Below are 144,179 nucleotides of genomic sequence, written 5' to 3' on the forward strand. Positions count from 1 at the left end.
CTGCTAGTTTTCTGCCGGAGGTGCAGTTTGTCACATTGTAGTTTTGATGCGGTTCTTAGAGTATGTTCACACGCAAACTTAAAAACGTCTGGAAATACGGAGCTGTTTTCAAGCGAAAGCAGCTCCTGATTTTCAGACGTTTTTGTAGCAACCAGCGTTTTTCACGGCGTATTTGACGGCCGTTTTTGGAGCTGTTTTTCAATGGAATCAATGAAAAACGGCTCCAAAAACCTCCCAAGAAATTATCTGCACTTCTTTTGACGCGGCGTCTTTTTACGCGTCGTATTTTGAAAACGATGCATAAAATTACGCCTCGTGGGAACAGAACATCGTAAACCCCATTGCAAGCAATGGGCAGATTGGAGGCGTAATGGTGCAGTTTTTTCAGGCATAAGTCGAGGCGTAAACGGCTCGAATTACGTCTGAAACCACTGCGTGTGAACATCCCCTTACTGTAACACAAAGCAAAGCGTGAACATGGCCCCATAGTCACTAGATTTCTCTGAAGATCTTGCCAATTTCAAAGCAATTTGCCAAAAATGTAATGTCTATGTCAGGGGAGAGAAGCATCTGACAAGTTGTAACGTCTATAATCCTGTTTTCCTGAGATAAGCAGCGCCAGATCTATCTAGTAGCCACTTATCTATCCCATTTATTTAAAAAAACGCATGCCTGGCTAAAGGCCCATTTAGACGAGCGTGTGCGTTTTGCGCACGCAAAAAAAGCGGCGTTTTGCGTGCGCAAAAGGCACTTAACAGCTCCGTGTTTCATCAGTGGATGATGCGCGGCTGCGAGATTTTCTCGCAGCCGCCATTATTATGACACTCCGTTTGGATGTTTGTAAACAGAAAAGCACGTGCTTCCATGCGGCATGCGTGACTTCAATGGGTGCGTGATGCGCGAACAGCGCACAAAAATAGGACATGTCGTGAGTTTTACGCAACACACTCGCGCTGTGCAAAATTTACGCACTGTCTGCACTGCCCCATAGACTAATATAGGTCCGTGCGACACGCGTGAAAAGCACGCGCGTATATTACGCTCGTGTAAATGATGCCTTATGCTTCAGATTTGCCACAGGAAAATCTTCATATAATAAGCATCGTGTGCATGCGGCCTTAGGGTCAGTTCACACAGAGTTATTTGGTGTTGATTATGAGGTGGAAACCCCATCGGAATCAGCCAATAAACGGCTGAAGTCGTCCCTCATTGATTTCAATGGGAGGCAGAGGCGTTTTTCTTCACTGGCGGTCCCTGGCTGCTCGCGGGAAAAGAAAGTGGCATGTCCTTTCTTACCGTGGTTTCCGCCTCTGACCTATCATTGAATCAATGGGAGGCAGAAAAAAACCTGGGGCGCTCGTTGTTTCTGAGTGTTTTTTCACGGCGTTTTTTGCCCACAGTCCTTGCATTACCTTCAATGGCTGCGGGCGAAGAACGCCATGAAGAAACACGAAAAAATATGAGCAGGCAGTTCAGAATCTGCCCCACAATTCCTGAAGGAATTCTGAGGCAGATTTTTTTCTGCCTGCAAAAAACTCTTGTGTGGGAAGGGAAGGTGTCATGAATATTTTTTTTCCATCATATTGCTTTTAATATGATATTATCATAAATTTTATTTATTTGTGTTCTCATGTTCTACTTTTTTCTTCTCTATGGGAGCTGCCATTTTTTTTCATCTCTGTATGTGTCGATTAACGACACATACAGAGATGGAATACGGCACATACAGCCCCACAGAGAATGCGAACGGGAGCTGTTCCATTCTCTGAAGCGTACGCCGTCTCTGTGGGAACGGCGCTCCCACACAGACCAAAACGAAGCTCGTTCGCACAGCGACATCCGGCGCATTTTCATGTGGACCGGAAGCCGCTGCCGGACAGTAAGATGACGACTTCCGGCCGCGGCTTCTGGCCATAGGTGAACGCGCAAGTAATAGGAGTGGAGGCGGCAGAAGGTAATTTATGTTTGTGTATGTGATGTGTGTATTATGTTCGTGTGATACTGTCTGCTGAGCACTGTATCTAATCCTCCTACACTCTGCATTCGCTCAGAAAATGGCGGCACACAGTGTAGGAGGTTTGAAGATGCAAACCCATCCTTCTCCTAACACTAGCCAGAATAAGGAAGGGGTGATTGTGTGAGGACACTAGAGCGTGTGTGTCTACCCCAAATTTGCAGCATAAAGCAATGAGGTTGCTTTACAACATTGACCATGCTGCAATTTTGGGAACTGCTCCATCTAGTGGCCAGCACGTGGAAATGTTATAAATTAGAATCTAATTTATATTTCCTGACTTGTGAAAAAATTAAAACAATGTGTAATCACTCCAATAATAATTGTTTAACTGAAAAAAAATAAATAATTTCTAGCAACACATTCCCTTTAAGGGCTTGTTAATGAACTCAGTCTGGTATTGCAGCTCAGCTCTATTCACTTGAAAGGGGATGAGCTGCACTACCAGACACCGCCCATGGACAGACATTTCTAGGGGAAAATAAGCAGATCAAATCCTGTACAACCCTTTTAACACACTTAGGGCTTATTCAGACGAACGTGATATTCCACCGGGGCTTTGAAGCTGGGGTCAGGGTAATGAGGGGTCTGATCGCCTCAGAAAAAAAGGATTTGAAACAAAATAAACAAGTCAAGGAATTGGAAAAAATATGGCGCTGTCGGGAGGAAAAATTATAAGTTATGAAGGAGATTACCTGATTTGTTCATCCAACTGTCAATATAAAGGGAAGGAGAGAAGGAAGGAGTTTAATTTCATTAAAAGGAAAGAGGGTGAGGGGGGGAAAGAAAAAAAAATATTATTAATATTTTTATTTATTTTTTGTTCTTCATCCTCCAGGGGGGTGGGGAGATGTGTTGTTCTCTCCTTGGATTTTAATTCCTATAGAAAAAAGTTTATTTTATTTTTTTGTTTCTTAGGCCCCATGCACACGACCGTAGATTTCGTCCGTAATTGTGGCCCGTAATTACAGTCCGCAATTACGGACCCATTAATTTCTATTGACCACGGACACCTTCTCGTATATTTGCGGAAAGGTGTCCGGGCTGTAGAAAACCTCCACAAAACATGGGACATGTCCTATCTTTTGCTTTTTACGGACCGTGTTCCCATACTTTATATGGGAGCACGGGCTGAAAATGCAGGTGGCTGTCCGCGGCCGCTTGTGCCTGTAATCACGGAGCGTGATTACGGGGACGGCCGTGCGCATGAGGCCTAAGGGATAAAGTACTCTGGAGGGTAAACTGCAGGATATACACCGCGTTCCAAATTATTATGCAAATGTTATTTTTCGCTGATTTTCCTAAATAGTCGATGCAAATGACAGTCAGTATAATCTTCAAGCATCAACCGTTGGAGTATAATGCAAATTTTATTGAACAAATCTCCTAATGATAACAGATTTTTTTTTAGAAGTAAAAAACTCAAAATGCTTCACATTATTATGCACAACAGAGATCAAAACATTTTAAAGGTTGTAAAGAGACTAAAATGGTAATTTGTTGAATTTGCAGCATCAGGAGGTCATATTTACAGAAATCAAAAGCTCTTTCAATCCCAAAAAACTTAGCAGGCCAAGTTACATGTTAACATAGGACCTCTTCTTTGATATCATCTTCACAATTCTTGCATCCATTGAATTTGTGAGTATTTGGACAGTTTCTGCTTGAATATCTTTGCAGGATGTCAGAATAGCCTCCCAGAGCTTTTGTTTTGATGTGAACTGCCTCCCACCCTCATAGATATTTTGCTTGAGGATGCCCCAAAGGTTCTCAATAGGGTTTAGGTCAGGGGAACATGGGGTGACACCATGAGTTTCTCTCCTTTTATGCCCATAGCAGCCAATGACACAGAGGTATTCTTTGCAGCATGAGATGGTGCATTGTCATGCATGAAGATAATTTTGCTACGGAAGGCACGGTTCTTCTTTTTGTACCACGGAAGAAAGTGGTCAGTCATAAACTATACGTACTTTGCAGAGGTCATTTTCACACCGTCAGAGACCCTAAAGGGGCCTACCAGCTCTCTCCCCATGATTCCAGCCCAAAACTTGACTCCGCCACCTCCTTGCTGACGTCGCAGCCTTGTTGGGACATGATGGCCATTCACCAACCATCCACTACTCCATCCATCTGGACCATCCAGGGTTGCATGGCACTCATCAGTAAACAACACGGTTTGAAAATTAGTCCATGTATTTCTGAGCCCACTGCAACCGTTTCTGTTTGTGAGCATTGTTTAGAGGTGGCCGAATAATAGCTTTATGCACACCTGCAAACCTCTGGAGGATCCTACACCTTGAGGTTCGCGGGACTCCAGAGGCACCAGCGGCTTCAAATACCGGTTTGCTGCTTTGCAATGGCATTTTAGCAGCTACTCTCCTAATCCTATTAATTTGTCTGGCAGAAACCTTCCTCATTATGCCTTTATCTGAACGAACCCGTCTGTGCTCTGAATCAGCCACAAACCTTTTCACAGTACGATGATCAGGCTTACGTTTTCTTGAAATATCCAATGTTTTCATACCTTGTCCAAGGTAGTGCACTATTTCACGCTTTTCGGCAGCAGAGAGATCCTTTTTCTTTCCCATATTGCTTGAAACCTGTGGCCTGCTTAATAATGTGGAACGTCTTTCTTAGGCCGAATTCACACGAGCATGTGCATTTTGCGCGCGCCAAAAACGTGGCATTTTGCGCGCGCAAAAGATACTTAACAGCTCCGTGTGTCAGCCCCGTATGATGCGCGGCTGCGTGATTTTCACGCAGCCGCCATCATTATGACACTCTGTTTGGATGTTTGTAAACAGAAAAGCACCATCCATAGTTTGACAGCTGTTGCGCGAATCACGCGCGTCCTACGGAACTGCTTCCGTGTGGCATGCGTGATTTTCACGCACCCATTGACTTCAATGGGTGCGTGATGCGCGAAATACGCACAAAGAACGAACATGTCGTGAGTTTTTCGCAGCGGACTCACGCGGAGTAAAAAATCACGCACATGTCTGCACGACCCCATAGACTAATATAGGTCCTTGCGACACGCGTGAAAATCACGCGCGTAGCACGGACATATATCCCGTTCGTCTGAATAAGCCCTTAAGTAGTTTTCCTTTGATTGGGCACACCTGGCAAACTAATTATTACAGGTGTCTGAGATTGATTACAATGATCCAAAGAGCCCTAAGACACAATACCATCCATGAGTTTAATTGAAAAACTAATAATGAAATGTTTATGACACTTAAATCCAATGTGCATAATAATTTGGAACACGGTGTAGAGCTTGTGTTCTTGTTCTGGGGGATTCCTCTAAGGCCTTAGTCACACGAACGTGTATTACGTCCGTGATACGCGCGTGAAAATCACGTGCCTCGCACGGACCTATGTTAGTCTATGGGGCCGTTCAGACAGTCAGTGACTTTCACGCAGCGTGTGTCCGCTGCGTAAAACTCACGACATGTCCTATACTTGCCCGTTTTTCGCGCATCACGCACCCACTGAAGTCAATGGTGCGTGAAAATCGCCCACGGAAGCACTTCCGTGTGACACGCGTGATTCGCGCAACAGTAGATAAAGAAATGAAGGAAAAAATAAAAGCACTTCCTTCATTTCTTTTTCTAAACCGCGTGTCATAAGGATGGCATATGTGTGAAAGCCACGCACCATTCACTGATGACACACGGAACTGCAACACGCAAAACCCACACGTTCGTGTGAATAAGGCCTAAGGGTAACATTGTTAGATTCACAGAGAATGGTTTTTAAATAAATATGAATAAGGCCTCATGCACATGACCGTCCCGTAATCACGGGCCGCGATTGCGGGAACGGCCACGGACAGCCACCCGCATACTCGGCCCATACAAAAGGACATGTCCAATCTTTTGTAGTACACTTCTATGGCCTGGACACCTTCCCGTAAATAAACGGGAAGGGGGTCTGTGGAAATGAATGGGTCTGTAATTGTAGACCGTAATTGCGGTCCGCAATTACGGTCATGTGCATGGGGCCCAAGATTCGCTACTTTGCCTCTTTGCTGTTGTTCAATTGAACAAAACCAAAGAATACGTCTAGTTGCAGTGTCTTTGATTTAAAGCGTCTCTGTCACCACATTATAAGTGCCTGATCTCCTACATAATGTGATCGGCGCTGTAATGTAGGTGACAGCAGTGGTTTTTATTTCGAAAAACGATCATTTTTCACCATGTTATGAGCTAGTTTAGATTTATGCGAATGACTTTTTTAATAGAAGTGTCTTGACATGAATGGAGAGACGTGTATGACGCTGATTGGACACTGATTGGTCACTGATTGGTCACTGATTGGTCAGCGTCATACACTCCTCTGTACAACACCCAGTTGGTCAAAAGTAAAAACACGCCCAGTTGTCCATTAAGATACTCATTAGCATAAATCTAAAATAGGTCATAACTTGGTGAAAATGTATCGTTTTTTTCTAAATAAAAAACACTGCTGTAATCTACATTACAGCGCCAATCACATTATGTAGAAAATAGGCCACTTATAATGTGGTGACAGAGCCTCTTTAAAGTAGGGTTTGTAATGTACGGCAATGGGTGGCATATATTGTGTACTATTATCGAATATATGGTGGTTTTGGAGGGGGGCAGGGGGGGGGGGGTAATGGCTTTAGAGAAACTTTTAAAATAGTAACGGCGACAGTCGTCGTGAATTAATTTATATGACTCCTGTTCTGGGATTGGTTGGGTAATATTTATGGGAAGATACTATATTTTGCATGTCTGTATTTGAAAAAAAAAAAAAAAAGACATTGAGGTGTGGCTTAGTGTGTGTTCACATTAGCGTTAGGTTCTATTGATGGGTTACGTTAGACCTTTCCATCGGAGGAACCCGTCAAGGGGGAAGGTAAACGGAAACCATGGTTTCCCGTTAGCATTACCATTGATTTCAATGGTAATGCTTCCGTTGTTAATGGTTTCCGCTTTTGTTTTTTTTACGGAATCAATAGCGCAGTCAACTCATTAAAGAGGTTTTCCAGGAATGCCTATCCTTAAGGCCCTTTTACACGAGCCATGATAAGAGCAAACGCTCATTCATCAGTTGATTGGGTCATTTATGCAGCCAAAAATATTATCGTTGTCAGCAGCACATCTCTGTGTGTAAACAGGGAGATGTGCTGCCGACATGATGAAAATGCATGAGAACGAGCGCTCATAATAACAATCACTCATCCTCATACATAGCCAAGCATTGCTCCTTGCGAAAGGATTAAACCAGCGCCGATTAACGAGCTGCCTCGTTGATCGGCGCTCATTGACTGGCCCATATCAGCCTGCGTAATAGGACCCTTCGAATATGCCATGACTGTGTAACCACCAGGACCCCCACCGATCAGAAAAACAAAGGGCCTGGGGTGAAGCTGCAGGACCAGACAGTCACATGTATGGATGCATCATGAGTTGGGGGGTTCGGACTCTCAGCGATCACACCTATCCCATAATGAACATACCATAAAAAAACAAAACAAAGTAATGGACTAAAAAAAAAACAAAAAAAAAACAAAAACACAACAACAACAACAACAACAACAGTTTGCGCACAATAACAACAACATATGTAAATCACTTTTTTATTAAAAGGTATATACTGTAATAAAATCTGCAATAATACCTTCAATCGGGAAATTAACACTTGATCATACCCTGAAGTTACAATTCGTCTGTCACGTTACGTGTAACCCATTTTTAGATTTGCTACATCCGATGAAAAATACTGCAAATCAGTCATCTACAACCTGTTGCTCTCCATAGACAGTAAAACTACAAGTCCCAGCATGCCATGTAAGCTGCACACTATAGTGGCATGCTGGGACTTGTAGTTTCATAAGATCCAGGTGGCAGAGTGTAATGATGCAAATCCTTGGAAGAAAAATACTTCATATATTGATCAACTACAGCAACCAAATAACCAACAGAAACAATAGGTGAAATGTAGGAGGGAACACATGGTCACTGCAGCAGCCATCACACCGGCGCTTCTTCCCACATATCAGGGACATAATATAGGCATGTAGGGTCCTCCACATGGTGCCTCAGATCCAATATGGAAGAGAATAGAGACCTGAGATATGCTTGTATGAACAGCGCCCCCCATAGGATGATCCCCGCCCCTCTTCTTCCTAATACTATATTTATGCATTGTGCACACAGGGAGAATTTGTGGTGTTGTTTTCCCGCTTACTTTACAGCAGTAGTAAGATTGGATTGTTCTAATTTGCTACAAAATTTCCGTTCATTCACACAGTGATGCGTCATGCACACAGCCGTGCCCGTAATCATGGTCCGTGATTATGGGCACTGCCGGCCACCTGCATTTTCGGCCGGTGCTCCCATACCAAGTATGGGAGCACGGTCCGTAAAAAGCAAAATATAGGACATGTCCTATATTTTGCGGAGCCTTTCTACGGCCCGGACACCTTCCTGTAAACATACGGGAAGGTATCCGTGGTCAATAGAAGTGAATTGGTCCGCAATTACGGGAAAGTTCTACGGTTGTGTGCATCGGGCCTGAGTTAGTGCAGGTCTGAACCGTGGGGCTCATAACCTGAAATATTAGCTTTATAGGGATCTACGATGTGGTTAGTTTGGGTTGATAGACCGGCAGTCGGGCTGGGATTCGCCTGTGTATTACGCTACGGCAACGGAATTCTATAAGGTTTCGCCATGGGCACCTCGCCTTGTATGCATCTACAATCTGAATAACACGGTCACGAGGGACCAAGGTAATTGGCGAGGTCACCTTCCCTGCTACTACTCTTCTCAGCAGAATATAGGCACCATACAGATCCCATATTATGAATTGAGAGAGTGAGGCTACTGTGTTTGTTTTCTTAAAGAAGACAATTTTTAGGGTATGTTCACACAGGTTGGATACACTACGTGAAAGTAAACAGCATATCCGACCTAGCGCCGCAGGGAATACCAGCCCTCAAATTGCTGTGCAGCTACTCGGCTGGAATCTCCTCTGCGGAAAGAGCAGGAAAAAAAAAAGAAGCCAATACCTACCTTTACCATATTAATTAATTCTAAGTTAATAGAGTGGGGGGGGGGGGGGGGTCCTCTGTTCAGGATCCTAATGTCATGGGCCTGGAGGCCCTGTCCTGTCCTGCATTACACAGACAGTCCATTGATTTGAAAAGGCACTGTGTAATACTTAATTTCCCCTGTGGTGGCGCTGCAGGGAAATTGAACACTTACTGTCAGGTTCCCCTACAGATGACAATGGATCACTGGTGGTCGCTTCGGGATCAAGGAGGCCATCCCCTTCAAGGACCACCATGACTGCAACTATCCTCCCTCGGTGGTGCCTATATTCTTCTGATAGAGCCCGGGGTAGAGAATCTGATTCAACCGCAGCAGATAATAAAGGGAGCCAAATCGGTAATCCAAAATAATAGCGTGTCAACATTCCCTCACTATACAAGTGTACAGTAGCACAACCTACTTGTAATTCCACTCTTTAAAGTGGCAGCGGATAGTAGCGGCAGTCGCACGCCAATACAAGTGAATAGCGACCACGGCAGTTGTACAACTTTTCCCATTTGCTTTGTTTTGGAGTCCTACTCAGAGGGGAAACCGTTACATTACACTCCTTCATTCTAACCACATGTAATGCAGAACAGACCTGACTATGTGGTGCCGGATGTGGCCTGTCATGGCTGCCCGTGTTATGTGTTCAGGAACATATTAGAACACTGTAGATTATAGAAAAATTCAGAATACAAAACCGTACAAATGACCTCAAAAGGCGTGTTCACCGTATAATGCATACATCAACAATGCAGAATCTGGCTCGGCAGGTGGGACAAGGCACTTGGCTGGACAACCAGGTCTCCGGATGCTGCTGGTCCTGACGGCTCGCGAACCACTTGCCCATACAGGTTAGGCACCACATGGGCCGGCAGTAGCATTGCTGACACTCTCCTTCGTTGGGCTCCTGGCAATACTTCACCAGCTTGATGTTGGCATTAGTCTGCATGCAGCCAATACACGACTCTACTTCCTACAATGAGAGGTAATAGGCCTGAAATACATGTTCTATATCATAAGGGGACGTGTAACAAAACAGCGACCAATCAGAATGTCTGGTTTAATATCACAGCCCGCGATCCAATTGGTTACTACTGACAATACCATTCCTGTCGTCCTTTCTTAAAGGGTAACTAAACGTTCAAACTTCTGACATGTCATACGTTTTGATCGGTGGGGGTCTGAGCACGGAGACCTCCACCGATCACTAAAACGAAGCGGCAGAAGTGCTCGTGTGAGGTGCTTGTTTTCTGTTCGGCTTTTTTTCGGAAAGCTGATCAGTTGGTGTACTTACTCAATAGAAAGTCTATGAGCCCGTACACTGCTAGATCGGCTTTCCGAGAAAAGCCGAACAGAAACAAAGCCGGTCAACGCTCACAGCGCTTCTGCATCTTCGTATTAGCGGTCAGCGGGGGTCTCAGTACTCCGATCCATAGCGATCAAAGTTTCTGACATGTTACTATGACATGTACAATTGTGTACAATTTTGGGACATGGCTGAACTAGAACGGGTGCAAAGAAGGGCGACCAGGGTAATTAAAGCTGTAACAAGGACAAAAGGGCATCCTCTAAGAAGGTTTTACCATCATCATAGACAGGATTCTTTACTGTAAGAGCGGTGAGAGGTTGTGATGGGTGATTCTTTACTGTAAGAGCGGTGATGTGTTTTGCTATTATATTAATGAATAATAACCTGTATAATAACTTAACCCCTTAATGACCAGGCCTGAAAAAGGCCTTAAAAAGACTATGTACACCTTTAAAAACTTGTTTTCTTTGTTTTTTTAATGCAACTTTTTAAATACTTTTTAGTAAAAATTATTTTTGCTTTGAGACACAGCTGTTTTATATCCTGTAAACAGATCAGCTGTATCTAGCGCTGAGACCTGAATCAGTCAGGTCAGCAGGACTGACGGGTTTAGTGTCAGTGGGTCTTACACGCAGGATCCAACTGTTATCGATCACATCTAAGCTATGGACTTAGTTCTGATCGGTAACAGCTCGATCCTGCGTGTCAGAGAAACACACACAGGACCTGCTAACACTGGGCCGTCTCAAGCGCTAATGGTATGTTCACACGCTAAACAAAAAACGGCTGTAAAATACGGAGCTGTGTTTAAGGGAAAGCAGCCTCCGATTTTCAGCTGTTTTTTAATGGGTTTTTGTGGCCGTTTTTGGAGCGTTTTTTCTATTAACCCAATGAAAAACTGCTCAAGAACTGACATGCACTTCTTTTTACAAAGCGTTTTTTACGTGCCTTTTTTCTACGGACACGTAAAAAAACGCCCTGTCGGAACGAAACGCCGTTTTTACATTGAAATTAATGGGCAGATGTTTGGAGGCGCTCAACTTGCGTATTTTCAGATGTTTTTCGGGGCGTTTATGGCCCGAAAAACTGCTGAAAATAAGTAGGGTGAACATACCCTAACACTGAATCCGTCAGTCGTGCTAAACTGATGGATTCAGGTCTCAGCACAAGATACAGCTCATCCGTATATAGGATACAAAACAGCTGTATCACAAAAAGTAAAAATTATTTTTAAGAAAAAAAGAATTATAAAGTTGCACCAAACACACTGATACACTGTTTTATTAAAGAAGAAGAAAAAAAAAAAAGTTTTCAAAAAGGTGTACATGGCCCTTAATGACCAGCTACATTTTTCCGTTTTTGCCTCTGCCTTTTAGCAGCCATAACATTTTTTATTTTTTCATTGACGTTGCTGTAAGAGGCCTTGTTTTATGCGGGAAGATTTGTATTTTTTTTCTGCGCGGTTTGGCGGTAGAAAAATTTTTACTGTGTGAGTTCATTTACTTTTGCAACGTGAATATAGCAAAAAGCGATTTCTCCGTGATGTCTCCGGTGATGCGATCGAAAAAGGGAGTCCCCTTTGTTCATACCCCGGTCACAGACTGCAGCAATCAAAGGGTTAAACTGCTGGGGGTCAGAATTTTTTTTCGATCCCAGCTGTACTCAATAGGTTACTCTAACTTCAGGAGCTGTCGATTACAGCACCTGCTTAAAGGAAGGAGCGCTCATATGCCTTTTCTACGGCGATGCCAAAAGACGTCACTGTAGACTGGGGACCCACACCGCCTGCCGTCAAAAGACAGTGGGCGGTCGAGAAGGGGTTAATATATAGTGACACGGAATAAAAAGGTTCCCATCCGTACCGAAATGCGTCTAAAATTTCCTTATTTGACCCTCCACTGTGTTAATAAATGAGGATGACCCAGTAGACCCTTCCCTATGGGCTTTACCTGATTGCTCGGCAGTTCGTAGACATTATTAGCTTCCACCAGAGAGCGGAACGTATCCAAGAACATGTCACTAAGGGTCTGATGTATGACAACGTTGGCTGCATTTCGGATGGGGGCGTGAAGCTTCTCCCTTAGCTCTCCGTATTCTGTTGAGTTCAATCTGCAAATGGATCCTCCGTTAATATAAATGAAAAAGAAAAACCTAAAAAGGATAAAATGACCTTAGAACAGGTCCGATTCTCCAACAGCACAATGCACCCGTCTGCCTGACCCCTTGGACCTCAGATTTACTTATTTTGTCTGATTTCTTTAACTAAAATCTTACGACTATAGCCAGCTTTATACTTGCTGAAAAAGGGAGACACGTAAAAAAAAGTAAACCAGGCACCGGAATCCAATTCAAGAAGCCGATAAAAAGGTTATTACAGCAAATAGTAAAGGCGCAGTTTCGGCCATAACGGACTCTTAGCCGTCCCACAGGCTCGTATTGTGCTAGAGAGAGGTGGCCGGGCCGGGAGATACTGCCCATGTGCTAGTACGAGCGCTCCCAAGATCAAGAACACTGCAATATGGAAAAATAAAATGTATTTGGACAAATTCATGTATTTAAATAAACTATCTTTTTAAAGGGGTTCTCTGGGACTATTATATTGATAGCCTAGCCTTAGCCTATTCCGGCACCCCCACCGATCAGCTGCCTGAATGAGCGCCTCTTCATAGTTTACCAGGAAGAATGCAGTTCCGGTCATTCCTATGCAATTAAAGCAGACCGGGCTGAAGGGCACCGCAATCCCAGACAGTGTACAGCACTACTATGAAGAGGCTGCGGAGTTCGTTGCCGCGGCCCCTTCAGACAGCTGATCGGTGGGGGTGCCACTAGTTGGACCCCCACCTCTCTGATATTGATGACCTATCCTAAGGATAAGCCATCAATATGTAAAGCCTTCCTGTGAGAATCACGTTGGGGATTCGGAAGGGCGTAAGTTTCCGAGCAACAAAGGTGGTTTGAGCAGTCTATAAGCCGTTCATTTTGATATTTGGTCAAGGAATGTCCAAAAGACACATAATATATATAGGTGGGATCCAAAAATAAATAAATTATATATATATATATATACACACACACACACACACACACACACACACACACACACACACAGTACCTGATATCAAAAGGCTTAACACTGGCGTTAATGCTTGCTACCCGTATGGTAATGAACTGCACAGGAGTATTAGAGTCTGGAGACAGTTCGTGTTGTCTGGACTCTGTTACAGTCAAATGAATGTCTTGCTGCTGCGCCACGTAAACCTTGTAGGTGGTGACCTTCATGACCCACGTGTCCGTGACAATAACCCTGGCCCCAGGCACCCCAGTTGCAAACTTATCAATTCTCCGAAACTCCGTGTTGATGGAGGAGGCCACGACCCTCCAATCAGACTGCGGCAGGGCATGATGAGACAGGGTCCTCGCCAGGGGGTGATTTCTCCACCTCTTCTGGGACCAGTAGAGGGCAAGGAAGCCGGTAATGGTTGGAAGGATGACAGCGACCAGTGCAAGGAGCTTCCAGCCTTCACTTGCTGTGTAGAAATAATATAGTTGTTTTTCCGGAGCAGCAAAGCACATTCCTATGTAATAACCTGTAATAAAGAGCAGATCCGAGTTACTGAGTAAAACATCACTGGTATGCAGTATTTTATTAGAACACCGAACAGTTAACCCAGAACCTAAAAAGAATCAGAAATTAGTTACTGCGGTTACCCCAATATCACCCTGCATCACCCCCACAGAGATGCAGGAGACGCTGATGGGGTGCATGGAGTTCAAGTAGTGCAGTGACCGCTGGGTAGGGAATGACAGGGGGTACAGGTAGTGTAGTGACAGCTGGGCAGGGATTGACAGGGGGTACAGGTAGTGCAGTGACAGCTGGGTAGGGAATGACAGGGAGTACAGGTAGTGTAGTGACAGCTGGGCAGGGATTGAAGGGGGTACAGGTAGTGTAGTGGCAGTTGGGCAGGGAATGACAGGGGGTACAGGTAGTGTAGTGACAGCTGGGCAGGGAATGACAGGGGGTACAGGTAGTGTAGTGACAGCTGGGCAGGGAATGACAGGGGGTACAGGTAGTGTAGTGACAGCTGGGCAGGGAATGACAGGGGGTACAGGTAGTGTAGTGGCAGTTGGGCTGGGAATGACAGGGGGTACAGGTAGTGTAGCGACAGCTGGGCAGGGAATGACAGGGGGTACAGGTAGTGTAGTGACAGCTGGGCAGGGATTGACAGGGGGTACAGGTAGTGCAGTGACAGCTGGGCAGGGATTGACAGGGGGTACAGGTAGTGTAGTGGCAGTTGGGCTGGGAATGACAGGGGGTACAGGTAGTGTAGTGACAGCTGGGCAGGGAATGACAGGGAGTACAGGTAGTGTAGTGACAGCTGGGCAGGGATTGAAGGGGGTACAGGTAGTGTAGTGGCAGTTGGGCAGGGAATGACAGGGGGTACAGGTAGTGTAGTGACAGCTGGGCAGGGAATGACAGGGGGTACAGGTAGTGTAGTGACAGCTGGGCAGGGAATGACAGGGGGTACAGGTAGTGTAGTGACAGCTGGGCAGGGAATGACAGGGGGTACAGGTAGTGTAGTGGCAGTTGGGCTGGGAATGACAGGGGGTACAGGTAGTGTAGCGACAGCTGGGCAGGGAATGACAGGGGGTACAGGTAGTGTAGTGACAGCTGGGCAGGGATTGACAGGGGGTACAGGTAGTGCAGTGACAGCTGGGTAGGGAATGACAGAGGGTACAGGTAGTGTAGTGACAGCTGGGTAGGGAATGACAGGGGGTACAGGTAGTGTAGTGACAGCTGGGTAGGGAATGACAGGGGGTACAGGTAGTGCAGTGACAGCTGGGTAGGGAATGACAGGGGGTACAGGTAGTGCAGTGACAGCTGGGTAGGGAATGACAGGGGGTACAGGTAGTGCAGTGACAGCTGGGTAGGGAATGACAGGGGGTACAGGTAGTGCAGTGACAGCTGGGTAGGGAATGACAGGGGGTACAGGTAGTGTAGTGACCGCTGGGTAGGGAATGACAGGGGGTACAGGTAGTGCAGTGACAGCTGGGCAGGGATTGACAGGGGGTACAGGTAGTGTAGTGACAGCTGGGTAGGGAATGACAGGGGGTACAGGTAGTGCAGTGACAGCTGGGTAGGGAATGACAGGGGGTACAGGTAGTGTAGTGACAGCTGGGCAGGGAATGACAGGGGGTACAGGTAGTGCAGTGACAGCTGGGTAGGGAATGACAGGTGGTACAGGTAGTGTAGTGACAGCTGGGCAGGGAATGACAGGGGGTACATTTAGTGCAGTGACAGCTGGGTAGGGAATGACAGGTGGTACAGGTAGTGTAGTGACAGCTGGGTAGGGAATGACGGGGTACAGGTAGTGCAGTGACAGCTGGGCAGGGAATGACAGGGGGTACAAGTAGTGTAGTGGCAGTTGGGCTGGGAATGACAGGTGGTACAGGTAGTGCAGTGGCAGTTGGGCTGGGAATGACAGGGTGGAGACAGGTAGTGCAGTGACAGCTGGGTAGGGAATGACAGGTAGTACAGGTAGTGTAGTGGCAGTTGGGATGGGAATGACAGGTAGTACAGGTAGTGTAGTGGCAGTTGGGCTGGGAATGACAGGGGGTACAGGTAGTGTAGTGACAGCTGGGTAGGGAATGACAGGGGGTACAGGTAGTGCAGTGACAGCTGGGCAGGGAATGACAGGGGGTACAGGTAGTGCAGTGACAGCTGGGTAGGGAATGACAGGTGGTACAGGTAGTGTAGTGACAGCTGGGCAGGGAATGACAGGGGGTACAGGTAGTGCAGTGACAGCTGGGTAGGGAATGACAGGTGGTACAGGTAGTGTAGTGACAGCTGGGTAGGGAATGACGGGGTACAGGTAGTGCAGTGACAGTTGGGCAGGGAATGACAGGTGGTACAGGTAGTGCAGTGGCAGTTGGGCTGGGAATGACAGGTGGTACAGGTAGTGTAGTGACCACTGGGCAGGGAATGACAGGGGGTACAGGTAGTGCAGTGACAGCTGGGCAGGGAATGACAGGTGGTACAAGTAGTGTAGTGGCAGTTGGGCTGGGAATGACAGGTGGTACAGGTAGTGTAGTGACCACTGGGCAGGGAATGACAGGGGGTACAGGTAGTGCAGTGACAGCTGGGCAGGGAATGACAGGTGGTACAGGTAGTGCAGTGGCAGTTGGGCTGGGAATGACAGGGTGGAGACAGGTAGTGCAGTGGCAGTTGGGCTGGGAATGACAGGTGGTACAGGTAGTGTAGTGACCACTGGGCAGGGAATGACAGGGGGTACAGGTAGTGCAGTGACAGCTGGGCAGGGAATGACAGGTGGTACAAGTAGTGTAGTGGCAGTTGGGCTGGGAATGACAGGTGGTACAGGTAGTGTAGTGACCACTGGGCAGGGAATGACAGGGGGTACAGGTAGTGCAGTGACAGCTGGGCAGGGAATGACAGGTGGTACAGGTAGTGCAGTGGCAGTTGGGCTGGGAATGACAGGGTGGAGACAGGTAGTGCAGTGACAGCTGGGTAGGGAATGACAGGTAGTACAGGTAGTGTAGTGGCAGTTGGGATGGGAATGACAGGTAGTACAGGTAGTGTAGTGGCAGTTGGGCTGGGAATGACAGGGGGTACAGGTAGTGTAGTGACAGCTGGGTAGGGAATGACAGGTGGTACAGGTAGTGTAGTGACAGCTGGGCAGGGAATGACAGGGGGTACAGGTAGTGCAGTGACAGCTGGGTAGGGAATGACAGAGGGTACAGGTAGTGTAGTGACAGCTGGGTAGGGAATGACAGGGGGTACAGGTAGTGCAGTGACCGCTGGGTAGGGAATGACAGGGGGTACAGGTAGTGCAGTGGCAGTTGGGCTGGGAATGACAGGTGGTACAGGTAGTGCAGTGACCGCTGGGTAGGGAATGACAGGGGGTACAGGTAGTGCAGTGACCGCTGGGTAGGGAATGACAGGGGGTACAGGTAGTGCAGTGACCGCTGGGTAGGGAATGACAGGGGGTACAGGTAGTGTAGTGACAGCTGGGCAGGGAATGACAGGTGGTACAGGTAGTGTAGTGACAGCTGGGTAGGGAATGACAGGGGGTACAGGTAGTGCAGTGGCAGCTGGGCAGGGAATGACAGGTGGTACAGGTAGTGCAGTGGCAGTTGGGAATGACAGGTGGTACAGGTAGTGTAGTGACAGCTGGGTAGGGAATGACAGGGGGTACAGGTAGTGCAGTGGCAGTTGGGCTGGGAATGACAGGGGGTACAGGTAGTGCAGTGACCGCTGGGTAGGGAATGACAGGGGGTACAGGTAGTGCAGTGGCAGCTGGGTAGGGAATGACAGGGGGTACAGGTAGTGCAGTGACAGCTGGGCAGGGAATGACAGGTGGTACAGGTAGTGCAGTGGCAGTTGGGCTGGGAATGACAGGGGGTACAGGTAGTGCAGTGGCAGTTGGGCTGGGAATGACAGGGGGTACAGGTAGTGCAGTGGCAGCTGGGTAGGGAACGACAGGGGGTAGAGGTAGTGTAATGGCAGCTAGATAGGGGGCACACTTACCCAGTGGCAGAAGAGAGTGCACCAGAAGGGTGGCCGTGGTTCTCCTGACATGGTAGTGAATGAACGCCACGTCCTCACTCCCCAGCCAGGCGGACAGCAGGTTCTGTACGGTGATACCGGCGGAGTGGAACTCATTAGGGGTGAAGACGAAGCACACTGCGAACACCACGTAAGCTAAAGTAAACGTAACCGCCGGACTCTCCATTGCAGCTGGAAAGGGGGAATCCGGGGTATAGCGCACACTTCCGGCCAGCAGGGAATGCCGGGAGATGTAGTCTTAGACCGTTTACAGAAGAACACGTGACTAGAAGTTCTACACCATGAGATACAATGTATCCGTGTGTAAAATAGGGAAGTCCTGGGGAATCTATTCACACCACAGGGATTCCCGGCCCTCACACGGCCGCGGTAGGATCAATAGACCCCAAATGGGGCTATTCACACGGCCGATTTTTTGACGGCCCGGTAAACCTGGCATTTTCTACCTGGGGCAGTGTGGCAATATCTACAGAGGGCTGTGTGGCATTATCTACAGAGGGCTGTGTGGCAGTATCTACAGAGGGCTGTGTGGCAGTGTCTACAGAGGGCTGTGTGGCATTATCTACAGAGGGCTGTGTGGCATTATCTACAGGAGGGCTGTGTGGCATTATCTACAGGGGGCTGTGTGGCATTATCTACAGAGGGCTGTGTGGCATTATCTACAGGGGGCTGTGTGGCATTATCTACAGGGGGGCTGTGTGGCATTATCTACAGGAGGGCTGTGTGGCAGTGTCTACAGAGGGCTGTGTGGCATTATCTACAGAGGGCTGTGTGGCATTATCTACAGGAGGGCTGTGTGGCATTATCTACAGGAGGGCTGTGTGGCATTATCTACAGAGGGCTGTGTGGCATTATCTACAGGGGGCTGTGTGGCATTATCTACAGGAGGGCTGTGTGGCATTATCTACAGGAGGGCTGTGTGGCATTATCTACAGAGGGCTGTGTGGCATTATCTACAGGGGGCTGTGTGGCATTATCTACAGGGGGCTGTGTGGCAGTATCAACAGGGGGCTGTGTGGCATTATCTACAGAGGGCTGTGTGGCATTATCTACAGGGGGCTGTGTGGCATTATCTACAGGGGGGCTGTGGCAATATCTACAGAGGGCTGTGTGGCATTATCTACAGGGGGCTGTGTGGCAGTATCTACAGGAGGGCTGTGTGGCATTATCTACAGAGGGCTGTGTGGCATTATCTACAGGGGGCTGTGTGGCATTATCTACAGGGGGGCTGTGGCAATATCTACAGAGGGCTGTGTGGCATTATCTACAGAGGGCTGCGTGGCATTATCTACAGGGGGCTGTGGCAATATCTACACGGGGCTGTGTGGCATTATCTACAGAGGGAAATGTGTCATGTGAATAGTGAGCAGTGCGCAGCTCGTGTAGCTGAGGAATTACCAGATTCAAGTCTCTACCTCCTGTCTGTTAGGCCTTATTCACATGAACGTCTAATACGTCCACGGACCTATGCGTTTCAATGGAGACATTCAGACATGCTGTGTTTTTCGCGCAGCGTATTTCTGTTGTGTGAAACTCACTGCATGTCCTATTCTTGTGCGGTTTTTGCGCATCAAGCTGCGTGAAAATCATGGAGAGCACACTGAGACACACATCCGTGTGCTGTCCGTGAGTCACGCACAAGTTCATAAGAAATGAAGTGAAAAAAATGAAAAATAAATGTGTTCATAAACAGACATCAACAACTGATGCCGCACGGAACTTCAACGCATGTTCGTGTGAATCAGGCCTTATTATTGGGACTGTGTGAGAGGCGAGGAAAGGTCTGCCCTGTGAAGCTGTTTTTTTTTTTACAAGGAATTGTTTATATAACAATCACAAGCAAATATATGTTCCATCTGGAATTTTGAGGCAGATTTTGATCTGCCTGCACGACATTTGCCGCGTTTCTCGCTGCGTTTTTCGCCCATGACCGTTGAGCACTGCAGCCAAAAACGCAGCGAAAAACGCTTTGGGTATGTTCACACGACAGCGTCCGTAACGGCTGAAATTACGGGGATGTTTCCGCCTGAAAACATCCCCGTAATTTCAGCCGTAACGGCATGTGCAGGCGCTTGAACGCCGCGTCCATTACGGACGTAATTGGCGCTGCTATTCATTGGAGTCAATGAATAACGGCTCCAATTACGGCCAAAGAAGTGACAGGTCACTTCTTTGACGCGGGCGTCTATTTACGCGCCGTCATTTGACAGTGGCGTGTAAATATACGCCTCGTGTGAACAGACAAACGTCTGCCCATTGCTTTCAATGGGCAGATGTTTGTCAACGCTATTGAGGCGCTATTTTCGGACGTAATTCGGGGCAAAGACGCCCGAATTACGTCCGTAATTAGTGCGTGTGAACATACCCTTTCTCTGCCTCCCATTGATGTCAATGGGAGGTCAGAGACATAAACGCCCGAAGATAGGGCATGTCGCTTTTTTTTCCCGCAAGCCGGTTTTACCGCTCATGGGAAAAAAACGCCTCCACCTCCCATTGAAATCAATGGCAGGCGTTTTCGGACGCTTTTTGGCGCACTTTCCGACGCGTTTTCCACGTCAAAAAATGTGTAAAAAAAACTCAGTGTGAACAGGGCCTAATATTCACTTTTTTCTCAGAAAGTTGGCAACCTCGGGTATGTTAGCAAAAGACGTCTCGAAATACGGTGCTGTTTTCAAAGGAAAACAGCTCTTGATTTTAAGCTGTTTTTTTTTAGCAACTTGCGTTTTTTGTGGCTTTTTTACGGCCATTTTTGGAGCTGTTTTTCTATAGTCAAAGAAAAACGGCTCGAGAAGTGACATCCACTTCTTTTTCGCAGCCATTTTTTTTTTTTAAATGGCCAGTCGGAACAGAACAACATTTTTCCCATTGAAATCAATGGGAAGATGTTTGGAGGCGTTCTGCTTCCGATTTTTTGGCCATTTACGGCCCAAAAAACGTCTGAAAATAAGCCGTGTTCACACGCAGTTTTTTGCAGGTAGAAAAAAAATCTGCTTTTAAACTCGTGCAGATTTTGAATTGCCAGTGTTGTTTTGATGCTCTTTATTTCACATTTTTTGCTGCTTTTTTTGCCGTTGAATCTAATGCACCATCCGTGGGGGGAAAAAACGGCGCAAAAACGCTCAAAACAAGCGCCACATTGATCTCAATGGGATGTCTGAAGCAGAAACCGCTCAAAGAAAGAGCATGCCACTTTTTTTTTCTCCGCGAACGACCAAAAGCTGCACGGGAAAAAAAAAGCCTCTGCCTCCCATTGGAATGAACGGGGGTTGATTTACCACCGTTTTTTTGCGCCAATTCCGACGTGGTTTCCGTATCAAAGTCAGTGCCAAAAGACTCTGCGTAAACTGACCCTTATGACACAGCCCGTCTGCTTCTTTGTTCCAGCGATTGTGGGGTCTCAGCACCCAGACCCTACCGATAAAAACTACTGATATGTCACTATGACAAGTCAGAAGTTTTTTAAAATAATATTTGCCCTTTAATACATTTGGGTGACAACCACTGGCGTAGCTATAGGGGTCGCAGCGGTCGCATTTGCGACCAGGCCCCCGAAGCCAGGGGGGCCCACGGCCCCCGCACCACATCAATAAAAAGTTACTATAGTAACTCGGGACGCGGGCTCCTGTTACTATAGTAACATACTTTACTTACCTTCCTGGTTCTGGATCGCAGCGGAGGTCCTGACGTCAAGCGCTGTGCGCAGCGCATGACATCACAGCGCTATGCGCCGTGCACAGCATCGAGACGACAGAACTCCCGCCGCGGCCGAAGAGGAAGGTAAGGTTAGCCCTGACTGGCGGGGTCCGACTCCCGGGACCCGCCAATCAGCTGTTTTGAAGGGGCCGCAGCACTCGTACGAGAGCTGCTCCCCTTCATTCCTGTCACTTCATTCCGGTCACACTGTGAATACGTGTCGGCGATTCACAGTGTGGGCGAGTAGTGAAATGAAGGGGAAGCAGCTCTCGTACGAGTGCTGAGGCCCCTTCAAAACAGCTGATTTGCGGGTCCCGAGAGACACATCAGCTATTGATGGCCTATCCTGAGGATAGGCCATCAATGTTTAGGGACTGTACAACCCCTAAGCCTACGATGTAGCAGGCTTAGGGGGCTCATGAGACAGGATCACAGATTGTGTGATCCTGTCTGCTGGGCCCTGTATCTAAGCCAATCACATGGTAGGCTTAGATACATGGCCCATGTGTGATCCTGTCTGATGGGCCCTGTATATAAGCCAATCACATGGTAGGCTTAGATACATGGCCCATGTGTGATCCTGTCTGCTGGGCCCTGTATCTAAGCCAATCACATGGTAGGCTTAGATACATGGCCCATGTGTGATCCTGTCTGATGGGCCCTGTATCTAAGCCAATCACATGGTAGGCTTAGATACATGGCCCATGTGTGATCCTGTCTGATGGGCCCTGTATATAAGCCTACCACACTGTAGGTTTAGATACAGGGCCCCAGCACACAGTAATCTTATACTGTATAAGATTACTGTCTGCTGGACCCTGTATCTAAGCCTACGTTGTGCTAGGCTTAGATACAGGGTCCCACAGACAGTATCACACATGGGCCCTGTATCTAAGCCTAACACACGTGTTACTAATCATTTTTTGTGTGTTTTCTTACAGGTTCGGTCGTTGGACTACGTCGGATTCCAGGACTACTTCGATGACAGCTTTTTTTTTATTATCAATAAAATGGTTAATGAGGGATGTGTGGGTTTTTTTTTTTATTTCAATAAAATATTTTTTCTATGTCTTTGTGGTCTTTTTTAAACTATATTACTACCGCCTTAGTAATGGCCGCCGGCTGATTGACAGCATCCATTGCTAAGGCGGGGATTAGTGTTAGCCGATGCAGAGGCTAACACTAACCCCCTTTATTACCCCGGTACCCACCGCCACCAGGGGTGCTGGGAAGAGCCGGGTACGATCCAGTACCTGACCATCTGTAGTGATGGTCGGCCACTGGGGTGGCCGCAGGCTGGTATTATCAGGAGGGGAAAGGCCAAAAACCGTGGCCCTTCCTACCCTGGTGATGCTAGGCTGCTGCTGCTTTATTGTATCTGGCTGGTTATGAAAAATGGGGGGGACCCCACGTCATTTAAAAAAAAAAAAAAAATAATTGGAAAGAACGATGTCGGGTCCCCCCCAATTTTCATAACCAGCCAGATACAACACAGCAGCAGCAGGCAGCATTACAAGGGTGGTAGGTGCCACTGTTTTTGGCCTTCCTCAGCCTAATACTACCAGCCTGCGGCCACCCCGGTGCCTGCCCGTCACTACAGATGGTCGGGTACTGGTTCGTACCCAGCTCTTCCCAGTACCCTTGGTGGCGGTGGGTACCGGGGTAATAATGGGGGTTAGTGTTGGCCCTTGCACCGGCTAACATTAAGCCCCGCCTTAGTAATGGAGGTTGTCAATCAGCCAGCGGTGATAATAAAGTTTAAAAAGATACAAGCACATAGAAAAAATATTTTATTGAAATAAAAAAACACAACCCTCATTAACCATTTTATTGAGAATAAAAAAAACGCCGTCATTGAAGTCCTCGAATCCGAAGTCCAACAACCGAACCTGTAAAAAAACACAAACACACAAAAATAATCAGTAACACATAAAGAAGCAAAATTATTATTCTTACCTTTCCTGGGTCCAGCGCTGGAGCCGCAATGTCAGCGAGCTGAGCCCTGTATCTAATCCAATCATGTGTGATACTGTCTGCTGGGCCGCTCTATCTAATCCTATCATGTGTGATACTGCCTTCCGAGCCACTGTATCTAATCCTATCATGTGTGGTACTGTCTGCTGAGCCACTGTATCTAATCCTATCGTGTGATACTGTCTGCTGAGTCATTGTATCTAATCCTATCATGTGTGATACTGTCTGCTGGGCCACTGTATCTAATCCTATCATGTGTGATACCGTCTGCTCAGCCACTGTATCTAATCCTATCATGTGTGATACTGTCTGCTGAGCCAATGTATCTAATCCTATCCATAGTTTATAGGGTCGTAGTGCTATAGATATGCTATGCTGTCTCCAATACACACTTTTTTTTTTGGGCGGACACATATGTATTGGGGCTATTTCCCCTGACATTTTAAGCCCTGAGGGTATGTTCACACGGCAGCATCCGTTACGTCTGAAATTACGGTGCTGTTTTCAGGAGAAAACAGTACCGTAATTTCAGCCGTAAAGGCATGTGCGTGGCGTCTTTCGCTGCGTCCATTACGGACGTAATTGGAGCTGTTTTTCCATGGAGTCCATGGAAAACGGCTCCATTTACGTCCCAAGAAGTGACAGCGACGCGTAAAAAAAATGACCGTCGGCACAGAACATCGTAAGACCCATTCAAATGAATGGGCAGATGTTTGCCAACGCTTTTGAGCCGCATTTTCGGACGTAATTCGGGGCTAAAACGCCCGAATTACGTCCGTAAATAGGGTGTGTGAACCCAGCCTTAGTGACGCCCCGGCTGCTAGTGCTGCATTGTTGGGTCACTTAGGAGACCCAGCGATGCATCTGAAAGCTGCGGACCGTCGGCCATGAGAAGTTTGCGGGGCGGGGGGCCCAATAAGAACTCTTGCATCGGGGCCCATGAGCCTTTAGCTACGCCCCTGGTGACAACTCATGTGAGAGAGGTGATGGCAGCAATAATGATTGTCACCTGGGGAAGTAGAGGTGTCTGATACACCTATTGAGGAGGCGAGGGGCCTGCTCCGACAACTGGGGGAGTGGAAAACAGGGTACACAATTTTTTTTTACTAGAGGGGAGGGGCCTGCTCTGATAACTGGGGGAGTGGAAAACAGGGTACACAATTTTTTTCTACTAGAGGGGAGGGGCCTCCTCTGACAACTGGGGGAAGGGCACAGTACACATTTTTCTATACTAGATGGGAGGGGGGCTGCTGTAACTACTAAAGGCAACTTTGTTCTGAACAAGGGAGTAGAAGGGCAAAACCTCCAGTGCCGCGTAAGGCCGGGCTTGCACATTCCCAGCTACAGTGCAGACACGACCCTGCAGTGTGTTTTTGCTGGCTCATATGATTTTGCCTGGCCTGGCATAATGTAATCAGTAGAGACTTCACATTATGCAGAATTGCAATGTGAACACGGGCGTAAAGTAAATATCTCAAAACCCCAGTTTACCTTACACCCTTGTCAGTTGAGTCATTTTAAAGAGAACCTGTCCCCTCTCCTGACACGTCTGTTTTATGAAATACTTGTATTCCCCAGGAAATAACAATTCTAGAGCATTGTTTCGTAGAACTCTGCTTTATGCCGTTCCTCTGTTACCCCTCCTAAAAAATTATGAATATTTAACACTGGGTATTACCGTTCCCCTCATAAAAGGGGCGTGTCCCTACACAGTGTCTCTATGTCAGCACTGATTGGCCTACGTCAGTTGGTGTAGGGACACACCCCCAACTGGTAACACCCAGTTGTTAATTTATTTATAAATTTGTAGGAGTAATAGAGGGATGGCACAACGTAGAGTTATAAGAAAAGATATTCCAGAATTATTATTTCATGGAGAATATAAGTATTTACTAAAACAGACCTGTCAGGAGAGGTGACAGGATCTCTTTAAAGTAGTTTGAAGACTGTCAATTGTTGGCAATAGTAGACTATTCACTCAACAAATACGAGCACAGCAAACCGCTGCTTTATATTTCTTCTTTTCTATGTGGGATAAGAGATCTGCTTTTCTCAACATATTAGGAAGAATTGGTCACGAGGACAGATGCCCTTATGCCAGTTGCACACGACCAATGTGCCACTTAAGCTGTTTTTAACGGCATCCGAGTGGCACCCGATAGTCTTCACGGACCCATTCACTTCAGCGGGTGACTCGGGTCCGTGAAAACTGAAGCACGGCCACTATACAGTGGTTGGAACCTTCTGCTTCCAGCACTGAACACTGTATAATATCCGGTGCCAGGAGGCAGCCGAAAACAGCTGATTGGTGCTGGGGTCCCAGATTCGGACCCCCACAATCATATACTGATGACCTATTCTGTCAATAGGTCATTAGGATGAAAAACCACCCCATACCCAGACAACCGGTTTTAGATGTTAGTCCTGGTGATAGAATCATAGGTAGGAAACAATGTCTTGTCTGCCAACCCGCGACATTCCTTAGGCTAGCCATACACTTTAGATAGCTGTCGGCCGAACGAACGATCATTCAGCCGACACCTATTCGTAACAACTTCCCCATACCTGAGCGTCCATGTGTATACATAGGAAGAAGGGAGAAAGTCGCTGCCAGCTGCTTATCTCCTTACGAAGAAACGGATCAGACATGTTGAAATTCAACAACCCGATCCTTTTCACCCCGGACGGGGTAGAATTGGGACGCCGCCATACACATTAGATGGTCGGCCGGTAGCGCCGAAATTGGTAGGCTCGGCCGACATCTAATATTCAGCTTTAGTCTCTGCTGATGTCTCCAGGAGCCATGATGGATGTGATGTATCTGATTTGCAACAGATTCCATTGACTTATCAAGTTTTCGTATACTGTGTTAGTCTGACCATCAAAGAGTAACGGACTAATGAAAGAAAATAAATAACAGAAGTGAGAGGAGGGTATTCCGGTAAGAAGGAGTTATCACCTATCCACTGGATAGGTAATAAAAGCCAGATCGGTGGTGGTTTGACCGCTGGGACCCCCACCGATCGCCAATACCGGAGCTAGGAATTTTAATAGAGTGGCGGTCAAACATGTGCACTGCTGCTCGATTTATAGTCTATGGCACTGACGAAAACAGCCAAGCACTGTTCTGCCGATCGGTGGGGGGTTCCAGAGGCCGGACCCCCAACCGATATAAGATTTATCACCTATACAGTGCATAGGTGAGAAATCCTTCTTAACGGATCACAGCTTTAACCAATAATACATATATTAGTGATGATCAGTCCCAAAATAGGGGCATTATTTTTTTGGGTGACATATCACTTGCCTATGATATGTACATTGTGACTTTTGAAACTATGGAAAACACTTTTTTTTCAATTGCATGACATCATATGTATATATGCAATGTTGCGCGCCCCCGGAAACTTATATACGATGTCACACAATCCCATAGATGACCATTACTCGTGATATCGCAATGCGCACGCATATAGTAGCTTATTTACAAAATTGTCTGCAGAGAATAACAACCTTCTACATAACAACCAGCCAATAAGTGACGTAATCCACTGAGAACTACAAAACAAGTAACGCGCATGCGCATTCCCGAATCAACAGCAGCACGGGCGCCTACGTCATCCGACGCGCGTTCCCGTCCTTTTCCAATTTCTGATTGGCGGGTTTGTATTTGCGTCATGACGTTTTCAGCCTCCCAGGCTTCTGATTGGACAGATGCTGCGAACTGTCGAAATTCAAATAGAAGCAGCGGCAGTGCAGCGTACGGCGGCGGAGGACGAGACGTAGCGTTAAATAGCGGCACCGGGGCGGCAGCAGGTAACGTCTGGCGGGGGCGACCTGGTGTTGTGAGTGGCCGCTTGTAACGGGGACTGGTTTAGGGGAGGGGATGTTGTGTAGTGAACCGGTGCTGGGAAGGCAGATCGTGGCAGCGTTATGTAGTAAGAGGGCGCACGGTGTATAGTAATCTGGGAGGCTGTATACCTTGTGTGTGTGTGTGTGTGTGTGTGTGTGTGTGTGTGTGTATATATATATATATATATCACTGTGTGTATTTATTACTGTATGTGTGTGTGTGTGTATATATATATATATATATATATATATATTCTCAATCACCCCCCCCCCCCCCCCCATTTGATGTGGCCAAATGTCAAAAATCCAATTTGGGTCAGTATATGCCTTAAACTTCTAATAGATGTGAGTCACAGAACCAGGATCTATCTTGAATGATGTCCCCCCGGCCCCATCCCTGCTTTGAGAGGTGGCTGACGGCCATTGCACCCGAGCGGAGGCCCAGTGGCCGGGAGTACGGCAAACGTGTGGACCAGTGAGCTCGGCTGTTTCTGCACTCCCGGTCACCTTTCTTTACGGTCCTATAACATGGTCCAACATGGGGAACGAGTGCCGATCAACCGTTTTTTCATCAGGAGCTTTTATCAGTAATGTATAGGGGGTGAGCGCTCGTTACACCGATCACTTGTCCCTATGTATTTTTATCCCGTCGGCACAGGGAGATGTGCTGTCCACAACAATAATATTTTGGGCTGCGTAAGCAATACAAGCCGTGGATGAACAAGCGTTTTCTCGCTCGTCGGCTCATTGTTGCCCTGCTTTCATGTGGCAATGATCGGGCACGAGCGTTGGCTTGATGATTGGCCTGTTTAAAAGGGACCTTTAGTTTTGATGGTGTCTGGGGGGACCACTCGAGGTAAAATGCATGTCCCAGGTCTAAGACCTGCACCTATCAGACACTTGCGGTATCCTGTCCATATGCCATGAATGTCTAAACTTTCATGAAGTGCTGTGCCACTTAGTCCCTGACCGGCTCTGCTCGGAAAGCCAAGCGAGCAGTATACGGGTTCAAAAGCTTTCTATTGAGTCCTTACACTGCACTGAGGACGACCAATCAGAAACTAAGCGCTCACCTGAGCACTTCTGCTGCCTTTGTTTTAGTGATCGGCGGGGCTCTCAGTCCACGGGGCCCCCACCGATCACAACTTCTGACGTTTCACCCTCTCCAGAACTTTACTTTTATCGTTTTATCCTCTTGGTCCTTTTTTTTATACGTGAAGATAAATCTGTAAAAATGACCTAATCCGCATGAAGGTAAATCCACAAAATTGTAGCATCCACGCCACAAATCCACTGCAAGTTTGCCGTGGCTGAGAACTGTTCCCTGGAGGCTTCATAAATCCCGATCACTGCACAGATTACTGGTGGTGAATGAGTGGTTGTAAAGTTGCTGGTGCTGCCCCTTTTGTGAGATAATCTGTCACCATAAATGCCCATACAGGCATGGTGTGGGTGCTACTGCATGAATTGGGAGACGAAGCTATAGGCGTAAGTGTGTTGCTGTTCACCGCTACCTGTGACATCGCTCGTTGTGGAGGAGTCCGGGTGACGTAGGATGGTACGGAGTCATATTCTATTGATTTGGATGGAGGAAATATCAGCACCAACATCTGGAGCTGCTAGTGGAAATCTAGTCTAGTGCCTCCTAGTGACTAAATCTGTATAATACATTAGATTGTTACTACAACGTCTGCTGTGGAGTTGGTCCCATCCCCCCTTTGCAGTAAACCAGCTTCCACTCTTCTGGTCGCTTTCTACAGATTTTAGTGTCTGGGAATTTTTGCCCATTCATCCAGAAGAGCATTTGTGAGGTTAGGTACTGATGTTGGGGGAGGGGGCCTCGCTCATAATCTCCATTCTAGTTCATCCCAAAGCTGTTGGATGGGGTTAAGGTCAGGGCTCTGTTTGGGCCAGTCAAGTTCCTCTACACCAAACTAACTCAACAATGTCTTTATGGCCCTTGTGCACTGGGGTGCAGTCCTGCTGGAACAGAAAAGGGCTGAACCCCAAACTGTCCCCACAAAGCTGGAAGCTACAATTGTCAAATGTCTTGGTATTCTCAAACAAGAGGGTTGTCCAGGCACGGACAACTGAGGACCTAACCACAGAATAAGTGATCCGTGTATAATCGTTGGGCGTCTGACACCTGAACCTCGCACCCATCGTCTGCTCTGGCTGCCTCCGGACTAGGGATGCACGGTGCATCGAAACTTCGATACTGTGCATCCCTAAACGGTTCGATACCGCTATTTCCTGTATTTCGATACTGAGCTGCGCAGCCGCACAGCTCAGTATAGTAATACATGAATGTATGGGAGCGCGGCTGTGTAATTCAGCCACAGCCCCGCTCCTGAGTCATGATAAGTTCGCGGGGTCAGGATGATGCGATGCGGCCATCGCTGCACTAATGAGCGGCGGCACTGGAGACAGAACATGGCGGGCGCACTGCAAAACACCCCAATGTTCTGTCCTCAGTGCCTGAACTGCCGCTCATTAGTGCAGCGCCGGCTGCACCTCCTCATGCTGACCACGCGCGCACTTCCTGTCAGGAGCGGGGCAATGACTGTATTACACAGCCGCAGCCCCGCTCTATAACGGCGAGATCAGAGAAACCTCTCATCTCCGCTGTTATTCCTCTGAATGCTGCGATCACAGCGGACTGCAGCATTCAGGAGAAAATGAGAAGGGGGGGATGCCCCTGGATCGTGTCACAGGGAATTCCTGTGATGCGATCGAGCGCCATACCATATATGGGCAGACAGCCCAGGGTCTATTGACGGACCCCAGGGCTGTCTTACCATATTTCATGTTGTTAGGACATACCCAAGTATGTCCTAACAACTGCCTGTGTATTATCCGTCCACAGGTTAATGTACTGGCACATATCTGATATATGTCAGTACATTAAAGTTTAAAAATAAAGTAAAAACAAAGTATTGTTAAATTTAAAAAATATACACCTTCACCTTTTTTACAATAAACATTAAAATAAGTCTCAATACATAAATTACACACATTCAGTAATGGCGCGGACAACAATGTTTTTGCATCATTTATGATGTGTACGCTGTAAAAAAATGGAATAAACACGGCTTTCATTCACTTATTAATGTGAGGCGCGAGGTGCGATGAATTTACCCTCCATGTTCCTCACATTAATAGTAATTAACCCCATCATTTACCTCGCACATTAACCCATTATGACTGAGAAACATGATGGGATTAATTACTATTAATGTGAGGCGCGTTCAAAATTCATCACACGTCGCGCCTCACCTCAGAAAACGGAAGATTTTTTTTTTATTACTGTTGGCAAAAGTATCGAAATCGCAATACTAAACGAAGTATCGGTATCGAAGTCCAAATTCTGGTATCGTGACATCCCTACTCCGGACACCGGTTGTCCGTGCCGGAAGCAGATGGCTCCAGTCACGAAATGGCGACCAAGCTGCAGTACTCAATAGGAGCAGAGTTGCTGTTCTGCAGCACGGCCGCTATACGGTGTACTGGGCCAACTGCTTCCGGCTCCCAATATTGCATAACATCTGGTGCCTGGAGGCAGCCAGAGCAGCTGAGCGTCTGATCCCACCGATCATATACTGATGACCTATCTTGTGGATATCCGTTGTCCGTGCCTGGACAACCACTTTTAAGATTTCCCTTTACTGGCACTAAGTGGCTGACCCCTGAAAACCACCACCTAGCATTATCCCTCCTCCACCAAACTTTACAGTTGGCACAATGCAGTCAGATAGGTAATGTTCTCCTGGCATTCACCAAACCCAGACTCGTCCATCAGACCGCCAGATAGAGAAGCGTCACTCCACAGAACACGTTTCCGCTGCTCCAGAGTCCAGTGGCGGCGGCTCTACACCCCTCCATCCGACGCTTAGCATTGTGCGTGGTGATGTAAGGCTGGCATGCAGCTGCTCGGCTCCCATGCCATGCGGTTCTTGGGCACAGTTTGTGCGGATGTTCATGCCAGAGAAGGTTTATACTCTGCAGTTATTGGGTCAGCAGAGCGTTGGTGACTTTTCTGCACTTGCTCCTCCGCACTGGGTGACCCCCGCTCAGTAACTTTAACGTGGTCTGCAGTTCATGGCTGAGGCGAAGTTCACACTATGTTATGATCAGTTTACCTGCCTTCCGTCAGAGGAAGGGAGGATCGATACATTCAACGGAAAGCAACGGTTCCGTTAGAATTACCATTGATTTCGATGGTAATTCTTTTGTATCCGTTGCTTTCCATTGCTCTTCGTTCGCTAGGTTTCCGTTTTTGTGAACGGAAACAGAAGTGCAGTCTGCAGAACTTTTGTTTCCGTTCAATGTATCGATCCTCCCTTCCTCTGACGGGAAAGAGGTAAATGTATACTAACGCTAGTGTGGAAGAAGCCGGAGTTGCTGCGGTTCCTTCCACTTTATAATGTTACTCACGGCTGATGGGGGAATATCTAGGAGGGAAGAAATGTCATGAACTGTCTCGGCGTCCTATTACAGGACCTCGCTGGATACAGTGATCTCTTTACAACGGCCCGTTCTATCACAAGTGTTTGTAAAGGCGACTGCCTGGCGAGTGCTGGGTTTTATACGCCTGTGGGAATGGACTGAATTTAGGCGTTTTATTCAATGATTAAGAGGACTGTCCCAATACTTTTCTCCATATAATGTATAATATGAGCCCTCTTTAAGTCACACTCATGGGGGTCCTGGAAGCTGAAATATGGAGTGTTTTGTTTGGGTTCTCTCACTGTAGGGTTACTTTCAAAGTGTTCCCACTAAAAACATAAATTTGTGATCGCTGATGGGCCTACTGCTGGGAACCCTACAATGACTAGAATGGGGATCCTAAGTCCCCTGTCCCCCTCACCACATGGCTACTAGGAGTTTGAATGGAGTGCCAGCTTGCACTCGACGGCTACTCCACTCAAAGTGTATGGGACTGATGGATACAGCCGCGCACCCCTTCAGCTTTACCTACCTGTGACCAGGAGTGAAATAAAGTGGTCCTTGGTGTCGTGTAGGTTTTCTTTTTTTCTGATTTACATTATGTGGCCTTTCGGCTTTAGTTTTTACTACGTATTTCTTCTTTTTTCTTTAGAATGAGTCTGCAGATATTTAACGATGAGAATTTTGGGGTCGACCTAACATCTGAGTCAGGTGACTTCCTGTTTACTCCTCCGGGCACCGGCAGACCTTCTATCCTGCGTCCTTCACAGAAAGAGAATCTGCCTCCGAAGAGTGCGGTGAAGGGTATGAAGGTAGATCGTGACCGCTGCTTCTTTAATTCTAGTTGCGCTGTGGAAAGTTCTACTTTTGGTTTCATAATAAGAGATTTCCAGCTCGTTCAGCGTTCACAGGAAGCGCTATTTATAGCCACATGTGTTTCTCGTAGTGAACGTGTTACTGTGATTTTTAGGTGACTTTTCAGACACCAATGAGGGATCCTCAGACACACAGGATTGTTACGCCCTGCGCAGCGAACAATCAAGGGAGCGTCTTCACGCTGGACGACTGCGCTCAGGCGCTGCAGCAGCTTCATCTCTCCTCCGGCTGGTGAGTTTATTACAATGTATTATACCACGTTGTCATTAACCCCTCAATGCACATTAATGACAAAAGATATATATTTTTTTGTTTTTTCACTGTCGCATTCTAAGAGTATGTTCACACGGGTAACAAAACGGCTGTAAAATACAGAGCTGTCTTCTGCATCAGGCTTTTACGGAGTTCACCCGGCGGTTTTAATTAATGTGTTAATTTTATTGTTTGAGTTCTTGTTAGGCTGGGTTCACACGCCCTATTTAAGGACGTAATTCGGGCATTTTAGCCCCGAATTACGTCCGAAAATGCGGCTCAAAAGCGTCGGCAAACATCTGCCCATTCATTTGAATGGGTCTTACGATGTTCTGTGCCGACGGTCATTTTTTTTTTTTACGCCCTGCTGTCAAAAGGTGGCGCGTAAAAAAAACGCCCGCGTCAAAGAAGTGCCTGTCATTACTTCAGACGTAAATGGAGCCGTTTTCCATGGAAAAACAACTCCAATTACGTCCGTAATGGACGCAGCGAAAGACGCCTGCACATGCCATTACGGCTGAAATTACAGAGCTGTTTTCTCCTGAAAACCGCACCGTAATTTCAATCGTAACGGATGCTGCCGTGTGAACATACCCTTATGGCGATACTATATACGTGTTATTTTTTTCTACACTTTTTATTTTATTTTTTGTCCCACTCGGACTCTACTATGTGATCTTCTGATCGCTTATATAATGCTTTGGTATACTATTAGACCATGCCTCTGGCATGGCCTATTAGGCAGTTACAGAAGGCAGACCTGGGGGCTGCCATGGAAACCGATCAGTGTCCCGCAATATTGTTGCGGGGCCACAGATGGTGTGATAGAGGGAGCTCTCTCCCTCTGTCAAACACTTTAGCTGCTGCTATTGACAGTGACATCTAATGGGTTAAACTACCAGAATTGGAGAGCGCTTCGATTCAGGTAGTTGGGGCAGGAGCCCGGCTGTGTATAACAGCCGTGCTCCTGCCGCTGATCGCGTGGGTACGGAGATTGCAGGCACTGCGATTGGCACAATTGACTTCACGTAGGGTTTTGCTTTGGTGACTTGCACAGAGTCTGATTCATGGTTTCCTAAAGTGAGTCACTTAAAGGGAATGTGTTGCCAGAAAAACATGTTTTTTTTTTTTTTTAATTAAACATTTAGTGTGTGGGTGATTAAACATTGTTCACATTTTTTTTATTTTTTTCACGAGTCAGGAAATATTATAAATTAATTCTAATTCATAATATTTCCCATTGCTGGTCACTAGATGGAGCTATTCCCAAAATTGCAGCATTGCAAAATTGGGTAAAAAGCCCTCGCTCTAGTGAGCTCTCAGAATCCCCCCCTCCTTTATCCTGGCTAGTGCCGGGAGAAACGAGGGGTTTGAACGGTGTAACCTCCTACACTGTGTGTCGCCATTTTTTGAGCTAACACACAGTGTAGTAGGTTTACATACAGTAGTAAACGTACACGAACATACATAGAAATCTCTTACCTGCTCCTGCCGCCGCGGCTCCCTCCGGCCCGTCCGCTCCGTCTGCTGCCGCTGGTCCAAGTGCACAAGTCCGGAAGCCGCGACCGGAAGTAGTAATCTTACTGTCCGGCCGCGACTTCCGGTCCACAGGAAAATGGCGCCGGACGGCGCGCATTTCAAATTGGACTGTGTGGGAGCGGCGCATGCGCAGTTCCCACACAGACGGCGTACATGTTAGTGGATGGAACGGGCCCCGTTCGCAGTCCCTATGGGACTGTGGCTGCCGTATTCCATGTCTGTATGTGTCGATAATCGACACATACAGAAATGGAAAAAAAAATGGCAGCCCCCATAGGGAAGAAAGTGAAAAAATAAGAAAAAAGTAACACCAATAAATATAAATGTTTTTAATAAAGCACTAACATCTTTAACATATTAAAAAAAAAATTGTGATGACACTGTTCCTTTAAAGTGAATGTCGCTAGAAATTATTATTTTATTTTTTTTTAGTTAAACAATTATTTAAGTGATTACACATTGTTTTACATTTTTTCACAAGTCAGGAAATATTATAAATTAGATTATAATTTATGACCTTTCTATGTGCTGGCCACTAGAGGGAGCAGTTCCCAAAATTACAGCATGGTTAATATGGTAAAGCAACCTCATTCATTTATGCTGCAAATTTGGAGTAGACACACTCGCTCTAGTGTCCTCACACAATCCCCCCTCCCTTCTTCTGGCTAGTGCCTGGAGAAGGAGGGGTTTGAATCTTCAAACCTCCTACACTGTGTGCCGCCATTTTCTGAGCGACTGCACAGTGTAGGAGGATTAGATACAGGGCTCAGCAGACAGTATAACACGAATATACACAAACAGAATACACACATCACATACACAAACATAATCTAACATAAATTACCTGCTCCCTCCGCCGGTCTACGCTCCCCTTCCTTGCGCCTTCACTTAGTTGAAAATATGTCCGGAAGTCGTCACCTTACTGTCCGGCAGCGGCTTCCGGTCCACATGAAAATGGTGCCGGATTTCGCTCTACGAACGAGCTTAGTCTTGGTCTGACTAAATGTGTAATAGGAGTCTATACCAGAGCGAATTAGTGTTATTCCAGCCTAAAATATTCGTCTGTGTATCTTCTCATTTAAAATGCCAGGGAAACTGCCTGTAGAAAATGACGCAAAACAAATACCACCAAACAATATATATGTAAACAAAAAAAAACCATGCCGTATTTTATGGGTCTAATATTGAAAGTGTGTGACTGAGGCCTCAAAGGGGTTTTCCAGGGTTACAAAAACATGGCTGCTTTCTTCCAAAAACGGCACCACTCCTGTACATGAGTAGCTGTAATACCACATACAACCTTTGTACAGGTGTGGTGCTGGTTTTTGGAGAAAGTAGCAAGAATTTTCTAATCCTGTACAATTGTCAATGTATTTAGACATTTATAGGAAGAAAATGTTCCAGAATTTTTGTTTAATGGGAAATGCAAGTATTTACTAAAACAGACATGTCAGGAGAGGGGACCGGAACTCTTTGCTTAATTTGAAGGATTTATATGACCTCATGGTATCGGGTGTAAATGTAAAAGTGTCCCCTCACATCACATGTATACAGGGAATGCGTTCAATATCTTTAATTGGACAACTAACAAAGCGCCCCCTCCCCCCAAATTATGTTGCCCTCAAACTTCTTTTTGTATTTTTTTTTACATTTTGTTCAGGGATCAAAACGCGTGCGTAAATATAAATCACATCAAGCCATAGGTTACATAGCAATATTTTCCTTGGTAACATGAACATGATGGCACAACAAGATAAAGATGTGTCCAGAACTCCATTTTTCTTGAAACACAACATTAATTGTAAATTAATTAGATACTTTGGGTTGGTTTTGTATTTCTGGTTCGCCTCAGTGGTCATTTCTCCTCTAACTACTCTGTAATAGACCTATATTCTGTAAATTATACCATGACGTATATTGAAATGTGCGCATAAAAATACTAATATCAGCCGGAGACTGTTTTTTCAATAAACGTTCGCCATGTTAAAGAAATTCTCTGTAGATTTTGTTGTCTTTCTATCTCCGTTTTATCATAAGTGTTTTGAGCGCTAAGCGCTTCCGCAATCTCTGGAACAGTTTTAGAGCCAGTGGCGTAAAATGCACTTTTTAGTAACCAACAAGGCTATAAATCACCACCTTGGCCATTAAAGGTGAATCTCCTTTATAATGTAATAGTAACGCTTGTGGAGTGACGGGAAGTGAAATTTACTAGAGAATTCTCGCCATGTTGGCAATCTACCTTCCTCCAAGTGCAGGAGATCATAGAAGTGTGTGTTGTATGTTTTCGTACAAGTTCGTGTCTTATCTGTTACTCTGTACATGGATGTATTTTTATTACATTTTTTTTTTTTCTCCCACAGCTTAAACCTGGGGGACCCAAATGTTACAAGTGAACCCGCAACCCTCCCAGAAGATGAAATCCCATTGACGAGTATGGGAGCGTACACACTTGATTTTGACGACTTGGATGAGATCAATCCATTCAAAAGCGCTAATAAAACTATGAATTCACCTGTACAATCTGGACCGGCCTGTGACGGCGCCGCCCCTCCGGCCTGTGACGGCGCCGCCCCTCCGGCCTGTGACGGCGCCGCCCCTCCGGCCTGTGACGGCGCCGCCCCTCCGGCCTGTGACGGCGCCGCCCCTCCGGCCTGTGACGGCGCCGCCCCTCCGGCCTGTGACGGCGCCGCCCCTCCGGCCTGTGACGGCGCCGCCCCTCCATCCGACGTGGGGGTGAAGAGCTTGTCTGAGGCACCTGTTGACATCACTCTTGCTGCTAGAGATGTAGCATTGAGAGAGATACCTTCAAATCCAGATTCTCCAGTCACCGTACAGATCGTCCCTGGAGGTGATGTGTCCAGTAAAGTTTCTTTAGATGACACTGTTCCTCTGATAGACTCTGACCCTGCACGAGAGGAGGCATCAAATATGGCCGCAGGTAAAAATGTAGACAACAGTCCTCCAACAGAGGGGGAGTCTGTAATTGCCGACTATGTGGAACAAAACCCTACTAATGTGAATGCCGCTACTTCATCACCGGAAGTGCCGAATTCTCCCCCAATCCCAAAAGCCTCATACAAGTTTGACCCTGAACAAATTGATTCCATTAATCCATTTAATACTGGTTCAAAGTTGCAAGACTCTCCAAAGAAACCTTCTGAAAATGGGGCTGATGCTAAAGGCGAGCCATTGATAATGGAGTTTGACTTTGGGGGCGGCGATGCCACTGTCCAAAAACGACCGCCCAAAAAGCTGGGCCAGCGTCTTGGTGTCAAATCTTTGCTTAAGAAGCCGTCTGTGCCCAAGGAAGCCGCACCTGAGAAACCGAAGGAACAAGAACCTCCAAAACCCGAACCTGAGAAACCGAAGGAACAAGAACCTCCAAAACCCGAACCTGAGAAACCGAAGGAACAAGAACCTCCAAAACCCAAAGAACTAGTTGTTCCTAAAGCTTCATACAAATTCGACTGGGACAAGTATGATGACCCCAGCTTTAATCCTTTTGGAAGTGGTCGGTCGAAAATGGCTGGTTCCCCTACAGTGCTGAAACCTGTCCATGATGCCCCATGTGTGGCAGAAAATGATGCTGGCAAATCTGTGGAGGAATTGAGTGGAAATGATCGAGGTGACCAATCCATTGCATCGGAAAACACCGCTGAGAAGTAAGTAGAACGTTGGCCGCCTGCTCTCTTAGCGAGTTGTGAATTGCTGACTTGGTAATTGGGGCTTATATTTATGAAATTGTCCTATCGGTGCAGACAGCGTCATATTTTCGTCGAGACTTTGCCCCGTTGATGCCGAACGGATGTCAATATTTCATACATTTCCAGGAGGGATAACGGGTGTACGGCACAAAGCAGAAACCTAAGAAAAGATCCTCCGGAATGCAAATATTTACTAGAGGTTACAGCGAAACTTCAGCGTACAGGTGTAATAAAGGCTGTGTAAATCTTTGAAAGGGATTTAAAAAATTTTTTTTTATACTAGTGCAACTTTTATTCGTTTTTCTTAAACATTATTTTAACCCTTTGAGATATAGCTGCTCTGTATTCCCTATCGTTCGCGAAGACCTGACTGTCAGTTCCAGTCTAACTTTTTTTTTATTTTTATTTTTTTTCCTTCCGATGCAGCTGTTTGAGGGCTTTTTTTTTTTTTTTTTTTTTTTTTCTTGATACCATTTTGGAGTACCAATGCCACCCCCCCCCCCTAGATAGTGCCCTCTATGGATAGTCACACACACCCCCACACCGCTCCATTGGGGCTCCCTCCAGGAGTGGAATCCTACTAGCACTCTGCCTGGGACTCCAGCTCTGCTAGTAACATCACTGATGTCAGGGGAAACCCCAGAGCAGAGCGCTAGCATAGGCTTTGCTCTGGAACTCTGGGGAAGCCCCTGACATCGCAGTCCATACATGGACCGTGATATCAGAGGCTTGCCCAGAGCCAGATTCCCGGGCAGAGCACTAGTAGCACTCCTCCCGGGACTCAAGCTCTGCTCCTTGCATGACCTCTTTATTTTAGTAAATAGTTATCTCTATGATTTAACAATTCTGGAGCATCTTCTCGTATAACTCCTCTGTTCTTCCTGTAAATTTATTGGAAAAATTGACAACTGGGTCTAACATTCCTGTGCCCCCCCCCCCCAACTGGTAACAGAGGGACAGCCCAATGTAGAGTTCTAAGAAAAGAAGCTCCAGAATTGTTGTTGCACAAGATTTTACCAAACCGCTATCCAGAGCGATGACTGGTCCTCTTTACACCAAATGTCCAACACGTCTTTTATGTGAATGATCCAAGAGGTCAGTCATTTGTGTTTAGCATTGATGAAGGGGGAGAGGCCTGAACCGCAGGGGTCTCAAACACCTACTGGAGTTATGGAGGGGGGGGATAGCACTTGGTACAACGAAAAAAGCTAAGTTTTCAGTTTTGCAACTTGAAATTCATAGCCCGGTTGTTAGTTTTGCTTTTGTATTCTAGTACGGTTGGGCAACTTGGTGCAGTTGAAGAGAAGACTGGATCTGAAAGTACAGAAGACGTCACACAGGACACCAAGGTGAAGAGTGACGTCTTTATTCTAGTTCTTCATGTTCCACCTTTTAGTTGCTGTTCCTCATCAATGTAAAGTGATTGGGAATCTCACTGTTCACCAATGACTTCTAGCAAATATTTAATATTGATGAAAATGTCCTGTATATTGTTCGATGGTCCCTCCGGCGCTGGACAAATCCCAAGATGGCACTTGGCGGCTCCATTCATATGGGATTTACAAAAACTGCATTGGAAGCCCATTCTCGGGATCGGTGGAGGTCCCAGCAGTCTGACCCCCATTGATAAGATATTTCTTACCTATTCTGTGAATAGCTGCTGTATATTGGTCATCCCAACTGCCGGCTGTATATAAACGGCTGGTGGTCGAGGTCCCTAAAACCCTCACCATAGCAGACATACATTGTAGCTGGCTGCTCGAGCGATTGGGCAGCTGAATGTTGGGTAACCTGGCATGGTGTATTAGGTAATCCTGTTGAGTCGCAAATCATGTGGTCAGAAGGACTAATTATATAATGACTGCAGGCTTTTGCAGATTGCAGTTACACCTGCAACACCATGCGGCCAGTAACAAATTTTTACATCCAGGCCGAATAGTGTGCTGGCTCGGCTTTTTTTTGACTGGTTAATTCCATTCCATGGGACCTTATCCTTACAATAAGTTCTTCAGTGTTTACCTGTTGGGATCCCCAGCGATCAGCGGTCTGTGGGGAAACTCATCAGTAGGTGTTGAATTTCCCTGCAGTGCCACCACAGGGGAAACTTAGCATTACAGTGCCCACTCACATCAATGTATTGTCTGTGTAATGCAGGACAGGTCCTCCAGAGAGGCCATAACCGCTGTCCACTCTGACCAAGAGATGAGGAAAGTAAAAACGGCTGTAAAATACGGAGCTGTGTTAGATGGAAAACGGCCTCTGATTTTCAGCGGCCCTTAAGTCATCCAACGTGTTAATTTTTTCTTAGCTTTTCTATTGACACCATAAAAAACGTCTCCAAAAAAACGCTCCAAGTGACGTGTACTTCATTTATGGGGGTTTTTTTTTTTTTTTTATTTTACGCGTTAAAAAAAACAAAAAAAGCCCAGTCTATGTGAAACGCCGTTTTTCCTATTGAACTCACTGGGCAGATGTTTGGAGGGGTTCAGCTTCTGTTTTTACAGGTGTTTTTCGAGGCGTTTAAGCCCCGAAAAACGCCTGAAAACACTGCGTGTGAACTTATGATTAGAGCTCTATTCACTGGATGAGGGGTAGGTTTATACTAAATAGAAATAGTTAATCCATATAGTGCGATCACACCAGAAAGGGTGGTCCTATCCGGATACCGTCCCTGTTGAACCCTGTCCTTCTTACACCTCTCCTGGGGTAATGCATCAGGGGAGACCGGGACCATGAGCTCAGGAAGATGAAACAAGTGAAAAAAGTACTGTTTTGTAATGAGAACATTTTTAGAAATGGCGCTTTACTTTACCTCCTGCAGTGTATGAGCCGTGACTGCAGGCATGTGGGTACGGTCTACTCCTCGTGGCTTGTCAATCCATGTCTGCGTGAGACATATAACCTTCCCTTCTGCGGTCTCGTCGTTTATTTGCGTATGACCGCTCCTTTGTGACGCCATGGGATACAACGGCTAGAATTCCTCTTGTCGATCCTGTTTGAAGGAAGATAAAAAAAAAAAAAATGCCCTTCTCCTGAATGTTTGGAGCATTTTATTAGATTTTGTTTTATGGGTTTGCTATTTATGTTCAGTCTACAGGAGATTAGGACCCCCCTCTACTAACACAGAATTCCTCAATAAGTTATTGGGGAAGCCATGGTTGATTTGTTAGTGATGTGTATGGCTTGTATTGTGGTCATTCTAGGTTTGCAACTTTTGTCTGCATTAGATAATCGAGCTGATCCCGCGGAGGTGCCAGCTGCATGATCCCGCGGAGGTGCCAGCTGCATGATCCCGCGGAGGTGCCAGCTGCATGATCCCGCGGAGGTGCCAGCTGCATGATCCCGCGGAGGTGCCAGCTGCATGATCCCGCGGAGGTGCCAGCTGCATGATCCCGCGGAGGTGCCAGCTGCATGATCCCGCGGAGGTGGTGGTAAAACCCGACATCCCCGTTTAGGCAACTAAACTGACCAGTGTCGTCTGGCAACTTTTTGCTTTAGTTGATGCGTCCTAATGTCTTCACATGTTCTCTCCTCAGACTGAAGATGACGCGGAGACCGCTACAGAGGAAAACATTACTTTACCGTCCCGAGAAAACTTTAATTTCCCAGACGCCCCTGCATGGTCTGGTGATTTTGGATTACCAAATCTAGAATTCAGTGCCACCCTAGAGAGCGACTTCAGACCAGCGGATGAGTTTCTCTTCAAGCCTGCTACTGAATGTAAGAAGACCCGTCCTGCCAAAAACATGCGGGGGGTTTGACCTGAACATTTCCGGTGCTTATTTGATGTTTTGGGGTAACTGCTCGGTCTTTGTTTTCTTTACCGTAGTTGAAGGATTTGGCCAACCAATAGAAATTGACTACTTGGAAAACTTTGGCACTACCTCCGTAAGTAGCTTTTACCGGGTACTGTCAGTTTAGTGTAATGTGCATCATGTATTTGTTACTAAATTATTTGAGTCCTGTCCCATGTATTGTCTGGCTGCCATGACACATGGAATTTACCCAAAAACCTCCCTTTTTTTTTTTTTTTTTTTCTTCTTTAGTTCAAAGAATCTGCTCTCCGAAAACAATCCCTGTACCTGAAATTTGATCCTCTGCTGAGGGAGTCTCCCAAGAAGTCTGCTCCTGCCAGCACGGACCCGGTGTGCGGTGTACCACTGCGGAGCGGGTAAGAGGGGGTGACGCCAGATGGGGGTTGTTGTCTGTAATGTGAGACCATTCATAAACGTTACCTTTGCTCTTTCAGGTCACAGCTATTTGGATCTTTACCTGAACCGTTGTTTCCTCGGACTCCCTGCCTTGAAAATGAGGAAAAACCTAAAGGACTTGATCTTCTGGGGACTTTTACTGTCTCTGTAAGTAACGTGGTGACACTATAAAAAAACAAAACCCTTTCACAGTGCCTGCAGTTGTGTGCCACCAGCGTCCGTCTCCAACGAGTTAAACAGGTTTTTGTTTTTTTTGACAGACTTTAATAGGGTATTGCTGCTTCAGCAAATGAAGCTTATTCACTGTTACATTGTTCTGTATCTATCCATTGTCAAGATCTCTGCTTGCTGTCAAACCATAGGAATCTTCGTTGTTAATGTCCAGTGGATAAATATCTGACCTGATCATAGGCTGGATACGCAGGTGCACGTCTCGTTACAAGACGCAACTCTAACAACAACAAAGCCGTCCCTCACCTATGTGATCCCAGGACAGATCTTTATCGATGCTGTTAAACAAGGTTCCTATCGAATACCAGCAAGCAGAGGTCTTAAACTGTCAGGAATTGATACATGAAGTGGATTGGAAAACATTATACAAAGAAAAAGCTTTATTTGTTGAAACTGGAATACGCCTTTAGAAGGGGGTCTCTGCAGATATCCCCTTAAGGCTCATGCACACCATCGTTATTTTCTAAACTGTACTATTTATTTTGTTGCGGATCCATGTGTCACTTATATAAGATTATAGCACCTGTCCTATTGTCCGTCTCGTGTATGGGTCCGCAAAAAAACTCAAACGCACAGCGCATGGAAGCAATTGGGATACGCGTTTTGCGGTTTGCAGAAACTGCAACGTGTGCATGATGCCTTAATAGATACAAATCTGGCTCCTGAGAGCCCTGGCATACGGCTGATTTTGCAGTGAGAAGCTGCCATTGACTGATCATTAAATTGTAGTATTACATGGTGGCCTTTCGAATTCATGCGAACACCACTGCTTGTTCGCTTCTCTAATTCCTAGAGGGGGGGGGGAGGGTGTCCTGAATGGGGGTACCTGCCCCTAAACTCTACATTCCCGAGGTTATGTAGGGGGTTGCTTCTTAAAGTCGTAATTGTTTTTCTCCTTTAAATCCAAACATTCGATTTGATAGGGGCAAAAGACACAAAGTTACAAGGCATGAAGAGTGACAAGACCCCCCCCCCCCCCCCCCCAAAAAAAAAAGATAAACCACAAAGCCTCCAGCATGCTGTATAATCAATTTTGGTTGCAGTGTGATTGATTTTATAAGATCCCATTCACTGACATATAACATCAGACTGGAGCAGTGAACTGCATCCCCCCTACATAGGAAGGCGGCCGGTGGACCCACCTACACCTGCCGAGACTTCATCAGATGTTGATCTTGTATCTCCTCCATATCTGTCGCTGCGGCTCTTCCTCTCGGCTGTAGTAGTGACTTTTCCTCTTCGGTTACCATAGCAGCGTTGTTGTTTAGGCAGCAGCTACTCCACAATGATATCCGGTTACAAGCACACCACAGCCGGCTCTATAGATTCTTCTTACTCCACAGGACAGCGCTCCTTTAATTCCAGACCCCGTATGCATGGTGCCGGATCGTGACCCTTTCCTGATGCCGTCTGATGTGGGGGCAATCGTTGAAGTTCTTAAATACAGTCAAAAAGACATGGATGTCGCTATAGAGCAGGTCCGGCTGGAGGTGAGTGATGGGATTTATAGACGTTTACCGTGTTCTGGAGGGTCATCAAGTCCACTGTAGTAATACAGAAGCTGTTTTGGTGAACCTGTAAGGGCTCTTAAAGGGGTTTTCTCCTAATTTCATAATGATAAATTTCACGTCGATGGGTGTACGGCCGCTGGGAACCCCTCTGATCCTGAGAACAGAGTGCCAAAAATGAAAAACGGGGCCACGCATACTCTATCGCAGCTCCGTTTGCGGTCTATGGGGCTGCCGGACATAGCTTGGTATAATATAATGCGGTTAAAAAAAACAAAAAAAAAAACTTTTTTTTTTCCCACCCTCCTGTTTAACCCCTTAAGGACGCAGCCTAGTTTGGGCCTTAAGGCTCAGAGCCCATTTTTCAAATCTGACATATTTCACTTTATGTGGTAATAACGTCGGAATGCTTAAACCTATCCAAGCGATTCTGAGATTGTTTTCTCGTGACACTTTGGGCTTCATGTTCGTGGTAAAATTTGGTCGATATATTCAGTCTTTATTTGTGAAAAATTGCAAAATTTAGAGAAAATTTACAAAAAATAGCATTTTTCAGAATTTAAATGCATCTGCTTGAAAAACAGACGGTTATACCACCCAAAATAGTTACTAGTTCACATTTCCCATATGTCTACTTTTGATTGGCATCGTTTTTTGAACATTCTTTTATTTTTCTTGGACGTTACAAGGCTTAGAACATAAACAGCAATTTCTCATATTCTTAAGAAAATTTCAAAAGCCTTTTTTTGAAGGTGCCAGTTCAGTTCTGAAGTGGATTTGAGGGGACTATGTGTTAGAAACCCCCATAAAACACCCCATTTTAAAAACTAGACCCCTCAAAGTATTCAAAACAGCATATAGAAAGTTTTTTAACCCTTCAGGCATTTCACAGGAATTAAAGCAAAGTGGAAATTAAATTTGCAAATTTCATTTTTTCTGCTGAATTTCAATTTTATTCAATTTTTTTTTAGTAACAGAGAAGGTTTTACCAGAGAAACACTACTAAATATGTATTGTCCAGATTCTGCAGTTTTTAGAAATGTCCCACATGTGCCTCTAGTGCACTCGTGGACTAAAACACAAGCCCCAGAAGCAAAGAAGCACCTAGTGCATTTTGAGGCCTCTTTTTTATTAGAATATATTTTAGGCAGCATGCCAGGTTTGAAGAGGCGTTGAGGTATCAAAACAATGGAAACCCACCAGAAGTGACCCCATTTTGGAAATTACACCCCTCAAGGAATTCATTTATGGTTTTTGTTATCATTTTGACCGCACAGGTTTTTCACAGCACCTATTTGAATTGGGCTGTGAAATGAAAAAAATTATATTTTTTCCAATAAGATGTCATTTTTGATCAAAATTTCTTATTTTCACAGGGAACAACATACCCCATTTTGTTGCCCAATTTGTCCTTAGTGCGGCAATACCCCATTTGTGGTGATAAACTGCCGTTTGGGCCCATGGGAGGGCTCAGACGGAAAGGAGCGCTATGTGTTTGTTGGAGTCCAGATTTTGCTGGATTGGTTTTCGGGTGCCATGTTGCATTTGCAGAGCCCCAGAGGTATCAAAGCAATGGAAACCCACCAGAAGTGACCCCATTTTGGAAACTACACCCCTCAAGGAATTCATTTATGGTTTTTGTTATCATTTTGACCGCACAGTTTTTTCACAGCACCTATTTGAATTGGGCTGTGAAATGAAAAAAATGATATTTTTTCCAATAAGATGTCATTTTTGATCAAAATTTCTTATTTTCACAAGGAACAACATACCCCATTTTGTTGCCCAATTTGTCCTTAGTGCGGCAATACCCCATTTGTGGTGATAAACTGCCCTTTGGGCCCATGGGAGGGCTCAGAAGGAAAGGACCACCATTTGGCCTACTGGAGCTTTTCTGGTGCTAAGTCATGTGTGCAGAAGCCCCTGAGGTACCAGTACAGTTGAAACCCCCGAGAAGTGACCCCATTTTAAAAACTACACCCCTTAAGACATTCATCTAGAGGTGTAGTGAGCATTTTGACCCCACAGGTACTGTGTAAAAGATAATGCGCAGCAGATGGTGCAGTGTGAGATTTGCAATTTTATATATGTATATGCCATTTCAGTGTCCAATATAGTGTGCCCAGCATGCGCCACCGGAGATATACACCCCTTAAATTGTAATGTGGGTTCTCCTGGGTACGACAATACCCTACATGTGGCTGTTATCAGCTGCCTGGGCATACGGCAGGGCTCAGAAGGGAAAGATGAGGGGGGTAAGCTGTGCGGAGTGCATCAGGGTAAATTGAAAATCAAGGGATGTATGATACATTTTAAAACAATCTTTTATACAGAGCCCTGGTTTTTCGGGACACGTGTCACATTGGTATATTGTGTTCTTCCTTATCCCCCTCTTATAGCAGACTCTGCACCTCTTTTGACTCTTTCCCTTTCCACCGGTTTGGGGACCTTCTCCTGGAAAGTGTTGCCCTGGTACGATGCGCCCCCCCTTCCTGGTCCCTAAAGATTAGATCTTGAAATTCCAGGAAAGTTCCCCTCTGGCCTGCACATCGACGTAGCACATACGCATTGTACAAAGCCATCTGTATGATGTGCCCGGCCAGCTTCTTATACCACACCGCATGGCGCTGTAGGGCTTCAGGACTTGATTTGACAAGTCCATCCCTCCCATGTACCTATTGTAGTCCAGGATGCAGTCTGGTTTGGGGGTGGCCTTTCCTTCATATATCCTAAACCTGTAGGTATACCCTGATGCACTCTCGCACAGCTTATACATCTTCACGCCATACCTTGCCCTCTTACCTGGCAGGTACTGGCGGAATTGAACCCTCCCTTTAAAATGTACCAGGGACTCCTCAATAGAAAAACACTTCTCGGGGGTGTATGCTTGGGAAAACCGGGCACTGGAACGGTCTAATAGGGGTCTCCGTTTATACAAACTGTCAAAACTGGGGTCATCTCGGAGTGGGCACGGCTCATTATCAGTATAATGTAAGAAGCGAAGTATTGCCTCATTTATTTATTTTTTTAGGTTCCAGTTCATTTCTGAAGTTGCTTTGAGGGGCCCATATATTAGAAACCCCTATCAAACACCCCATTTTAGAAACTAGACCCCTCAAAGTATTCACAACAGCATTTAGAAAGTTTATGAACCCTTTAGGTGTTTCACAGAAATTTAGAGCAAAGTAGAGGTGAAATTTACTCTTTCTATACCATTTTTTTTATAACACAAAAGGATTTCAGAGAAACGCAACTCAATACTTATTGCCCAGATTCTGCAGTTTAGAGAAATATCCTACATGTGGCCCTAGTGCGGTAATGGACTGAAGCACCGGCCTCCGAAGCAAAGGAGCACCTAGCGGATTTTGAGCCCTCTTTTTTATTAGGCACCATGTCCGGTTTGAAGAGGTCTTGTGGTGCCAAAACATTGGAAACCCCCCAAAAGTGACCCCAATTTGGAAACTAGACCCCTTGAGGAATCCATTGTAGTTTTCTTGGGGTGCATGCGGCTTTTTGATCAGTTTTTATTCCATTTTTAGGTGGCGTGGTGACTAATAAACAGCAATTCTACTATTGTTTTTGTATACTTTTTTTTTTACAGCGTTCACCGTGCGCTATAAATGACACATTCACTTTATTCTGCGGGGCGATACGATCACGGCGATACCAGATGTTTATAGTTTTTTTTTATGTCTTATGGCGTTTGCACAATAAAATACTTTTTGTAAAATATCATTCACTTTTTGTGTTACCTTATTCTAAGAGCCATAACGTTTTTATTTTTCAATCAATAAAGCCGTGCGAGGACTTATTTTTTGCGTAACGAACTGTATTTTCCATCAGTACCATTTTTAGGTACATGCGACTTTTTGATCTCTCTTTTTATTCCATTTTTTGGGAGGTGAAGTGACCAAACAATTGTGATTGTGGTTCGGTTTATTAATATTTTTTTTTACGGCGTTCACCGTTCGGGATAAATAACAAAATAATTTTGTAGTTCAGGCCGTTACGGACGCGGCGATACCAATTATGTATAGTTTATTTGTTTGTTTATATATTTTTATTAATAATAAAGGCCTGATAAAAGTAAAAGTCCCACTTTTTCCCTTATTACTTTTAAAACTTTTATTTTCTTATTTTTACACATCTTTTTTTAACTTTTTTTTTACTTTATTACTTTGTCCCACTAGGGGACATGAGGGCAGGAGGCCCTGATCGCTATTCTAATACACTGCACTACATGCGTAGTGCAGTGTATTAGAACTGTCAGCTACTCACTGACAGCAAGCATAGTGGGTCCTGACGTTGTCAGGACCCACTAGGCTTCCGTCTATGGCATAGCCGGACGCCATTGTTTGGTGTCCGGTTGCCATAGTCACCATCGCCGGCCGCTATCGCGTAGCAGGCCGGCGATGGCAGCTTAACCCCTAAAAAGCCGCGATCTCTATAGAACGCGGCTTTTAAGGGGTTAATCAGCGGGGACACAGCGATCGGTCCCCGCTGTAGGAGCTGTGACAGCTGCTGAACAAGACAGCAGCGTCACAGCTCCTGTATGTGTCGGGAGGACGGCCGAAACGGCCGTTACTCCCGAGACGTACTATTACGGCATGGAGCGCGAATGATACAGCTGCCATGACGTAATAGTACGTCAAGGAGCGGGAAGGGGTTAAAGGGTTATTCCCAAATTAAAGTTCCATGTTCCAAGCCCTATTAACCTAAAAATAAGCCTCTTTCTAAATACCTTCTGTTTTCTGTAGTGCAGCGTTTTGTAGTTATACCCTCCTCTGCATCTCATTGATGTAGTTGCGCCAGTCGTTTCTATGGAAACAGCCACCATAGCCGTTGCCTTAATTCTGTTACGCCTGCGCACTTCTCCCTATTCTCCTCTCCTGTAGCGCGTGCACGCCTAACCTACGCATGCGCACTTTCTTGCCGGCTCTTCACATGATTTCTTACGGTCATTGAAGCGCTGGGTGGAGGCATGGTTGAAGACTGCAATCACAGAACAGCAGTCTCGCAAGCGCGCACATACACCAAGCAGCGTTGTGATTTTATTACAGCGCCGCTTGGTGGTGAACCCTGGTATAAACCATTTTGAGAAAAAAATGAACGTTTGACTGTATTTGACAGAAAAAAAATTACGTTTTACAGACTATAAATATTTTAAGTGGAAAATAATTATTTGGTTATATCCAAACTGCTAGATAAAAAAAAATTAGCGTCAACTTGGGAAAAACCCTTTAACCTTAGTAGCCCATGTTAGATGAAATTCTATAATGAAATCTAGATTTACTACAAACATCTGGCTGACATTTTTGGTTTAAAAAGACTCAAATGCTGCGTTTTTTTGCCAAGAACTCCATATACCACCCTGATGGTCCCTGCCCTGATATTTTCATAAGCAATTAAAGTGTAAGCTGCTATAGATTCCCCCCCCCCCCCATACATTGTACATGGAGTTTTTTCCCCTTTTATTTTTATTTATCTTTTTACCTTTCTTTATATTGATGTCCTGGCTTTTACCATGGGGAACATTTTGGCTGAAATTTCTGCTCTGAACATAATTGGATTCTTTTTATTTTTCACTCCCACTAATTTTAGGTTCAAGATAAAGCGATGGAAGTTTTGGAGTGGAAAAAAAAACATGAAAAACTTTACTTGGAATATGTTGAAATGGGGTAAGGAGCTGACCTAGATTGTGAATGAAGAATGTGTGTTTGAAGATTGACATAAAATTCCAGCTAAGCCCCCTGATCTGTATAGCAACTTCTGTGTACCACGAAACCTAACCTAATCCACACGTGGGAAACTGAGGTAGTGGTGATCCTAGGGGGCAGGGCTGCGCAAGACTGCCGACGTGGAACAATACACTGATCAATCACTCTCCAGCCCATGTGAAGGAGCATTAAGCATAAGTTTTCTGTCCGGCCCAGACCATCTTAACCCGTTAGTGACCGGCCCTTAGTGTTTTTACGGCGGCCACTAATGGGCTTTATTCCGATGCATACACCTTTTTACGCCGCTGCATCAGAATAAATAGAGCAGGGAGCTGTTAAATCGAGCATCCCGGCTCGAATGGACGAGATCGATATTTGTATCGCTCTCGTTTAACCCTTCAGATGCGGCGCTGAATAGCGAGCGCCGCATCTGAGTGGTTTTGGGTGATCGCAGGGTGTCTGTTTTCTATGGCAGCCGGGGGGCCTAACAAAGGCCCTCAGGTCTGCCCCAGTTGATGCCTGCTAGGCCATGCCAGAGCCATGGCCTAGCAGATGCCTGTCTGTTTTACACAGAGGAAGTAATACACTGCAATACCGAAGTATTGCAGTGTATTATAATAGCGATTGGACAATCTCATAGTGAAGTCCCCAAGTGGGACTGGTAAAAAAAAAAAAGTTGAATAAAGTTAATAAATAAAGTAAAAAAAAAAAACTAAAAACCCACTTTCCTCTTACAAACGGCTTTCTTAAAAAAAAAAAAAAGTGAAATTACACACGTTTTGGTATCGCCGTGCCCGTAATGACCCCAACTACAAAGTTATTACATTATCTAATACATAACCTAAAAACTACATTTTAATACATTACATAAAAACTACGTCGTCCCGCAAAAAAAAGCCCTCATACAGCTGCATCGGTGTAAAAAAAAGTTCTCTTCAAATATGGTAACAAACCAATTTGAAAAAAAAGATTTTATTCTGTAAAAGTAGTAAAACATACAAAATATATATAAATTTGGTATCGTTGCAATTATAACCCGCTAAATTAAACTTATTGTGGTGCTTATAGCACGCTGTAAATTTAGGACGCAAAAAAGTGTGGTAAAATTGCTGTTTATTTTTTCTCGATTGCCCCCCCCCCCCCCCCCCAAAAAGTTTAGCAAAGTTCATCAATAAATTTATGTATCCCAAAATGCAAAATGGTGCTATTAATAAAAAAAAGACCACTTGGCACACCAAAAAACAAGACATTCTACAGCGATGTCGACGCAAAAATTAAAGTTATAGCTCTTTGAATGCGACTATGGAAAAACATAAAAAATTGCTTGGGCATTAAGGTTTAAAATAGGCTGGTCATTAAAGGGTTAAGCAGGTCTATGAGCCAGCTCTAAAGCAGGCCATACACGTTGGCTGTATGTCGGCGGGACTGACCATCTAATGCGTATGGCGGCATCTCGAGTCTCCCTCTCCGGGAGAGAAGCGTTGGGCATGCTGTGTTTTAACATGAATGATCCTGTTCGTTAGTAGATAAGCCGCGGCCAGGACAGTCTAGAAGCGTCTTTCTCCCTATTGAAAACAAATGTCCGCTCGGCAGGAATAGCTGTCGGCCAAACTATCAAAAGTGTGTGGTCAGCTTAAAGGGGCTCTGTCACCACATTATAAGTGGCCTATCTTCTACATAATGTGATCAGCGCTGTAATGTAGATAACAGTGGTTTTTATTTAGAAAAACGATCATTTTTGACCTATATTAGATTTATGCTAATTAGTTTCTCAATGGACAACTAGGCGTGTTTTACTATTGACCAAGTGGGCGTTGTACAGAGGAGTGTATGACGGTGACCAATCGGCGTCATACCCTTCTCTCCATTCATTTACACTGCCTCTTTGCCTGTTAACCTTTTAATGTCACACTAGGACTGGGTCCACATAACCGGTTTTGTGTTTAGGTTGAAATATATTATATGTAATTTTAATGTCTTCCTTAATTTCAGGAAAATTATTGTGGAGTTTGAAGGCACAATCACACAATTGCTGGGTAAGTATTTTACCTTAATTTTAGTAATGTCTTCAGTGATGGCTTATCACAAATATATCTGGCCAAAACTATGTAGACAGCGATCACGTTGATATGAGCTTGTTGGACATGCCATTGGTTGTTTTGGAGTTGGTTCCCCCTTTTTACATTTAAAAACAGCTTCCACTTTTCTAGGAAGGATTTCTCCAAGATTTTGCAATGTCTGTGGGAATTTTTACTCATTCATCCAGAAGAACACTTGAGGTCCGACACTGATGTTGGGGGAGGGGGCCTCCGATCTAGTTCATCCCAAAGGTGTTGGAGATCAGGACTCTGTGCAGCCGTTCGAGTTCTTCCACGCCAAACTGCTCACACCATGTCCCACATTTCATTCTAGCCAATTTTTTTTAATTAAATCTAGACTGATTGACCTAAACCTGTCACCACATACTCCAATGTCATGAACATCCACAGTGGCTGAAATGACATTGTATAACGCAAATCTGTGTGGAAATAAGAGACCAAACCCTGAAACAGCCTCACGTTGACCCTCCTCCACCAAACGTTACAGGAGTCACGATGTATTCTGGACGCTCCTCTGGCATCTGCCGAACCCAGATTCCTCCATCAGACTGCCAGATAGTGAGATGGGCTTCATCACTACAGAGAACACGCTGCTCCAGAGTCCAGTGACCTTGTGCTTTACACCACTACAGCCACCACTTGGCATTGTGCATGGTGATCTTAGGCTTGTGTGCACAGATCATGAATCTCCGGGTGCACCGTTCCTGCTCCGATGTTACTTCTAGAGGCGGTGTGGCTCAAGTGAGTTATATAACCGAGGACAGGAGGTTCTTACACACCATACGTTTCATCATTCAGCCGCCCTGCTCTGAGTTTGCTTGGTCTACCGCTTTGTGGCTGAGCTGTTATACCTAGATTCACAATAAGAACATTTTCAGGTGATGGGGGCAGATCTAGCTGATCAGAAATGTCACAAACTGACTTGTGGCATCCTAGGACAGTGCCACGTGTAAAGTCACTGAGCTCTCCTCCCATACTACTTGCCAATGTTTGTCTATGGAGATCGCATGGCTGTGTGCTTGATTTTTATGCACTGTTTGCAATGGTTGTGGCCGAAATATCTCAACAATTAGCAGGGGTGTCCACGTGTTTTTTGACAATATAATATATCTCTTGTGATTTACTGAACAATATTGACCTGTTCTGCTAGATAATCTGTGTATGATGGGTGGCGGTCTGACCTCACTGCGCAGTGTGAAGGGGCTGCCGCATTTCATTGTTGCTCCGCCCGGTATTGTAGATTTTTGAAATGTTTGCAACCGGTCTAAGTAATGGAGTCTGTTCTCTGTTATCTCTTCTGAAGAGGATTCACAAAGACACAAGGAACTGGCTAAACTAGAACTGCAAAAAGTGATTCAGGAGAAGCAGCAGGTGCAGATAGACCTCAACTCGATGGAGAAATCCTTCTCCGATCTCTTCAAGAGGCTGGAGAAACAGAAGAATGTTCTGGAAGGATATCGCAAGGTAAGGAGTATATGGAGCACGAAGTATGTACGTGCTGGGTATATATAAACTCTCTTGGGGTAAGACAATTGCAGTGTTACAATGAATCTGACCTTGAGGGTCACACCACCATGCAAGTCGCCAAATTCTGTAAGAAGAGTTGCCTCAATTCTAGACTTAAGGAAGCTCTGTCACCAGTTTAATACTTCCCTATCTCCTACCTAATCTAACAAATGCTTTGTTGTAGATAACGACTATTTTTGATTTTTAAAATGTTTTAGGGACAGTTATGATTTTTACATTTATGCAATTTTTTTTTTGTTTCAGCTAGTGGGCGTTGTAAAGAAGTGTGACGCTGACCAATCGGCATCATACGCTTCTCTTTATTCATGCCCAACTTTGTTCACAGCACAGCGTGATCTCGCGAGATCACGCTGTGACGTCACTTACTCCCGCACTTCCTTCACTGGAGCGACGGGAGAACGACCAGACATCGCCTCTAGCCGTACCAGGACTGCTGCTGAGGATAATCGTCCTGGCACGGCTGGAGGCGATGTCTGGTCGTTCTCCCGTCGCTCCAGTGAAGGAAGTGCGGGAGTAAGTGACGTCCCAACATGATCTTGCGAGATCACGCTGTGCTGTGAATAAAGCTGGGCATGAATGAAGACCAGCTTATGACGCGGATTGGTCCGCATCATACACTTCTTTACAACGCTCACTTGTTGAAACAAAAAAAAAAAAAAACGCCCAGTTGGGAATTTGCTGATCATTTTTACATTTATGCAAATTTTTTGTACTCTGTCACAATTTTTTTTTTTTTTAAATACGTGTTTAGTAGTTCTCTACAACAAAGCGCTTATTAGATTCGGTAGGAGATAGAGAAGTATTGATCTGGTGACACAGCCTCTTTAAAGGGGTTTTCCCGTGAGACATTTGACATCCACAGGATATGTCCGATAGGTGTGGGTCCCACCTCTAGGACCTGCAACTATCTCTAGAACAGGGCCCCTAAACCCTGTTCTGCCGCTCTGTGTTGCGGTAGAAGCAGGTTAATTCCGACCATGACTTCGCATGCAAGCTACGCCGTTTCCTATGCAGTTTCTGTAACTGCCATTCACTTATATGGGAGTTAAGGGAACAGCATAGCTCAGAGGGAGCAGAAAAAGGTAGAACAGGGTTTAGGGGGTGACGTTCTAGAGATAGGTGGCACCCGCGTCGATCTGACATTCATGGTATATCCTGTGGATATGTCTGATGGGGAAAACCCCCTTTAATCCTAAATATGTCCATGCAAAAGGGTCACGTTGTGGGAATGAGAATCAGAAGTGAGATTTCTTAATATTTCTGTTTCTTAGAATGAAGAGGCCCTGAAGAAATGCGTTGAAGATTACCTTGTAAGGATCAGGAAGGAGGAGCAGCGCTACCAGGCCCTGAAGGCCCACGCAGAGGAGAAGCTGAACTGGTACGTTGTCCGTCTAATTGTTCTCATGGCTGCCGAATGTTGGCTCTAATTGTGTAATGACTCTACATTCATTCCCCCAGATACATTGAGGTTCAATGGTCAGGCCACACAGGCTTTCCCCCCCCCCCCCCCCATTTCCTTTTCTCACTAGTTTCTGTCTCTGACCACCCATTGAAGTCAATGGGAGGCAGAAAAAAAAAAACAGCGGCGCTTTTTTCTTGTTGCCTGCAGTCCTTGCATTAGCTGTAATGGCCATGGGCAGAAAAACACCTGCAGGCTGTGGAAAATCTGCCTAAAAATTTCTGAAGGAATGTGAACCGGCCCAAACACATGGTTTATGGGCTTGTACTAAGGGTATGTTCACACAGCCTATTTTCAGTCGTCCTTTGGGCCCCGAAAAACGGCTGAAAATACGGGGGCTGAACGCCTACAAGCATCTGCCCATTGATTTCAATGGGAAAAACAATGTTCCGTTCACACGTGGTGTTTTTTACGCGGCCGTTTTTAAAAACGGCGTGTAAAAAAATGTGCATGTCACTACTTGAGCAGTTCTTCATTGGGTCAATAGAAAATCGGCTCCAAAAACGTCCGTAAAAAACCGCATCAAAATTATGCTTTAACCCCTTCCCGTCTTAAACCACTTTCAGATCTTCATTTTTATATTTTTTTTCCTCCCCACCTTCCAAAAGTCCAAACTTTTTCATTTTTCCATCGATATAGTCCTATGAGGACTTGATTTTTCCGGGATGAGTTGTAGTTTTTCGTAGCACCATTTATTGTGCCATATAATGTACTGGGAAACGGGAATAAAAATTATTTGTGGGGTAGAAAATGAAAAAAACTGTGATTCCTCCATTGTTTGTGCTACGTTTTTACAGAATTCACTGCAATTAAAACATATTAACTTCTGCGGGTCAATACGATTACAGCGACACCAAATATAGTTTTTTCTATTTACTACTTTTGCAAAGAAAAAACTACGTGTAAATTTTTTTAAAATTCTGAGAGCCATAACTTATTTTCTTTTTCCGTCTATTTTAAGTGGCTTAATAGGAGCACAAAGATGGCAGAACTGGGGGCCTTCATTAGGCCCCCAGGCTGCCATAGCAACCATCGCCACCCTGCAATTGCATTGCGTGGGGTGCAATGAGCTGCTAGAGGGGGTCACCCCCCTCTTTCTAACAAAATGCTGCGGTCGCTGTTGACCGCGGCATTTAACAGGTTAAACGAGCGGGATCCCACTAGTTACTGAAGTGGCGTCTGTAACATACAGCTGACACCTGGATCGTATGGAGCAGGTTTACTCCGTGAGCCCATTCCATACTTCCCCCCTACACGGCTATGACATATAGATACATCAAATGTCAGGAAGTGGTTAAAAACTTCTGCAAATCAGAGGCGGTTTTCCCTTGAAAACTGCTCCGTTTTTTTTGTTAAGCGTGTGAACATACCTTAATAGTGGGTAGGGTGTTTCTGCCTGGTCCTGCACTTATCTCTTTCTGAAGTCTGTTTAACCCTTGTCTCCTCATAGGGCTAGCGAAGAAATTGCCCAAGTACGAAACAAAGCCAAATCCGAAATAACTGCCCTACAAGCCACATTACGTAAAGAACAAATGAAGGTTCAGTCACTAGAACGCAGCATAGAACAAAAGGTATGTTTCTAATGCTGTCTCTTTCCTATTACAGGATGTAATATATACACTACCTGCTATGCTTTTATTCCACACTTTATCTAGAACTATTGTAAGTTGAGACTTCCATTCTGATCAGAGCGCCTTCTGCTGGTGAAATTTTAGACCACTTATTCCACTAGATCAGGGGTCTCAAACACGCGGGCCGCATGCGGCCCCTGAGGCTGTCCTATGCAGCGTGCTGGGTACTGTAGCTCCCTCGTGAGAGAAAAGAGCAGGCTGAAGGAGGAGTGCGCTGGCAAATGACTAAGCCGCTGATTTCACTGTCAATATATGGAGGTCAAGGGCTTCCCCCAGAGTCGAGCTTATACTAGCACTCTGCTCTGGGACTCCTGCTCTTAGGAAGCCTCTGACATCACTGTCCATATATGGACAGTGATGTCAGGAGCTGAGCGAGTCCCAGGCATAGCACTAGTAGCACTCTGCTCTCGCCTCTGGCTCTGTGGTTGCCCATGACATCACGGTCCATACATGGACAGTGATGTCGGGGGCTTCCCCAGAGTTCCAGAGCCTATACTAGTGCTCTGCTCTGGGACTCAATCTCTGGGGTTGCCCCTGACATCACGTCAGGGGCTCCTCTAGCTTGGCATTCCACTCCTAGAGGGAGCCCAATGGAGCGATCTACCGAGGGCACTGTGCCTCGATCTACCGAGTAATGGTAATTTGAGAAGTTTGAGGAAAGAACTGATTTTCCCTGGCGCTGCTAACTGGTAAAACCCTTCCTGAGTAGTGAGCATTTAAAACAAGCAAATGTAATATCCGATATTTTATTTACTACGCGTTTCAAGGCTTGACCGGCCTCTTCATCAGGTAAAATACAAATACGATCTATTCTCCTCTCCTCTCGTTTTTTTTTTTTTTTTTTTGTCCCCTCAAATTACCATTTACCACTGGACCCTTTTGGATCTGGATCGGACCCCAGGCTGCAGCAACATTTTAAAACACTTTCAAGGATGTTGTGCTCCCAGCACAACCCACCTGGTCAGCAGAATTGATCACCTATCTGTGGCTTTTTTACTAGATCATTTGATGCACTATGTGCTTTGTGGTGGTTTTTCTCCTCTACTGTGCCTCGCTCTGCCGAGCAGCCAGACTGCATTTAGCGGCACACAAACTGGAAAACTGGATTGTTAACCCCTTCCCGCTACAGCCCTTTTTCAGATTTTCTTTTTCGTTTTTTTTCCTCCCCCCACATTCCAAAAGCCATAACGTCTTTATTTTTCCGTCAATATAGTCCTATGAGGGCTTGATTTTTGCGGGACGAGTTGTAGTTTTTCGTAGCACCATTTATTTAGCCATATAATGTACTAGGAAACAGGAAAAATATTTGTGGTAGAAAATGAAAAAAAAACAAACGATCCCTCCATGGTTTTTTTCCGCGCCGTTTTTACGGAATTCACTGTGCAATTAAAACAACATGTTACCTTTTATTCTGTGGGTCAATACGATTACGGCAATATCAAATATCTAGTTTTTTTTTTCTATATTTTATTACTTTTTCCAAGTGAAAACCTAAGTGTAAAGAATTTATTTTGTCACCAAATTCCGAGAGCCATAACTTTATTTTTTATTTTTCCGTCGATTAAGAGGTGTGACGGCTTATTTTTTTGCGGGATAAGCTGTAGTTTTTAATGATACCATTTTGGGGTACATGTGACATTTTTGATCACTTTTTATTTAATTTTTTGTGGGAGATTAGGTGACCAAAAGACATTCTGGCGTTTACAATTTTCTTTTTTATTTTTTTACAGCGTTCACAGTGCGGGTTAAATAATGATATATTGTTATAGTTCAGACTTTTATGGATGAGGTGATACCAATTGTGTTTTTTTTTTTTTTTTTTTTTTTACTATTCTCTAGGGGGAAAATGGTGGAGAAAAGGGGGTGTTTTGAACTTTGCATTTTTTTAATTTTTTTTTTTTTACACAAAAAAACAACTAACTTTTTACATTTTTTAATTTTTTTTTTTTTATTCCCCCTAGGGGACTTAAACCAGCAATCGTTAGATACTAATGTATTACAGTATATCGTGATTCTGACGGGCAACTCTGGGCTTAATAGGTGCACAAAGATGGCGGACCTGGGGGGCCTTCACTAGGTCCCCATGCAGCCATGGCAACCATCGCCCCCCCCGGCGAATGCGTTGCGGGGGAGCGCGTTGAGCTGTTAGAGGGGGGTCGCCTCCCCTCTTTCTAACGATTTAAATGCTGCGGTGGCTATTGACCGCAGCATTTAACCAGTTAAACTAGCTGGATCACGCTCGAGCACGATGCCGCTACTTACTCTAAAGTGTCGGCTGTAACAAACAGCCAACACCTGCATCGTAAGGAGCGGGTTCACTCCGTGAGCCCGTTCCATACTTCCCCCTACCTGACTTTGGCGTATGGCTACGTCAAATGTCGGGAAGGGGTTAAAATAAGCACGTGGAGTAAACACTCAAATTTCCATTCAGTTTAAACCTAGCGCTGTTCGTCATGTAGTCGTGTTATAGTCGTTCAAATAACTAATTGATTAACAGTAATGTTATATTGTATCCATTTTGAAAGTAAAGCGACCCGTCTTCACATTTTTTTTTCATTTTTTTTTCTGTGTTGCCCATTTACCCGGCCTAGTTTGAGACCCCAGCTCTAGTAATTATGGAGTAGGTTGTATACCACTGAAATATTCTAAAGGGTTTGTCCTACTTTAGACCTTTAATGGAATATCCTTATTCTCAAGATTGCTAGGGGTCCTAGAGATACAAATGGCTTTGGGCCGACTTCAGCGGAAACGGCTTTGCCTCCCCCCCCCCCCCCCCTCAATCCCCCCAAGGCCACTCAAACTCTTCATAATCTAGTTGTGATATATAATCTGTAGATTGTAACATTAACAACTTCCAGCCCGCCCATGGACTATAAACGTCCAGGCGGTCCGCAACTAAATCTGCGGGGCCGTTCACATTACTCCTCTCAGCAGCGCTTACTCGACGACGGTAAGGCGCTCAGCTATGTGATCGCTGTGACAGCCTGTGTGCCGATGGTAAGGATCTCCATGATACAGTTGTCTGGAGACAGCTGTATCACCGAGCTTCAGAGTAGTCTCTGGTCAGGTGATCGCTGTGACGGCCTGTCACAGCGATCACCAATTGCATCTTCTCCCGCCTATGGAAGCCTGCCAGAGAGGGAGAAGAATAATGTAATGGGAAAAATAAAAACACTTTTTTTTTTCAATAATTTTTCTCTATAAATAAATGTCTATCTGCTACACGGCGACTTTGGCCACGCATGACCCGTAGCCTACGTTAAAAGTCAGTGCGGTTGTGTCACAATGCACTGGTTGCCACGACATGACAGTTGCAAGAAATCCAAACTGTCATGTCGCAGTGACTTGCAGGTCGCAACGTGACCATATTGACTTTCATTACTTGCGGTGTAGGCTATGGGACATGGCGATCTTTGGTCAGACAACCTGTACACGGAGTATTTTGCAGGCAAAAAAATCTGCCTCAAATTCCTGAAGGAATTTTGAGGCAGCTTTTGACCTGCCTGCACTTTTTTTGCCGTGTTTTTCACCTGAGGCCATCTAGGAACGCGGGCGTAAAAACGCTTTTTCTGCCTCCCTGCCACCGGGGGAAAAACAACAATTTCAGCTGTATATTGGTGCCGATTCCGACACTGTTTCCACGTCAAAATCCGCACCAAAAAACTGAATTGGGCCTTAGAGTGACGTTAGATGTGGCGGATTCACTGCAAATTTTATCAGTGGATTTGCGCAGGCAAAATCTTCAGCGGATTACAGTACAGGGCAAGTAGATGAGATTTTACAAAACTCCTCTCCATGCTGCAGACATTTTACACGGCAGATTTTCAAATCTTTGAGGTGTCGTTAAATTAATACCTTGGGGGTCTACTCTCCATAAAATCATTTTTGGGGTGTCAAAGGGGTTTTCCAGTCCACAAAAATAGATGGCCTATCCCCAGGATAAGGCCCTATTTACACGACTGTTTCCCGGCCATGTGATGGCCGTTCAAAAAGTCTGTCACACGGCCGCAGTAGGAACAATAGACCCCAAATGAGGCTTTTCACATTCCCTATTTTTGGCCGTTCTCCCGGCCCCCATAGAAGTCTATGGGGTCGGCTAATACACAGCCATCATTTGAATGAGTTCCGAGTGACGGCCATGTCTTCTGTCGCTCGCTCTCTCCTCCTCACAGTGCGAAGTGCATGTGAGGAGGAAGGGTATCTTGCTACTCCCTGTAGGAGCAGAATCCCCAATGCCTGGCCACAGCTTCGGCAACACTAGCTGGGGATTGGATTCCGCTCCAGGAGAAGTCCCTGACTATCTGATCAGTGGTGGCTGGTCTCCCCGCAGCCCCACCGATCAGCTGTTTTGAAGGGGCCGCGATGCTCGTACCATCGTCGCTTCCTCTTCATTTCCTTTACCGCTCACGCTGAATCGCAGACACTTGTAGCGGCGGTTCACAGTATACACTTGAATGGTAGAAGGCTGTAATACTGTGAACCGCCGCTACAAGTGTCTGCGATTCAGTGTGAGCGGTAAAGGAAATTAAGGGGAAGCAGCGCTCGTATAAGCACTATGGCCCCTTCAAACCAGCCGATCGGGGGTGCCGGGTGTCGGTCCCTGACTGATCAGATATTGATCCTGATATAGGCCATCAGTTTTTGTGGACTAGAAACGCCACAACATCTGTAATGGTCGTATGGTGTCAGCGAACCAGCTTTAGAATTATTATTTTTTTCTCTCAAAGCCAGTTTGCGCACCATTCATTGTAAGCGCCACCTTGTGCCCAGCGTGTAAGAAATGCACATATATTTGGTATCGTTGAAGTCGGTAGAAGTTGCCAAATGTATTGAGGTGTGTTTACCCAGTGGCATGCCCCAGATGTTTTCAAAAATCACACATTCACATTTTTTCCTCAACTTTACTTTCCATTTTTCCTTCCATATTTTTTAAAGTTAAATATATTGTTTTTTTTACACAATATGGAAGGCCAATATGTTCTGAAAAAAACAAGACCAAATACATGTAGGTTGGAAAAATAATAGCCATGTGCCAATTTAAAAGCAAATTGTTTTAAAACTTAAAAATGGACCTGGTCAGGAAGGGGGGTGAAGCTCCTGGTCAGGAAGTGGTTAATTCAGGTTTATTTTTATTGTTTTTTCAGACAAAAGAAAATGATGAATTGACGAAAATATGCGATGACCTGATCTTAAAAATGGAGAAAGTCTGACCCGCCGCTGTAGCACTTTGTACATTTTTAATTGTATCACTCGTTTTGTCTTTTATATGTTTGTTACAAACGAATAAATAGATCTTTAATTTAACTCCTTAAGGTTTGTTATATTTTACGACATCTTTACATATACAGAGCAGGTTATATCAAAGCAGAGGCAGTACTTACGTTTTATTGAAGTAGCCAACGCTTAATTCGGCCTTGGTTTTATGGGGTGTGAGGGTCTGTTTTGTGGATGCCACGTTTATGACGCTATCAGTATAAGCTGGGCCTATGATGCAGCCATTCGCCTACCAGGGTGTTTCGCAGGTTTATATTCCACATTAAAGGGGTTTTCCAGGATGTGATATCTTTTTCAGTAGGGTCTGGAAATGAAATAAATAAAGCAATACTTTCCTATCCTTGCTCTCGGCCATTATGTTGCCAGCGGCACACCCGGTGGTTGTTTACATGCAGGTAGCATGTGACGGCTGCAGACAATCAAAGGGTTCAGTGGTGACTAATCATATTTTTGGCATAATGCCAGAAATACTACACGTGGCCGCTGAGCCCTCTGATTGGCTGCAGCAGTCACATGCTACGTGCATGTAAACCGCCACCAGGAGTGCCATTGGCCACAATGTGTGGATGGCCTCTTAAGCGACTAGACGGTACTTGTACATTGTCATGACACCTGGTTCATTATGCGTGTACTGGTGCAGTAGTAGGGAACGTCTACTAGTTTGTCATTACTTCCAAGTGTTGGACTACCCTATGCATCAGTAGTCTGAGAATCTCCTAGCCTCCCCGTGCTCGGTGTTGGGAGGTGCCTTTCTTTATGCAGATCCTAATCCAATTTCCAGAGTGCTTCTTTAGGGTATGTTCACACAAATACCGAGCTGCTTTCAAGGGAAAACCGCCTCTAGATTTTCAGCCAAGTTTGATAAGTTTTTTTTACAGCAGTTTTTGGAGCAGTTTTTCTATTGACCCAATGAAAAAACCGCTCAAGAAGTGACATGCACTTTATTTATGGGGAGTTCTTTAAAAACTGCTGCTTAAACGCCCCGTGGGAACAGTTTTTCCCATTGAAATCAATGGGCAGATGTTTGGAGGTGTTCAGCCCCCACATTTTCAGCCGTTTTTCGGGGCATTTACATCCCGAAAAGCAGCTGAAAATAGGTCATGTGAGCATACCCTTAAAGGTATAGGCCAAACTTGGGCACTTGTGGCATATCCACAGCATATGTCATAAATGTCTGATAGATGCGGGTCCCAGTTCTGAGATCCACACCTATACTGAGAACGGGGGTCATCCGACGACTCCTGTTTCACCTGGTCCCAGACTGGGACATGCGTGTGGCTCTCCATTCTGCTTTATGGAAACGGCAGCACTTGGCTGTTTCTGTAACTCCCGTTGAACAGAATGGAGGGAGCCGCACACATGCGGGGACACCTCAACAAGTCCCCACCTAGAGCAGTCAGAACACCTGGTGTGGCAGCTGCAAGCTATTATAGGTGCGGATCTCCGAGCTGGGACCTGCATCTCTGACATTTATGGCATATCCACAGTATTAGTTGGGAATACTCCTTTTAAAAGGCAGATAAGAGGTTGAGGCATCTGAGTTAGAACCATTGATTTTCCAGGTATTGTGACATCACCATGTGCAGGATTTCTATACTGTGATTTCATGCTGTGACACTGTAAACATTCCTATGCAGTAAGCACTGGGCCTGGACTGTGACCTCACTGACTGACTGGTGGGCCTGTACTGTGACCTCACTGACTGACTGACTGGTGGGCCTGGACTGTGACCTCACTCACTGACTGACTGGTGGGCCTGGACTGTGACCTCACTGACTTGACTGACTGGTGGGCCTGGACTGTGACCTCACTCACTGACTGGTGGGCCTGGACTGTGACCTCACTCACTGACTGGTGGGCCTGGACTGTGACCTCACTCACTGACTGGTGGGCCTGGACTGTGACCTCACTCACTGACTGGTGGGCCTGGACTGTGACCTCACTGACTGACTGGTGGGCCTGGACTGTGACCTCACTGACTGACTGGTGGGCCTGGACTGTGACCTCACTGACTGACTGGTGGGCCTGGACTGTGACCTCACTGACTGACTGGTGGGCCTGGACTGTGACCTCACTGACTGACTGGTGGGCCTGGACTGTGACCTCACTGACTGACTGGTGGGCCTGGACTGTGACCTCACTGACTGACTGGTGGGCCTGGACTGTGACCTCACTCACTGACTGACTGGTGGGCCTGGACTGTGACCGCACTGACTGACTGACTGGTGGGCCTGGACTGTGACCTCACTGACTTGACTGACTGGGCCTGGACTGTGACCTCACTCACTGACTGACGGGCCTGGACTGTGACCTCACTGACTCTATGATCACTTGGGTTTTCTGAATTATACCTGTTCTGGTATGTAAATGTGTAATTTTTTTCAGACTAATTTGCATTATCTATCTTGTTACTAGTGACCTCATTGTGTGCATTAGATCCGATTCGGTTTTTGTTTTGACACCAGTGTCTTCATGTCTGTGCTGTGACATCATTGTTAGCATTATGCTTGTCTTCACTGTTGGTCTTTATAGTTTTATTTCTTTACTATGGAATAATAGTAATATCCCCTATTGCCGTTCTACCTGCACTGGATGACACCTGCGTATAACCTTGACCACCAGCCTTTTGATGAATTACATGTTCTGGCGATTCTAGTGACATGTATAGCATTATACAGCTGGCAGATAATGATTTATATTATGTATATGCCAGAATGAAAAATGAGCAAATTCTATCAGCCATTGATTAGAAAATCCAAATCGCTAAATATTCTGTGAATCTTGAACCTGGTAACTCTGGCCTACCATTTGCTGTAGGGATTTATTAGTGTTGGCTAAATGGCCTGTAAACAATTACTGGTTCCCTGCAGAGTGTCCGCCAGTCGATCATAATGTGGCCACGGTTTCTGTATGATATATTATACAGGCATCTTCCTGAAGAATTATTCTTTGGCTTCATGACCATAGACCGTTAAGTAATAATACATTTTGGTGCTTAGTACAGTCTGCATGGTTATGGAAAGGGGCCCACTTTGGTTTCTACAAGGACCCAATTTCGCTAACCGTGTTATAGAACCGAACCGTTGACAGGACGAGCTTTATGCAAATAAGAATCTTGGGGGATGGTCCCAGGCAGATCCGGTATGGCGCTTACGAATGTACCTCAATTTGTAGTTGGCAAGACTGCGATTTATTTATTTTTTCCTCATATCAGCCCTTTGATTTATGATTGTTCAGTGTTTACTGCTATTCTGTCTTCCACCACTAGATGGCGCAAAATGTACATAGAATATAGAAGCTTCATATAAACCTGCAGCAAAGACAAATTCATGGGAAATCATCGTGGAAATGTAGAGAATTGCTTGAATTAACCATAAAATATATTAAAGTTCCCACTGATTCCATTACACCTCTCAACACAATAATAGGCAATGTATCACAATCATACATCTGATTTAAGCTAAATTAGTCTGGATTCACGCTACGCTAACTCCTGGTTTCGGTGGTTTTTTTTCACATTTGTTTCCCCTTAACTTTTCGGACAGATGATACTTTATTGATTTACTGAGAATACGATGTCCCTTATCATATAAATAGTGGTATACCAACTTGAACAAATACCTACAAATGTATACCACAAAACCGTATAGCAAAATTGACACGTGGTCAACCGCAAAATTATCTATTAGTACAATCAATATAATATGGCTATCTCATAAAAACAATTAAAAGCATCTAAAACAGATGTTTGCCGTGGTGGTCAGAAAATACATAACATCTAATCTATAGTTTGTATGGTACAAGCAATGTGTAACAACTCGTCACACAGTAGAAAGATTTCCCAAGTGGGACAAAAAATATTTTACCTGGAACTAAATCCCCTATAGGCTAGATAAGCTACTAATGAGAAGACTTTCACCGGAAATATAAAATATAGAGAGAAATCACAAGCCTCAAGTACGTGATGACAACATAAACATGCTCAAAAGACAGAGTAAAAAGCATCACTAGACTAACCCATTACTGGTCCAAGATACAGTAACAAACAGGGCCAGCTCCAGGATTATGTGGGCCCTTTGGCAACACAGACTTAGTGGGCCGCTTTGCGGGTGAACTCACAGCGACCGTAATATGGCAGAAAATTTCACTGTGTGCGCCATATAGACATTAGGCCCTGTTTAAGCCCCCATGTAGAAGTTAGGCCCCCAGTTTGCCCCCCAAAAATTTAGTACCCTCCTAGTAGTGCCGCGCCGCCCCCACCCTCCCTGGTAGTGCTGCACAGCCCCCCACCCCTGTAGATAGCGCTTTTGGGGTTCCCTGTAGGAGTGGAATCTCCAGCCAGTGCATTGCTGACCCTCTGGATGGGGATTCTGTTTCAGGAGAAACACCTGACCTCACTGTCCATATATGGACAGTGTTGTCAGGGGCAACCCCAGAGCTATAGTCCCGGGCAGAGCACTACTAGCACTCTGCCTGGGACTACTGCTCTGCTCCTGACATCACTGTCCAAATATGGATAGTGCTGTTCGGAGCAGAGCTGAAGTCCCTAGCAGAATGCTAGTAAAGGCTCTACTCTGGCTCTGGGGAAGCCCCTGACATCACTGTCCATATATGGACAGAAGGGGCAGGTCATGAGATGACCGATCACAATAGTACTTACGGTTCATTACCTGTATTAAAGGGTATGTGTTCACAGATGTCGAGATGAATATAGAATTATCCATGTTAACTATATAGCGCATGAGCTAACGCAGCATACAGACCGCCACGCGCCTGAGCCAGCGTCCGGAAGACACGGAATGCGCATGATGAGCACAGTCCACAGCGCCTCGCAAGGCGCGCTGCAATGGAGTGTGCATGTGCACCATGTAGATCAAATCTCTATTGTAAGAGCGAACTACACCGGCCATACCAATGAAGGGCAAACTTGCCCATGCTCATACAGGCAAAAAAATCATAAATGACACTGCCAAATACATATTAAACATAAAAAAAAAAAAAATAACGATCTTGGTGGTATGCCGGCCTAGTCAACCTACTGGCCGACGCACCATGATGTCTACCACTACGAAAATGCCTCCTTTCAAGTTCCACTGCTCCACACCACTTTACCTCAGATTTGTTTGAGGGTGAGGCTGTTGAAGCTAAGGTTTTAAGGTCATATTGTGGCGGCATTATTCAGTAGCAATATGGTGGTATTATTCAGTCACTATGTGGTTATGGTGTGGCGGCATTATTCAGTAACAGTATGTGGGTATTATTCAGTCACTATGTGGTTATGGTGTGGTGGTATTATTCAGTAACAGTGTAGGGGTATTATTCAGTCACTATGTGGTTATGGTGTGGCGGCATTATTCAGTAGCAGTATGTGGGTATTATTCAGTTACTATGTGGTTATGGTGTGGCTGTATTATTCAGTAACAGTATTAGGATATTATTCAGTCACTATGTGATTATAGTGTGGCAGTATTATTCAGTAACAGTATGGGGGTAATATTCAGTCACTATGTGGTTATGGTGTGGCGGCATTATTCAGTAGCAGTATGTGGGTATTATTCAGTTACTATGTGGTTATGGTGTGGCTGTATTATTCAGTAACAGTATGGGGGTATTATTCAGTTACTATGTGGTTATGGTGTGGCGGTATTATTCAGTAACCGTATGTGGGTATTATTCGGTCACTATGTGGTTATGGTATGGTATTATTCAGTAACAGTATGGGGGTATTCAGTCACTGTCTTTCTGGTGTGGCTGTATTATTCAGTCACTATATGGTGGTAATATTCAGTAACAGTATGGTGGTATTCAATAACTATGTGGTGGTATTATTCAATAACTATGTGGTGGTATTATTCAGTCACTATGTGGTTATGGTGTGGAGGTATTATTCAGTAACAGTATGAGGGGTATTATTCGGTGACTACGTGGTTATGGTGTGGGGGTATTATTCAGTAACAGTATGGGGGTATTATTCGGTCACTGTGGTTATGTTGTGGTGGTATTATTCAGTAACAGTATGGGGGTATTATTCAGTCACTATGTGGTTATGGTGTGGCGGTATTATTCAGTAACAATATGGGGGTATTATTCAGTCACTATGTGGTTATGATATGGCGGTGTTATTCAGTAACAGTATGGGGGTATTATTCAATCACTATGGTTATGGTGTGGCGGTATTATTCAGTAACAATATGGGGGTATTATTCAGTCACTATGTGGTTATGGTGTGGCGGTAATATTCAGTAACAGTATGGGGGTATTATTCAGTCACTATGTGGTTATGGTGTGGCGGTAATATTCAGTAACAGTATGGGGGTATTATTCAGTCACTATGTGGTTATGGTGTGGAGGTATTATTCAGTAACAGTATGGGGGTATTATTCTGTCACTATGTGGTTATGGTGTGGAGGTATTATTCAGTAACAGTATGGGGTATTATTCAGTCACTATGTGGTTATGGTGTGGCGGTAATATTCAGTAACAGTATGGGGGTATTATTCAGTCACTATGTGGTTATGGTGTGGAGGTATTATTCAGTAACAGTATGGGGGTATTATTCAGTCACTATGTGGTTATGGTGTGGCGGTATTATTCAGTAACAGTATGGGGGTATTATTCAGTCACTATGTGGTTATGGTGTGGGGATATTATTCAGTAACAGTATTGGGGAATTATTCAGTCACTCTGTGATTATGGAGTGGTGGTATTATTCAGTAACAGTATGGTAATATTATTCAGTCACTATATGGTGGTAATATTCAGTAACAGTATGGTGGTATTCAATAACTATGTGGCGGTATTATTCCATCACTGTTTGGTGGTAATAGCTGGTTGTGTTGTGCTTTGCTGGTATTATATGTCCCTTTATATAGTGTTGTTATTGGTGTTGTTGGTCTTGGTACATTAACGTGTGGGGTGGGAGCTCATATCTTTTGAACAGCCCAGGGCACAAGATCATATTAATCCACCACTGAAGATACCTTATACAATTGAGGCGTAGTCTAGTAAATGTGTTTTCTTTTGCTAGTACATTGATTCCAGTTTTCACATGGACTAGCACTCTCTTATTTGCGTATATATTATTTGTGGTGCCCGCTTTTTCTTGTAGTATTCACTTATAACATACCTGAAACCCAGGTATTATTTAGGATATTTGCAAATAGTCAATTGCAAATGTTGCAACTAAAATAAAAAATAGAGAACGGGCGTGATCACGGGCTTGCAGAGAGCCTGGTTCCCACCTCTATCACCACTCCACTGACTCGCCAAGTATTTAATCTTGACCCTCTGATGCTTGTCCTGCTCTAACAGCACCGGGGGTCTTATTTGAATGACATTTAGCATGTTCTAAACTATCCCTGTGGATATAATATGTAATCTGCAAAATTAATGCCGATCGTCACACTCTGTGCATGACCCCAATTACACAAAAGCACGGTGACACCATGAACTAAAGAACTGACCTTGAAGTAAAGTGGTTGACCTTGGCCTCTTGTGTTGGTGCCCTTTATATTTATGCAACATTCAGATTTTTAGCAGATGCACAGCAGGACGTTTATCTCCCAGCAAGACAAAGAACTATGAATACATTTATCTGTATACCGTGCAGTCAGGATGATTTTCTGTAAAAATAGTAATGTGGCTGATGCCTGCTGACAAGAAGATTCACTTCACTCTGCGCCGTTCTCGCTGTAATCAGTGTTTTCAGCTTTGTGGATGTGTAGAAGTGTCGGACAAATACAGTAAAGAAGAAATATGAACTGTCAGGGCTGGATTATAGAGAAGGTACAAGCCAATGTTGCCACCTTTTCCACCCAAAAATATCGGCCAGGTTTAGTCTTCTAATTCTGTGACTATTTTGTACTATGCGCAATGGAACAAAAACAAAAAACTGCACGTGTAAATACACCCCAACACGGGGAAAAAGTTGGAGTAGTTTTAGACACATAATCTGATACTGAGTGTGATTTGCTGCTTGGGTCTCGGACCCTCAGTCAATAACTCGCTGCAATCTGGGTTGCCACCAGGCTGGTACGTCAACTGCCTAGCCGGTAGTTATGCTGGGAGGCCGGCAGAAGTGAAACCTTTTTTTTACCACTAATTCTTCATAATAAAACAGTGCGTGCGCAATCAGGTTACTTATTATTTTGATTGAATGCTCTTACTTTGCCAGGCCACCCAGGATGATAAAAGTCAGCAACATCAGGACTAGGTTAGTGGTGAGATTGGCGCCGGCGGGAGATTGTAGGGAGCAGAGAGCCAGAGACCCTCACATTCAGGAGCAACTCTCTCCATAACAATGGCTACCTTGCCTATATGTGGTTGCAATAGGGAGTTCGGTGGGCTCCCAAAGATGAAATGGGGGCTCACTACCAAACTTGTTTGCCTATGGTCTTCGACCAACCTTAATCCAGCCCTATTTCTTGAACTATTTTTCTACAGCACTTTCTACTTCTCTACTTGGTCCTCTCCTCATTCTACTTCTGTCTCATCCCAATCTTCTCCCTTTTCCATACACTTGTCTTCTTTCCTGATTCTTCTCCATTCTTCTTGTCTACTCTCCTTTTGGAATGGAAGATGAACCGAAGTAGGAGGAGGAGAGAAGACAAGAGTATGAAAACGGGAGATGTAAGGTGTCTGCTTCTGATACTCCGAGAGAGAGTTTGCCGAATTGCAGGTTTCACTTATAGGACCTCTTTTTGCCGTGACTTCTGTTTGGGTCTTGGCACTCTACTGAACACAAGAATTAAGTGCAAGGAGGTTTTTCCGGTAACGAATTCTCTGAATTATACAGCTGGAACCAAGGCAGGGTAACATAATGGTTTGTGGTAGCAACGGACGTCTAATAGACCTCGAGCCAGGTCAGGATAATCAGTCGAGAGAAGCAAAGACGAAGTGAGAAAACAAGTCTGGGTCAAAGCTGAGAGGTACAGTAGATACATATGTACATAGAGTCAAACTAACCAAGGTCAGGAACTAGAGAAGATGAGCCGTAGACGCAGTAGAGAAGGAACTCAAACTAATAGCATAGTTACACTGGGCAAAAACAAAGTAAGTGGAAGAGAGGTAATCGTAGAATAACCGCAAGGTACATGGTATAAACCACTGTAATACAGTGTCAATTTCTCTGATTTGCAGGGAGGTCGTGCGCACCTCGCAAACGTGGTAGGGCCGGCCCGCTGCAGAGATCAGAGTGACAGCGACGGACAAGCGCTGCAGACATTAACAGTGAGGTACGCCATATGCCTAAAACTATGTGGATACCCCTTATTACTGAGTTCAGATATATCAGCCACATCCATTGCAAACAGGTGCATAAAATCAAGCACACAGCCATGTAATATCCATAGACAAACATTGGCAGTAGTATGGGTCATACTGAAGAGCTCAGTGACTTTACACATGGCACACTTTATCACATGTAAGTTTGGGAAATTTCTCATCTGCTAGATCTACACGGGTCATCTGTGATATTATTGTGAAGTGGAAGCGTCTAAAAGTAAGAACAGCTCAACTACGAAGTGGTAGACCACGAAAACTCAGAGAACAGGGCCGCCGAGGGCTGAAGTGGCAAACTGGGGGTCATAGGACACCTGTACTGATAGATTTGGGTTCTAGTTTTGGGACCCCGTGTGTCGGACATTTATGGCATATCCTGTGAATTACCCCTTTAAATACCCCTGTCGTTACCGGATTAGGAGTTTTTTGGAATAAAATATATTTTCGTCTACACAGAAGTTATTTCTACACAAACAACATTTCATTTTTACAGCAACAAGATGAATGGTGCCACTTGTGATATCACTATAAATACATCCTGCATTGCTGAACGTGTTTGTGGAAAGCTGTTTACTGAGCTGTTTGCTGCATGACATTTGATGACGCCCCATTTACCTGAATGGGTCACAAATAAACAAGAACACACCAGCTCCTGTTCATCTGTTTGAGATGTTTAGTCTCCTGAAAACCTGGAAAATGTCATTGCTCGCTACGGCATAAACGCCTTGTTAAATATGTACCGTGAACTAAATGTTCATTTCTGTTCTTTCCGGAAAATCAAGACAGAAAAAATAAATCACTAACTCATTGCAAGGTGATCAGCGATATTTTAAAGGAGAACACTTGTTAACTGTATGAATAACTAGAGATACCTTTGTTTTACAAATTTGAGTTACATGATGTTTACTTCTCCATTCACACCTAAAGCTAAATGCAGAATTCTGCTGGTTGCTGGTTACCAGATTGCATTGCATTCTGGGAGCTCATATGACAGAGTTTAACTATTATGTGACATGACTCCAATCCTACAAAGAGGGAGATCCACTTACACCAAGATATAATGAAAAAAAAATAAAAATTATAATCACACCAATGTTATATGTATACACATATCAGCCATAACATGAAAAGCACATGCCTAATATTGTGTAGATCCTCCTCATGCCACCAAAACAGCTGACCCATCAAGGCCTGGACTCCATAAAACCACTGAAGGTGTCCTGTGGTATCTGGCACCAAGACGTTACCAGCAGATCCTTTAGATCCTGTAAGTTGTGAGGTGGGACCTCCATGGATCAGACTTGTTTTTCCAGCACATCTCACAAATGGATTGAGATCTGGGAATTTAAGGGTATGTTCACACGACAGCATCCGTAACGGCTGAAATTACGGGGATGTTTCCGCCTGAAAGCATCCCCGTAATTTCAGCCGTAACGGCTTGTGCAGGCGCTTGAAAGCCGCGTCCATTACGGACGTAATTGGCGCTGCTATTCATTGGAGTCAATGAATAACGGCTCCAATTATGGCCAAAGAAGTGACAGGTCACTTCTTTGACGCGGGCGTCTATTTTCGCGGCGTCATTTGACAGTGGCGCGTAAATATACGCCTCGTGTGAACAGACAAACGTCTGCCCATTGCTTTCAATGGGCAGATGTTTGTCAACGCTATTTTCGGCGCTATTTTCGGACGTAATTCGGGGCAAAAACGCCCGAATTACGTCCGTAATTAGTGCACTTTGAACTTTTTGTCATGTTCCTCAAACCCTTCCTGAACACTGTTTGCAGTGTGGCAGGGGCATTATCCTGCTGAAAGAGGGCACTGCCAATAGGGAATACCGATACCATGAAGGGGTGTACTTGGTCTGCAGCAATGTTTAGGTAGGTTGTACGTGTTAGGCTGGATTCACACGACCATGTTCGGTCCGTAATGAACGGAACGTATTTCGGCTCAAGTCCCGGACCGAACACAGTGCAGGGAGCCGGGCTCCTAGCATCATAGTTATGTACGATGCTAGGAGTCCCTGCCTCTCCATGGAACTACTGTCCCGTACTGAAAACATGATTACAGTACGAGACAGTAGTTACACTGTCGTGTGAATCCAGCCTTAAAGTAACATCCACATGAATGCCAGGACCCAAGGTTTCCCCAGCAGAACATTGCCCAGAACATCACACTGTCTCCGCCGGCTTGACTTCTACCCATAGTGTACCCTGGTGCCACCTCTTCTCCAGGTAAGTGACGCACCCGCCCCCGGCCGTCCACATATTAAAGAAAATGTGATTCATCAGACCAGGCCACCTTCTTCCATTGCTCCATGGTCCAGTTCTGATCTTCACGTGCCCATTATAGAGGCATTCGGCAGTGGACAGGGGTCAGCATGGGCACTCTGACTGGTCTGTGGCTACACAGCTCCAAACACAGCAAGCTGCGATGCTCTGCGTGATATGACACCTTTCTATCATAGCCAGCAGTAACTTTTCAGACCAGACGGACTAGCCCTCACTCCCCACACACATCAATGAGCCTACGGCGCCAATGGCTCTGTCACTGGTTTACCAGTTGTCCTTCCTTGCACCACTTTTGGAAGGTACTAACCACTGCATATTGGGAACACCCCACAAGACCGGCTGTTTTTTAGATGCTCTGACCCCTACGTCTAGCCCTCACAATTTGGCCCGTTGTCAAAGTCACTCAGATCCTTCTCTTTGCCTATTTTTCCTGCTTCCAACACATCATCTTCTAGAACTGACTGTTCACTCGCTGCCTAATATATCCACCCCCCCCTTGTCAGTCGCCATTGTAACGACATAATCAATGTTATCCACTTGAGCTGTCAGTGGTTTTATTGTTATGGCTGGTTGGTGTTCACCTTTCATACAGATTAAAAGCAGAGGACCGTCATATTGTTAGCTGTATGAGACCTCGTTTTTGCTAAATGAGTTGCACTTTCTTTGGGTTCCATTTTTTGGTATATATACAATAGTGTTTCATTTCTTTTCATTTTTGTTCTAGGAAAAATGCAGAAAAAAAAGCAATTTTTCCGTTTTCTTTTTTTACGCCATACACCCATCATGATAGATCATTCCACACATTTATGGTTCAGGTTGTAGAGATACCAAATATGTGTCCTGTATATCATGTTGTGTCTTGAAACGTATAGTTATAAAATGTATATTTGTGTGTGCTTTTTTTATGTTGTTGTTACTGCATTTTCATCTGCAGGAACCCGAGCGGTCCGCGCTTCTCTGCCATGATTACATTATAATGGGAGGTGACAACATCTCGGCTTCAGAATCAATGTTGTAGGTTTTAGGGGTATTCTAGACTGGAATGAATTTCAATTAAAAGATCATTTCGAGCACATCTTGGAGCTGCGCTAAGTTTTATTTTCTTCTCATTATCTCATTTACCCTTGTGATTTCTTTTCATCACATTAACATTTTATCACTTGCGAGCAAAACCACGGATTCCCCTTCATAAATGCTTCATGCAAAAGTTAAAGCTTAGTGAGGACAACAAAACTTTTTGGCATATTTTTGGAAAATGCGGCTGCCGTGTGTGACTTGTGTTAGGAGACAGCTCAAAACTCAACATCCCTTTCAAGCTGGCCAAAGGCAGGGGACAATTCACGTCCGACGGTTATCAGTCCCGATTCATCTATTGAAATACAGCCGAAGGTACGTGGCGAGTCCAAGTGAATGACTTGAAAGGTTCTTCAAAAATTTTACTTCTTAATCATCTCACTTTTATTTGTAGCTCTCAGATTTTTTAAGGAGGGTATTTAACCACTATGGTCTCAATGAAGTTACCGACAAACATGTCAAGGAACGCTTCACCTAAAACGGTTAATGAAGTGGTAACATCTTGACGTTGATGGGATTTGTCAGAACCAAAGTGGGACTTTTCAGAAGCATCTGGGGGAGAATGAGGATAATTGTTCATGAAATGGATAAGATCTTCACCACTTGTTCAGCGATAGGCATTGTTATTCTGCAGCATTGGAATCCTGGGTTTGAATACTATATATATATATATTTAAATTCTTTAATTTATTATTTTCTTTACTTACAACAAGGACAAACGAAAGAAAAAATTCAGACAAGCATAAATAAATGAAACACTGAGGGTATGTGCACACACTAATTACGTCCGTAATTGACGGACGTATTTCGGCCGCAAGTACCGGACCGAACACAGTGCAGGGAGCCGGGCTCCTAGCATCATAGTTATGTACGACGCTAGGAGTCCCTGCCTCTCCGTGGAACTATTGTCCCGTACTGAAAACATGATTACAGTACGGGACAGTTGTCCTGCAGCGAGGCAGGGACTCCTAGCGTCGTACATAAGTATGATGCTTGGAGCCCGGCTCCCTGCACTGTGTTCGGTCCGGTACTTGCGGCCGAAATACGTCCGTCAATTACGGACGTAATTAGTGTGTGTGCACATACCCTTACAAATATCACATCAGTCTTATAACAATAGATGCATTACACAAATATCTACAGGGGGTCGTCTCTTTTTTTTAACAAAACGGTACAAGGGAATCAAATTTCTCCTTGTCCCCTATTTTTAGACTTGAGGTAGAAGGGCCATTGAGCACCAGGTCCATGCCTGCCATCTTTGCCTGAGTGGCGTTAGACATAACGCAAATTCATATTGAGCTTGTGTATTTACCTTACGGCATATATATATCTTATTTGGGGAATATGTTGTGTTTTCCAGCAGGCAGCAATAGTCAATCTTCCTGCTGTTAATATTTGAGCAATCGGCCATGGAACATTAATATGTAAGTCTACCAAACCTACTTTTAATAACGGCAAAGTCAAGTCTGGTAATATTGGCTGCCCCACCACCACTGATATAACCTGAAACACCTCTTTCCATAGTTTCCCAATTTTGGGACAATACCACCACATATGATTTAACCCCTTCCCATCGTAAACAACTTTCAGATTTTAATTTTCGTTTTTTCCTCCCCACCTTCCAAAAGCCACAGCTTTTTTATATTTCCGTCGATATAGTCCTATAAGGGCTTTATTTTTGCGGGACGAGTTGTAGTTTTTCGTAGCGCCATTTATTGTGCCATATAATATAACGGTAGTTCAGACTTTTACGGACGTGGCGATACCAATTATGTTTATTTTATTTTTTTTACTATGCTCTAAGGGGAAAATGGGAAAAGTTTTTTTTTTTTTACTTTTAATTATTTTTTTTTACATAAAAAAAACACTTCATTTTACAAATTTTTACTTTTTTTTTTATTAGTCCCCCTAGGGGACTTCAACCAGCGATCGTTGGATCGCTTGCACTTTATACTGTAATACTAATGTATTGCAGTATATCGTGATTCTGACAGGCATCTATTAAGCCCTGCCAAAGGCAGCGCTTAATAGGAGCACAAAGATGGCGGACCTGGGGGCCTTCATTAGGCCCCCAGGTAGCCATAGTAACCATCGCCACGCCACAATTGCATTGCAGGGGGCGCTATGAGCTGCTAGAGGGGGTCGCCCTCCTCTTTCTAACAATTTAAATGCCACGGTCACTATTGACCGCGGCATTAAACGGGTTAAACGAGCGCGGTCCCGCTCGTTGCTGTGTACTGCTGGCTGTAACATACAGCCGACACCGGCATGGTATGGAGCGTATGGATACGTCAAGTGTCGGAAAGGGGTTAAAGATCCTACCTCCCTCTTTAAATGCGTAGTTTAGTGTTTTCTGAGACACTCTACATTGTTTATCTGCCCAAATTAAATGCCCTATCACAGATTGTAATTTTCGAAGTTCACCCTCCAAAAACTTAAGGGGGATACAACGCAATAAGTATATTATTTTAGGCAAGAAGAACATTTTTACAGTGTTTATTCTAGCGACCCATGACAGATCCAACATTGTGATCCTTGACATTTCAGGTCTTTTTCACCACTGGTTCCGAGGTTGGCACTGTTATTCTGCAGCATTGGGATCCTGAGCTTGAATATGACCAGCAGCAACATCTGCGTGGAGTTTGTACACTATATGGGCAAAAGTAAAAGGACACTTATCCATCACATCTGCTGTATATGAGCTTGTTGGACATCCCATTACAAAACTAAGGGCATTTATTTGGAGTTGGGACCCCTTTTGTGGCTACAATGGCCTCCGCTCTTCTGGGAAGGCTTTCCATGAGATTTTGGAGTTTGTGGGAATTTGTTCCCATTCACCCAGAAAAGTATTTGTGCAGACCTTCCCCAAACTGTTGTCACAAAGTCGGGAGCGGACAATTGTGTAAAATGTATTTGTATGCTGCAGTATTAACATTACTCTTTTCTGGAAATAAGAGGACAAACCCTGAAAGACCCCAGACCATTATTCCTCCTCCACCACATGTTACAGTAGTGACTGCATTGCGTCAGGTAACGTTCTCCTGGCATCCGCCAAACCCAGATACCGCCACCAGACTGAGACCAGTGGCGGCGCGATTTACACCACTACAGGCGATACTTGGCATTGCGCTTGGTGATCTTAAACTTATGTGCGGAGACCATTTCTGCTGATATCCGGAGGCAGTTTGGAAATCTGTAATGGCAGAGGATGGGTGAATTTTTTTCACGCCCTATCTATAGACATGGGTGTTCAAGTCATCATCTGAGTGTGCGGGCCAAACCCTGCTCAGCTCTATACTCTGGCTCCAAAAATCTCTTAGAATAATTTGGCTTTGGGGGTCACTTATGTTCTCATTGATTTGCACTGCTTATCTTCAATTGATCCTGACTTATAGTTCAGAGTTGCATTGAAAACACTACTAGCTAATATTGGAAACAGTCGACAAGAATGTCGACAAACACACCCCTAAGGGTTTAGCTGACCTCCTATAATACAGGGGGACAGTTCGTTTTACCTACATCAAATTACTGAGATCACCATGACTTTGGTTCATTTTGCTAAAAAGGGGGCTGCAAGGCCATTGGGGTAAACAAGGAGAGGGCAAGTTGAACTTTTATCTGTATAAATCTAGTGTTTTCCCCAACAGCCACCTGCCCCTTTATCAAAATGACCTATACATTCAGCCGGGCCAAACATGTTAATGGGATATTTAAGGCTTTTCTAATATCTGTACCCAGCTGTATCATGCCAGAGATAGTGATGAGGAGAAAGCCACGTTTGAAAAAACAAAAAACGATGGCAGAAATAAAAAGCTAAAAAATGAATATTTAGGCAACTGCCCTTTAACGCTTCCACGCACTGTCCGGTTTTATGTAATAAATATTTTCATTTTAAATTCACTACTTTCAACATTTCTGCTATGAATGTTTCCATTCACTGAAAATAAGCAGAGATTTTGGGAATGATGAGGAATTGAAATACGAAGTACTGTAGATTAGGAAATTGCATAACTTATATTTATTATATAATGATTAAAGGGGTTGTCCAGGCTCGAAATGAAATAAATAAGTCAAAAAATCAATAGTTACCTATCCTTGCCCCAGGCGATCCAGCGCTGATGCTCTGGTGGCACTCCCGGTGGTTATTTACATGCACGCAGCATGTGACCGCTACAGCCAATCAGAGGGCTCAGCGGTCAAGTGTTGAATTTCTGCCATTATGCCAAAAATATGATTCGTCACCACTTTGCCTGGCTGAGCCCTCTGATCGTTTACATGGCATGAAACCGCTGTAGCCAAACACCTGGAATGCCGCCAGAGCGTCAGTGCTGGATTGCCGGAGGCGAGGATAAGTTTGTATTGCTTTTTTTGCTTATTTTTTTAAAATTTCCAGCCCTCACAAATACATTTTTACAACCGGGATAACCCTTTTAAGCTTTATTTATGTAAGGTACATACCAGATAGCCATAATACTAACGCATTTTTGGGTCCATATTATAGTTGCAATACCCTACAACAACAGGTCCATGTTGTATGGATCCATAATAAAGGGCCCATAGCCTACTATCTGCCCGTACTGTGCCTCATTGTAGGTGCGGCACTGCATATGTCAACACGTAGAGGGCCCTTACCTAACCCATAGGGACTTTGTTTGCCACCATACAAGGTCCATGTACCAAGCTTTGCCATGTACAAGAGTCCTAAGACCGGACAATGCCCTAGACTAGTAGCATTGACATCATACGCACTCTTAGATGTGCCTATAAAGGAAGAGGAGAAAGGCTTATACTGGGTCATGACATTATTTTAAGGGTTAGTGGCACTGCCGTCTTTTGCTATCTAACCGGATTCTGCAATGCCAAGTCTCTACATGTTAGAGATATGAATTCTTTTCTAGTCAATTAATCATTCATAGAAATCACAACACACAGCGTTGGGCATTAGTTTACGAGCCAGTAATGGAGGGCTCTGAAATTGGAAGCAGGTGCGGCGACTCAAGACAGCTGCAGCAAATTTATTTGGACTTAGACGTGATATAAAGCGTAAAGTGTGGGACGGTAATAAATTACACAAGCGGGATATGTTTACCTATGTGTTTGGGTTACCTCGTTCATCATTGCATATAAAGTCATCGCACTTTACAGTATGTTGCGCCATGTGATTTATAAATGATTGACACCTATAGCCGTCACAATCATTTACTTAGTATTTAAAGGATATTTCCATCTAAAAAAAAAGTCACTAGTAAATATTGGCCTTGAGTTCCTTACAGCTGTAATTGAAGTCAATGGTAAAAGTATGAATACATATTCAACAAGCGCCCCCTAGTGGTTTCTCTCAGCACTCTTTGCGCGAGACTTGCTTGTTCTGCCATGATTACTGGACATTTTGGATTGTTGACTGCTGTACAGTAATCTGCAATCTGGCTGCAACGAGAAAATGGGAAAATGGTCCTAACAGATATAAAGTTTATTGTATCAAAGTTAAGCTATATAAATACATATGCAGTTAGCACCCCCTAGTGGTAGCCGCATACTGGCAGAATTTTATTATGTGACGCTATGACTGTGTGAAGGTCCTTTGGGGCTCTTTGTCTTAAAAACGCAACGCCGATTGTGGACAATAACTTAAAGAAGACCTGTCACTAGGTCATATAACTTGAACTGGTTTACTGACCTGAATCAACTTACATGACCTAGTGACAGGTCCTCGTTAAAAAATAAATAAATAAATAAGAGAACGCCTCATGTACTTGGTTTTAGTGATTCAATTTAGTAATTAGATAGAAGAGATATAATGCGTTTAGTCTTTTTTTTTCTTTAAATGTTGTAGCTTTTTATTTTTGTAAACTTTCCTGGGGGCTGCCATATTGGACATACCCTCTTCCTTCGGCCCCATGCATATGAACGTAAAAACGCTCGTAATCACGGGCCGTAATTACGGGCCCATAGACTTCTATTGGCCACGGGTACCTCCCCGTATGCTTACGGGAAGGTGCCCGTGCCGTTGAAAAATATAGAACATGTCCTATTTTAGGCCGTAATTACGGCACGGGCAGGCCCATAGAAGTCTATGGGGCTCCCGTAATTACAGGTGACTACGTGTGTGCACCCGTAATTACGGGAGCGTTGCTAGGCGACGTCAGTAAATAGTCACTTTACAGGGTGCTGAAATAGTTAACTGATCGGCAGTAACTGTTTCAGCACCCTGGACAGTGACTACCGATCCCAATATACAGCAACCTGTAAAAAAAATAGACGTTCATACTTACCCAGAACTCCCTGCTTCTTCCTCCAGTCCGGCCTCCCGGGATGACGTTTCAGCCCATGTGACCGCTGCAGCCAATCACAGGCCAATCACTGGCTACAGCGGTCACATGGACTCCGGCGTCATCCAGGGAGGTCGGGCTGTATGTCGAGAGAGGGACGCATCACCAAGGCAATGGCCGGGTAAGTATGAATTTCTTTTACTGCGGAAAGGGCTGCCCCTTCTCTCTATCCTGCACTGATAGAGAGAAGGGGCTGCCGATTAGTGCAGTGCAATTTTGCAGTGAACACGTGCCCGTAAATAAGGGTGGAATACGGGTGACACTGGACCAGTATTTACGGGCACGGGTCCATAAATACTTGTGCAATACGGGTCGAATACGTGTGACACCGGACCCGTATTTACGCCAGTATTTACGGGAGGACAAAAATACGTACGTGTTCATGAGGCCTTCCTATGTTGTCTGTATAGATAGAGCAGCAAGGTGTGTGCTTTATGGCAGGTGAAATGAATGGGAGTCAATTGACATAGAAATGTCATAGACTTTTTCATTCTCCAAAAAATGCTGGAGTACAGCCCCCCCACCCCAGAGACCAGGGAGTGTCAAGGGAGCTGAATACCGAGACTTATCTGTGCAGAAAGTGTTACTCTCCTTGCTTATCTAGGCCTCCAGCAGTACAATTAACTCACCCACTTTCTAATAATAATGAGATAACTCTGCTAATTATATCCCAGTCTATACAGCAAAGCTGTCAAATCAGCTGCAGAGAACAGGAAGTGTCAGCCTATGGTGGCCAGTATAGGAACTGCAATATTGAAAGATTTAAAAAATAAAATAAAAAAACTATTTATAATAAAAACACGATTTAAATAATGTCATTTTCTGATGATACATTCGCTATATAATAGTATGAAAAGCAGTAAGTATTATGCTCCTTACAGTATGGACTGCATATATTCTCACTGCCCCATGGCCGTCCTACTTGACGACAGATGTAGTTTATCGAGGGACCATAAAGTTGAATCATTAAATTCTATATATAGCATCTAATTCAGTGGCTGAGAATACAAGGTCCTCTCTTCTGCGGAGACCTTCAGACGTAGCTCTATAGAATATTTGTACAGCAGTCACAGTTAATTAGGATTCAACAAAAATCTGGCGATGCCCAGAACCGTAAAAATAAAATCCCCTAAAGTCAAGGTGTGTAAAATCCATTGTTGACTTTGTATTTGGGGGCACATTATGACCAGGCGTTTTCCATCAGCTTAGTGGTAGTTGCAGCATGTAAGTCTGTACCCTACTGCTTTCTGGGGACACAAGAGAATATTGTGAGCGGTGCCACCCTGGTACGGCCAAGTCCTGAAACCTTACATTGTAGAGCACGTCAGCTGTATGGAGGTGTGAGGAAGGCTGCCTGATACCTTCACACACAGATAGCCTTTCTTACAGGTCCGCTTCGTCCCATGAAGAATGGAAGTTGTGTCCCGGGTTCTGTATACTTCATGCTATCTGTTCCCGTAGGATTATATTCGGCAGCAGTGGAGCCTGAGTGCAGAGATGGTCCTTAGGCATGCTGGCACCAGGGGCATAACTATAAGGGGTGCAGAGGTTTCAATCCCACCGGGGCCCTGGAGCCTCTGTCCCATTTGAGGAGACCACCATTATGAATGATGTGTAATAGTTGGGGGTCCTGTTGCAGATTTTGCACTGAGGAGCAAGAGCTTTAATTTATGCCTCTGGCTGGCAAAATGGTCCTGTCTCTTCTGGACGTTTCAGGGATTATATGTTTTTGCTATAGGGAAATTCGAATTTTTGAAATTCCTGAGAAAAAATTTGGACACTTCGTTATATCTTATAATCAATAAAGTAAATATAAACTCCATCATTCTCCTAGATGTATGTATGAATCACGGAGAGGAAACGCTTGCTGTACCTGACCATATAGACTGTTCTGTAGAGCGATTCTCTGTTCTGACCCCCCCTATGATATCCATATGCTATTATAGGGCATATAGACAGGTGTTATAGACAACCCCTTTAAGCCCTTAACGACATGTCATGTACTAGTACGTGACAGCCGTTAACGGGAAGTATGGAGCGGGCTCATGGGCTGAGTTCGCTCCATACACAGCAGGTGACGGCTGTGTTACGCAGCCGAAACTTCACTGCAACGGGCGTAATCAAAGATCACTTTGATTCAGCCCATTTAACACCTTAAATGCCGTGGTCAATCACGACCGCGGCATTTAAATTGTTAGAATCGGGGGGCACCCACACAAACACGCCGTCGCGTCCCCTGCGATGGGATCGGATGGTGACGATGGTTGTCATGGCAGCCTGGGGGCCCCCAGTTCTGCCATCTTCGTACTCCTTTGAAGCCCTGCCTCTGACAGGGCTTCAAAGGAGACTGCCAGTATCACGATATGCTGCAATACATAAGTATTTCAGTATATCATGCAAGCGATCCAACGATTGCTGGTTCAAGTCCCCTAGGGGGGCTAATAAAAAACAGTTAAATAAAGTTTTTTTATAATGTTACAAAAATAAAATTAGAATATTAAAAGATTTAATTCCATTTTTTTCCTAAAGCAATGTTAAAAAAAATTAAAGTTATCATAAGATGTATCACCGCATCCGTAAAAGTCTGAACTATCTCAATAAAGCATTGTTTAACCCGCTGGGTGAATGGCGTGAAAAAAATATATACATAAATACATATATAAAACATGCAAATTGCTGTTTTTTTGGTGCCCTTAGCTCTCAAACAAAATTGAATAAAAAGTGATTAAAGAGTCACATATACCCCAAAATGGTATAGGTGAAAACTACATCTCGCCCCGCAAAATTTAAGCCCTCACATCGCTAAATTGATGGAAAAATAAAAGAGTTATGACTCTCAGAATATTGCAAACAACATTTTTTGTTTTTCGCAAGTTTTTTTTTTTAAAAGTGGTAAAACATAAAACAAAACATATAAATTTGGTATCGCCGTAATCGTATCAACCTGTAGAATAAGGTGAATATGTCGTTTTTACCACCTGATGGATGCCGTAAAAACAAAATCCCCACAAAAATAGCGTAACCGTTGTTTTTTTGCCCATTTCACCCCACAAATAATTTTTTTCAGCTTCCCAGTACATTATCTGGTACAATAAATGGTGCCATGAAAAACTACAACTTGTCCTGCAAAAAACAAGCCCTCATATGTCGACGGAGAATAAAAAAGTTAGGGCTTTTGGAAGACGGGGAGAAAAAACCAAAATGAGAAAACTCAAATTGGCCGTGTCATTAAAGGGAAGGTGTCACGAAATTATTTCTTTTTTTATATATTGCTTTTAGTATGATATTAAAATACATTTTATTTATTTGTGTTTTTGTGTTGTACTTTTTACTTTTTTCTTACTTTTACTTCTCTATGGGGGCTGCCATTTTTTTTTTCATCTCTGTATGTGTCGATTACGGCACATACAACTCCATAGAGAATACGAACGGGAGACGTTCCATTCACTGCAGCGTACGGCGTCTGTGTGGGAACGACGCATGCGCCGCTCCCACACAGACCAAAAGGAAGGTCTTTGGCAGAGCAAAATCCGGCGCCATTTTCATGTGGACTGGAAGCCGCGGCCGGACAATAAGATGACGACTTCCGGTCACGGCTTCCGGCCATATGTTCAAGGCAGCGAAGAAGCAAGGTATAGGAGCGGAGGCGGCAGGAGCAGGTAAGTTATGTTTGTGTATGTGATGTGTGTATTATGTTCGTGTGATACTGTCTGATTACCACTGTATCTAATCCTCCTACACTGTGCAGTCGCTCAGAAAATGGCGGCACACAGTGTAGGAGGTTTGAGGATTCAACCCCCTCCTTCTCCTGGCACTAGGGGGGATTGTGTGAGGACACTAGAGCGAGTGTGTCTACCCCAAATTTGCAGCATAAAGCAATGAGGTTGCTTTACCACATTGCCAATGCTACAATTTTGGGAATTGCTCCCTCTTGTGACCAGTACATGGAAATGTTATAAATTAGAATCTAATTTATAATATTTCCTGACTTGTGAAAAAATTAAAAAAATTAAAACAATGTGTAATCACTTATATAATAACTGTTTAACTGAAAAAAATAATAATAATTATTTCTAGCGACACATTCCCTTTAAGGGGTTAACCATTGAACTCAATAATAAAACAGTGCACAACAAGCTCCTAAGCTCCCTCTAGTGGTGGCTGCTTGAATTCTATCATTTAAATCTATGTCTGTGCAGAGGATTTGGAGCTCTATATCAGAAACGTGAAGCTCCGACCACTATAAAGTTATATTAGGAAATTATCTAGCACAGAATTTAGGATCTAAAAATGACATGTCGATAAAAGGTGGAGATTCACTTTGAAACAGCTTTATCAATAATGAAATGGGGCTCCATTTGTTGGATCAATATGAACCCCGCACTACAGGTGCCAGGGTCTATTTTTATATACAAAAAAAGATCAAAAGAAACAAGAAAATAACTAATATTCTGATACCATATGAAGAGTAGGTTCATATCCCGTGCCTTGTACAGCCTTTCAGACGATCCTAATATGTTCCTACAACTACTGTCAACATTCGGTCGGTATTACTAATACAGCCACACTTTGTAGTAATTTGCTAAGGAACAAGTGAGGAGCAGCAGACAAAACTATACAAGGCATGAAGAAAATATTTACAAAACCGACTATTTGCTTAAAAGTACATCAATGCCCAAAAAACAGAACTTTGCAAAAGTTTTACTGTAAATGCTTCTTCTATCCCTGTGCGCTATCCTTTCTACTCACTCTACGCTCCCGAACTCTTCTTCCTCTTGTAGCTGGGTCCAGGAAATAGCTACATTATAGCAGACATTTTAGCAGCTATGTAGATCATTTAGTCACATAGTCACCCAGGCTATATAGATATACATAGCCCCTGCTCTCTCCTGACTTCTGTCTCTTCACTCTATGTGGCTCCTCGCTGAATTCAATGCAGTGCCTGGCCTATGGCAGCCTTGAAGTGAGGCTTGAAGAGGATTTCCACCCAAAGTCCCTGGAGTCGTCTGCTACTGTTAAGATTATTCAGCTATTTCTTACTTCTATCTGATTCTGGGAAAGCTGGGTGATACTCTATATAATCAGCATTACTTATCTCATAGGAATTATAACTCATCTGTAAGTTAGCAGTCGCCAGACAAGGAGCCTAAAGGCAGTGATGGTTTTATAGAAAATGGGGTATAGAGCTATAAGCAAAGTCACCTCTCCCGCTCAGCATTTTTGGATATATATATATGTATATAACACATATACACTTTGTTCCGAATGTTTAAAAGTGATTACTGCCATAGAATGCAAAATAATACTTCTATACATACCCCAGAAAATACTGCCACTCATTGCCCAAATAATACTGCAATACAATACCTAAATAATACCGCTACTGATAGTATCCAAATAATATTCTGCCCGTATGGTACTGCAATATATTTCCCATTCAATGCTCAAATACAATTTCCATTCAGTGTTGGTGTGTAAGTTCCTGTGGTCTAGGGCAGTGAAGGGGTTGATGGTACAGTCTATGGTGATCCAGGGTAGTGAAGGTTTACATGCTCGACCCTCAGATTGCTCCTAGAGGTCCAGTTCTTGAAGGCCCCCCCAGATAAATGGAGACCCTAGGCATTTGCTTAGTTTGCCACCCCCTGATTTAGTGCCATGTCCCCTCTCTAAGTTTTCCCTGCACAGCCACGCTCCAGGCCACTCGACCGTGCCCGGAGCTACAGTCGGCTTCATCCCCCTACCCAGCTTTACCAGACCCCTGAATGGCAAATATGCCTAGTCATGTGTTCATCCTTCACCATCACCCATCAAAACTAGACAAATTTTCTATTTAAAATCCTGGTGGCAACCCCCGACGGCCATCGTATAAGCTGTCACCCAGCTTTCCTATAAGCAGATCTAACTAAGAAACAGCTGAATTGAAATCAAGGATTTATATCTACTGATCTAAGGGGTAAATGGTCTGCAAAGATTTAAGATGAGACCAAATAACCTTGGAATTGCTCTATATGACAAAATCCCATAAATGACATAGAAAGTTTAGTCTGGATTGAGATAAGGAGAACTTTAGATGGGAAAAGTTGATTTTCTCCACTTTACAGTGCAGTAAAACGATTGCAGCAATTTATGGAGCACTTAGAATATTTTACTATCGAGATAATAATAGCAGACGCCGGGTGTCGTGTTACCGCGTTTCACAATTTTTTACCTTAGGTTTATGGCTTCTGTGCTGTGAATTAAAGCAGATCTCCAGGTATTACTATAAAATGTCATGTGGATACTGGATCGAAACATTTTTTGTGTGCTTATGGGGTAAAAAATGACGCCATGCCACATCCGCCATGTGTGTAAAGCATAAGGCAGCCATTTTTTTCAGTTTGGGGGGGCTGTCTAATATGTCTTACATGTGTGACAAATTTATATAACACATGCCACATTTTAAAAACCAGCAAACTTAATTTGCGCCCTCTTTGTTGATGAAAACACGTTAGTAAAATTACTTTTAACAAATGTGTCCTTTAAAAAAAGACTAATATCTTACCTGATTTTTCAAGCTTTTTAGTTACGTGCTGCCATAGTACATTGATACTACATTGAATTCAGTAAGGAGTCACGTAGAGGGGAGAGGGAGCAGGGACTGTGTGCTGGAATGAAGCCTGGGTGACTCCGTGACTAAATAATACCTCTATAGCTGAGAAAATGGCTGCCGTTACTTAGCTCCTTCCTGGAGCTAGCAATGAGACCAGGTCAGAAGCATTACTGACTGACACGGAAAGAGACACAGCACATAGTAACAGAAAAGGAAGAACTAAGCACAGCTAAGGAGGGAGGAGAAAGCAGGGAATACGCATCTTTTAATGACTCGACGATACCTTCATAAATGCTACACATGGCTGCTGTAACTTAGCCTCTTCCTAGACCCGGCAAGGAGTAAGAGGTTAAGAGTATAACTGTCTGACATAGTAAGAAATTAGGAAACAATGATAGAACAAGAAGAGTTCTCAGCACAGATAAGACGAGAGGTGGGCAGGGACTGTTTATTTTTATGAAGACTGGGTGACCCTGTGACTAAATGATAGCTCTATTCCTGCCACGAATGGCTCTTTGTAGATCCAGATATAAGAGGAAGAAGAGTTTGGGTGAAGAGTGATAGAGCGAGAAGAGTTATCAACAAAGATAAACAGGTAGGAGAGAGTAAAGACAGTGCATTTCTATGAAGCCTGGGTGACTCTATGACTAAATGATAGCTCCATAGCTGGTCAATAGGGCTGTTATAATGTAGCTACTTTCTGGACCTAGCTGCAAGAGGAAGAAGAGGTCATCAGAATAATCGGCTGACATAAGAAAGAAAACAGCATAGAACAAGGAAAGTTCTCAGCACAGATACATTTTTATTTCCAAGTGCTACAAATGAGCGATCATATTCCGTCCTGTATAATAATTGCTTCTCATTAAGTTTCCGCATGCTAGATGGAGAACAGTAATGAAAAGCTCTGGGGTATTCAGCATCTGTTTAATTATTTAGGCCTAATTTACAGATTATAAAAAAAATCAAGAGGCGCAACGTTAATTTTATACAAAAACACCAATATATCCGATCCCCGTACAGAAGGGGCAAACTCCCATATGACGTCACACGTTCATCAGCTCAGGTGCTTTATTCAGGGACGGCATGGGAAATATCACAACTAGATGCAAAATCACATACTGTAGAGGTCTTTGACAAAGCACTCGTGCTGCCACTTAATGTTATACTTTAAATTCCTCACCATTTTCAAGACCTATGCTTGCTGTCAGTGAATGGGAACATTCTTGTTTACATCGAGAGGCTGAAAACCTGTACAGACCTTGTCGTGCTTTCTAACGATAAGTGGATACAACTGTATTCGGCCTAAGCAAATGGGATCTAAGGGTCAGTTCACACTGAGTTTTCTGGACGGTCAAAATCGCCCCCATTGGCTTAACTGTCTTGCTCACACCTTGCTTCATCTGATGGGACGGTATGGGGTGTAGCTCTGTTTTTCTTGGTTTCAATTGGCACCAGAACAGAAGGAAAGATTTCACTATCTGCCAACCTGAGACAAAGCAGCCCTAGCCCCAACCATTTCCCCAAATCTATTGGGGAACATTTATTTAGACTTAATAGAAAAATAGCTGGAGTAAGACGTGCATAATTTATTAAGAGACACATGCCTCTCATTAAATTAGGCGCATCTCTGGCTGTCCTTGCACCTGAAGGGGAAATCTACGGCAGCTAAAAGCAAGCGTAGATATCCGCTACAATTTCCGCCACTTTCTGCCGTAAATTATAGTAAATTTGTTGGGCCGCTGCAGACCACGCCCCTTTTGATAAGGCCCACCCATTTTGGGAAGTGATGTGGGCAGTGTAAATGCATCAATAGTCACATCTTTTTGCACAAATTTCAACTTTTTATGCATTTGCAACTTTTTCTACACCAGAAAATGTTCAAATAAAAATATTAAAAGGTAAAAAAGTAAAACATTTTCCCCCAAAAGCAACAGAAAAAAAATAAAAAATGACATAACTGGTATTGCCGCGTCAGAAAAGTCAGAACTATTACAATATAACATTATTTAACACGGTGAACACCGTAATAATTTTTTCAATAAATGTAAACGCTCGTTTTTTGGTCACCTCTTCTCCCACAAAAAGTTGAATAAAAAGTGAACAGAAAGTCTCATGTACCCAAGATAGTACCGATAGAAACTACAGCTCGCTCCGCAACAAACAAGCCCTCATAACGTTCAATCTCCGGATAAATAATTTTTTTTTCTCCGAATCGGGTGACACAAAACAAATTTTGTTTTCAACAATTACTTTTTTCCTCATAAAAGTAGTAAAACATAAAAAAAACTATATAAACTTGGTATCGCCGTAACGTATTCATCCACAGAATAAAGTTAACATGTGATTTTTCTTGCACGGTGAACGCCGTATTAATGAAAAACAAAAAAATAATGGAGGAATTTTTTCCCACTCCATCCCACAAAGATTTTTTTTCCAGTTTTCCAGTACATTTCATGGTACAATAAATGGAGCCATAAAAAACGACAACACGTCCCACAAAAAACAAGTCCTCATACGACTATATTAACCCCTTAATGACCGGGCCATTTTGCACGTTAATGACCAAGGATTATTTTTTGTTTTTTCACGGTCGCATTCCAAGAGTCGTAACTCTTTTTTTATTCCGTCGACATAGCCGTATAAGGGCTTGTTTTTTGCGGGACGAGTTGTATTTTGTATTTGCACCATTTTTAGATGCTTACAATATATTGATTAACTTTTATTAACTTTATTTTAGGAGAGAATTGAAAATAAGCAGCTATTCCAGCATTAATTTTCACGTTATAAATTTACGCCGTTTACTATGCAGCGTAAATAACATGTTAACTTTATTCTATGGGTCGGCACGATTACGGGGATACCAAATATGTAAAGGTTTTATATGTTTTTCCTACGTTTGCACAATAAAAAGCCTTTTAGAAAAAAATTACTTGTTTTTGCATCGCCGCGTTCCAAGAGCCGTAACGTTTTTATTTTTCCGTCGATGTGACCGTATGTGGGCTTGATTTTTGCGGGCCAATGTGTAGTTTTTATTAGTACTATTTTGGGGTACATAGGACTTATAGATTAACTTTTATTTTATTTTTTATGGGGGGAATGGGAGAAAAGAGAGAATTTTGACGTTGTTTTTTGCGTTTTCTTTGGACGCCGTTCATCCGGCGGTTTAATTAATATGTGCATTTTATTGGTCAAGTTGTTACGATCACGGGGATACTATATATGTGTATGTGTGATTTGTTTTGACCGTTTTACTAAATAAAACCACTTTTTGGGCCAAAAAAGTAGTTTTATTTGACTTTGACTGTAATTATTTATTTATTTTTTTCACAAACTTTATTTAACTGTTTTACATTTTTTTTTTTAGTCCCACCAGGGGACTTCACTATGCGATGTGCCGATCGCATATATAATGCTTTGGTATACTTCGTATACCAAAGCATTATTGCCTGTCAGTGTAAAACTGACAGGCAACCTGTTAGGTCATGCCTCCGGCATCGCCTAACAGGCAGATGCTGAAGGCAGACCTGGGGGTCTTTGTTAGACCCCCGGCTGTCATGGAAACCCGACGGCGACCCGCGATTTGTTTGCGGGGGCGCCGATCGGGTGACAGAGGGAGCTCCCCCTCTGTCAAACACATTAAATGCCGCTGTCACTATTGACAGCGGCATTTAATGGGTTAAACTGCCGGAATCGGCGCGCGCTTCGATTCCGGCAGTTGCAGCAGGAGCCAGGCTGTGTATAACAGCCGTGCTCCTGCCGCTGATCGCGTGGGTACAGTCTCAGTACCCGCGCCATCACAGGACGGATATATCCGTCCTCCTGCGCGAACTAGCAGCTGCTGAGGACGGATATATCCGTCCTTCGGCGTTAAGGAGTTAAAGGAAAATAAAAAAGTTATGGCTTTTGAAGGTGGTTAGGACAAAGCGATAATGAAAATCCGAAAAAAGGCTGCGGAGGGAAGAGGTTAAATAATTGGGGGTGCAGCAGAAATTTGTGGTCATCTCAAGATATCAGTCTAATAATTATGAAGACTTAATGTCGTTACTTGATAGTTCTCAGAAAAGGTTGCTGAAAATGTAGCCCTAGGGGGCAGTGTAAGTTGAAAGAAGTTGCATTCTATAGAGAAAAATTCATCTTTTTGTCATTTGCCTTTCTGCTCTTTTATGATATTTTTGTCTTATTTCTGGTGGATACAGAACTTGTAATCTGAAAGTATTCTCCGGCAATTCGTCCTGTGGGATGGGTTGCTGGTAATCTCCATATATTTCCATGGAAACGGCGTTGCGGATGCTGGCTGTTCACACAAATATCACGGCACTTACTGGGGAGAGCGCATTATGATAATCGCACGAGGAGACACTGTTTATATTATTTTCTTTCAATAGAAAGTTCATATATATTCAGCAGTTCTGTATAATAGAAGATTACATATGGAAATGAAAGCGCGTCTCCATGGCCATAAGTCACATAACAATGCGCCGTCTCTTAGCAGGAAAAAATATTCCACAGCAAAATCTCTGTTACTTTGTAGTATTTGTATGGCCAACATTCCCCACCTATCAGGATACATGGCCAAGGAGGGGAGGGGAGTGTGATATGCCAAACGTTGTATCATAGCCATCTGTAAATGGGCGATGACGCACTGGGCACAGGTAGTCTCAACACATCCCTGTAGCAATGCCATAGAGAGAGAAGGATGTACCAACAGTTGTTCCTATATTTTTATATATCTCATATCTATCTATCTATCTATCTATCTCCTATCTATCTATCTATCTATCTATCTATCTATCTATCTATCTATCTATCTATCTATCTATCTATCTATCTATCTATCTATCTATCTATCTATCTATCTATCTATCTATCTATCATCTATCTATCTATCTATCTCATAATTGCATTGTAGTTGTGAATTGCAGCTTTGTTGAGTGCATAGGTTATATCATCCATAAAAACTACATCTTGACAATATATCTTTCTCATATCTGTCAATTCATATAATCAATATAATTGTAAAAAGTTTTCTGGTTTTCTGTAATAATTGTTATGTAACTATCTAATAGACTCACCTTTTTCAAGATTTCTTTCCATAAGTTATTGATTACATTCTTGTTTAAATTTGGATCCAATGCATCAGGCTACTTGCTCTGCTCTATGTGTGTGCATAAGAGTGGCCAGTAGGTGGAGCTCTTGGTCTGGAGAAAATGGTGTCAAATTCCCATGAAAACTATTATAAAATGTCATTTAGGGGCCTACAGCGGCGCTTTCTAGAAGGAAACATCCCGTATACCTTACTAGGTAAATCCTCTAATTGGTCACAGTTCTTGTCTTATCAAGTCATTTCGCTTGTTACACGCAGCAAGATGGATCTTTGTACTATTCCTGGTTATCTAATATCACTCCGAGCAGTAGTTGCTAAATTTTTGTCAAAAATAATTCTGCAGATTGTCAGGGATTTATGATCACACAACCAGGATTGTTACCAAGACCGTACAGAGGAAGACATCCTGGTTTTGCTGAGCTGCCTTAGATCTTATTGATTTGACCATTAATATCCATTTTCTTCTTTTTTTAAGAGAAGTCACACTATGGAGCAATGGTTAAAGCAGGTTTCCTGCAGTGATCCTAGCGATCTATATAGGTCACCACTTTTGGCTAATGCTTTACTGCTCTTTATTTTCTGAATTCTTACCTACACCTTAGCTAGCTACATTACGATACAGCTATACTCCGGTTTATCTGCATTCAAGTCTGAAATGTATCTCCTGTCTTGACAGAGACTCACTCTACTACTCTGTCTGTCCACCATGATTTACACTGCAGATCTGCTTTTTCAGATTGGCTTCTATGCATAAGCACCAGCCCACCAGAAAGGCACAGAGAGCAGATTATAGCAAATAGGCAAACTGCTGCACAGATACGGAGGGAAATGTCCCTCAATAAGGGAGGATCTTTTAGAATGGGCTGTTTTTGGAGTCTGGATACTCCCCTCCTTCTCTTACTTAAAAGGATTTTCCACTACCAGACAACTGATAACCTATCCACCCGCATCTAGCAGACATTTATGGCATATCCCGTGAATATGCCATTAATGACTAAGGTGGTTAGACCCCTTTAAGGGCACTTGGTGTCTACCTCACAGGAGTCTGGATCAACACTGCAGGATCATAGGCTAAAATAGATAGTGGTGATCATAAGAAAGTATATAAAACTTACTAGGAATGGTAGAGATCCTCCAGTAACACAACCCAAAAAGTTTTATAAAACTCAGAGGTGACAAAGGGAATGTTCACCATTGAACACCATTTTTTTCCCTCTAAATAAGTCTAAAATTCTGTGCTTATTAATAACTTTTTATAACTTTGCAGGTGACAGAGCTCTATTTTCTGATAGATTCGATTTTATGAAATAGAACTCAAAATCCCCTGCATAGATATGGAGTTGAATTATAACATTTTGGCTGCCACCACTAGGGGGAGCTTAGGTGCTTCCCATGTACTACAGATGTAGCAATATCTAACTTGACACTTAATGCATTAAATAAACTGTGGCAAGAAACTTTAACTTAAAGTATAGCTAAACGTTTAACAAACAGTGACATGTCAGAAGTTTGGATTAGTGGGGGTCCGAGCACTGAGACCCCCACCAATCGCTAGAACAAGGCAGCTGAAGCGTTCGTGTTAGCGCTCAGCCGCTTTGTGTCTGTTCTGCTTTTTACGGAAAGCCGATGTATCGGAGTACGGGATCATAGACTTTGTATTGAGTCCGTACACGATACATTTATTTCCGGAAAAAGGCGAACAGACACGAAGCGGCTGAGCGCGCACACGAACGCTTCAGCTGCCTTGTTCTAGCGATTAGTGGGGGTCTCAGTGCTCGGACCCCCACCAATCCAAACTTCTGACATGTCACTATTGAAGTTTGTCAAACGTTTAGCTACACTTTAAGTTAAAGTGTCTTTTGCCACAGTGTATTTAACCCCTTAGTGACCAGCCTATTTTAATCACATAAACAACAAAAATTTGAACAGCACTTTCCAACTAAATGATATAAAATGTGTATGCAGGTGCAGGACACCTGTGACTGCAAATATACAGCAGACAAAGAATGGCGACAGCGCACTGCGACACTATTTATATTTAGTGGTTTAGGTGGCATTAGTGTCGCAGTGTGCTGTCGCCATTCTTTTTCTGCTGTATATTTTAATGACCAAGCAATTTTTTTTATTTTCCCATTATCGCATTTAAAGAGCTATAACTTTTTTATATTACCGTCGACATAGCAGTATGTTGACTTTTTTTTATGCCGGATTAGTTGTACTTTTTAATGGCACCATTTTGGGGTACATATAACTTATTGATTAACTTTTAATAACTTTTTTGGTGGGAATAGAAAAATAAACAGCAATTCCGCCATTGTTCTATGCATTTTAAATTTACTCCGTTTACTGTGCGGCGTGAATAACATGTTACCTTTATTCTATGGGTCGGTACGATTACGGCGATACCACATATGTAGAGGTTTTTTATGTTTTGAACTTTTGCACAATAAAAACAGTTGAACTAAAATGATTTGTTTTTGCCTCGTCGCTTTCCAAGAGCCGGAACTTTTTTATTTTTCTGTCAATGTAGTGATATGAGGGCTTGTTTTTTCGGGACGAGACGTAGTTTTCATTGGTACTTTTTCGGGGGTTCATGGAACTTATTGGTTAACTTTTATTATTACTTTTTTCGGGAGCAATGGAAAAAACTAGAAATTCCGCCATAGTTTTTTGAATTTTTTTATTTTTTTTACAGCCTTCACCTTGTGGTTTAAAGAGGCTCTGTCACCAGATTTTGCAACCCCTATCTGCTATTGCAGCAGATCGGCGCTGCAATGTAGATAAGATTAACGTTTTTATTTTTAAAAAACAAGCAAGTGTTTACTACTTTTACTAGCTGGGCGTTGTGTATAGAAGTATCATCCACTTCTCTTCACAATGCCCAGCTTCTGGCAGTGCAGACACAGCGTGTTCTCGAGAGATCACGCTGTGACGTCACTCACTTCCTGCCCCAGGTCCTGCATCGTGTCGGACGAGCGAGGACACATCGGCACCAGAGGCTTCAGTTGATTCTGCAGCAGCATCGGCGTTAGCAGGTAAGTCGATGTAGCTACTTACCTGCAAACGCTGATGCTGCTGCAGAATCAACTGTAGCCTCTGGTGCCAATGTGGCCGACACGATGCAGGACCTGGGGCAGGAAGTGAGTGACGTCACAGCGTGATCTCTCGAGAACACACTGTGTGTCTGTGCACTGCCAGAAGCTGGGTGTTAACGAACAGAAGTGGATGATGCTGATTCGTCAGCATCATACACTTCTATTCACAACGCCCAGCTAGTAAAAGTAGTAAACACGCCCCGATGTACGCACATAATACACGCCCAGTAATACTTTTACTGTAAACACACCCACTTGGACTTTTGCAAGCCTCATTTGCATAAATACAAAAATGGTCATAACTTGGACAAAAATGCTCGTTTTTTAAAAAATAAAAACGTTACTGTAATCTACATTGCAGCGCCGATCTGCTGCAATAGCAGATAGGGGCTGCAAAATCTGGTGACAGAGCCTCTTTAAATTAAATGTTTACTTTATTGTTTGGGTAATTACAGTTGCGCCGATACCATATATGTGTGCTTTTATTTCTTTTTGACTCTTTTGCTAAATAAAACCATTTTTTAATGGGAAAATTGTTTTCATTTTTTTTTTAACTGTAATGTTTATGAATAATCTTTTTTTCACATTTATTACTTATTTTTTTAGTCCCACTAGGGGACTTCACTATGCGATCTTTACGTCGCACATATAATGCTATGGTGTACTTAGTATACCAAAGCATTATTGCTTGTCAGTGTAAAACTGACAGGCAATCCATTAGGCCATGCCACTGGCACGGCCTAATAGGCATATAGCCAGCGCAGGCCTGGGGGCCTTTGTTATGACATCCTATCGGGGGCCCGCGATTGCATTTGCAGGCCGCCGATGGGTGAGAGGAGGAGCTCCCTCCTTCTGTAAACGAATTAAATGCTGCGGTCAGTATTGACGGTTTAAACGGCCACGATTCATGTAAACTTTGATCGCTACCATTGGAGAAGTTGCCTGGCTGTCATGAGACAGCCGAGCCCTTGCTCCAGCCTGTACTGGACACCCGTGAAGGACTTAGACTAGGTTGCCGTGACAAGGCGTATTGGTGGTCACTGAGGGGTGTTAAGACACAAGTTAAAGATGGCTACATCTGTTTGTATCAACATATACATGAAACATTCTAAGAATATAAGGTATGGCTTTAGATGGCTCCACATCTTCTATTAAAATGAACATTTCAGAGTTTATTACATTTATCCTTCGTGTCTTTCATTAGGGAGGGTTACAAATAGAATAACAAACCCAGAGGAAGATTGAAATATTTTCATGTGTAGAACTTCACTGCAAGTATTTGCTGTGTTGTGATGTTCAGCCAAGTTCTCCGATGGACTACACTGGTTGTTATTCTTTGCCGCCGTGTGAAAATCCAACTTCAAACACAACAGGGAAAATGAAAGGCTCGGAATATGAAGTTAAGCAATGGAGCCCAACATCAGGACGACAAAAAATACCTACAGTAATGTGCAGAGGCCTAAGCGGGGCTGGTGAAGAATTGTTATAGTGAATGGTTCAACTCATGGATCAGTGTCTCAACCAAATGCAGTTCACAATTTAGGGATCCTAAAGGGGCTATTTGGGGACCAAAAATTATAAGCAGTGTAGTCACTGCAGTATGTGAGTACACTCGCTAATATACATTCCGGTCCCCCGTCATGCTGATTCTCAGATTTTCATAGATTTTTATAGCGCTGCCGGGGGAGCGGAAGTCTAGTGGCACAGCCTTCTTTGATGACGATACGGTCTTCGTCATGTGACCGACCTGCTGTACTCTATGTACAAGCAGGAGCAGTAGTACAGCGAGTACATGGAGTACAGCGAGGCAGTCATGTGACAAAGAGTCGTATCGTCATGAAAGAAGGCTGTGCAACTAGACTTCTGGTCCCCCGTCGCACTGATTCTCATATTTTCATAGATTTTTATTGCGCTGCCAGGAGACCGGAAGTCTAGTGGCACAGTCTTCTTTGATGACGATACGACTCTTCGTCATGTGACCGACCCCGCTGTACTCTATGTACAAGCAGGAGCAGTAGTACAGCGATTACATACAGTACAGCGGGGTCGGTCAAGTGACGAAGAGTTGTATCGTCATCAAAGAAGGCTGTGCAACTAGACTTCCGGTCTCCTGGCAGCGCAATAAAAATCTATGAAAATGTTAGAATCAGCGCGACGGGGGACCGCGTCGTCCTTATCTGTCAGGTCTATGTATCCATTTCTGGGTTATTATTTGGAAAAACTAGATAACAATTAATACGGCTGCCACTAGAGTTGTCACCGGGGTAGTCACCTAATTTTCTCAGAATCCTTTGTCTAGTAACTGAGATATATGAATTTTGCTTATTGATCATTTTCTGGTTATTGACCTCTATGGGGGAAGGACTCTTACATTGTACATTACTGCTTGTTTGAAAGTAGCTTATTATACTCATTAAATGTTCATTTTTTGTGTCAACACAAGAGATTTTTGTCAAAATTAAAATTTTTGCTTTAACCTGTTAGTGACCGGCCCATAGTCTTTTTACGTCGGTCACTAACGGGCCTTATTCCGATGCCATAGACTTTTTACGTCGCGGCATCGGAATAAGTAAACAGAGCAGGGAGCTGTCAAATCTCCCTGCTCTCAGCTGCCTCTGGCAGCTGAGGGCTGGGGGCGTCCCTGCTCTGCCGGGTGAGATCGATATTAGTATCGATCTCACCCGTTTAACCCCTCAGATGCGGTGCTCAATAGCGAGTACCGCATGTGAGTGGTTTTGGAGAGATGGAGGGAGCTCCCTCTCATCCCACCGACACCCGGCAATACGATCACCGAGTGTATGTGTCTCCCATGGCAGCCGGGGGCCTAATAAAGGCCCCCAGGTCTGCCTGGAGCGACTGCCTGCTAGATCATGCCGGAGGCATGACCTAGCAGATGCCTGTCCGTTTTAAACGGACAGGCAGTAATACACTGCAATACAAAAGTATTGCAGTGTATTATAATAGCGATCGGAGGATAGGGAAGACCCCTAGTGGGACTAGTAAAAAAGTTAAAAAAAATGTGAAAAAAAAAATGAAAAACCCACTTTTTCCCCTTACAAACTGCTTTACTATTAAATAACCAAAATAAAGTTAAAAAGTTACACATATTTGGTATCGCCGCGTCCGTAACGACCCCGACTATAAAGCTATTACATGACTTAACCCGCACGGTGAACGCCGTAAAAAATTAAATAAAGAACGACGGAAAAATTGCTATTTTCTGTGAATCCTGATTTTAAAAAAATGTGATTAAAAAGTGATCAAAAAGTCGCATGTACTCCAAAATGGTACCAATAAAAACGACAAGTCTTCCCGCAAAAAAAAAGCCCTCATACAACTGCATCGGCGAAAAAATAAAAACGTTACGGCTCTTCAAATATGGAGACACAAAAACAAATAATTTTGAAAAAAAAGCGTTTTTACTGCGTAAAAGTAGTAAAACATACAAAAACTATACAAATTTGGTATCGTTGCAATCGTAACAACCCGCTGAATAAAGTTATTGTGTTATTTATACCACATGGTAAACGGCGTAGATTTAGGATGCAAAAAAGAGTGGCAAAATGTCAGATTTTTTTCTATCCCCCCTCCAAAAAAAGTTAATAAAAGTTAATCAATAAATAATATGTACCTCAAAATGGTGCTATTAAAAAATACAACTTGTCCCGCAAAAAACAAGACCTTAGACAGCTATGTCGACGCAAAATTGAAAGAGTTATAGCTCTTGGAATGCGACGATGGAAAAACGTAAAAAATAGCCTGGTCATTAAGGTCTAAAACAGGCTGGTCATTAAGGTGTTAATTAAACTATAATGAGGGCCTTTTACTTCTGCTCTTACTGCCTACTGATACTGTAAATACTGAAGCCAACACCAACACAGGACAAAGACCGTCAGCGTAAAGTTAATAATCCCAGCTGCCCCAGGGGATAAGTCTTTGTTATTGTGTAAGTGCTGGAATTGATTAAATTAACAGATTTTTCACAAGGACTATTTACTAGATGGTCAATAAATCGCTAGTTTTATGTCTTAGGAAAAGATAATAAAAAAATAAAAACAATAAAACAAAAATAATGTTTCTAATTTTTCTATGTTGTGTAATTTTTTTTCATATTCGTATTCAGTGTATTTATCTATGTACGGTTTTTCTTTTCGCTAAGTAGGACCCTCTGCTCCCCATTTTAGACAGTTGTAATTAATTATGTATCTGATATATATATATCAGATACAAATGCACCTTTTACCAAAATACAATGCCAAATATTACTTCTATTACCTGAATAATACCTTCTTAAAGTATTTAAATATTACTCATGCCCTCATAAGACTGCCATTATTTCCCACACAATACTGCTACTCAATGCCTAAACAAAATTCAATAGAGCCTCTCCAGTTTCTTCCGGGTACCAAGATCTGGCTGCCCACAAGAAATATCCGGCTGAGGGTGCCGCCGTGCAAATTCGCTCCCAGGTTCCTCAGACCCTTTGAGATCCTCCAGCGGATCAACCCGGTCTCTTATAAGCTTCGGCTGCCCGCTGCCGTAAGAATCAGCAACTCCTTTCACGTGTCTCTTCTGAAGCCTGTGGTCCTGAACCGCTACTCTAAGACTCTTAGCCCTGCAGTTGCCCCCAGCGGTTCTGCAGATTTAGTCGAGGTCAAGGAGATCTTGGACTTCAAGAGGATAAGTGGAAAAGCCTTTGGTTTGGCCCAGAAGAGAGGTCCTGGGAGCCACAGGAGAACGTCAAGGCTCCTTCACTCATTAAGAAGTTCCTCTCTCGTTCTGGCCCCAAGAAGAGGGGGCGTTGGAGGGGGGATACTGTAATGTCCACGGTCGCAGACCGCAGACGCCTATCAGCCTGCAGACGTCAGCCTGCCAGCAGATGCGGCCGTCCTGTCCTGCAGTGACCACTAGGGTGCGCGCTCAAGCTCATTCCCGGCCTTAAAGGGCCAGAGCACACACATGTTTTAGATTTGACTGATTGCTCCCAGATCACCCTGGACTATAAGAAGGACCCTGCCCGTTCACTCATTGAGTGTTGTTGTGTTTACCCGTGTTAGTCTTTGCAAATGGTCCCTTAGTGTTTTCCTGTTCCCAGTGTTCCCATTCCTGCTACCTGTATCCCGTGCTACCTTGTTCCTGTGCCGTAAAGAGTTGGAGTCGTGTTGTGTCGTATACTGCGCCTCCTGTATTTCACCACGCCTGGTGTCTGCCTGTTGCCAAGGTCCCACCTGAGCCTGCCATCGCTACTGTCTGTTTTTCTACAGGTACCCTTATTCGAACTATAGACTTTGCCTTGGTATCCCATTTGGACAGCTGCTATCCCGCTACAGCGGTACGGCCCAGTTGGTCCACACAACCATCATGACACACGTGATAACGTGTTAAGTGTCATAGGGAAGTACGGAGGCCGCTCACGGACTGAGCGCCCGCCACAGTCTGCAGGTGTCAGCTGTGTTGTACAGCTGACATCCCAGACTAATGGCCGGGAACAGCGATCGCGCTGTTCCTGACCGTTTAACCCCTCAAATGCTGCAGTCAATCGTGTTATAGAGAGGGGGGCGCCTTCCTCCGACAGCTCATCGGCGCAACCACACTGCGATCGGGTGGCGCCGGTGGTTGTCATGGCAGCCCGGGGGCCTAATGAAGGCCCCCAGGTCTGCCTTTTGTCTGCCTCTGTTAAGCCGTGTCTCTGGCACGGCTTAACGGAAGCCTGTGAATATGACGATATACTGCAATACATTAGTATTGCATGATATTGTACCAGCGATCTAACTGCCAACAAGTCCTAGGGGGACTAGTAAATGGTGTAGAAACAAAGTTTAATAAAGTTATTAGTAGTGAAAGAAAATACAAATATTAAAAGTTAAAAAAAACAACCTTTTCCCATTTTTCCTCTAAAGTAGTTTAAAAAAAATAAAATAAACAAAATTGGTATCCCTGCGTCCGTAAAAGTCTGAACTATTACAATATACCATTATTTAACTCGCACAGTGAACGCAGTAAAAATAAACAAATTTAAACTGCCAAAATCGCTGTTTTTTGGTCACCTTAGCGCGCAAATTTTTTTTAATAAAAAGTGATCAAAAAGTTATACATACCAAAAAATGGTACAATAAAAACTACAGCTCGTCCCACAAAAAATAGTCCCTCACACCGCTCAATGCCTTAAAAAAAATGAAAAAATTATAGTTATCAGAATGTGGTGAAACAAAAGAATTATTTTTTTAACAAAAAGGTTTTTTTTTTTTTAGAAGTAGTAATATATACAAAAACCTATATAAATTTGGTATCACCGTAATCATATTGAGCCGCAGAATAAAGATTAGTTTTCAATTTTACCGCAAGGTGAAAGCCGTAAAAACCAAAAACAAAAAAACTATGTATGAATCGCAGTTTTTTCCAATTTATGCCCGCAAATAATTTTTTTGCAGTTTCCCAGTACATTATATGGTACCTTAAATAGTGCCATTAGAAACTACAACTCCTCCCGCAAATAATAAGCCCTCACACTTGATGGAAAAATAAAAAAGTTATGGCTCTTGGAAAGAGGGGAGTGAAAAGCTAAAACGAAAAAATAAAAAATGGCTGGGTCATTAAGGGGTTAAGAAACCCAGACAGTGCTGAAGTGGTGATTGATATGTGGCCTTCTTGACTCTAAAGGGAGAGATAATAACAAGCTTCCTGACTGCCAACAAGTGGAGCACGTGGGGATAGTCAGGTAAATAACCAGGGAATAGAGCTGCAAAACAAAATAAATACCAGAAGGATTGTCCCAGACAGTGGCGTAGCTATAGGGGTCGCAGCGGTCGCAGTTACGACCGGGCCCTTAAGCCTGGAGGGCCCACGGGGCCCTGATTGCTATACAGCATGCTGGTTAAATACATTTCCTGTGCCCTGAAGCCGGCATTTCCTGGTTACGGTCACATGGTACACTTTGTACCATGTGACCGTGACATCACGTGACACGTCTTCCAGCCAGTGCAGTGGAAGAGCTGGTGCGGAGGACTCCAGGTGTGCTGCAGAGTCTGTATTGTAATGTAATGTATTGTGTTGTTGTAATGTATTGTATTGTGTTGTCTTGTAATGTATTGTGTTGTTAAATTACAGCCCCCCCTCCTCTCTCCACTGTAAACTGCACAATACAACACAATACATTACAAACTGTGGGTCGCGTCCCCCTGGGGGGTCGTTTGAAGACCTCGGGGGGGGGGGGGGTCGCGAGTAACTCACCGAGGTCCCGTTTCCATTCCATTCAATGCTGGAGCAAGGAGCTGAGGTCTCCTTGCTCCAGCATTCACTGTGCCCTGAGCGGCTCGATGCAGGCAGGCGCGATGCAGGCATAATTGCGCCTGTCTGCGCCGAGTCACTCATAGCACACACCGGAGGAGGCGAAGGATCCTCCACCCGGTGTGGGAATGGGGATAGGTAAGTAATTATGTTATTTTTCTATTATGCACATATGGGGGCATTATACTGTGTGGGGGCATTATACTATGGGGGCTGTTGGGCAAAGCGGCTGGGCATAGGCGCGCGCAGGGGTCTGGTGATGGTGGTGTTGGGGAGGGGTAGGGGGGCCCATGAATTCTTGCACCCTGGCCCATGAGCCCTTGGCTATGCCCCTGGTCCCAGGCACAAGCCTACTGGGCAAATTTTGCCCAGAAATATATCTTTACTGCAATGTGTCTAGACATGGGCAGCAAATAAAATGATATGTCCGAAACCGACTTACCAATACATTACCCTGAAAATAATGCCTCTTCTTTTTCCCACTGCATGTGGACAATGGAAGGTGAAGATGATCTACGTAGGTCACATACGATGGGCCTAACTTTGTGCCGCCACATATTTACATAATTATTTCTCAACCTAAATGATGGCTAAAAAATGGTGGTCCAACATGGAGAAAATACCATCCCTATAGTCATAATAGGCTTGAAAACATGCTACACTGGATTCTCCAGGGTCCTCTAGAACCCCCTTGTCCTTACAGAGGGTTATTTATACTAACAGACAGCATTGTTATTTAAATAAAAGACTCCCAACAACTTGGACTGATTATAATTGTAAGAGTCTTTCGTGAGAGTCAAGGCTTGACCTGGAACTAAAGCCTGGACTATGGGTACTGACGGAGGTTGCTTTGAACGTGTTCTGCAATGAAACAATCCAATATAGTGCTGTAGTTTTATTATAAGAGCTGTGTGCGAATGAATCTCCTGATAATCAGAATCTGATAGACAGTTCCACATCGTCTCTCTCTTCACTTACTTCTTCCTATTTCCACATGCATTCAAGCTTTGAATGAGAATCACATAGTTCAGGCACTTACAGGAATAAAAAAAGAAACATAAAAAATACTTGAAATCTGAAGTTTTTGTGAATGATGTAGCCAGAGCCTCTAATCTGCTGTAAATGACAGAATTGTTTTGTACCACCTTGAGATGGTATTTCATGATAGTATAAAGTACAAATTATGAAGCAACGGGCTTTGTCACAGACTGTATGCAGTATATGTACCGACGAGGGGAGCCAAGTCCAATTTATCTTGGGCTATGTCAATTTTTGTACCACACCAGAGTCATCTACTTGAAGCTTCAAGTCCCCAATCCAAATTCCACAAAAAAGGCCCCCACCTATCATGTGCCATTTATAATACTGATGTTTTCTTATGTACAAGAGGGGCCCCCGAGGCACCAAGGCCCTGGTTCGACTTATATTTCTGCTTCTCCTGCTGGAAAACTAAATTTGTTATGATATGAAATGGAACTGGGTTTCTACATTTCTAAATTCCAGTGTTACTGGGTGGACTTCTTAAGATCCTTTGTTACCCATTTTGTTCATGCCATATAGGTAGGGTACATTGTTTCAATGGGGCCCATGGTTATTGAGCTGAACCAGCCATACCCACTTCCAACTACTATTCAAGACAGCTTCAGAAATGCACTGGGTTTACATTCTCTGTGAATATGAATAGAGTGTGATCTGGTGGTCAACTTACGATTTATCTGTAACTTGACCATGGAGTCAACTAATCTATAGTTTTTGTTATGGTAGTCACCTCTCCTCACACCAGAGCCATCTGAGCTGTGGCAGAAGCAACGGATTGAATATGGATGAAGTCTTGATGGAGGTCTTCTAGGAGGTCTTTTTGGAGATCTTTGGTACTTCGCTCAGTTCTACAAGCTCCAAGGTACAGTTTCCCTGTTACTGACCCAGCGGGACTGCGACCATGCAACTTTCATTTAACTCTCCTCCAGCTGTCTTTACATTCCAGCTGATATGCCAATCTATGAGTGCCACTTCAGGGTGCCAGCCACTACTGCCTCACATACTCTGCTTAAGCTAACTCTACATACCTGCTGATACACCTTGCAAGTCTGTGATTGCATCTTCAGTCCCAGCCACTGATGTCTGCCATACTCTGCGTCAGCTATCTCCATACGTTCCTGCTGATGCACTGATCGGCATTAAGTAAGTGCAACTCCAGAGTCGCTCCCCTGATATCATGCTCCAGCCATCAGTCATCTGTTGATTGCTCATTTAGCTCCTGTTTACACCTTGGGAGTTACTGTGAGTAATTTAACCGCAGGGCCCAAAATTGAATTTCATGGCTCATATAGCTATAGGGGGTGCAGAGGGAGTAGTCTCGCCCAAGCTCTAGGCCCTGAGTTGGCCCAAATGCCACTCGGGACCATAAGAAGGCACCAGTATTATAAATGGTGCATGATAGGTAGGGGCCCCTGTTACAGATTTTGTCTTTGGACTGAGGAGTTTCAACCTATTCCTCTGGCTGCATCTGAACATAATAGTTTTTAGGCTATGGAAGGACAATATAGATAACCTTTCCTGAACTATAGTCAGACTTCGCTTGGGAACATTTTTTAAAACATCTTGATCTGAATTTTTAAAGCAATATAGCAAGGTAAAAAACAAAAAATACACCAAAACAGGAAGCAGAGATAGGGAAGGAGTGGGGAGACGCAGAGGAGGCGAGGAAGGATAAGGAAGTAGTGGGAATGCAAAACAAGGAATAACAGCACCAGAATAGCTTGCAAAAAAGTGCAAAGCCCAACAGGACTAGATACAACCGTCCCCAACAACGATGAAGAAAAGAGATACAGGCAGCACGTCCAAAAAGGAACTTATTTTATAAAACCATGTGAATTTTTAGCTTCTCAGAGCCGTTCCCAAGCTTGAGAAAGGCTCTGAGGAGCTGAAACATCGCATGGATGAATAAAATAAGTTCCTTTTTGGACGTGCTGCCTGTATCTCTTTTCTTCAAAGAAGTAGTGGGGTCACTCAACCATCAGTGGAATGTCGGTAGGGCACAATTTGTGAAGTTTTAATTATGGGTTAATCACATCCTAGATTGTGAGACTAAGTTAGGTCTCTTGTAGAAGTGCTTGAGTTTATACATAAGTAATCATTATAATGTTTTTAAAATGTACTAGATTTTTTTTTATAAATGTCTATAGTTCAATCAATCAATCAATCAATCAATCAATCAATCAATCAGTGTCGTCCGTGAGCTGACCAAAGTGAATTTCACGGTTTGATCTATGGTATTTATAAAATTATGAAAATTAGTAAGCTCCGATGACCCCCCAGTCCAAATGAGGAAGACATCATCTATGTACCGCCACCACCACAGTACATGCCTGAAGTGGTGGGATACATAGATAAGGCCCTCCTCAAGAGAACGCATATAAATGTTTGCATACGTTGGTGCCATATTCGAGCCTATTGCGGTCCCCTGACATTGGACATAAAATTGATCACGAAATAAGAAGTAGTTATTAGTCAATAGAACTCTCAGTAATGATAGCAACAGCAAATTACAATCAGTCGAGTATTCTGATTTAGTCAACATCATCTCAAATGCTCTCAGACCACAGTCATGTTGGATTAATGTGTATAACGATACAAAAGAGGCCAGAATGATTTCATGGTTCCCTTCCAATTTTAAACCCTGTAGTTTGACCAAAAAATCGGTAGTATCCTGAATGTAAGATTGAGCTTCAATAGAAAAGTGTCTGAGGGATCTATCTAAGAATATAGCAAGAATATAGCAATGTTGGAATAAATAGAATCTGTACCAGAGACTATTGGTCGTCCTGGTGGGTTGGATAATGTTTTGTGAATTTTCGGTAATATATACAGAACCGGAGTGATGGGATACTACACCAACAGAAACCTTTTTAGATCATCATCAATAAGACCGCCGTTATGAGCTTCATCAAGAATTTTTATAATTTTTATAATTTGTTTGGAAATACAAAATTTTCATATACTGAAATACCAGGAATTGTCATATAAACATCAGTATCAAGGAGTTGTCTATTAATCTCTCGTATATACATGACCGTATCCATGACGACCGTCGCCCCGCCCTTGTCTGCAGGCTTGATAGTTAAACTGTCGTCATGGATAAGTTCATTCAGAGCTGAAATTTAATCACTAGACATGTTAGCATGTTTAATTTGGACATCCTCATTCACAGTTCGTAGTTTACTAATATCATTCTTAACTGCGTTAACAAAAGCACCAATGACCGGTGCATTAGACGGAGGTACAAATGAGCTCTTATTGGACAGGCCAAAATCCTTCAGTTGTAGCTCCGTATATCTAGGTTTAGATGTCATAACATTATTGGAAAATCAAGCCTTAAGTTTAACATTTCTAAAGAATTTATATAGATCCGTCTCAATACGAAACCAGTCCACCTTGTTAACTGGACAATATGATAGACCTTTACACAATACTTTTAATTGAACATCAGACAATGTTTTTGTGGAAATATTTACCACTATGTCCTCTTCCTTATGGTCGTCCCTCGGGTCACGGGATGGCGAGCTTTGTTGAGTGTTGGTTGTATTTCTCCGGTGGTGCCTCCTGCCGCCCCTCCTAGTGCGTCTTCTATCGTTAGAGACGTTTCCAGGGTATCCCCTAAAAAAGAGGAGGATGATGCAGTTCCTTCCTGGCTTCTTTTCGTATCATTTTGGACTCTTTTATTTCTATTATCTCGTGCATATCCAATCTTTTTCTGATCATCACTTTGCCAGTTGTAAATGCGTCCATGACTATAGTCCTCCACATCCCTGTACCACTTCTTTCTTTTAGTAACCTCCAATTTAAATTTAGACAAAATCTTCCGGTTTCGTAGCACTTCACTGAATTGAGACATAATGAACGAGAGCTTAGATTCTACATTGTAGATCATATTCCCCCGCTTAGACGGGGTAGTATTGCAATTTTCTTGGTCTGATTAGTGGACCTGTCGTTTAGAGTGTTGTATGCACTATATCAATATATTCTGTACCACATTTTGCCTGCTGTTTCTTTCTGGCTCTTTTCCGTCTAATATCTAATGATATGGATGGTTATCTTCTGTTTTCCCACACTTAATATGGCGATTTGGACACAATTGGTGCTACAGCGCATGCGCGGACATGCGCAATGGGGTGATATACTCCTGACATATTTAATTCCCCGGGCATGCGCAGTAGCGCACTAGGGGTGCCGTGATTAGCGCGGCTGCGTTTGAATCACTATGGCCGCTATCATCATGGTGAGTGTTTTCCTTATGTAACTATGTATTGTCTTCACAGGTGATGTTTATATTCAATTGTGTATAATCACGAAGATTTATTGAATACCACTGTGTTGTTTACAAATCGAAACCCCCTTTATATGCAGGTCATAACATTACATGCGTTCTCTGTAACACTATTTTATGATTGTTCATCTGCTATTTACTGTATTTGTGTTATTTATGGTAAATTACCACTTGATGCAAGCACCACCCTCTTAATTGAATTTTCCATATATATATATATATATATATATATATATATATATATATATATATATATATATATATATATATGCATGCTGTTGGAGTATGTGTTCACTAGCTTGAGAAAGGCTCTATTAACCCCTTTAGGACACAGCCTGTTTTGGCCTTGTGGACACAGCCTATTTTTTCAAATCTGACATGTGTCACTTTATGTGGTAATAACTCCGGAATGCTTTTACCTATCCAAGCGATTCTGAGATTGTTTTCTCGTGACATATTGTACTTTATGTTAGTGAAAAAATTTGGTCGATAAATTCAATATTTATTTGTGAAAAACTTCAAATTTTAGCAAAAATTTGCAAAAATTTGCATTTTTCTAAATTTAAATGTATTTGCTTGTGAAACAGATAGTAATACCACACAAAATAGTTACTAGTTAACATCCCCTATATGTCTACTTTATGTTTGCATCATTTTTTTTCACGTACTTTTATTTTTCTAGGACGTTACAAGGCTTAGAACTTTAGCAGCAATTTCTCATATTTTCAATAAAATTTCAAAAGGCTATTTTTTCAGGGACCAGTTCAGTTCTGAAGTGGCTTTGAGGGCCTTATATATTAGAAAGTCCCCATAAATCACCCCATTTTGAAAACTGCACCCCTCAAGGTATTCAAAACCACATTCAGAAAATATTTTAACCCTTTAGGCGTTTCACAGGAATTAAGGCAAAGTAGAGGTGAAATTTACAAATTTCATTTTTTTTGCCGAAATTCATTTGTAATAAAAAAAAATCTGTAACACAGAAGGTTTTACCAGGGAAACGCAACTCAATATTTATTGCCCAGATTCTGCAGATTTTAGAAATATCCAACATGTGGCCCTAGTGTCCTAATGGACTGAAACACAGGCCTCAGAAGCAAAGGAGCAGCTAGTGGATTTCGGGGCCTCCTTTTTTTAGGAATATATTTTAGGCACCATGTCAGGTTTGAGGCGGTCTTGTGGTACCTAAACAGCCGAAACCCCTCCAAAGTGACCCCATTTTGGAAACTACACCCCTCAAGGCATTTTTCTAGGGGTATAGATAGCATATTGACCCCACAGTTTTTTTGCAGAATTTAGTGGAATTAGTCTGTGAAGATGAAAATCACCTATTTTTCTGTGGAAACATAGAATTTTTTCATTTTTACAAGGAATAAAGGAGAAAAAGCACCCCAAAATTTGTAAAGCAATTTCTCCCGATTACGGCAATACCCCATATGTGGTCGTAAACTGATGTTTGGACCCACAGCAGGGCTCAGGAGGGAAGGAGCGCCTTTTGGATTTTGGAGCGCAGATTTTGCTGGATTGGTTTTCAGTGCCATGTCGGGTTTGCAACGCCCCGGAGGGACCAAAACAGTGTAAACCCCCCAAAAGTGACCCCATTTTGGAATCTACACCCCTCAAGGAATTTTTCTAGGGGTATAGTGAGATTTTGGCCCCTCAGGATCTTTTTTAGAGCTAAGGTGACCAAAAAACAGCGATTTTGGCGCTTTAAATTCTTTATTTATTACAGCGTTCACCGTGCGCAATAAATTACGTTTTAATTTATTCTGCCGGTCGGTACGATTATGGCGATACCATATGTGTATAGATTTTTTTACGTTTTGCAGCGTTTGCACAATAAAATTAAGTTTCTATAAAATAATTTATTTTCTGGGACACGCTATTTTGAGCCGTAACGTTTTTATTTTTTCGTCAAAAAAGCTGTGGGAGGTCTTGTTTTTTGCGGGACGGGTTGTAGTTTTTATTGGTACCATTTTGGGGTAAATGCGACTTTTTGATCACTTTTTATTCTATATCTTGGGAGGGGTGGTGACCAAAAAATAGCGATGCTGACAGTTTTCCGTTTATTTTGTTTGCGGCGTTCACCGTGCGGAAAAATTAACATTATAGTTTCATAGATTGGGTCGTTACGAACGCGGCGATACCAAATATGTGTACTTTTTTTTTAACGTTTTCATTTTTTCCCTATAATAAATGACTTATTATAGGAAAACAAAACCTTTTATTTTTACACTTTTATAAAACATTTTTATTAACTTTTTTTTACTTTTTACACTTTATATTTTTGTTTATTAACTTTTCTTTTACTTTTTACACTTTCTTTTTTGACCTGCAGCTCTGATCGCTGCTAGAATACATTACACTACCTAGGTAGTGTAACGTATTCCAACTGTCAGTGTGACGTCACAGTCACTCTGACAGTTGGTCTACGAGGATCAACAGAGGCTGATCCTCATAGGCTGACATACATGGCAGACCTGGGGGCCGTTGTCTGGCCCCCGGGTGCCATCACAAGCATCAGAAGCCCCCACGATTGCATGGGGGCTGCTGATGCGCTACAAACCCGCTACATGCGGAGATCGCAATCGAGCCCCGCATGTAACGGGTTAATTGCCGAAATCAGCGGCGATGAGCCGCTGATCGGCAACACTGGAGAGTGTCAGGTGTCGGGGACAGCTGATCTCCAAGTTCCCGATGCACACTGTCGCCGACAGTGTGCATCGGGAACGGCACAGTGACTTTCTGTCACTCTGACAGGAAGCCTATCAGGACCAGCCGAAGGTTGGTCCTGATGGGCTTCTGTCCATGGCAGACCCGGAAGCCATTGTTTGGCTTCCGTTTGCCATACTAACTATCGGCAGACCCCGCGATTTCGGACGGGGGTCTGCCGATATGTTAGAAACCCCTAAAATTCGGCGATTGCACCCGATCGCCGAATTTAAGGGGTTAATGCGCCGAAATCAGCGGCAAAGGACCGCTGGCCGGCAAGAGGGGAGTGTCAGCTGTCGGCGACAGCTGACCTCCTGGTTCCCGGTGCACACTGTCGCCGACAGTGTGCACCGGGATTAACTCAGTAACTGTACGTCCTCGTGCGGGAAGTAACTTCCCGCAACGACGTACAGTTACGTCCTGGTGCGGGTAGGGGTTAAAGAGCCGAAACGTTGCTGTTTGGATTGATGGAATAAAGCACCTTTTCTATTTTTGCTAAATCTCTGAAGTGCTGCCTGTTTTTTGGAAATATATACACTTTGGGAGACCTTGGCCGTGTCCCTGGCGGGCGTACACCCTCATCTTTATGAAACTTGGACTGTGCGGTTGACATTTTCTTGTGTATATCTATCTATCTATCTATCTATCTATCTATCTATCTATCTATCTATCTATCTATCTATCTATCTCATATCTATCAATCTATCTATCTATCTCATATCTATCTATCTATCTATCTATCTATCTATCTATCTATCTGTCTGTCTGTCTGTCTGTCTGTCTGTCTGTCTGTCTGTCTGTCTGTCTGTCTGTCTGTCTGTCTGTCTATCTATCTATCTATCTATCTATCTATCTATCTATCTATCTATCTATCTATCTATCCAGGGGCGTAACTAGGAAAGACTGGGCCCCATAGCAAACTCATGACCGGGGCCCCCCGGGTGCCACAAGCAGCCCCCCTCATAAATAGTGCCCCCTGTAGAATGTGCCATACAGCCCCCCTGTAGACAGTGCTATATAGCCCCGCCTATAGACAGTGTCACACCCCATTTGTAGATAGCGCCCCCACCTCCCCCTTGTAGATAGTGCCATACAGCCCCCCTGTAGATATCGCGATAAAACCCCCACTGTATATAACGCTATACAGCTCACACTGTATATAGTGCCACACAGCCCCCTCCCTTGTATATAGTGCCACTCAGCTCCCCGTTAGTAGAGAGTGCAGCACAGCCCCCCCTAGTAGAAAGTGCCACACACAGACCCCTGTAGATTGCGCCACACTCAGCCCCCTGTAGATAGAGCCACAGCCCTCCCCCTTGTAAATAGTGCCATACAGTTTCCACATGTGTATAGTGCCACACAGCTCCCCCTTATGTATAGTGCCACACAGTACCCCTTTGTGTATAGTGCCACACAGCTCCCCCTTGTGTATAGTGCCACAAGGCAAAGGCGCATCTGAGAAAGTTGTTTCAGTCAGGGAGATGTCACTCAAACATGGAAAGGTGGGTTTGGAGGCAGGACTATGTGAGTCATCAGGATAGTGGCACCGCCCCATGACCCTCTAATGAGTAATTAGCATATAGTGTGCGCCGTTTTAAAAGAGGATTTTAAGAATTTGCTGCATCTGAAAAAAACATACAAGGGAATGTTTGGAAATATTGTCAGGTCATGTATTATCGCATGGTGGAGGTTCAAGGGGTTAAAACTACCTGACAGATTCCCATTAAATATACAATGAATTGAGAACAATTCCATCTGCCCTGCAATTTTGTTATTATAAATATATCCTATATAACTACAGATCCAGAACCAAGTTCATACATATATACAGCACCAGAAAAAAGCTCAGCACATACATACATCCCCAGAACCAAGCTCAGTACATAAATACATCCCCAGAACCAAGCTCAGTACATAAATACAGCACTAGAACCAGCCTCAGTACATATATACACAGCACCAGAACCAACCTCAGTACATCTATACAGTGCCAGATCCAAGCTCAGTACATAAATACAGTACCACAACCAAGATCAGTACATAAATACAGCACTAGAACAAAGCTAAGTACATATATACAGCCCCAGAACCAAGCTCAGTACATGAATACAGCACTAGAACTAAGCTCAGTACATATATACAGCACCAGAACCAAGCTCAGCACATAAATACAACACCAATACCAAGCTCAGTACATATATACAGCACCAGAACAAAGTTCATTACATATTTACAGCACCAGAACCAAGCTCAGTACATATATACAGCACCAGAACAAAGCTCAGTACATATATACAGCACTAGAACAAACCTCAGTACATAAATACAGCACAAGAACAAACCTCAGTACATAAATACAGCACTAGAACCAAGCTCAGTACATAAATACAGCACCAGAACAAACCCAGTACATAAATACAGCACCAGAACCAACCTCAGTACATAAATACAGCACTAGAACCAAGCTCAGTACATAAATACAGCACCAGAACAAACCTCAGTACATAAATACAGCACTAGAACCAAGCTCAGTACATAAATACATCACCAGAACCAAGCTCAATACATATAAACAGCACCAGAACAAGCTCAGTACATAAATACAGAACCAGAACAAACCTCAGTACATAAATACATCCCCAGAACCAAGCTCAGTACATATATACAGCACCAGAACCAAGCTCAGTACTTACATACAACACCAGAACAAATACAGCTCAATTTAGTGCGAGCCCTGCCGTATAGCTTTGTACAGTGTAAAACTAAAGCTCCCAGCATGGCCCAAACAATGTTGAGGATATGCTTGGAGATGCTGTTTCACCCCAAAAAAATCATACCACACATCATCTCGCTGCAGATCACACAGTGACTACATTACTGATTAGAGGCAGAATAAACATTTACATTAAGTGACTCACCGGTGACGTCTCAGATTCTAGTTCTTTTCTTCTCCCTCGGGTCCAGACATCTATGATGGATTTCTACCGGCCATGATCCATTTCTGCAATTTTCTGCTCAGATGTCTTCAGCTTCTCACTTTTAAAACATTTCTGCACCTATAACCAAAGTTAAAATTCTCAACACCTCTAAATATAAGAGAGGACAATACACTGCACCTCTAACTATAATAGTGCCATACACTATGTCCCTGATTATAATAGTACCATACACTGTCACACACACACACACACACACACACACACACACACACAAACACGCGCACGCACACACACACACACACACACACACACACACACACACACACACACACAGCTTCCCCTATAGATAGTGCTCCACGTATAGCCCACCTCTGTAGATAGTGTCTCACATATAGCTCCCCCTGTATATAGCATCCCACATAAAGCCCACCCCTATAGACAGTGCCCTACATATAGCCACCCTGTTTCTAGTGCCCCACAGGTAACCCACCCCTGTATATAGTGTCCCACACATAGCCCATCCCTATAGAAAGTGCCCTAAAAAATTGCTCCCCTATCGATAGTGCTCTACATATAGCCCACCCCTGTATAGTGTCTCACATATAGCTCCCCCTGTATATAGTGCCCCACATATAGACCCCCTATAGATAGTGCCCCACATCCCCACATATAAACCCCCCTGTAGTTAGTGGCCCACATATAGACCCCCATGTATATAGTGGCCCAAATATAGACCCCCCTGTAGATTGTGCCCCACATCCCCACATACAGACCACCCCTGTAGCTAGTGCCCCGCATATAGACCTCCCCCTGTATGTGGTGGCCCACATATAGATGACCCCCCTGTCGATAGAGCCCCCACTATAGATAATGCCACTCACAGTTTTATGAGAAAAAAAAAACAAAAACTTTACTCACATAATCCCGTTCCCACGCTGTTTACTGGCAATGCAGACATGCTCTCTTCTGAACAGGTCTGCTGGAGCTGTACGAGCCTCATCCAATGACGCTGATTGGCGGGGCAGAATGACTTGCCCTGTCAATCAGCACCTTTCAAGCATGACGTCATCGCGCCGCTAGCCAATCAGCGTCTTAGCGTTAATGCATGTATTTGGCTGCCGCTAGCACTGGGGCCCCCTCTGGTGCTAGCGACGCCTACAGGCATGAGAGGGCCTGTGTCGCCCAGCCCATACTTATTGGAGGCTCGGCGGCGCGGGCCCCATAGGTGCGGCGCTACCGCTGTAGCAGCCATAACGGCTGCTAGCGGCGCCACCGGGCATATGGGGGGGGGTGCGTGTCGGATGGCGGCACGGGCCCCCTCAAGCCACAGGCCCCGTAACAGCCACTACAGCTGCTACCGTCGTAGTTACGCCACTCTATCTATCTATCTATCTATCTGTCTGTCTGTCTGTCTGTCTGTCTGTCTGTCTATCTATCTACAATCCTGATATTTATCTAATTGTAATAATTATATAACTAGTCATTATAACCATTATTTTCTTGTCACAGAATGTAATGTTTGCATAAGAAGGTGTCAGCGTTCCACTAACATGACAACCCTCCTTTGCTCGCTCTGGCTGCTTTCTACCTGTTTGCACGGTGTATTTCTGTACACACGTTGATGAATTGCTGTTGCCTTTTCTGACAGGTGTTTCGTTCTCAGCATGACACTCTATTTGATGTATTATATTATGTTGTTCTTATCTTCACACCTCGTGGGCATTTTGCAGAACATTCTTGAATGACATATTTTCTTGTTTTGTCGAATCTAGGTTTTGTTTCTTCAAGACATGCTTTTATGCATGCTCTCCAATAATAGAGGCATTTCTGCTATGTGCAGTTTACGAATGGACAAATGCTGAATATCTATCATCTATCTATCTATCTATCTATCTATCTATCTATCTCTCTCTCTCTCTCTCTCTCTCTCTCTCTCTCTCTCTCTCTCTATCTATCTATCTATCTATCTATCTATCTATCTGTCATGTACTCTCTGCCTGCGGCTCCCTTGGTCTTTAGGACGTCGAGAGTTACTCGCTCGGGCGTCTCACGGCCTGGCAGACTGAGGCAGTCTGCAGCCAATAGGAGCTCAGGAGCGTCAGGCCAATCAAAGCCTGGCTGATGTTCCTGAGCTCCCGCCCTCTCCTTATTTATTTCAGCCTGGGGTAGTAGGCATTTACCTGTAATTAGAGTTTCCTTGCCTGGTTCTTTCCCTTGTTTCAGACTCCCCATAGCGACTTGCATTTTGACTCCTTTGTGACCTGACCCCGGCTGGACTCCTGACTTTTCTTTGCCTTCTGACTTTTGTTTTTTCTGCACTCTCCCGGTTTGACCCTGCCTGCCTGACTCCGCCTTTTGCGCCCGGACTTGTCCGTGGCGCAATTGCCCTGCCTCTCCCTCCGTGTACTTCCCAGGTGACCGTACTGTTTCTGTCTTATCCGTTTGTCAGTTTCACGTGTACTAGTATAGGGAACGCCACACAGTTGTGCGCCGTCGTTTAGGTCGGGTCGTGGAAGTAGGTAGGGACAGAGGTTTGGGAAGAACAGGGACCTCACTGTTTACTGCAGAGGCGTAGCTAGGTTCTCTAGCACCCAGGGCAAAGATTCAGTTTGGCGCCCCCCCAACCTCTTTCCCGACATCTCCTTCCCCCTCGCCGTGTTTGTTTTCTCTACCAATCAATGACGTGTCATTTCTTTTTATGTAACGCGAGAATAAAAACATTTGTACATTTTACTGGAGGTAAACTGGCGGCGCTTCCCGCCACTGCTCCCCCGCTATACACACAGGATGATGAGCTGCAGCAGCCTCAGTCCCCGTTTTCAAGCCCTGCATAGCCCATAGCCTCTTCTTATACTGCACCTGTCGATTATATAGCCCTGGCCCTTGAAGTGGCTAAGCGGATAGCTCCTGACCTGCAGAAAGCCCTGGAACAAACGGTGCAAGCTTCTCTTAACTGCATGCATGCGGATCTGGCACAAGTAACTTCCAGGACTGATGAATTAGAACAGCGTATAACACTGTTGGAGGATGAAAATGAGCGCCTGCAATCCAAACTTAAAGTGGTGTTGTCTACTACTACGCAATTGGGGGACAAGGTGGAGGACCTAGAAAACCGCTCCAGGAGGAGCAACCTGCGACTTGTGGGTCTGAAAGAAGCGGTGGTCCCTTCTGATTTGCAGCGTCTATGTGAGAGGACATTGCCAGCAGCATTGGGTCTCCAGTGTCCCTGCCGGGTGGAAAGGGCGCACAGGGTGGGACCGGACCCCAGAAATCTTCCATCAGCGGAAGGCAGCAGCTCGCTTCGCCCCAGACAAGTCATCTTTAAGCTGTTGGATTACAATGATAAAGTGGCACTTATGAAGGCATTTCGCAGCAGATCTCGACCTTTGGAGATAATGGGCATGAGAGTGCTACTTTTCGAGGACTATTCTACGGAGGTCGCGAAACGCAGGCGTTCTTTCAGCAAGATCTGTACCGCGCTGTTCCAAGCGTAAGTGCGTTTTAACCTGCAATATCCAGCCATCTTACGGGTGTTTCAAGAGAGCGGTCGAACCAAGACATTTACCACACCGAAGGAAGCGGAGGACGCACTTGCAGCGTTATGTAGAAACCGCCCGCCGCATGAGGAGCAACGCAAGCCAGCACACAGCCCACGTCGCAAGTCAAGAGAAGTCGGACGGAGTCGATTGGATATGGAGCGAACCTGGGCAGAAGCTTTAATGCCCACACCCGGAAGAGCCCGTGGAGGAAGATCCAGGAACAGAGGGGACTCTCCGAAGCCGCAGAGACGGCTGCGGGACCGCACCCTGTCTACGTCTCCTGATTGACGAGTGGAGATTTCTCAGGACCCTTATGTTTTATGAGGTGGTTCTGTGGACGCTGTAGATCAATCGCAGGTTTCGATCTTTTGCAGATAAGTTTGCAGATAATTCTTGATGCTTGCACTTGACTGTCTTATAATGCAGCATTTTTTCTGTCGTCAACTGCTCTAATGTTACAATGTTAAAATGTATGCTTTTTGATATTCTGCCGTATTTACACTGCAGGGGGTTTGAGTTTGAGTTAGAGCCTGTTCTAGGCTCTTTCCATATGTACATCTCCGATCGAGAATTCTACAAGGCCTCTCTCTCATACGGGATTAGTTATGTCCGTGGCAGGTCACATACTCGGGGAATGGTCGCTAGAGGCCTCTAGGTCGTTTGTTCGTGGCAGCCTTGAAGTGGAGCAGTGTTTTTGTCTATTTACTATACTGTAATCTGAACGGATTCTGGGCTGTTGGTCCTTTGGTATAAGACTGCGTACCGGCTGCAAGGGGTTTATGGTATGTTGTGGGCTGGTGCAGCTCTGTCACTATATGTGGTAAAAAAAAGAAAAAAAAAAAAGCAGGTCTGGGGGGGAGGGGGAGGGAGGGACGTGTTAGTGCACAACAGAAAAAAGTGAAGCCTCTTACGCCAATGGGTACTAGGGGGTTGAAGGCCCTTGCCACAGGCAATTTTTCTTTTTCTTTTGGTCAAGGTCTTATTCCTTTGATTTGGAGTTTAGTTTTGTTCTCTAGGCCGGGTTTTGGCTGTGTTCTTAATGTTTATGCATGGCTTTTAGGTATAGATGGATCCGACTCCCCGAACCGATCACGGCTTTTTGACGCCTTAGCTCATCTTATGCATTGCCCAATAACATGAAAATAATTTCATGGAACGTCAAGGGGCTTAGATCCCCACAGAAAAGGACCAAACTTTTGCGACACATGAAACGTTTACATCCAGATGTAGCCCTGCTACAGGAAACCCACCTTACCGAGCCAGAATTTAAGTATCTACAAAAGTTCTGGGTGGGTCAAGTTTTTGGCTCGGCTGCTAGAGACGGTAAGGCGGGAGTTATAATTTTGCTGCACAAAAATTTTGCTTTTACATTGGTGTCCCAGGAACGTGATGATGAGGGCCGTTTCATCCATCTAGTGGTGGAAAATGCAGGGGAAACTATTAGTGGCCCGAATGCGGCAAACACAGGGTTTTTTGGTCACTTGGAAGCCCAACTTCAGCAGCACCGCACCAAATTATTAGTACTAGGGGGAGACCTTAATATGGTAAGGTCCTTGAGGGGGGATAGAAGTGCAGGGGCCATTTTGCATAGAAATAGGGATAGGATCTTGCCAGATTTTTTAAGACACACTGCCCTTAAAGATGCTTGGAGGAGTTTACACCCTGATGCTCGGGAATACACACACTATGTAATGACGGGGGTGGGGAGACAGACAAGTGAGCCCTAATCTACCCACCACTCAGTCCCTGCCTACTTGCAACGACCCGCCCTAGGCGACGGGGTACAACTGGGCGACGGTCCCTACGCTCAATAAGTGCACGACTGACAAACAGACAAGGGTACACAGAGCTAGGGGGAGAAAGGGGCAGTTGACCACGGCAACACTGTGAGCAACAAGAGAAGTGAACAAGCCGAGTCTAACCAGGAGAGTACCAGGTGCCAAACGCAGAGCAGAAGAGTAGTAAACAAGCCGAGTCAAACCAGGAGTGTATGAGGTACCAAACGCAGAGCAGGAGAGTAGTCAGCAAGCCGGGGTCAATATGAAGCAAGGACAATGGTACAAGAAGCTGCAGCAGGGCCAGGAAACCAAATGAGAAGAATCACAAGCAAAGGAGGAACAGGAAAGGCAGGTATAAATAGACAGAGGGCGGGAGCTAGCTCCGTCTGGCCAGGCTGTGATAGGTTCTCCCACTCCTAAGCCTGCCACCCTGAGTGGTGGAAGATGGAGTCAGTGTCACAGACATAGAAGCAGGTGCAGACTGATTATCTATGGGAGTTAATCCCGAATCTGTGCCTGGCAGATCCTTTACAGTACCCCCCCTTTTATGAGGGGCCACCGGACCCTTTCTAAGTGGACCTTGTTTGCTGGGGAAACGAAGGTGAAACCTCCTGACCAATATCCCAGCGTGGACATCCCGAGCGGGTACCCAAGTCCTCTCCTCAGGCCCGTATCCTCTCCAAAGGACCAGGTACTGGAGGGAGCCTTGGACCATCCTGCTGTCCACAATCTTGGCCAACTCGAATTCTGCCCCCTCAGGGGTGAGAACAGGGACCAGAGGTTTCCTCGAGGGAGCCAAGGACGGGGAGCAGCGTTTAAGGAGGGAGGCATGGAACACGTTGTGTACTCTAAAAGATGGGGGCAACTCCAGTCGGAAGGAGACAGGATTGAGGACTTCAATGACCTTGTACGGCCCTATAAACCGGGGAGCAAACTTCTTGGACGGGACCTTAAGGCGCAAATTTTTAGACGATAGCCACACCAGATCCCCGACCATAACCAAGGGGTTAGCAGAAAGTTTTCTATCTGCCTGAGTTTTTTGTATGCTCTGGGATGCCTCTAGGTTCTTCTGAACCTGAGCCCAGACTGTGCACAGTTCTCGATGAACGACCTCTACCTCGGGATTGTTGGAACTACCAGGTGAAACGGAAGAGAACCGTGGATTAAACCCAAAATTACAGAAAAAGGGGGAGACCCCTGACGAGTTACTGACCCTGTTATTAAGGGAAAATTCGGCGAGGGGAATGTATGAGACCCAATCATATTGACAGTCAGAGATAAAACACCTTAAATATTGTTCTAGAGACTGATTAGTCCTCTCAGTTTGGCCATTAGTTTCAGGATGGAAGGCAGAGGAGAAGGACAGATCAATCTCCAACTTTTTACAGAAGGCTCTCCAAAACAATGAAACAAATTGAACCCCTCTATCAGAAACAATATTGACAGGGACCACATGGAGACGCAGGATGTGTTTGACAAACAAGGTAGCTAACGTCTTAGCATTGGGTAGATTTTGAGGGGCACAAAGTGGCACATCTTACTGAAGCGGTCTACAACAACCCACACCACCGACTTGCCTTGAGATGGAGGCAAATCGGTGATAAAATCCATGGAGATATGGGTCCAAGGTCTCTGGGGAATGGGCAAAGAACATATTAAGCCCGCTGGTCGGGACCTGGGAGTCTTGGACCTAGCACAAACTTCACAAGCGGCGACGTAGGCCTTAACGTCTTTAGACAACCCAGGCCACCAATAGTTTCTGGCAATGAGGTGCTTGGTACCCAGGATGCCTGGATGGCCAGATAATGCAGAGTCATGATTTTCCCTAAGTACCCTTAGCCGGAATTGCAGGGGAACAAACAGCTTGTTCTCAGGAAGGCTCCCGGGAGCTGAACCTTGATCGGCCGCAATTTCAGAGACTAAATCAGAATCAATAGCGGAAATGATTATACCTGGAGGCAAAATACAAGCAGGATCTTCCTCCGAAGGAGGGCTGGCCATGAAGCTACGTGACAGTGCATCAGCCTTAACATTTTTAGACCCAGCCCTATAGGTAACCACAAAGTTGAATCTGGTAAAAAATAACGCCCAACGAGCTTGTCTCGGGTTTAGCCTCCGGGCAGATTCTAGGAAAACCAGATTCTTGTGGTCGGTAAGGACCGTTACCTGGTGCCTAGCCCCCTCCAGGAAGTGGCGCCACTCTTCAAATGCCCATTTAATGGCTAAGAGTTCGCGGTTGCCAATATCATAGTTACTCTCAGTGGGTGAAAACTTCCTGGAGAAGTAGGCACAGGGACGGAGATGGGTGAGGGACCTGGTACCCTGGGACAAGACAGCCCCCACTCCCACCTCGGACGCATCAACCTCCACGATAAATGGCTCCATTTGGTTGGGCTGAGCCAGCACCGGGGCCGAGATAAAGCACTTCTTAAGGACCTCAAAAGCCTGGACAGCCTCAGGAGGCCAGTGGAGGAGGTCAGCACCTTTGCGAGTGAGATCCGTAAGAGGCTTAGCGATGACCGAGAAGTTAGCAATAAACCTCCTGTAATAATTAGCGAACCCCAGGAAGCACTGTAACGCCTTCAGGGAGGCAGGTTGGACCCATTCCGCCACAGCCTGGACCTTGGCGGGGTCCATGCGGAATTCATGAGGAGTGAGGATTTGGCCCAAAAATGGTATCTCCTGCACCCCAAACACACATTTTTCGGTCTTCGCAAACAGTTTGTTTTCTCGAAGGACCTGGAGCACCTTCCTGACATGCTCAATGTGGGAGGACCAGTCCTTGTAAAACACAAGTATGTCATCAAGGTACACTACAAGAAATACCCCAGGTAGTCTCTTAAAATCTCATTTATGAAATTCTGGAAGACCGCGGGAGCATTACACAACCCAAAGGGCATGACAAGGTTTTCGAAATGACCTTCGGGCGTGTTAAACGCAGTCTTCCACTCATCCCCCTCTTTGATGCGGATAAGGTTATACGCCCCCCGTAGATCAAACTTAGAGAACCATTGGGCCCCCTGAACCTGATTAAAGAGATCAGGAATTAGAGGAAGGGGATACTGGTTCCTTACAGTGACCTTATTCAAGCTTCGGTAGTCAATGCATGGCCTAAGACCACCATCCTTCTTCCCTACTAAGAAGAAGCCAGCACCTACCGGAGAAGTAGAGGGGCGAATGTAACCCTTGGCCAGGCATTCCTGGATATACTCTCTCATGGCTTCACGTTCGGGACAAGAGAGATTAAATATCCTACCCTTAGGGAGCTTAGCTCCTGGTACCAAATCGATAGCGCAATCGTATTCTCTATGAGGAGGTAACACTTCGGAGGCCTCCTGTAATGACGGGGGGTGGGGAGACAGACAAGTGAGCCCTAATCTACCCGCCACTCAGTCCCTGCCTACTTGCAACGACCCGCCCTAGGCGACGGGGTACAACTGGGCGATGGTCCCTACGCTCAATAAGTGCACGACAGACAAACAGACAAGGGTACACAGAGCTAGAGGGAGAAAGGGGCAGTTGCCCACGGCAACACCGTGAGCAACAAGAAAAGTAAACAAGCCGAGTCAAACCAGGAGTGTACGAGGTACCAAACGCAGAGCAGGAGAGTAGTCAGCAAGCCGGGGTCAATATGAAGCAAGGACAATAGTACAAGAAGCTGCAGCAGGGCCAGGAAACCAAACGAAAAGAATCACAAGCAAAGGAGGAACAGGAAAGGCAGGTATAAATAGACAGAGGGCGGGAGCTAGCTCCGTCTGGCCAGGCTGTGATAGGTTCTCCCACTCCTAAGCCTGCCACCCTGAGTGGTGGAAGATGGAGTCAGTCTCACAGACATAGAAGCAGGTGCAGACTGATTATCTATGGGCGTTAACCCCGAAGCTGTGCCTGGCAGATCCTTTACAGTACCCCCCCTTTTATGAGGGGCCACCGGACCCTTTCTAAGTGGACCTTGTTTACTGGGGAAATGAAGGTGAAACCTCCTGACCAATATCCCAGCGTGAACATCCCGAGCGGGTACCCAAGTCCTCTCCTCAGGCCCGTATCCTCTCCAATGGACCAGGTACTGGAGGGAGCCTTGGACCATCCTGCTGTTCACAATCTTGGCCACCTCGAATTCTGCCCCCTCAGTGGTGAGAATAGGGACCGGAGGTTTCCTCGAGGGAGCCAAGGACGGGGAGCAGCGTTTAAGGAGGGAGGCATGGAACACGTCGTGTACTCGAAAAGATGGGGGCAACTCCAGTCGGAAGGAGACAGGATTGAGGACTTCAATGACCTTGCACGGCCCTATAAACCGGGGAGCAAACTTCTTGGACGGGAGCTTAAGGCGCAAATTTTTAGACGATAGCCACACCAGATCCCCGACCATAAACAAGGGGTTAGCAGAACGTTTTCTATCTGCCTGAGTTTTTTGTATGCTCTGGGACGCCTCTAGGTTCTTCTGAACCTGAGCCCAGACTGTGCACAGTTCTCGATGAACGACCTCTACCTCGGGATTGTTGGAACTACCAGGTGAAACGGAAGAGAACCGTGGATTAAACCCAAAATTACAGAAAAAGGGGGAGACCCCTGACGAGTTACTGACCCTGTTATTAAGGGAAAATTCGGCGAGGGGAATGTATGAGACCCAATCATATTGACAGTCAGAGATAAAACACCTTAAATATTGTTCTAGAGACTGATTAGTCCTCTCAGTTTGGCCATTAGTTTCAGGATGGAAGGCAGAGGAGAAGGACAGATCAATCTCCAACTTTTTACAGAAGGCTCTCCAAAACAATGAAACAAATTGTACCCCTCTATCAGAAACAATATTGACAGGGACCCCATGGAGACGCAGGATGTGTTTGACAAACAAGGTAGCTAACGTCTTAGCATTGGGTAGTTTCTTGAGGGGCACAAAGTGGCACATCTTACTGAAGCGGTCTACTACATCCGACACCACCGACTTGCCTTGAGATGGAGGCAAATCGGTGATAAATCCATGGAGATATGGGTCCAAGGTCTCTGGGGAATGGGCAAAGAACATAGTAAGCCCGCTGGTCGGGACCTGGGAGTCTTGGACCTAGCACAAACTTCACAAGCGGCGACGTAGGCCTTAACGTCTTTGGGCAACCCAGGCCACCAATAGTTTCTGCCAATGAGGTGCTTGGTACCCAGGATGCCTGGATGGCCAGATAGTGCAGAGTAATGATTTTCCCTAAGTACCCTTAGCCGGAATTGCAGGGGAACAAACAGCTTGTTCTCAGGAAGGCTCCCGGGAGCTGAACCTTGATCAGCCGCAATTTCAGAGACTAAATCAGAATCAATAGCGGAAATGATTATACCTGGAGGCAAAATACAAGCAGGATCTTCCTCCGAAGGAGGGCTGGCCATGAAGCTACGTGACAGTGCATCAGCCTTAACATTTTTAGACCCAGCCCTATAGGTAACCACAAAGTTGAATCTGGTAAAAAATAACGCCCAACGAGCTTGTCTCGGGTTTAGCCTCCGGGCAGATTCTAGGAAAACCAGATTCTTGTGGTCGGTAAGGACCGTTACCTGGTGCCTAGCCCCCTCCAGGAAGTGGCGCCACTCTTCAAATGCCCATTTAATGGCTAAGAGTTCGCGGTTGCCAATATCATAGTTACTCTCAGTGGGTGAAAACTTCCTGGAGAAGTAGGCACAAGGACGGAGATGGGTGAGGGACCTGGTACCCTGGGACAAGACAGCCCCCACTCCCACCTCGGACGCGTCAACCTCCACGATAAATGGCTCCATTTGGTTGGGCTGAACCAGCATCGGGGCCGAGATAAAGCACTTCTTAAGGACCTCAAAAGCCTGGACAGCCTCAGGAGGCCAGTGGAGGAGATCAGCACCTTTGCGAGTGAGATCCGTAAGAGGCTTAGCGATGACGAGAAGTTAACAATAAACCTCCTGTAATAATTAGCGAACCCCAGGAAGAACTGTAACGCCTTCAGGGAGGCAGGTTGGACCCATTCCGCCACAGCCTGGACCTTGGCAGGGTCCATGCGGAATTCATGAGGAGTGAGGATTTGGCCCAAAAATGGTATCTCCTGCACCCCAAACACACATTTTTCGGTCTTCGCAAACAGTTTGTTTTCTCGAAGGACCTGGAGCACCTTCCTGACATGCTCAATGTGGGAGGACCAGTCCTTGGAAAACACAAGTATGTCATCAAGGTACACTACAAGAAATACCCCAGGTAGTCTCTTAAAATCTCATTTATGAAACTCTGGAAGACCGCGGGAGCATTACACAACCCAAAAGGCATGACGAGGTATTCGAAATGACCTTCGGGCGTGTTAAACGCAGTCTTCCACTCATCCCCCTCTTTGATGCGGATAAGGTTATACGCCCCCCGTAGATCAAACTTAGAGAATCATTGGGCCCCCTGAACCTGATTAAAGAGATCAGGAATCAGAGGAAGGGGATACTGGTTCCTTACAGTGACCTTATTCAAGCTTCGGTAGTCAATGCATGGCCTAAGACCACCATCCTTATTCCCTACGAAGAAGAAGCCATCACCTACCGGAGAAGTAGAGGGGCGAATGTAACCCTTGGCCAGGCATTCCTGGATATACTCTATCATGGCTTCACGTTCGGGACAAGAGAGATTAAATATCCTACCCTTAGGGAGCTTAGCTCCTGGTACCAAATTGATTGCGCAATCATATTCTCTATGAGGAGGTAACACTTCGGAGGCCTCCTTAGAGAAAACATCGGTGAAGTCCTGAACAAACTCCGGTAGCGTGTTCACCACCTCAGGGGGAGAAATAGAATTAACAGAAAAACATGACGTCAAGCATTCATTACCCCACTTGGTAAGATCCCCAGTATTCCAGTCAAACGTGGGATTATGCAACTGCAACCAGGGAAGGCCTAAAACCAAATCGGACGATAATCCCTGCATTAACAGTACAGAGCACTGCTCCAAATGCATGGAGCCAACAAGGAGTTCAAAAACAGGGGTATGCTGTGTAAAATAACCATTAGCAAGAGGAGTGGAGTCGATACCCACTACCGGGACAGGTTTAGGCAAATCAATCAAAGGCATAGCTAGAGACATAGCAAATTCCACAGACATGATATTAGCAGACGACCCTGAATCCACGAAGGCACTGCCGGAAGCAGACCTACCACCAAAAGAGACCTGAAAGGGAAGCACGATTTTATTGCGTTTCATATTTACGGGAAATACCTGTGCGCCCAAGTGACCTCCCCGATGATCACTTAGGCGCGGAAGTTCTCCGGCTGCATTCTTACGCTTAGGACAGTTGTTCACTTGATGCTTGTCATCCCCACAATAGAAGCAGAGACCATTCTTCCTGCGGAACTCTCTACGTTGTTGGGGGGACACGGAGGCCCCGAGTTGCATAGGTACCTCCGAGTCTTCCGGGGAGGAACGAAGCAACGGAATCTCGGGAGGCATCATGGGGGAGTCAGAGGAGAAAACACATAAACGTTCACGTTGTCGTTCCCTGAGACGTCGGTCAAGTCGTACCGCTAAAGCCATAACCTGGTCTAGGGAGTCAGAAGAGGGATAGCTAACTAGCAGGTCTTTCAGGGCGTTCGACAGACCCAACCTAAACTGGCACCTTAAGGCAGGGTCATTCCACCGAGAAGCTACGCACCACTTCCTAAAGTCAGAGCAATACTCCTCAACAGGTCTCTTACCCTGACGTAAGGTCACCAGTTGACTCTCGGCAAAAGCAGTCTTGTCAGTCTCGTCATAGATGAGTCAGAGAGCAGAAAAGAAAAGATCAACGGAGGAAAGTTCAGGGGCGTCAGGAGCCAAGGAGAAAGCCCATTCTTGGGGCCCTTCCTGGAGCCGGGACATAATTATACCCACCCGCTGGCTCTCAGAACCTGAGGAGTGGGGCTTTAAGCGAAAATAGAGCCTACAACTCTCCCGAAAGGAGAGAAAAGTCTTCCGGTCCCCTGAGAACTGGTCGGGCAACTTGAGGTGGGGTTCAAGAGGTGAGGTGAGGGGGACTACCAAGGTAGCATCAGGCTGGTTGACCCTCTGAGCCAGGGCCTGGACCTGTAGGGAGAGACCCTGCATTTGCTGAGCCAGGGTCTCAAGGGGGTCCATAGTGGTGTCAGGGACCAGGGTAGACTAGGTATGGGCTTGTGATTATGTAATTACAGGGGGTGGGGAGACAGACAAGTGAGCCCTAATCTACCCGCCACTCAGTCCCTGCCTACTTGCAACAACCCGCCCTAGGCGACGGGGTACAACTGGGCGACGGTCCCTACGCTCAATAAGTGCACGACAGACAAACAGACAAGGGTACACAGAGCTAGGGGGAGAAAGGGACAGTTGCCCACGGCAACACCGTGAGCAACAAGAGAAGTAAACAAGCCGAGTCAAACCAGGAGTGTACGAGGTACCAAACGCAGAGCAGGAGAGTAGTCAGCAAACCGGGGTCAATATGAAGCAAGGACAATAGTACAAGAAGCTGCAGCAGGGCCAGGAAACCAAACGAAAAGAATCACAAGCAAAGGAGGAACAGGAAAGGCAGGTTTAAATAGACAGAGGGCGGGAGCTAGCTCCGTCTGGCCAGGCTGTGATAGGTTCTCCCACTCCTAAGCCTGCCACCCTGAGTGGTGGAAGATGGAGTCAGTCTCACAGACATAGAAGCAGGTGCAGACTGATTATCTATGGGCGTTAACCCCGAAGCTGTGCCTGGCAGATCCTTTACACCTCCTTAGAGAAAACATCGGCGAAGTCCTGAACAAACTCAGATAGCGTGTTCACCACCTCAGGGGGAGAAATATAATTAACAGAAAAACATGATGTCAAGCATTCATTACCCCACTTGGTAAGGTCCCCAGAATTCCACTCAAACGTGGGATTATGCAACTGCAATCAGGGAAGGCCTAAAACCAAATCGGACGATAATCCCTGCATTAACAGTACAGAGCACTGCTCCAAATGCATGGAGCCAACAAGGAGTTCAAAAACAGGGGTATGCTGTGTAAAATAACCATTAGCAAGAGGAGTGGAGTCGATACCCACTATCGGGACAGGTTTAGGCAAATCAATCAAAGGCATAGCTAGAGACATAGCAAATTCCACAGACATGATATTAGCAGAAGACCCTGAATCCACGAAGGCACTGCCGGTAGCAGACCTACCACCAAAAGAGACCTGAAAGGGAAGCAAGATTTTATTACGTTTCATATTTACGGGAAATACTTGTGCGCCCAAGTGACCTCCCCGATGATCACTTAGGCGCAGAAGTTCTCCGGCTGCATTCTTACGCTTAGGACAGTTGTTCACTTGATGCTTGTCATCCCCACAATAGAAGCAGAGACCATTCTTCCTGCGGAAATCTCTACATTGTTGGGGGAACACGGAGGCCCCGCGTTGCATAGGTACCTCCGAGTTTTCCGTGGAGGAACGAAGCAACGGAACCTCGGGAGGCATCATGGGGGAGTCAGAGGAGAAAACATCATGACGTTCAAGTCGTCGTTCCCTGAGACGTCGGTCAAGTCGTACCGCTAAAGCCATAACCTGGTCTAGGGAGTCAGAAGAGGGATAACTAACTAGCAGATCTTTCAGGGCGTTCGACAGACCCAACCTAAACTGGCACCTTAAGGCAGGGTCATTCCACCGAGAAGCTACGCACCACTTCCTAAAGTCAGAGCAATACTCCTCAACAGGTCTCTTACCCTGACATAAGGTCACCAGCTGACTCTTGGCAAAAGCAGTCTTGTCAGTCTCGTCATAGATGAGTCCGAGAGCAGAAAAAAAAAGATCAACGGAGGAAAGTTCAGGGGCGTCAGGAGCCAAGGAGAAGGCCCATTCTTGGGGCCCTTCCTGGAGCCGGGACATAATTATACCCACCCGCTGGCTCTCAGAACCTGAGGAGTGGGGCTTTAAACGAAAATAGAGCCTACAACCCTCCCGAAAGGAGAGAAAAGTCTTGCGGTCCCCTGAGAACCGGTCGGGCAACTTGAGGTGGGGTTCAAGAGGTGAGGTGAGGGGGACTACCATGGTAGTATCAGGCTGGTTGACCCTCTGAGCCAGGGCCTGGACCTGTAGGGAGAGACCCTGCATTTGCTGAGCCAGGGTCTCAAGGGGGTCCATAGTGGTGTCAGGGACCAGGGTAGACTAGGTATGGGCTTGTGATTATGTAACCCTGAGTGGTGGAAGATGGAGTCAGTCTCACAGACATAGAAGCAGGTGCAGACTGATTATCTATGGGAGTTAACCCCGAAGCTGTGCCTGGCAGATCCTTTACACACTATTCTCATGTCCATCAATCGTGGTCACGTATTGATTATTTGCTGGTGAATGACGCCTTTTCCCGCCGGTTGCGTGACGCGGCAATAGAGGATCTCATCATTTCAGATCATGCCCCGGTTACCATTACTCTGGCCGACACAGCAGCTAGGGGACTGGATTTTATATGGAGGTTCCCCTCCTTTCTGGCAACGGATGAGGGCTTTTTACAGAAGTTAAGGGGATGGTGGACGGAATTTGATGGGGATAATACGTCGCATCGTGCGGACCCGTCATTGTATTGGCGTACAGGTATTTATCGGTCCCAATTTGATGCTGATCTCATGCGTTTCGGCAATAAAGCGGGAAAATTATTAGCACGCCTAGCGAAGGGGAGGTATGTACCGTATGTACCGTAGCACATTTTAACACTTAACGATACCAACGGAATTCCTACATCAGATCCTAAAAAAATTAACACTATTTTGCGTAAGTATTACCAAGCCCTTTACTTAGACATGCCCATTGACCCCCAAAAAGGTAGGGAATTTTTGGAGAAGGTAAATTTGCCTCGGTTCACTCAGGAGCAGAACGATTATCTGAGCGCAGAGGTTACATTGGAGGAAATCACGAGTACCATTAGGACCTTATCTAACGGAAAGGCCCCGGGGCCAGATGGGTTTACGGAAGAATTTTTTAAGTCCCTAAGACAGGAAGTTAGCCCCATCTTGGTGGAATATTATAATATTTTACTGAGGACCGGTACTTTCCCAGCGAAGGCCAAAATAGCACATATAAAGGTATTGCCCAAGAAAGGGAAGGATCCTCTTGACCCGGGGTCATATCGTCCTATATCATTGATAGACCAAGACCAGAAACTACTCACCAAAATTTTAGCTATTCGCTTGGCTATGTATCTACCCACATTGGTGGGAAAATCTCAAGTGGGCTTTGTAAAGGGCAGGGCGGCAGTGACTAATTTGCGCAAGGTGTTGATGGTGCTAGAAACAGTCAGGCATGATCCCCAGCCAGGTACCCGGCCGGCACTCTTGGCGCTAGACGCAGAGAAAGCTTTTGATAACATACAGTAGGAATAGTTGGGGATGGTGCTGGATAAGATGAATGTCCAAGGAGCCTTTCGGATCTTTTTGAAAGGTGTCTACACTAATCCCCAAGCTCGCGTTTATTCCTCAGGGTTTCTGTCGGCTCCCTTTCATTTGCATAAAGGGACCCGTCAGGGATGTCCCCTGTCGCCATTATTATGTAATCTAGCACTGGAACCTATGGCTAGATTTCTGGAGGAGTCCGCAGTGTTCAGAGGTATTCAGGTGGGGTCTCTGGCAGTTAAGTTAGCCCTGTTTGCTGATGACGTTATACTTTTTATGTCAAATCCTCAAGATCATTTATTGCCGGTCTTTCATTTTTTACAGGACTTTGGGCAATGCTCGGGATACAAAGTCAACATAGCTAAAAGCGAACTGCTAAACTCAGACCCTTAGAGGGTAATGTTAATTTTTTACAAGTTCTTCAGGTGCGCTCATTCTGTACCTCTAGGCTCAGGGATTTGAATAAGGAAGCCAGCACTCATACTCTAGATGAGGTCATAGGCCCAATGACTCTTCAGGCGACTATTTCAAGGTTGTATAGAGCACTTGGGGATTGTTTTGTCCGCCCGCGACCACGGGCTATGTTCAAAGTCTGGGAACAATGGACACAAGATCCAGGTATAGGAGAGATCATATTGGGGGGTTGGGAGACGGTACGGAGGAGTATCGTGAACGAGAGCTGGAGGGAAACCTATTTTAAATTAATGCATTCGGCTATATATGGCTTCAATATTTTGCCTTCACAGTCCTTCCCCGATCGCATTACGTGTTGTCCCAAATGTCACACCCCCCTGACGAATTTGTGGCATGGAGTATGGGGCTGTGCTCATACTAAACGATATTGGGTGATGGTACATAACTATATTTTGGATCATTGGAAGGCGAAACTTCCAATGACGCCTCAAGCGCTGCTGTTCCATCAGGCGCGACTGCCAGAGGTGTAAAGAGTGGAGGTGTAAAGACACGGGAGCCAAGAAGTTATTCACTAAATGGCAAATATTTATAGAATCGCAATGCACAGCGGCCGAGGTGGTGGAAATTGTTACGCCTTTCAGGCACACAGCGAGGTATCATACGCAGCTTCTGGCAGGCACTTTAGGAGGCTTGCAACTTCAGTCTAGTTAGGGGATAGATGGGACATAGCTACTCATTGATGACCTAAGTCGTGTTCAGGGATAGGGGAAGTCATGTTTTTCCAGTTGATATGAGGATCGAAACTTATGCCATGAATGTATGTTATGCTATGTTAGTTTAATGTTATTTTGTTGGCAGTTGCGTGCTGTTCACTTATGACGCAACCTTTATGTGAAATGTTTATAAGAAAATTTGAAAACTGTTAATAAAAATGATGTTTTAAAGATCAGGAAGTTTGTATGATTAGACATTTTATGAGAATTTTTGTGTATTTTTATGCAGTGCAGGGAAATGGTAAGAGAGTTGGCCAAATATGAACTTTATAAAATTGCTCAGTGGTCAGTAGATTGTTAAAGGTTTTTACAATCTCCTTTATCACTTGACAGCTCAAGACCACTCTGTTCACAAGAAAACAACCAACAACAAGATGTATGCAGACAATCACAGAATGTATGGAAATACAACTGATAGGTCTACCAGGCTATGGCCAAATATCCAGATGTCTACATGTAAGCTGTCTCCAGGGCCAGATTATAAGAGTGGCAACAGGAGAAATTGACCTGGCACCTCCATCGCCCAGGACGTCTACCACCCCATTTTCACAATACATAGGTCAGATCGGCATCCAGATTCAAGGATGCATGCCAACCACAAGAGGAGAACTCTAGTGGACCCTGGCCCCCCAATAAACCCTTTTTTAACTTGCAAGTTTAGGTGCAGTAGCCTTTACACAAAGAAGAGCTCTGTGTGGAGGACAACTTCAGATGGCAAGAGATAGGAGCGAGTGTGGCATAACTGCTGCAGAAGATAATTTGGCTGCTGATTTAAAGAGGCTCTGTCACCAGATTTTGCAACCCCTATCTGCTATTGCAGCAGATAGGCGCTGCAATGTAGATTACAGTAACGTTTTTATTTTTAAAAAACGAGCATTTTTGGCCAAGTTATGACCATTTTTGTAGTTATGCAAATGAGGCTTGCAAAAGTCCAAGTGGGTGTGTTTAAAAGTAAAAGTCCAAGTGGGCGTGTATTATGTGCGTACAACGGGGCGTTTTTAATACTTTTACTAGCTAGGCGTTCTGATGAGAAGTATCATCCACTTCTCTTCACAACGCCCAGCTTCTGCCAGATCACGCTGTGACGTCACTCACAGGTCCTGCATCGTGTCAGACGAGCGAGGACACCGGCACCAGAGGCTACAGATGATTCTGCAGCAGCATCAGCGTTTGCAGGTAAGTAGCTACATGGACTTACCTGCTAACGCCGATGCTGCTGCAGAATCAACTGAAGCCTCTGGTGCCAATGTGTCCTCGCTCGTCTGACACGATGCAGGACCTGTGAGTGACGTCACAGCGTGATCTGCCAGAAGCTGGGCGTTCTGAAGAGAAGTGGATGATACTTCTCGTCAGAGCGCCCAGCTAGTAAAAGTATTAAAAACGCCCCGATGTACGCACATAATACACGCCCACTTGGACTTTTACTTTTAAACACACCCACTTGGACTTTTGCAAGCCTCATTTGCATAACTACAAAAATGGTCATAACTTGGCCAAAAATGCTCGTTTTTTTAAAATAAAAACGTTACTGTAATCTACATTGCAGCGCCTATCTGCTGCAATAGCAGATAGGGGTTGCAAAATCTGGTGACAGAGCCTCTTTAAGCATTGTATGGCGGTATTATAGTGGCTTTTTGGGATATGTGTATTTCACTCTATGGTACTGTTCTTGGGCTACCGAATGGGGATATTATCTTTGAAAAATGTTTTGCCCATTATTCTTCTTATACCTGGGCAGTAGGTTTTGCCTGATTTCCTCTTGTGTTGCTAACCATTGCATGGCTGTCCCTAATCTTACCTGGCTACTACATCACTACTACCACCAAAGTGTCTATCCATTGCCCCAACCAAGGTCACTGTCCTCTGCCACTACCACTCAGCTTCACCAGTGGTACCTTCTGCCTCCACTGACCTGCTACTATGACTGCTTGGGCATGTGAGTAAGATAAGAAGGGTAGACACATACTCCAGGAGATTCCTCCATGGGATTCCCTCTGACACAACCTTGCTGATCCATGGTTTACTTTCCCATCGTGATCATCAGACCAGTGGAAAATCCAGGAAAGATTTGTGTATACTTTCATTTATGGTGTTGAGGACTGGCAGATGTCCATCTCTACAAAATGGATAAAGCAGAAGTGCTGGTTGGACATCAGCCATATATGCCAGCAGCATTTTTGTAACCGAACTTGGAGAACCAGTATAGTCACCTTTGGTGGTGGGGCCTTTTTCTAGGAAGCTGCCGATGCCAACTCTTCTAGGCGCTGAACATGAATGCTTGGTAGTTGCATAGATTATACATTAATGAATAATTTCAATAATAACTACCTCGGCCAGTACTGTACTGTAGTTTGGCGTAAAAAAATTAGATGTAGAGTATAAACCAAATACAAAAGGTATTTGTAGAAATTAAATTAAACTGGTTGTCGTGTGAAGACAACCCGTGTTCATGTGCCTTACTAGGGCATATGGATGTTATAGAGGGGGCCCAACTCTGGACACTTTTATATTAGCCAGATTCATTCGGTGGCACCATGAATTACATGGACGGACATTCTTTTCAACGTCCAACATGTTATACTACATTTTCCTTGCAGGTGACAGTCCCTTTAACTATTAGGCTGGATTCACACGAACGTGGAGTTTTTGCGGACGCAAAAATGCGGCGTTTTGCGCGCGCAAAAATCACTTGCCAGCTCCGTGTGTCATCTGTGTATGATGCGCGGCTGCGTGATTTTCGCGCAGCCGCCATCATAGAGATGATTCTAGCCAACGTCAGTCACTGTCCAGGGTGCTGAAAGAGTTAACTGATCGGCAGTAACTCTTTCAGCACCCTCGACAGTGAATTCCGATCACCATATCTAGCAACCTGTTAAAAAAAAAAGAGGTTCGTACTTACCGAGAACTTCCCGGCCGTTGCCTTGGTGACGCGTCCTTGGTGACGCGCCCTTGGTGATGCGCCTCTCTTGACATCTGGCCCCACCTCCCTGGATGACGCGGCAGTCCATGTGACCGCTGCAGCCTGTGCTTGGCCTGTGATTGGCTGCAGCTGTCACTTGGACTGAATTGTCATCCCGGGAGGTCAGACTGGAGGAAGAAGCCGGGAGTTATCGGTAAGTTAGAACTTTTTTTTTTTTAACACGTTCATGTATATTGTGTCGGAAGTCACTGTCCAGGGTGCTGAAACAGTTTAACTCTTTCAGCTCCCTGGACAGTTACTATCTCCTGACGTCGCGTCCCGGATATTTTTTTGCCGGGTTTGGCCAAAACGAGTACGGCCGAACCCGGTGAATTTCGGTTCGGTTGTCCGGGTTCGCTCTTCTCAAAGACACTCCGTTTGGATGTTTGTAAACAGAAAAGCACGTGGTGCTTTTCTGTTTACATTCATCCTTTTGACAGCTCTTGCGCGAATCACGCAGTTCGCACGGAAGTGCTTCCGTGCGGCATGCGTGGTTTTCACGCACCCATTGACTTCAATGGGTGCGTGATGCGTGCAAAACGCCCAAAGAACGGACACGTCGTGCCTTTTTTTCAGCGGACTCACGCTGAGCAAAAATCACGGACATGTCTGCACGGCCCCATAGACACATATAGGTCCGTGCAACGCGCGTGCAAATCACGCGCGTTGCACGGACCTTTTTCACGTTCGTCTGAATAAAGCCTTAAGCTGTTTTTGGAACTTTGAATAGAAATAGAAAAATAATTTTAGCAAATTTAAACATTTTGTCTATCATGTGGTCTCTAAAATTAGTAAATGGCTTTCACAATGAAAAAAAAAAGAAGAAATTACAAATAGAATTCGATGAAAAAAAATTTTGTTTTCTCCACTATAGGAGGAGATGGGAGCAATAAATAAAAAAATCTGAACACTAGTGAGTGGTGGTGAAAAGGGGGGCTACAGGGAGCAATAAATGAGTAGCTGTCCATCCAACAGCTAATATGCTATACTGCAGGGACCGAGATTGGTAGGGCGTATTCTAAAACACCTACCTTGGGCACCAAGAGAGCATGTGTTATGTCTGCTTGCATGACTAAAGTTATTTATCTTTTCGATATGTATTATAGACAAATGTTGCTCAACTACCTTAAAAGAAAAATTCTGACAGGAAGACATAGAGGTCCCCTACGAACCCCAGTCCACCGTAAACGGGAAACTCCGCTTTGCATAATCCCTACTAGTTAGAAAGGTTCCTTGACCATAAGATGATAATAAAGTGTCCTCCTGCTGGGATACCCAGCAATCAGATGTAATCTATGGGTAAACTTGGAAGTGTGCAATTTCCCTGCAGTGCCCCACTGGGGAAATTTAGCATTACACATTGATCATTCAAATGAATGGGTTGTCTGTGTAATGCAGGACAGGACAGAGATGAGGATCCAGAACAGGGGACCCCCTCTAGTAACCTGGAAATCTCTAATAGCATATATTAAAATGTGTTTTCTAAACCGAACAACCCTTTTAGCAATTGCAAAAACAATACACAAATAAAATTAATATATAAATATTAATAAATCCTCATTCATGGTACTCAGGCATGATCTTCTTCTCTCTAGCTGCCAGGACTGCTACCTGGCATTCTTGTATGTTATGTTGAGTTACACTATTGGATTGGTGGGCTTCCTAGGGTCGGACTGAGATATAATCTAAGGGTCTTACTCAAGTGCTGTACAAATAGGGCATGTCCACTTTTTATTTCAACATAAAGTATTGCATTGTTTATACAGGTCATATCATCAAGATAGGCTAAAAGGTTATCTTCAAAATAATCACCTAAATCTCTATGTTTCTTAGGCCTATATCTTTATGGACTGTTCATGAATTTACACAAAATTGTCAACCCTGTTGAGCAGCAAAAAACTTGCTTTACTTTAAAGGAACAGTGTCACCCCAAATTTTTTTTTAATATCAGTTTGATGTTAGTGCTTTATTAAAAACGTTTGTATTAATTTGTGTGTTTGTGTGTTACTTTTTTTATTTTTACACTTTTTCTTCCCTATGGGGGCTGCCATTTTTTTTTCCATTTCTGTATGTGTCGATTAACGACACATACAGACATGGAATACGGCAGCCCCAGTCCCATAGGGAATGCAAACGGGGCCCGTTCCATCCACTATGGTGTACGCCGTCTGTGTGGGAACGGCGCATGCGCCGCTCCCACACAGTTCAATATCAAATGCGCGCCATCCCGCGCCATTTTCCTGTGGACCGGAAGTCGCGGCCGGACAGTAAGATTACTACTTCCGGTCGCGGCTTCCGGACTTGTGCACATGGAGCAGCGGCAGCAGACGGAGCGGACGGACCGGAGGGAGCGGCGGCGACTGGAGCAGGTAAGTTATTTCTATGTATGTTCGTGTTTCAGTGTGTTTTACTACTGTATGTTAACCTACTACACTGTGTGTTAGCTCAAAAAATGGCGACACACAATGTAGGAGGTTAGACCGTTCAATCCCCTCGTTTCTCCCGGCACTAGCCAGGATAAAGGAGGGGGGGATTCTGAGAGCTCACTAGAGCGAGGGATTTTTGCCCAATTTTGCAGCATAAAGCAATGTGGTTGCTTTACCACATGCAATGCTGCAATTTTGGGAATTGCTCCATCTAGTGACCAGCACTGGGAAATATTATAAATTAGAATCCAATTGAATCCAATTTATAATATTTCCTGACTAATATTTTGCTAACAACACATTCCCTTTAAGCTTTAGAAGATATTACTATTGCTGAGCCTCAAGGGTCCTGTTGTCATGTTAGACCCTTGGCTCACCAGAGGACTAGTGAAAAGGACCAGTCTGGTTTTGGGGCTCCTTAATAAAAAATTACAATTGGAAACCCTGTTTTTTTTTCTTTGACGAGCACTGCCCTTGGTTTAAAGAGATTTCAATAAAGTTTCTATAGGCTTTGATCATCATGGATAGGGCATGAATATTTTAGGATTATTATATTATTTTGTATATTTTAAGCTAGGATTCATTTAGGTTTACAGAGATGAGGATCATTTAGGGTTTATGGTCCTCTGAAGGGACAAAAAACCCGAAATCTATACAGTATATTTAGTTTTTAAGTTAAGGCAGGAGATACATGATTTGTCTTTCCTGCCTTTTTCCAGAAAATTTTAAATTTATAATATTGATGTAATACTAACATACAATTTTTTGTTATTGAAATAGTCTAACTATCATGTGACACTATTATTTTTTCAACATTATTTATAATATGATATAAACCCAGCCTCCACCCAAGAACCCAACCCCCATCACAAGAAATAGAGGAGCAAGAAAAAGGAGATAAAAAAAAGATATACATATATTGCAATTAACCCGTTAGTGGCCGCCAATACGCCTTTTCATGGCGGCCACTAATGGGCTTTATTCTGATGCATATGCCTTTTCACGGCGCTGCATCAGAATAAATAAACAGAGCAAGGAGCCGTTAAATCTCCCTGCTCTCGGCTGCCAGAGGTAGCTGAGGGCTGGGGGCATCCCTGCTCGAACGGGTGAGATCGATATAAGTATCGATCTCACCCGTTTAACCCCTCAGATGCGACGCTCCATAGCGAGCGCCGCATCTGAGTTGTTTTGGAGAGAGGGAGGGAGCTCCCTTTCACCCCACCGGCACCCGGCCATAAGATCGCCGAGTGTCTGTGTCTCCGATGGCAGCCAGGGGCCTAATAAAAGCCCCCAGGTCTGCCTGTAGTGAATGCCTGAGTTTAAAACGGACAGGCAGTAATACACTGCAATACAATAATATAGTATAAATACAGTGTATTATAAAAGCGATCGGAGAATCGCATATTAAAGTCCCTTAGTAGGACTAGTAAAAAAGTAAAAAAAAAGTTTAATAAAGTTAATTAAAAAAAAGTGAAAAAAATTAAATACCCTCTTTGTAAAGGATCTGCCAGGCACTGCTTCAGGGTTAACTCCCAGAATTAATCAGTCAACACCTGAGTGTACATCCCTGAGACAGACACCAGCTTCCTCCACTCAGGCTGGCAGGCTTAGGAGTGGGAGAGCCTATCGCAACCTGGCCAGACTCAGCTAGCTCCCGCCCTCGGTCTATTTAAGCCTGCTCTTCCTGTCCATCTGTGCTTGTGAATTCTTTCCTTGAGGTTTCCTGGCCCAGCTACAGCTCCTGCTACTTTTTGATCCTGCTCCATACAGACCCCGGCTTACCGACTACTCTTCTGCTTTTCGCTTTGTACCTCGCACTCTCCTGGCTTGACTCGGCTCGTTCACTACTCTGTTGCTCACGGTGTTTCCGCGAGCAACTGCCCATTTCCCTTGCTTGTATTCCCTTGTTTGTTTGTCGTGTTTGTCATGCACTTACTGAGCGCAGGGACCGCCGCCCAGTTGTACCCCGTCGTCTAGGGCGGGTCGTTGCAAGTAGGCAGGGACAGAGTGGCGGGTAGATTAGGGCTCACTTGTCCGTTTCCCTACCCCCCCCCACCATTACACTCTTTTTCCCTTTACAAAATGCTTTATTATTAAAAAAGCAAAATAAAGTTAAAAAGTTACACATATTTGGTATCGCCGCGTCCGTAACGCCCCCGACTATAAAGCTATTACATTATTTAACCCGCACGGTGCAGGCCGTAAAAGATAAAATTAAAAACAATGGAAAAATTGCTGTTTTCTGTGAATCCTGCTTTAAAAATATGTGCTAAAAAGTGATCAAAAAGTCGCATCTACTCCAAAATGGTACCAATAAAAACGACAAGTCGTCCCGCAAAAAAAAAGCCCTCATACAACTGCATCGGCGGAAAAATAAAGTTATGGCTCTTCAAATATGGAGACACAAAAACAAATCATTTTGAAAAAAAAAGTGTTTTTAGTGTGTAAAAGTAGTAAAACATACAAAAACGATACAAATTTGCAATCGTAACAACCCGCTGAATAAACTTATTGTGTTATTTATACCACGCGGTAAATGGCGTAGATTTAGGACGCTAAAAAGTGGCGAAATTTCAGTTCTTTTCTATTCCCCCCCAAAAAAAGTTAATAAAAGTTAATCAAGAAATTATATGTACCCCAAAATGGTGCTATTAAAAAAATACAACTTGTCCCGCAAAAAACAAGACCTTATAAAGCTATGTCGACGCAAAAATAAAAAAGTTATAGCTCTTGGAATGCGACGATGGAAAAACGTAAAAAATAGCTTGGTCATTAAGGTTTAAAAAAAGACTGGTCATTAAAGGGTGAAAGATCAAATTAATACGTCGTCTCTATCAGCTTCCTCCAGTTAATTTATACAACAATTACATTTCTAGAAAAACGTTCCCAAGTTCTTATTAGCCGTACAATAGCTGTTTTCGTTACGAAGGGCCCTGTACACCTGGACTTTCTACCCCCAAAGCAAAAGTATATTCTCTGAAAGTACATTTTTCAGAATCCTTAAACGAGCTAAAAAAACAAGTTGAAGTAATAATTTAAAATGTGATTTATATCTGAGATTGATATCATTTAGGGTATATGGACCTGGTACAGATACAAGAAAACAAAACCTATACTGTATATTTAGTCTTTCAATTGATGCAGGAAATACATCATTTGTCTTTCCTGCCTTTTTGTAGAAAATTCTTATTTAAAATAGTAATGTAATTCTAACATTCCATTTGTTGTTATTGGATTAGTCTAACTATCATGTGACACTATAATAATGAAAAGCTATGAGAATCCTGTCTTAGAAGCTGTAATATTTCGGGGAGTAATATTAAAGAGAGTCTTTGAGACGCACAGGGGGAAAAGTGTTAACTTTTTCTATGCCAGTTTTCTGGGGTAGAAAAGTCGCAAACGGCACAAAAGAAGCAATTTGCAGGAAAAATTGTGACGTTTGTGCCACTTGTGCCGCTGACGGCAGTTTTCTAAAAAGTTAGTGGAGCTTAGCTGAAAAGGCGGAGCCATCCGCGGCTCGACATATATACTATAATTTTAGAAATCTATGCCAGCTCCTAGGCGTCGATTTCCTTCTGTGGCACACAGATAGCAGAGATTCCAGAGTTTTTTTTTTTCATACATACACTAGTAGTCCTTCATTTATTATAGTATGCTATGATACAACATTTTCTAAATAAAAACCTTTAAATGAATTAGGAAAAGTGTTAAAATTGGTCAGATTTCTGTAGCAAATAAGTGTATCATATTATAAGATATTATTATAATATAGATAATATATAATAAATATAACACTGTATTTTTGGGGTTATTTACAGTTATGCAAAAGTTTAATCTTACATTTAGCTTTAGAAGATGCATTGCAACATCTCCCACCTAGCATGGCTTAATAGCACTGTTAATTCTGAACCTCCTGTTTCATAAACATAATGCCACAGATACAGATCTGTTAGGACTACTGTATTAAGATTTAGAGCCTAGGGAAAAGAATATATACTGCATAACCCAAAAATTCCTCAAATTTAATATTACCCCGCTATAAATCCCTTGTAAGGCCGCATGTTGAATATGGAATTCAGTTTTGGGCTCCACCTTGTAAAAAGGACATAGGAGAACTGGAGAGGGTTCAAAGGTGGGTGACTAGATTATTAAATGGGATGGGAGGTGTCGCTGACAATCAGGGCCGGCCTTAGGGTAGATGGCGCCCCGTGCGAAATTATCTTTCGGCGCCCCACGCCATTATAAAAAATGCCCCATAAAAAAAGCATAATTCCTCCCCACAGTATAATGCCCTATATAGTGCCCCCACACAGTGTAATGCCCCTTTAGTGCCCCACACACAGTATAATAATAATATTTAATAATGTAATATATTATAAAGCCATCAAGGACACAGTATTTTGTCCTCTAATTGTGCCCACACAGTGTTATGCCCCCCTAAGTGCCACACACATTATATTGCCCCCTGTAGTGCCCCTACACAGTATGATGTCCGCTTAGTGGCCTCCACAGAGTAGAATGCCCCCACAGCCACTTTAGTAGAAAGTGCCCCCTGTAGATTGTGCCGTGCAGCCTCCTTGTAGACAGTGCCATAATCCCCCACCACCTCCTTGTAGACCGTGCCATACAGCCCCCACCTGCCCCTTGTAGAGTGTCATACAGCCCCACCTCCCTCTTGTACACAGTGCCCCCACCGCCCCATTGTAGACAGTGTCATACAGCACCCACCTCCCCATTGTAGAAAGTGACATACAGCCCCCACATCCCCCTTGTAGAGAGTGACATACAGCACCCACCTCCCCATTGTAGAAAGTGACATACAGCCCCCACATCCCCCTTGTAGAGAGTGACATACAGCACCCACCTCCCCATTGTAGAAAGTGACATACAGCCCCCACATCCCCCTTGTAGACAGTGCCATACTGCCCCCCACCTCCACCTGACAGGATCCTTGCGTAGGCCGACTTGATCCAGAGATGTCATCACGCCATCTGCGCAGGGATCTTGTCCCTGCGCCTCATAGGCTGCAGGCGCCGCTATAGCCTGCTACAGAGTTTCCCAACCTTTTCGGACTTGAGCCACCCCTGGAAAAAAAAAATCCTCAGGGCCCCCCTACCAAAAATTGTTTAGAGAAAGACAGAAAATAGCTAAAAATAAACACTACATTCTTAGGGTATGTTCACACAGCGTTTTTTGTAAGGCAGAAAAAAATCTGCTTTTGAATTGACAGCGTTATTTGATGGGGTTTCTTTTGCGGCTTTTTTTAAGCCGTTGAAGCGAATGCAAAAGACGCAGCAAAAAAAGCTCCAAACGAGCGCCACAGCTATTTTCTTCCTACTATTAATTTCAATTGGAGGTCAGAGTAAAATGACCATCAGCCCCCCACTCCCAGTAAAATGACCATCAGCCCCCCACTCACAGTAAAATGACCATCAGCCCCCCACTCACAGTAAGGCTGGGTTCACACACCCTATTTACGGACGTAATTCGGGCGTTTTAGCCCCGAATTACGTCAGAAAATGCGGCTCAAAAGCGTCGGCACACATCTGCCCATTCATTTGAATGGGTCTTACGATGTTCTGTGCTGACAGTCATTTATTTACGCGCCTAGTGTCAAAAGACGGCGCGTAAAAAAGACGCCCGCGTCAAAGAAGTGTCTGTCACTTCTTGAGACGTAATTGGAGCCGTTTTCCCTAGACTCCATGGAAAAACAGCTCCAATTACGTCCGTCATGGACGCAGCGAAAAGCGCCTGCACATGCCTTTACAGCTGAAATTCCGGAGCTGTTTTCTTCCGTCCACTCACAGTAAAATGACCATCAGCCCCCCACTCACAGTAAAATGACCATCAGCCCGTCCACTCACAGTAAAATGACCATCAGCCCGTCCACTCACAGTAAAATGACCATCAGCCCGCCACTCACAGATGCCCCATGTAGATAGTGTCACACAGCCCCCTTGTAGGTCGTGCCACACAGCCCCCTTGTAGGTCGTGCCACACAGCCCCCTTGTAGGTCGTGCCACACAGCCCCCTGTAGGTAGTGCCAAACAGCCCCCTTGTAGGTAGTGCCACAAATGCCCCCTTGCTGCACAGCCCCCTTGTAGGTAGTGCCACACAGCCCTCTTGTAGTTCGTGCCACACAGCCCTTTTGTAGTTCGTGCCACACAGCCCCCTGTAGGTCGTGCAACACAGCCCCTTTGTAGATAGTAGGGATGTCACGATACCTGAATTTGGACTTCGATACCGATACTTCGTTTAGTATTGCGATTTCCATACCAAAACGATACTTTGCCAACAGTAATAAAAAAAAGTTCTTCTATTTTCTGATGTGAGGCGCGAGGTGTGATGCTGAATTTAAAGGGGTATTCCGGAACTAAAAAATTACATTTATTTAAATAAAACAATGAAAATGATATAACTTTACAATGTACTTACGTTTCATCAGATGGCTGTAGCGTCGTATATCCTCCTCCGTCACCGCCCCCTTAGTGAAGCAAAATCTGCACTTCCTGTGCAGACCCGTCCATTTAGTCTTCTGCCTTGCTTCCGGTTTCCGGCTTTCACACTGTACGGTTACGTCACAAATGACGTAACCGTACCACGTGCTTCTTTATCTCAGAGCATGCGTGGTTAACACACTCCACCGCGCATGCTCTGTGAAATTATAACCCCTTATAAATTACCGACGGAATACGAAGTTGCGGGAATAACGGCCGTTTCGGCCGTCTTCCCGACAGGTGCAGGAGCTGTGACAGCTGCTGTCTCGTACAGCAGCTGCCGCAGCTCCTACAGCGGGGACCGATCGCTGTGTCCCCGCTGTCTAACCCCTTAAAAGCCGCGTTCAATAGAGATCGCGGCTTTTTAGGGGTTAAGTTACCATCGCCGGCCTGCTACACGATAGCGGCCGGCGATGGTTACTATGGCAACCGGACACCAAACAATGGCGTCCGGCTATGCCATCGACGGAAGCCT

At 44.5% G+C, this 144,179-nt stretch overlaps 2 protein-coding genes across 4 annotated transcripts; one reads left to right on the forward strand and one right to left on the reverse strand.

Annotated features, from left to right (window-relative positions):
• Nucleotides 1-7,608: 7,608 nt before the first annotated feature.
• Nucleotides 7,609-18,205, reverse strand: TMEM129 (transmembrane protein 129, E3 ubiquitin ligase). Of its 2 annotated transcripts, none has more exons than XM_075856915.1 (4): nucleotides 17,934-18,205; nucleotides 13,503-13,977; nucleotides 12,340-12,541; nucleotides 7,609-10,054 (listed from the first exon to the last, which is right to left on the reverse strand). In XM_075856915.1, exons 1-4 carry the CDS (start codon nucleotides 18,136-18,138, stop codon nucleotides 9,806-9,808), a joined length of 1,131 nt encoding a protein of 376 aa, XP_075713030.1. In that variant the 5' UTR covers nucleotides 18,139-18,205; the 3' UTR covers nucleotides 7,609-9,805. The 2 variants fall into 2 exon arrangements, with proteins under 2 accessions (XP_075713030.1, XP_075713039.1); XM_075856924.1 differs by having other exon boundaries at nucleotides 12,340-12,499; nucleotides 17,934-18,203.
• Nucleotides 18,206-27,358: 9,153 nt separating this feature from the next.
• TACC3 (transforming acidic coiled-coil containing protein 3) lies at nucleotides 27,359-61,995 on the forward strand. 2 transcript variants are annotated; one of them, XM_075856938.1, is made up of 16 exons: nucleotides 27,359-27,455; nucleotides 32,590-32,749; nucleotides 32,908-33,044; nucleotides 36,965-38,266; nucleotides 39,582-39,657; nucleotides 41,845-42,028; nucleotides 42,138-42,196; nucleotides 42,355-42,479; nucleotides 42,558-42,666; nucleotides 44,094-44,240; nucleotides 49,860-49,936; nucleotides 51,968-52,011; nucleotides 53,378-53,538; nucleotides 54,873-54,979; nucleotides 56,511-56,631; nucleotides 61,836-61,995. In XM_075856938.1, the coding sequence occupies exons 2-16, from the start codon at nucleotides 32,591-32,593 to the stop codon at nucleotides 61,899-61,901; spliced, it is 2,874 nt and encodes a 957-aa protein (XP_075713053.1). In that variant the 5' UTR covers nucleotides 27,359-27,455; nucleotide 32,590; the 3' UTR covers nucleotides 61,902-61,995. The 2 variants fall into 2 exon arrangements, with proteins under 2 accessions (XP_075713053.1, XP_075713061.1); XM_075856946.1 differs by lacking the exon at nucleotides 27,359-27,455 and adding an exon at nucleotides 27,464-27,484.
• The last annotated feature ends 82,184 nt before the right edge of the window (nucleotides 61,996-144,179 follow it).

The sequence above is a fragment of the Rhinoderma darwinii genome, chromosome 1 (genome assembly GCF_050947455.1).
Source record: "Rhinoderma darwinii isolate aRhiDar2 chromosome 1, aRhiDar2.hap1, whole genome shotgun sequence".
NCBI classification, from domain to species: Eukaryota; Metazoa; Chordata; class Amphibia; order Anura; family Rhinodermatidae; genus Rhinoderma; species Rhinoderma darwinii.

Coding starts and splice junctions, on each gene's coding strand:
- TMEM129 (XM_075856915.1), bottom strand. CDS start 18,138: ATGGAGAGTCCGGCGGTTACGTTTACTTTAGCTTACGTGGTGTTCGCA. Junction 13,978..17,933: donor GCACTCTCTTCTGCCACTGG/GTAAGTGTGCCC, acceptor TCTTTATTACAG/GTTATTACATAGGAATGTGC. Junction 10,055..12,339: donor ACGAACTGCCGAGCAATCAG/GTAAAGCCCATA, acceptor CTCTCATTGTAG/GAAGTAGAGTCGTGTATTGG.
- TACC3 (XM_075856938.1), top strand. CDS start 32,591: ATGAGTCTGCAGATATTTAACGATGAGAATTTTGGGGTCGACCTAACA. Junction 42,480..42,557: donor GGTGTACCACTGCGGAGCGG/GTAAGAGGGGGT, acceptor TTGCTCTTTCAG/GTCACAGCTATTTGGATCTT. Junction 56,632..61,835: donor AACGCAGCATAGAACAAAAG/GTATGTTTCTAA, acceptor TTGTTTTTTCAG/ACAAAAGAAAATGATGAATT.